The sequence below is a fragment of the Camelus ferus genome, chromosome X (genome assembly GCF_009834535.1).
Source record: "Camelus ferus isolate YT-003-E chromosome X, BCGSAC_Cfer_1.0, whole genome shotgun sequence".
Classification (NCBI taxonomy): Eukaryota; Metazoa; Chordata; class Mammalia; order Artiodactyla; family Camelidae; genus Camelus; species Camelus ferus.
The window spans coordinates 44687504-44831682 of NC_045732.1; the positions used below are offsets into that span (position 1 = coordinate 44687504).

The 144179-nt window shown below is 39.2% G+C and overlaps 1 protein-coding gene and 2 long non-coding RNA genes across 6 annotated transcripts; 2 read left to right on the top strand and 1 right to left on the bottom strand.

Annotated features, from left to right (window-relative positions):
* Positions 1 to 2735: 2735 nt before the first annotated feature.
* On the bottom strand, positions 2736 to 58407 carry LOC102521473 (diphosphoinositol polyphosphate phosphohydrolase 3-beta). Of its 4 annotated transcripts, none has more exons than XR_004317947.1 (3): positions 57480 to 58406; positions 53686 to 53756; positions 2736 to 2753 (listed from the first exon to the last, which is right to left on the bottom strand). XR_004317947.1 is itself a non-coding variant. In XM_032475057.1 (2 exons), coding segments are annotated over exons 1-2 (495 nt in total). In that variant the 5' UTR covers positions 57974 to 58404; the 3' UTR covers positions 53596 to 53755. The 4 variants fall into 4 exon arrangements, 2 of the variants coding, with proteins under 2 accessions (XP_032330948.1, XP_006194405.2); XR_004317946.1 differs by lacking the exon at positions 2736 to 2753 and adding an exon at positions 50410 to 50427; XM_032475057.1 differs by lacking the exon at positions 2736 to 2753 and having other exon boundaries at positions 53596 to 53756; positions 57480 to 58404.
* A 334-nt stretch (positions 58408 to 58741) lies between these two features.
* Positions 58742 to 96127, top strand: LOC116661987. Its single transcript, XR_004317948.1, has 4 exons — positions 58742 to 59017; positions 59410 to 59499; positions 87131 to 87209; positions 95904 to 96127. It is a non-coding gene; the product is annotated as an uncharacterized LOC116661987 (long non-coding RNA).
* A 38447-nt stretch (positions 96128 to 134574) lies between these two features.
* LOC116662035 lies at positions 134575 to 139920 on the top strand. Its single transcript, XR_004318015.1, has 3 exons — positions 134575 to 134763; positions 134921 to 135112; positions 139742 to 139920. It is a non-coding gene; the product is annotated as an uncharacterized LOC116662035 (long non-coding RNA).
* Positions 139921 to 144179: the final 4259 nt, after the last annotated feature.

The following is a 144179-nucleotide window of genomic DNA, read 5'->3' on the forward strand; positions in this document are numbered from 1 at the left end:
AGATCTGAGATATGATGCAGGTGTCAATTACACATCAGCTTTTGAAAGCTTAGTAGGAAAAATATAAATATCTCAATAACTTTTGTATTGATTAAATGTTGAAATAGTATTTTGTACAGATGAAATTAAATCATTAGAGTTAATGTCCTTGTGTTTACACATTCTAAAATTTGGCTACTAGAAAATGGTATTACATGTGTGGCTAGCATTATATTTCTACTGGACAGAACTGCGTATTACTGAAGTTTGAGATGCCTTTTAGACATCTCAAACAGAAAGTCAATTACGTAGCTGCATATACATGACTGGAGTATAAGAGAATGGGTGGGAGTGGAGATACAATATTTTGATTCACCAGCTTAAAACAATACTCAAAGATGTGAAATTAGATGGCATCACCTAGGAAGTAAATTGTGTGTAGGAAAAAAAGGGCAAAAAGCAGAGGCCTTGGGCAATCCATCAGAGGTGTGGAAAATGAGAAAGGTCTATGAGAATGTGGGGTGAACATAAAGAGAGCAATCTTTATGAAGACTAAGGAAGAACATGTATAAAGGAAAAGAGAATGATCAGCTGTGTCAAATGCTGTTAAAAGGTTAATTAAGATGAAATCTAAAAATTGTCTATTGCATTTTGCAGAACGGAGGTTTGCTGTGTGATGGCACTTGGTACTTTAATAAGGAAAGAATATGAGAAGGAACAAAGGTCAAAGAAATGCTTATGGTCAACAGGGGCTGTGTAAATTTTAGTATGGTGAACTTGAGTTCAAGGACCTTGAGATTATCCATCAACACAATTTTCATTAAATATATGACCATTTTTATATCATTAATCTTGAATCACTCCCTCTACCTTACCCCCAACCCCTAACAGACCTCAGGAGCCCCTGTTCCCAACACATAAATTTTCCCTCCTCCAAAAACTGAGACCTGCCCCCTTGGACTCCTAACTCCTGCTGTTCTCCCCCTTCCTGATCCTGAGTCTTCCTTCCAGCACTCTACTCCATCTGACAAGGAAGTATTCCGTTCTATCCATACAGGGTCATGCTCTGCCTCTTTCTTCAACCTGGATATCTCCATCACCCCTCCTTTTCTCCAGCCACCTTGGGTTAAACCCTGCCCCTTTTTCTTGTCCAAGATGCAAATCACCTATTGAAAAAGGATATATAGCATGTAAGTAGTAATTTTCTGGATAGAACTCCATGTTAGACAGTGGAAATAAATGCTTGCTAGGGTAGCATTTTATTTCCTCTCCCTTCCAACGAGTCAGTTAGTATGGTAACAACTTTCTTAGGTCTTTTAAGTAAGACACAGGATTAACAGTTTTTTGGACGATAAAAAATACATTTTAAAAGTGAAATCAACATTTAAATTTTATTCACTCAAAGATTTCATTTTAGAAAAGCAACTTGGAAAAGGCAATCTCTGCTTAGGGGCAAAGACAGCCCCTTTTGGGGGAGAAGGGGGCCTGGAATCAAGTGCCAACAGCAAATAAGTGCTAGGTAGTGCCATTATGGGGGAGAAGAGGCTTCAAAACTGCCTCTCCAAACAACAACTTCAAAACCACTCAAGTTGGTTAAGTTGGATAGAACACCTGTAAACCTCACAAGTAACCACGGATCAGGCAGCCCATTCAGGGCAGTGGGTGGATGTTGATTACTTCTGGGGGCCTTGTGAGGATGCTCATGGAGAATCACAGCACAGGAGGTGGAGAAGAGGGAGGAGTGCCCCCCATTTCAGCTGGCTCTTCTGAAGAGAGAGAGCTCAGCACTTCAAACTCTGGCAGCAAGATGCGCCTAAGGGTAGCAGGGCTAGGAGTGGAGATGGAGCCCAGGCCAGGAAACTGAGAAGAGGAGGGGGAACTTTGGCTAGAAAAATTAGAGGGGGAGGAGGAGGGGCTCTGGTCAGGAGACTCACGGGGTAAGAGAGAGGAAGAGGAGGAGGAGGTTGAGGAGGAGAAGAAATTCTCACCATAAGGCTGAGGGAAAGGACGCAACCTACCGGGAGGTGAGGGTGAGGAAGCACGCATACGGACTGCATGCCAACCCTGCTGGGAAGCAAAGCTTGAGACCTCAGAATCAGAAGAGCTTGAGCTGCTCTGGAAGACAAGCCTTCGTAAGGCAAAATCAGGGGATGAAAGGCTCTGGCCAGCAGGCCCGCGCCGAGAGGAGCGGCTGCTAGAGGCAGACCTTCGCTGGGTGGCGCGGCTCCGGAGGACAAAGCCTGGATTCGCGCTGCTGCTTCGGAGGGCAGGGCTTGGCCCGGATGCGCGGATTCGGAGGGCAGGGCCTGGCGGGCTGGCGTGATTGTTGAGCGCAGCGCCTGGCGCGGGAGCACGACGGCGGCGCTGAGCAGGGCCTGATGCAGAAGCACGGCGGCGGCGGCGTTGAGCAGGGCCCGGACTGGAAGCACGGCGGCGGCCTTGCGCAGGACCCGGACTGGAAGCACGGCGGCGGCGTTGGGCAGGGCCCGGACTGGAAGCACGGCGGCGGCCTTGGGCAGGGCCTGGACTGGAAGCACGGCGGCGACCTTGAGCACGATCTGGCGCAGAAGCACGGCGGCGGCGTTGAGCAGCGCCCGGACTGGAAGCACGGCGGCGGCGTTGAGCAGGGTCTGGCGCAGAAGCACGGCGGCGGCGTTGAGCAGGGTCTGGCGCAGAAGCACGGCGGCGGCGTTGAGCAGGGTCTGGCGCAGAAGCACGGCGGCGGCCTTGAGCAGGGTCTGGCGCAGAAGCACGGCGGCGGCCTTGAGCAGGGCCTGAAACGGAAACACAGTCGTAATGGCGGAAAGCAGGGCCTGGCTGGGGTGCGCGGCGGCGGCGGCTTTGAGCAGGGCTTGGCGGTAATGCATGGCGCGGGAGAGCAGCGCCCAGCCCGGGTGCACAGCGGCGATAAGGGCCTGGCTCGGGTGCACGGCCGCGGCGGCGAGCAGGGCCCTGCTCAGCTGGACGGCCAGCGAATGGCAGCGCCGGACGCGGATGCGTGGCTACGGAGACCTGGGCCTGGCGGGTGGCGCGGCTGTGGGCAGGGCCTTGCACCGATGCACGAGTGCGGAAAGCAGGGCCCGGCGAGCTGGCACGGCGGCGGAGGGGAGGGCCTGCTGCTTCGGCCTGGCTTCGGGGGGCAGGACCCGGCGGGGTTGCCTGGCTCCACCGAGAAGCCTGAGAATGGCCGCGGCTGTGGGGCTCGGGCCTCGGAGAAGATGGCAGCGAAGGCAGCGACCCCTGGGGCGCAGCAGCCCCGGGAAACATACTGCGCTGCGGAGGCTTCCAAGCCCGGGCCTCCTCCTCACGTCGGGGCTGCTTCCTCCCACCGCCCTTCCCTGGGCTCGCGGCCTGGGCGGGACGCTGGCCAGCGCCCCCTGGAGCTCGCCCGACGGCGGCGGCCCCACGGCCCACAGGCGCCCTCCGGGCGCCTCCGCCCCGCTCAGGAACCACACCTCTCAGCTCCGCGCGGGGACCCCCGCTTCCCTGGAGGTCGGGGCGCCCCCTCTCCTCCACACAGTCCACGGAGGGCAGCCCCGGGTCCTCCCCAGGGAGTGAAAAGGCGCCGGCGGCAGCCACGTTGCAGGAGGAGGAACCTGCTGGGCCACCTCGTAGGGCGCCACCACCTGACAGAGCCGGGTCGCTCGAGACTGTGGAGACTGAGGCGCCGGGATCGGGGTTGCGGGTCCCACGGGCGTCGCCAGGGACAGAGGCGACCTCGTTCTTCGGCCCTGCGGGCACCTCACCCTGCTGTGGCTTCTGCTTCTCACAGGAAGACTGGGTGGCCATCACGACAGTTTCTCGCTCAGGGACCGGAGAGCGCGGCTGCAGATGCTGCCTCAGTGGAGCTTTCGGCGCGAGGAGTGAGGCGGAAGGGCGGGCCCGCCAGAGTCTTCACTTCTGATTGGTGGACTGGATGTCATGTGACCCTCATCTCGTGGGGCTCTGGCCACCCTGGCTCCATCTAGCGCACAGCAGGAGGGTGTGCTCCACATCTCTGGGCCCCACCCAGCTTGGCGTGGCCCTGTGAATGCTGTGAATTCCGCATCCTTACCCAGGCCCCTACAAGTGTGTGTGTTACGAAAGGGGGGGGGGGCGGGGAGACAGTTTTATAATCAATTTGAATCACCACAAAATCAGCTTAGCCTGTCAGCACCACTCTGGGGCTCAACCCCTACTAGCCAGTGGGCCCTCCTGGAATATGATTCGGTCGCTGGACCCATATCTGTGACCCTAAAGGGGACAGTCCCGGAACTCCTCTGGTCATATAGATGTCCCCACAGGGAGGTCTGGTTGGAGAGCAGTGTAAAAGCGAGCAAATGGATGGGGCCCACACCGAGGTCTTGGCTCGGCATGTTCAATGTACTGCCACTACCGCAGGGGAGGCCGGGGTGGTGGGGGCCATGTGTTGAATTTTCCAGCAAGGTAATTCCCACTGCTTTGCTTCCTAAACAGACTGGGATTGCCTGGGATTAAAGGTGATGCTGTCCTTAAAGATGCATTATCATTTATATAGGCTGCATAGTAATCCTCTGGTGAACGTACATTAATTTATTTGATCTGCTCTCTAGTTTCTGTTAATATAAACATGGTTTGATATAAAGGCTTGAAGTTCAATATCTGGACACTAATTTTTAGTCATTATTACAAAAATCATTATTACCACATATTCAGTCCCCAAAACAGAAAAACAAATGTAGGAAAACTAGAACCTAAATTCCCACATACCAACAAGCAAGTACTGGGGATGTTTAATTATTTTTTGATATTTATGGCCATTTGTAAATAATTCATAGTTCTTTGGTTTTATAAAAGTGGAATTGTTTATGCATACATTGTTTTGTGATCTGCTTTTTGTGTCCAGAAAACACACTTTCCATGTTAATAACTATATATTTTCCCAAGGCCATTGCATAACTACAAAATATTCCTTTTATGGAGGAAGCTTACATTTTCAAATACTGCTGTATTGATCAACCTTTATGTTGTTTCCAACTTTTCACTCTATAACACATTAATGTAAGACATATCCTTTTTACTAAAAATTGTCCCTATCCTCAAATGTGACCTTGTTGTGGATAAATTCCCAGCAAAGGAAATTTTTGATACAGACCATACACATCTGTAATTCTTTGATAATAATTTTGGTAAGTGGTTCTCCTGAGAGTTGCTATTACAGCAATTTTGGCCAAATGAAATGGGACATTTAGTGGAATGGATGAGCAACTGGACTGAGGCACAACAAAAATAGAATGGAATGGTATTTGAAGTGTTAGTATGGAGTGGAAAACGGATTTGAAATGGAATGCAGAATGTAAAGAAATTGAGACTGATTTTAGTGGAAATTGGAATAAAATGGAATGTGGACTTGAACAGGCTATCGAATGGAATATAATGGAAAATGGAATGGAATGCAAAATGGAAATATCTAATGGCATATGGAAGAAAAGAAAAATATGTTATATGAGAAAAGGAATGAAATGGAGGATAAGGTGAAGTAAAATATTAAAGGAAATAGAAGGAAATCAAAATAGGAGTGACCATAGTATGGAGTAGAATATGCAATGGTCTGAAATAAATGGACTATCAAACATGCACTATAAATTGAAAAATACCATAAAAAGAATGGAATGAAATTTGGAATGAAAAACAGAATCCAAGATTTTGAAGCATGGAATAGGATTTGAATACAAATGAAACATGTAAAATGAAATACTGATAATGTACAGGATGGACTTAAATGAAGAACAAATGAATAGAATCTGTTCTGGTCATCCACCATTCCATAATAACATGTTGTGGAATAATGTCTATTTCATTATGCTCATGGATTTTGTAGAACTAGAATTCAGATAGGGTAGAGCAGGAATTACTTTTCTCTGCTCCACAATGTCTGGAGCCTCTGGTGTGAAAACGTGAATGACTGTGAAGTCACAAAGGAGGAACAGCAATCATTTCCACTTGGAGAACTGTTTGGTAGCATCTATTAAAAATGAATTTATGCCTTTTCTATAACCCAGCAACTCCATCTGTATTAGTTTTCTATTGCAGCTTAACAAATTACCACAAACTTAGTGACTTGAAACAACATCCTTTTATTAGCTCCCAGTTCTGTAAGTTCAGAAGTCCATGCGTGGCATGGCTGGGTTCTCTGCTCAGTGTTCCACAGGATGAAATCAGCCTGAGAAATCATTTGGCCCATGCTATGGAGTGAATGTCTCTCCTAAAATCCACATGTGAAAACCTCAATTTCCAGTTTGATAGTATTTGGAGGTGGAGCCTTTGAGTGGTAATTAGGATTAGATGAGTCATAGGGGTGGGCCCTGTGATGGAATTGGTGCCCTTATAAGGGAATGAAAAGAACAGAGCTCTCTCTGTACCTGAGGATACAGTAAGAAATTAGGCATCTGCAAACCAGGAAGCAGGCCTGTTGGCTCCTTGCTATGGAACTTCCCAGCCTCTATAACCATGAGAAATAAATTTTTGTTGTTTAAGCTACTCAGTCTGTGGTAATTTGTTAATAGCAACACAAACTAATTAAGAGAGCCGGCTGTGTTTCTCTCTGGGTGCTCTTCGGGAGGTTACATTTCCAAGCTCATTCAAGTTATTGGCAGAATGCTGTTCAGCTTTATTTTTTTAATTAATTTATTTTGGGGGGATGTATTTATTTATTTAAATCTATTATTTTTTTTTAATGGAGGTACTGGGGATTGAACCCAGGACCTCATGTATTCTAAGCATGTGCTATACCTCCTCCCCCCCACCTTTTAGCTTCTAGAAATTTCCCAGTTTCTTGTCACATTGATCTTTCCATATACTCTCTCACACTTGAGTCTCTTAGGAAGTGCACTGGCCAGTTTAAGGTCTCACCTGATTAGATCTGGCTCACCCAGGGTACCTCATTATTTGAAAGTCTACTGATTTGGGACCTCAATATATCTGCACAATCTCTTTTCCCATATAATGTAACAAATTACAAGAACAATATAGCATCATAATACCAGGCTCTTCTCATACTTCAAGGGAGGAGATTATATAAGGTCAAGGACCATTAGGAGTCATCTTAGAGTTCTCCCCTTTGCACTCAGCAATCTAGTCTGTCCCACATAGAATATTCATTCACCTCATCTCACAGTTTCCAAATTTCTCATGGTATTATAGCATGAGCTCAATTCCAAAAGCTCATCTAAATCTCATCGGCTCAAAGTCCAAAATCTCATCACCTCAATCATCTAAATCAGGCATGCATGAGGTTCCTGAATACAATCCATGCAGTACAACTTCTCGGGCAAAATCCTTCTCCAACTGTGCACCAGTGACACTAAAATGACAAACTACCTTCCTGCAACACACAATGGGAGGACAGGCATAGGATAACAGATACAAACATTCTGGTTTAATTTAGGGGGACACGGAAGGCAGAAAAGAGTTAGAATTCCAAAGCAGTCTGGAAATTCAGCTGATTTCTACTAACAGTCTATCCAAGGCAATTAAAGCTTTTTCTAAGATAACTTAGTCTCTCTCTAGCACCTACCTCAAAATTCTTCCAGCCTTCACCCGCTACTGGGTTCTAAAGCCATGTGCACATTTTTAGGAGTTTGCAATGGCAGCACCCCACATCCAGGTATCAAAACCTATATTAGTTTTCTATTGATGTGGAACAATAGCACACTCAGCAGCTTAAAACAACCCTCATTTATTAGCTCGCAGTTGTGTAGGTCACAAATCTGTGCCCAGTGTAACTGGCTTCCCTGCTCAGGGCCTAACAGGGTGAGATGACAGTGGACTTGCTGTGTTCTTCTCTGGAGGCTCTGGGAAAGAGTCTCTTCCAAACTCATCCATGTTGCTACCAGAATTCAGTTCCCAGCTGCTGGAAGACTGAGGCCCCCATTCCATTGCTGGCTGTCAGCCTGGGGTAGCACTCATCTACTAGAGGCTCCCCGCACTTCCTCATCCAGTGGCCCCTTCCAAATCCTTTCTCCATGCTTCAAATCTCTCTTTCAGTAAAGGCCTAGGCTCTTGTAAGCACTCACCTAATTAGGTCTAGCCCACCCCAAAGAATCTGTCTGTCTTAGGATCAACTGTCTGTGACCATAATTACAGCTACCAAATCCTACACTCCCCATATAATTTAATAGAATCATGGCAGTGAGATCTTATCATATCCACGGGTTCCATCCACACTCAATGAAAGTAGATTATACAAAGAGAGGGGTCACTGAGCATCATCATAGAATTCTGCCTACTACACAAAGTATGTATCAAACAGAAATGCATAAATATGTTCTCCAAAAGACATGGACTAAGATGTTAATAGAAGCATTATTAGAAATAGTCACAAACTGGAAACAGTCTGAATGTTTATCAACAGTTGAAGGAATAAATACAAATGTGGTATCTGTATAATGGAATATGATATAGCCACGAAACAAGCAAATATCCATACATGCAACAAATATAAAAAGATCCCCAAATCAGTGTATTGAGTAAAGGAAACCAGGCATGAATATATACATGACTGATAACTCTGTATAAAGTTTGAAAAACAGGCAAAATGAATATATAGTGACATAGGTCAGAGGAGTGTTTTACTTTCAACTATAATGAGTAGTTAAGGTCATAATATAGGTTTCTGGGGTGTCAGTAACAATCTATATCTCAGTCTTGGTGGATTTACACACATGTGTTCCCTTTGTAAAATGTCATCAAGTTGTTGCCACTTATGATTTATGCATTCTTTGTATTCTTTAGAAACACAGCCCCTTATGGGCAATTTAAAAACAGAAAAACTTTTAACACTTTCAGGCTACACTACAAAGCTACAGTAATCAAAACAGTGTGGTACTGGCACAAAAACAGACATATAGATCAATGAAACAGAATAGAGAGCCCAGAAATAAACCCACGCACCTACGGTCAAATAATCTGCAATAAAGGAGGGAAGGATATATGATTTTTAAAAGGCAGTCTCTTCAACAAGTGGTGCTCAGAAAGCTGAATAGCTACATGTAAATTAATCAAATTAGAACATGCCTTCATACCACACACAAAAATAAACTCAAAATAATTCCAATACATAAATATAAGACATGACACCATAAAATTCATAAGAGAGCATAGGCAAAACATAATTATATCAGTAATTTCTTATATCAGTCTCCCAAGGCAAAAGAAATAAAAGCAAAAATTAACAAATGGGACCAAATCAATCTTAAAAGCTTTTGCAAAGCAAAGGAGACAATCAACAAAATGAAAAAAAAAAAAAACAAAACCCTGCAGAATGGGAAACAACATTTACAAATGATGTGACCACCAAGGGCATAATATTTGAAATATACAAACAGCTCATACAATTCAATATTGAAAAAAAATCCAAAAAATGGGCAGAGGACCTCAATAGACATTTAACCAAACAAGACATACAGATGGCCAACAGGCACATGAAAACATGCTCAACATCATTAATTGTTAGAGAAGTGCAACTCAAAACCACAATGAGTTATTACCTCACACCAGTTAGAATAACTATTATCAAAAAAACTACAAATAATAAATGCCAGAGAGGATGTAGAGAAAAAGGAACCCTTGTACATTGTTGATGAGAATGTAAATTATTGCAGCCACTATGGAAAACAGTATGGAGGTTCCATAAAAAACTAAAAATAGAGCTACCATATGACCCAGCATTCCCACTCATGGGTATATATCTGGAGATAACTCTTAATTCAAAAAGACACATGCACCACAATGTTCATAGAAGCACTTCTTACAATAGCCAAAACATGGAAACAACCCAAGTGCCATCAAGAGACAATTGCCTTAAGAAGACATGGTACACAAACAGACAAGTGAGCACACACACAAAATGGAATATTTCTCAGCCATAAAAAATGAAATATTGCTATTTGCAGCAACATGGGTGGACCTAGAGAATATTATATTTAGTGAAGTAAGTTAGACACAGAAAGACAAATATTATATATCACTTACACATGGAATCTAAAAAATAACACAAATGAATTTATATACAAAACAGAAACAGGCTCACATACAAAACAAACTTATGGTTACCAAAGTGGAAAGGGAGAAAGGGAGGGATAAATTAGAAGTATGGGATTCACAGATACAAACTACAACATATAAAATAGATAACTGACAAGGATTTACTGTATAACACAGGAAAACACAATCAATATCTTGTAATAAACTATGATGGAAAAAACATTTAAAAATGAATCTACAATATGCTGCATATAACACACCCACTTTAGGGAGAAGGACACATACAGATTGAGAGTGAAAGGAAGGAAAAGAATATTTCATGCAAATGGAAAAGCTAAAAAAGCAAGTGTAACAGTACTGATTTCAGACAAAATAGGCTTTAAAACAGAGGCCATAAAGAAAGACAGAGAAGGACATATTCAAATGATTAAAGGAGTAATACAAGATGAGGATATTATACTCATTAATATATATGCACCCAATATAGCGGCACCTAAGTACATAAAACAATTACTAACAGAGATAAAGGGGGAAATTGATGTGAATACAATCATTGTCATAGATTTTAACACAGCATTAACATCACTAGACAGATCTTCCAGACAGAGAATAAATAACGTAACAGAGAAATTGAATGATACAATAGAAAAATGAGATTTGGTGGATATTTTCAGAGCATTACACCCCCCAAAATAGGATATACATTCTTTTCAAGTGCACATGGAACATTTTCTAGGATTGATCATGTACTTGGGCACAAAAGAAGCCTCAACAATTTTAAGAAGATAGAAATTATCTCAAGCATCTTTACTGATCACAATGCCACGAAACTACACATCAACTACAGAGAAACAAAGGAGGAAAAAAGGAAAGCATGGAGATTAAACAAAATGCTATTAAAAAAACCAATGGGGCAATGAGGAAATCAAATTTGAAATTAAAAAATACCTTGAGACAAATGAAAATGAAAACACGACCACACAGAGTTTATGGGACACGGCAAAGGCAGTGCTAAGAGGGAAGTTTATAGCGATACAGGCTTTCCTCAAAAAAGAAGAACAATCTCAAATAAACAATCTAACCCACCAGCTAAAAGAATTAGAAAAAGAAGAGAAAAAAAAAAAAACCCAAAAGGCAGCAGAAGGAATGAAATAATAAAGATCAGGGAGGAAATAAACAAAATACAGACTTAAAACACAATAGAAAAAAAATCAATCAAACCAAAAGAAAGTTTTTTGAACGAGTAAATAAAATTGACAAACCTCTGGCCAAACTCACAAATAAGAAAAAAGAGAGAGCACAAATAAGCAAAATAAGAAAGGAAAATGGAGCAGTTACAACAAATAACATAGAAATACAGAATATCATATGAGAATATTATGAAAAAATATATGGAACCAAAATGGATAACCTAGAGGAGATGATAAGTTTGGAAACATACAGTCCACCAAGACTGAATCAAGAAGAAACTGACCACTTTAACAAACTAATCACTACAAATGAAATTGAATTAGCAATAAAAAAAACCTCCCTACAAATAAAAGTTCTGGACCAGACGGCTTCACCCGGGAATTCTACCAAACATACAAAGAAGAACTCATACCAGTCCTTCTCAAATTCTTCCAGAAGATTGAAAAGGAGGGAATACTCCCAAACTCATTCTATAAATCCACCATCACCCTGATACCAAAATCAGGCAAAGACACCACCAAAAAAGAGAATTATGGGCCAATATCACTGATAAACATAGATGCAAAAATTCTTAACAAAATACTGGCAAATAGAGTCCAGCAGCACATAAAAAAGATTATACATCATGATCAAGTGGGGTTCACCCCAGGGACACAAGGCTGGTTCAACATACGCAAATCAATCAATGTAATACATCACATCAATAATAGAAAGGACAAAAACCACATGATCATCTCAAGAGACACTGAAAAAGCATTTGACAAAATTCAACACCCATTTATGATAAAAACCCTCACCAAAGTGGGTAAAGAGGGAACATATCTCAACATAATAAAAGCTATATATGACAAACCTACAGCCAGCATAGTACTCAACGGTGAAAAACTCAAAAGCTTCCCACTAAAATCTGGGACAAGACAAGGCTGCCCACTATCACCACTCCTATTCAACATAATCTTGGATGTCCTAGCCAGAGCAATCAGGCAAGAAAGAAAAATAAAAGGGATCCAAATTGGAAAAGAAGAGGTAAAAATGTCACTATATGCAGATAACATCATACTATATATAGAAAACCCTAAAAGTTCCACACGAAAACTACTGGAGCTGATTGAAGAATTCAGCAAGGTAGCAGGTTACAAGATTAACGTTCAAAAATCAGTTGCATTTGTTCAAACTAACAATGAATCAACAGAAAAAGAAAGTAAAGAAACAATCCCCTTAAAAATAGCACCCAAAGTAATAAAATATCTGGGCATAAATCTAACCAAGGAGGTTAAAGAATTATACACAGAAAACTATAAACCAATGATAAAGGAAATTAAAGAAGACTTTAAAAAATGGAAAGATTCCCATGCTTCTGGATTGGAAGAATCAATATTGTTAAAATGGTCACACTGCCCAAGGCAATCTACAGATTTAATGCAATCCCTATCAAATTACCCAGGACATATTTCACAGAACTAGAACAAATCATACTAAAATTTATGTGGAATCACAAAAGACCTAGAATTGCCAAAGCATACTGAAGAGAAAGAAAGAGGCTGGAGGAATAACTCTCCCAGACTTCAGACAATACTACAGAGCTACAGTCATCAAGGCAGCATGGTATTGGTGCAAAAGCAGACATATAGACCAATGGAACAGAATAGAGAGCCCAGAAATGAACCCACAAACTTTTGGTCAACTCATCTTCGACAAAGGAGGCAAGAATATACAATGGAATAAAGACAGTTTCTTCAGCAAATGGTGTTGGGAAAACTGGACAGCAGCATGTAAAACAATGAAGCTAGAACACTCCCTTACACCATACACAAAAATCAACTCAAAATGGATCAAAGACTTAAACATAAGACAAGATACAATAAACTTCCTAGAAGAAAATATAGGCAAAACATTATCTGACATACAACTCAAAAATATTCTCCTAGGACAGTCTACCCAAGCAATATAAATAAAAGCAAGAAGAAACAAGTGGGACCTAATGAAACTTACAAGCTTCTGCACAGCAAAGGAAACCATAAGTAAAACAAAAAACCTACAGAATGGGAGAAAATTTTTGCAAATGACACCAACAAAGCAATGATCTCCAGAATATATAAGCAGCTCATACGACTCAATAAGAACAAAACAAACAACCCAAATCCAAAAATGGGTAGAAGACCTAAACAAGCAATTCTCCAAGGAATACAAATGAACAATAGGAACATCAAAAAATGCTCCATATCACTAATTATCAGAGAAATGCAAATCAAAACTACAATGAGGTATCACCTCACACCAGTCAGAATGGCCATCATTCAAGAGTCCACAAATGACAAATGCTGGAGAGGCTGTGGAGAAAAGGGAACCCTCCTACACTGATGGTGGGAATGCAGTTTGGTGCAGCCACTGTGGAAAACAGTGTGGAGATTCCTCAAAAGACTAGGAATAGACTTACCATATGACCCAGGAATCCTACTCCTGGGCATCTATCCAGAAGGAAATCTACTTCAGGATGACACCTGCACCCCAATGTTCATAGCAGCATTATTTACAATAGCCAAGACATGGAAACAGCCTAAATGTCCATCAACAGATGCTTGGATAAAGAAGTGCTGGTATATTTATACAATGGAATACTACTCAGCTATAAAAACCGACAACATAACACCATTTGCAGCAACATGGATGTTCCTGGAGAATGTCATCCTAAGTGTAGTAAGCCAGAAAGAGATGGAAAAATACCATGTGAGATCGCTCTTATGCGGAATCTAAAACAAAACAAAACAGAAATACAAAACAGAAATAGACTCATAGACATAGAGTACATACTGTATTGGGTGCATATATATTAACGGGTATAATATTCTCATCTCATATTACTTCTTTAATCATTATAAAATGTCCTTCTCTATGTTTCTTTATGGCCTTTGTTTTAAAGTCTATTTTGTCTGAAATCCGTACTGCTACACATGCTTTTTTGGCTTTTCCATTTGCATGGAATATCATTTTCCATCCTTCCACTCTCAATCTATATGTTTCCTTCTCCTTAACTTGGGTCTCTTGTATGTAGCATATTGAGGGTTCTTGCTTTATTATCCAGTCTGCCACTCTACATCTTTTGACTGGAGCATTTAGTCCATAACATTTACAGTAATTAATGATAGATGTGTGTTTATTGCCATTTTGAACTTATTTTTGCAGTTAATTTGGTATCTCCTCTTTGTTCCTTTCTTCTTCCTTTTGTGGTTTGTAATTGACCTCTGTATTATCTTGGATTTTATTTAGTTTTTATGACTACCTTGTAAGTTTTTTGCTTGTGGTTACCCTTTTTTGTAAGTCTACTAACCCATTACTATAACTGTCTGTATTAAACAGAAAGTAATATAATCTCAATCCCATCCTACAGAGAACAAAAATTTAAAAAGGAAAAAAAATACTCTATATTTTCTTGCTTCCCTCTTTCACTCGTAATGATTTAGGTGTCTTGTTTTGCAGTTTTGTGTTTATTCTATTTGTAATTCATGATAGCTATCACCTGTCCAGTTATTAGTTTCTCATTTCTGTAGCATCCTGCTTCTTTTCTTTATAGAGTAGACCTTTCAGTATTTCTTTTTGCATGGGTTTAGTGTTGCTAAACTCTTCTAATTTTCACTTATCTGTGAAATTCTTTATCTCTCCTGATATTCTAAAGGGTAGCCTTGCTGGATAGAGTATCCTAGGCTGCATCTTTTTTTCATTCAGGACTTTGAATATATCTTGCCACTCCCTTCTGGCCTGTAGTGTTTGTGTAGAGAAAGCAGCTGAGAGCTTTATGGGGGTTCCCTTGTAACTCACTCTTTGTTTTTCTCTTGCTGCCTTTAGGATCATTTCTTTATCCTTGACTCTGGCCATCTTGATTATGATATGTCTTGGTGTGGGTCTATTTGGGTTCTTCCTGTTTGGGACCCTCTGAGCTTCCTGTACTTGGATATCTGATTCCTTCTTTAGGTTTGGGAAGTTCTCAGTCATGATTTCTCCAAATACCTTTCAGTCCCCTTTGATCATCTTTCTTCCCCTTCTGGAATCCCTATTATGTGTAGATTGGCATGCTGTATATTATCCCATAGGTCCCTTATATTGTTTTCATTGTTTTTTATTTGTTTTTCTCTCAGCTCTTCTGATTGGATGCTTTCTGTTGTCCTGTCTTCTAGGTCACTTATTCATTCCTCTGCCTTATCTAGCCTGCTTTGTAAAGCCTTTAAATCAGCTCTCATCTCAGCAAATGAGTTTACCAATTCTACTTGGTTCTTCTTTATAGGTTCAATTTCATTTTGACATATGTTATATCTCTAAACACTATCTCTTTTAGTTCCTTCAGTACTTTGATCCCTCCTTTTTTGAAATCTTGATCTAATAGGCCATCAATGTCTATTTAATTGTTCATTCTTTCAGGGGATTCCTCTTTCTCTTTTAATTGGGAGTGGTTCCTCTGCTTCATCTTGCTCATACTCTCTGGCACTGTGGCTTAAGGAATATCAGTTATCTATTGTGGTCCTTAAGGAGTTTATTTATTTATCTGTCTAAAGCCTATGCAGGAATAAAACTTAAAAAGAGAGAAAGAGAATTTTAAAAGAAGGGTGATAAAAAAGATTTGAAAACAGTGTATAATCAATGACAGAAAAGCAAGTTGAAACAGAATAGCAGTTGTCTTGAGATCTTTTAAAAACCTTAAATAAAGGAGAAAAAAATCACAAAACAATATTCGAAACCTGTGTATAATCAATAACAGGAGATTAAAACCAAGTGAAATTAGGTGAATTTTCTAAAATAATAAATATAAAAATATTTTAAAAGAAAAAATTTAAAGGGATTAATACAGGAGACATATACAGTTGTTTAAAAGGTAAAATTTTAAAAGGTAATAGAAAATAGAGCAGATTTTTAAAAAAGATAAAATAAGAGAGAATTTTAAAAGAAGGGGGGGAAAGGTTTGAAAATAGTGTATAATCCATAAAAGAAGAGCAAGTTGAAGCAGAACAGTAATGGAGTTGAGACGTCTTTTAAAAACCTTAAAAAAAGAGAAAAGGTCAAAAACAATATTTGAAACCTGTGTATAATCAATAATACGAGATCAAAACCAAAGGAATTAAAAATGAAATGAGGTGGGTTTTTAAATAATAATAATAAAAAAAGGTTTTAAGAGAAACTTTTAAAGGGATTAAAACTGTAGACATACAGTTGTTTAAAAAGTAAAAATTAAAAAGGTAAAAGAAAATAGAACAGATATTAAAAAGATTTTTTTAAAAAAAGGGATGTGTTCTCCTGAAGACTGTGTGCTCTTAATGATTTTATTGAGAGCTCTTTGTGTCTTCGCCCTGTTTTGCGAACTCAGCTTGCTGTTTCCAGAGGCCCTCTGTTGGCGCCCTCATCTGTGCTGCTGCCAGTGGCTGTGAGCTAGCAGATCGACCCCCCTCCCAACACTGTGTCAGGTGCTGAGCTCTTATTTGGTGGGCGGGAGGGTCACTCCCCCTCCCCCTCCCTCTCCCGATGCCTTAGTCAGATGCTGCGCTTGGGTGAGGCAGGTGGGAGGATTGCGCCCCCTCCCAGTACTGGGGCCAGGTGCTGTGTTACTGCCAGGAAGGCAGGTGGCCACCTGCCCTCTCCCAGCGCCAGTCGCTCCGCTGCTCCGTGTAGCTGCCCGCTCTGCCTTGGGTCGGTGCTCTGAAGGCGGGCTCGGGGAAGACTGCGGAACGGCCCCACCCCTGCTCTGTGCCAAATCTCAGCTCCTTGTTTGTCTTGGCTGCACGAGTTCTCTGAGGTGCCAGGGCAGAAAGATCCTATCTGCCTCTGGCTGTAAACAGATCTCAGCCCGCCTAGGAGGTTGCGGAGCCCTCAGGTGCAGAGTCAGGGCTTACCCCGCCCCACCCCTGCGAGGGCACTGCATCCCACCTCTCTTCTCATGAGAAGTGCCAGTAATGGCATTGAGGGTCTGAGGAGACAAAGGCTACGGTGCCCCTCCCCCCAGGGCACACCAGCAAGGTTGCTTTGTCTTTTGTGTGTGTAATTTATGGGGGGCCTAGGTTGTTCTGCTCTGTGTCCCCTCCCAGCCACAGCGTGCAGCCCCCTGCAGCCCCTAGGAGCTGCCTCAGTGCAGCCGCCCCAGTCCTCCGCCCGGCTCGGGCAGCCTGTCCTGTCCTCTGGCTGCTGGCTCGTGTCTCACGCCGGGTGTCGCAGGGACCCTATGTGCCTGTTTAACTTAGTTCTGCCTGTCAAGGGCTGCTCCGTGCAGATCTGAGCCTCGGAGGCTCCCTTTCTGACCCGTTGGCCTCTCTGTTGGAGAGGGGGAGACTCAGCGAATGAGCGCTAGTCCTCCTTTGCCGCTCCCTCCCCACGGGACCAGTCCTTCACTGTTTTGCTTTTTCTTCTCTCTTTTTTCCTTTTCTCCTACCAGATTCGTGGCATCTTTGTCTTTTGAAGAGGGCGATGTTCTGTTGGAGTTCAGCAGGTGCTCTGGTTGGCTGGGTGGGTCTGTGGATGTGAGTCTTCGTGTCATTTGTGGGAGATGGTGAGCTACGAGCATCTTTCTACTCTGCCATTTTGGCTCCTCCTTGTGTTGTTTTGTTGGTTTTTAAAAACTATTTATTTGTGTTCTTTTATGGCTCTCTGGGATTATTTAGAACAGAATTATTCTGAATTCTTTGTCAGGCAGTTCTTGGATCTACATTTCTTTTTAGTTAGTCACTGGAAATTGTCTTCTTTTGTTGGTATCATGTTTCCCCAATTCTTCATGATTCCTGTATCCTTGCATAGGTGTCTACACATTGAAGAAGCAGTCAGTCACTTCTTTATGGACTGACTTCTGTAAGGAAAAAACCTTCATCTGATCGGGGCATGCTGCAGTGTGCTGTGGTCCTGGGTCTGTGATGTGGCATGCCAAGTGCAGGACCATGTGGCAGCTCTCATCCAGCAGTCATGGTGTATTGTTAGCTCTGGCAGCTGGTGTTCATGTCAACACTTGTGTTATCCTCGGCAGCAAGTGCTGCAGGCAGTCTTTGGTGGCTGTAAGGACTCTTGGGGTTCTCAGCAGCACCTCCAGGTCCAGCAGTGAGGGCTGGGATCCAATGACAGGGCAATGGCCAACTGTGGGCACATGAAGAGCAGCAAAGTTCTGGACTATCAGCATGCACTTGTTTGGCTGCAGGGGCTAGGGGAGGGCAGGCATACAGCAGTGGGGGGAAGTGACAGGAGTTAAGAGACAGGACGTGCAGGTGCACTGCTGCAGAGGCTAGCTATGAGTATAATGATGTAGGCCGTGACAGGATCAGGGCCTGATCTGAGTACACAAGCACACATGGGTTCCTGGGCTATTGGCATGCAGTCATGATTCTGCAGAGGTAACTGCTGATACATGCATGGCAGTGATAGCTAGTGGCAGGAATTAAGTCTAGCAGCATGCATGTGGACAGCTGTAGTGGCTAGTTGTGGGCATACACAATGATGCAAGCCAGTGACCGGAGCTGGGGCTGGATCCAGACCCATAAGCATTTATGAGGCCTTGTTTGTTGGTATGTATTCCTGTGGCTGTAGGGGCTAGTCATGGGCACATGCATGGCAGTGGAAACCAGTGACAGGAGTTGGGCTGATGGTATGCAGATGCATAGCTGCAGGGGCTAGCTGCAGGCATGCCAGGCAGTGCAGGTCAGTAACGGGAGTCAAGGTCAGATTTGGGCACACAAGCAGCTGCGGAGGCATGGGCTTTCAGTGTGCATTCGTGCAGCTGCAGGGTCTAGTCACTGGTGTCTGCATTGCCATGAAAGCTGATGACAGGAGTCAGAGTTGGTGACATGCAGAGGCATGTGTGACAGTGGAGGCCAATGACAGCAGTCGGGGCCAGATCCAGGAACATGGTATCTTCAAGAAACGAGACCATTGGCGTGCACTCACGTGTCTGCAGAGGCTTGCCATTGGCACGTGTATGGCAGCTCAGATCAGTAACAGAGTCAGGGCCAGCTCTGGGTGCCCAAGAAGCTGCAGAAGCCCGGGCCTTTGGTGTGCACTCATGCACTCATGCAGTGTGTAGCCATGGGCAATGCACACTGTTGTGGAGGTGAGTTATGGGTGTCTAGGTTAGTGTTATGTACACATGAATTTGCAGAGGCTGAGGTTGGTAGAGATCCCAGGCTGGGGTGTCTGTGATGACACTGGCTGGGGTGGCTCTGGTGTGAGATAGAGAGTGGGGTGAATGAACTCAGGTAGCTTAATGCCCGTGAACTTGGAAATCTGTGGGGCCCTCAGTGCTGAAATCTGCTGAGCATTCACGGTGGCTCTACTGGCCATTGGTTTCCTCAACAGCAAAATTGCTGGGATCCTCTGCAGAGCAGCCTGATGTGGCCTGTAATGGGTTCCTCAGTGATGAAAGCTGCAGTGGGGGAATCACAACTCCCTGAAAGGATGCTGAGTTCTCAGAGGCTAAGACTGTTTGAGTCCTCTGCAGAGCAGGCCCCTGATAACCACGGTTGCTCCCATTATGTGGCTGACACTGGTAGTTTGTCCCATACATTCTTTTTTTGGTAAAGGTATCATTGATTTTTTTTTAAATTGAAGTGTAGTCAGTTTATAATTTTGTGTCAATTTCTGGTGTACTGCATAATTGTTCAGTCATACATATACATACATGTATTCATTTTCATATTCTTTTTCATTATAGGTTACTATAACATATTGAATATCTTGTGCTATACAGTAGAAACTCATTGTTTATCTAATTTGCATATTGTTATGTAGTTAGTATCTGCAACTCTCTAATATCTGCTTTAATTATTCAAGAAAACAGCAGATTGATCAGAAATTAATAATGCCCATGTTAAAAATATCATGTCTGTCTTCCTAAAACACAAATGCTGGTACTCCTTTGATGATATGACTCCCTTCCCAGGTGCCAAGCCCATACTGACTTTCTGTGTACGTGTTGGTCTGTTTTACTTTGAGACTCAAAGCAAAACCCTCTGTTCTTCTTAGCCTGTTTGTTCATCTGTAACTTAGGGTTGATAAAATATGCCTCTAATGGATGTCATGAGCATCAGATTATTTCTGGCACACAGTATATGTAAGGTAACTGCTCTGTGCTAGCACACTTACAAACTTATATATGGGCCATGCAGGTAAGTTTCAACCACAGTTTGGTCTAGAGCTGGGTAGAATGCCCTCTTATCCACCAGGAACATGGAAAAACAGACTGATTTCTGAGCTGCAACTACAAGACCATTTCTCACCATCTTCCTATTTCAAGAAAGGCTGTCACAGGCAGTTTCTTATCACCTTTCTCCTTCCAAAATTTTTGTCTTGCTTCCTTCTCGCAACCTTAGAGTATAGCTGAAGGTTAGAGAATGGCTTCATGCCTAACTGCAGTATGGAATGGCTCCTAAGCAACAAAGTTCCATACCACTGATGAAGCCTGTCATCTGGATCATTTTGTTTCGATGTCACCCTGTGGAACAAGAGAAGTGGGAGCTGATACCCTGTTTGGTATTACTTTTCCTGTATATGTAAGTAATAAACTTAATCTATCTGGGCTTGTTGTTGTTACTTACTGACCAAATCTATTAGCTTGCTTGACAGTAAGCTTTAAGTAAATGTTAACCACCACTTGTATCATACATCATTTGAGCATTAGGGATTAGCGAATACAATCCAGGTATATAGCATCTGTCAGTAAATGGCAGAAATGATCGTTTATGTACATTTTGCTATTCATAAGGAACTATGTGAAATACTAAATGCTATCAGTGCAGACAGAATATACAGAATTCCAGAGTTCTTAATACAAATTTGATTTTTTATCTAAGGATATGATGATCTAAGCTTAAGAAATACACAGATTCTGGCATCATGTGGAATGTTAAGAGTCTAGCTCTTAGGGTCAGAAATATCTGGGTACATGATCACACAAAATCCATCTTTACTGAGCACTTGCTATGTGCCAGATACTGTTGTTAAATATTTAAAATACATCATCTTTTTTTGATTCTATAAAATATAAAAGGCATGTACTATTATTGTATCCAATTGACAGATGAGTAAACATAGGATTCCAGTGTTCACTAACTTGTCCAGAACCACACAGCAAGTCAATGGGAAAATTAGAATTGAAACCCAGGATGTCTGACTGAAGTCAAGCCCAACTAATTATAAGATTATGAAAATCACAAAATTGCTGAGAGCTTCAATTTCAATGTCCATAAAATTGGAATAAGTATAGGACTTCCCACATGTGGAAGCTGTTTTAAAAATATGCCATTAAAAGCACAGAGCATAGTGGCTAATATATGATAGGCACTCAATAAAAAGTTGCTTTTAAATTTTTTTTAAATTATGGTAAAATCCGTATAAGTTTATCATCTTAAACATTTTTTAAGTGCACAGGTCAGTGGTATTAAGTATACTCATACTTTTGCACAACAAAACTCCAGAACTCTTTCATCTTAAAAAATGGAAACCCTATAGCCATTAAACAACAGCATCCTATTTCCCCTCCCTCAGCCTCCAACAAACACCTTTCTATCTTCTGTTTATGATTTTGACTACTCTAGCCAGCTCATAAAAGTGCAATCATAGTATTTGTTTTTTTGTGACTGGATTATTTCACTCAGCATGTCTTCAAGTTTCATCTGTGTTGTAGCATGAGTTAGAATTTCCATCCTTTTTAAGGCTTAGTAATATTCTATTGTACATACATACCGTATTTTCTTCATACATTTATCTGTTTTATTTTATTTTATATTTTTTTTTGGTGGGGGTAGGTAAATATACATTTATCTGTTGATGGACACCTGGGTTGCTTCCACCTATTGGCTATCATGAATAATGCTGCTATGAACATGGTTGTACAAATGTCTCTTCAAGACGCTGCTTTTCCAGGGGAGAGGGCATAGCTCAAGCAGTAAAGTGCATGCTTAACAAGCAGGAGGTCTTGGGTTCAATTCCCAGTACCTCCTCTAAAATAAATAAATAAAATTAAAAAAAACTAATTACCTCCCCCTACCAAAGGAAAAAAAAAAAGGATAAAACAATTACAAGAAAAAAAAAAGACCCTGCTTTCAATTCTTTTGGATATATACCCAGAAACAGAATTGCAAGATCACATGGTAATTCTATTTTTAATTTTTTAAATGAATCAACTTACTGTTTTACACAATGATTGCCCCATTTTACATTTCCACCAACAGTGCACAAAATTTATGATGTCTCCACAACCTCACCAACACTTGTTATTTTCTGTTTTATTTTGTTTTGTTATTGTAGCCATTTTAGTGGGTGTGAAGTGATATCACAGTGGTTTGATTTGCATTTCCCTAATGATATTGAGAGTCTTTTCATATGCTTTTTACCCATATGTATATCATCTCTACAGAAATGTCTATTTAAGTCCTTTGCCTATTAAAAATATTGTATCATGTGTTTCTGTTGTTGAATTGTAAGGGTTCTTTATATATTTGGGATATTAACCCCTTATCAGATATATGATTTGCAAATATTTCATTCCATTCTGTAGGTTGCTTTTTCATTCTGTTGATTGTGTCCTTTGATGCACAGGAGTTTTTAATTTTGATGCAGTCCAATTTATCTATTTTTACTTTTGTTGCCTGTGCTTTTGGTGTCATACTCAATAAATCTTTGTTAAATGTAATGTCATGAAGTTTTCTTCTTGTTTTCTTCTAAGAGTTTTATACTTTTGCTCTTATATTTAGGTTTTTGGTTAATTTTGACTTAATTTTTGTATATGGCATAAGGTAAGAGCCCAACTTGATTCTTTTGCATGTAGATATCCAGTTGTTACAAGATCGTTTGTTGAAGAAGCTTTCCTTCCCCATTGACAGTTATGGACACCCTTGTCAAAGCTCATTTGATCATATATTCAGGGGTTTATTTCTTGGCTCTCTATTCTATTCTGTTGTTCTATATGTTTGCCCTCATGCCAGTACTACACTCTTTGGATTAATGTAGCTTTGTAATATGTTTTGAAATCAGAATGTGTGAGTCCTCTAACCTTGTTCTTCTTTTTCAAGATATTTTTGGCTATCTGGGGGTCCCTTGATTTACATTTCCCCAATGGTTAGTAATTTGAGCATCTTTTCATGTACCTGTTGGCCACTTGGTTGTCTTCTTTGGGAAAAAAGTCTATTGTGGTTCTTTTATTTTATTTTATTTTTTTTTGTGGGGGGAGGTAATTAGGTTTATTTATTTATTTAATGGAGATACTGGGGATTGAACCCAGGACCTCATGCATACTAGGCAGGCACTCTGTCACTGAGCTATATCCTCCCACTCTTACTTTCTATTGGTTTCCACTTGTGTAGAATATTTTATTCCATCCCTTCACTTTGAGCCTGTCTCTTTAAAGCTGAAATGAGTCTCTTGTAGGCACCCTATAGTTGGGTCTTGTTTTTAATTCAATCAGCTGCTTTGTGCACTCCATCCATGTACATTTAGAGTGATTACTAATATGTATGGACTTGCTACTGCCATCTTATTGATTATTTTCTGGTTGTTTTGTCATTCTAGTTTTTCTTTTCCCCCCTTTTTCTGCCTGCTTTTGTAAATTGCTGGTTTTCCATGCTGGTTTCTTCTGTTCCCCCTCTTTTCATGTTTTATTAATCTACTGCAGATTTTTGCTTTGTGGTTACCATGGCGCTTAAATAAAACATCTTATAAATAAAACAGTCTATTTTATGCTGATAGCAACTTATTTATGTTCTCCTTTGAAGACTCCAACCTTTTACTCCTCCCATTTTTTATATTTTTGATGTCACAATTTACCTTTTTTAATGCTGTGTATTCACTGACAAATTATACTAGTTATAGTTATTTTAAATACTCATTTCCTTTAACCTTTATATTTTAGTTAAGTGGTAATATACCATCCTATTATAGAATTGGAGTTTCCTAAATCTGTCTATATATTTTTCACCTTTACCAGTGTGTTGTGTACTTTCATATATTTTCATGTGTTTGACTAGTCTTTTCATTTCAGCTTGAAGAATTCCTTTCAGCATTTCATGCATGGCAGGTTTAGTGGTGATGTGCTCCCTCAGCTTTTGTTTATCTTAGAAAGTCTTTTTTTCTCCTTCATATCTGAAAGATAATTTTGTCAGATAGAATACGCTTGGCTGGCAATTTTTACCTTTCATCTCTTTGAATATGTCATTTTGCAATTTCTTGGCCTGTAGGGCTTCTGCTGAGAAATCTGCTCATAGCCTAATGGGGGTTTCTTTGTAGGCTACACTTTTTCTTCCCTAGCAGCCTTTAGCATTCGTTCTTTACCTTTAATTTTTGATAGTCTCATTATAATGTGTCTTGGAGAAGGTCTCTTGGTAATGAGATAACAGGATGATCTATTTGCTTCTTAAACATGGATGTCCAAGTCTTTCCCTAGGCTTGGAAATTTTTCAGCTATTATTTCTTTAACTAAATTTTCTGCTCCCCTTTTCCTCTCTTCTCCTGGAATCCCAGTTATTAGAATGTTTGCCCTTTTTATTGAATCCCATAGATAACATAGGCTTTCTTCACTCATTTTTAGTTTTTTCTCTTTGTTTTATTGTAAATGTGTTATTTCAATTTCTATCCTATGTCATTTATTTCTATCTTTCATCTGCTCTTCTCTACTACAGATATTCTCTATTTTATATTTAATATCATTCATCAAATTCTTAAGCTCCTGAATTTCTTGTTTTTTATTTGACTCTTTTTTATGGTTTCAGTCTTTTTTTATATAGAACTCATTTTGTTCATGTATTTTTTCCTAATCTCATTAATCTGTTTTTCTGATTTTTCTTGTAGCTTGTTGAGTTTCTTCAGTACAGCTACTTTGAATTCTTTATCAGCTAGATTGTAGTATTCCATGTCTTTGAGCTCAGTTGTTGGAAAATTATTGATACATTTTTGCAGTGGCATATTTCCTTGATTTTTAAAGTTCCCTGAATTTCTAGGTTGCTGCTTTTACATTTGAAGTATCTTTACTGGTTATCTTAAGATAGGGTACTCTTTCTTGGTGTTGCTTCTCTGGGATACCAGGTTTATAATGGGTAGATCTGCTCCACTCTCTTGTTCCCTCTTTGGGCAGAATTCTTAAAATCTTTGTTTTCTCTTATAACACACCAGGAAAGTTCTCTTTTATTTTCCAGAAGATGGCGCTGTAGTTTCAGTTTATGTTTTCTCCCTTGCCCACAAATCCTGGACCATTTTTCTGAAAGCACTCAGACTACCTGATTTGCTCTCACTGACTCACTTGCTATCATTTGGGAGCACATACAAGGAGCTGGCCATAGAGTGGTGGTAGATGTGGGCTTAGCATTTGGGGTTTTGGGGGTACCTGCAAGCCTGGTGGGAGATCTTCAATTGGGGTACTCTCAGAGGCTTGTGGGCAGAGTCTTCTGAAGTCCTGAAGCAGACAGCAGGAGTCATAGTCCTTTACTGCCCTGTGCTATGTATTTCTGCTTTCTTCCCTTTCTCTTCCCTTTCGCCAGTCATGGAATTCCCTCCTCAGAAGTCGGGGTGCTGTTGGAGAGAAATGGGTTTCTCTGGCTACAACCTACACAACTGAGATAGCTGGGCAGTCACTCATTGCTTTTGAACTCCACTCCTCTGTGGGAGAGGGTACCAATTTCTCCGCTGTGAGAAGGTTATTGCTGCTGCCACCAAACAGCTTAGCCTGTTGCACTCTCACCCTGGGGAGGGGGTGGCTCTGGTGAGCTCCTTCTTCTACTCTATCTATGTCCAAACTTGTCTCTATCTTGCTCCAATGATGTGCTGGAATCTCCTCTCAGCAGGCTGAATACTAAAAATTCTCTCTTGTACATAGGTATCAGCCCAGGTTTGCACTCTCCAGGTGTTTTCTTAACCCCAGTGAGTGGGGTGGGGCAGGTTTGCTGACTCTCTTGGAGCCACAGCCATTACCAAAGTGTTGTTTGCTTATTTTTGGAAGCACAGGTGGGAAAGAATCACAGGTGGGAAAGAATCCTCCTGGGTCCCTGGGTATAAGGTGCTGAGGCACTTTTGTTCAGTTATGGGTGTCTAGTTATTTTAAAAGAGGATAGAAAAGAGGAATTACATATGCTGCCATGATGCTAACATTACCTCTAGCTGGGGACTTAAATATACCTTGCTCAACAATGGATAGATTATCTACACAGAAAATCAATAAAGACATATTAGATTTAATATAATAGAACAGATGTACCTAACATCCATTTACAAAACATTCCATCTAGCAACAGCAGGATACAAATTCTCCTCAAGCGCACATGATCAATCATATGTTAAGCCATGATATAAGACTTAATAAATTTAAGATTGTAATCATATCAAGCATCTTTTCCAACCACAGTGGTATAAAACTAGAAATTAATCACAAGAAGAAAATGGGAAAATGCACAAATGTGTGTAAATTAAACCACATGCTACTGTACAAACAATGGATCAAGAAAGAAATAAAGAGAGAAATAAAAAAATATCTTCAGATAAAAAAGTAAACAATATACTAAAACTTATGGGATTCAACAAAAAAAGAGGGAAGTTTTATAGTGATAAATGCCTCCATTAAGAAAAAGGAAAGATCACAAACAGCCTAACTTTACATCTCAGGTAACTAGAAAAAGAAGAACAAACTAAGCCCAAAGTTAGTAGAAGGAAGTAAATAGCAAAGATCAGAGTGGAAATATATGAAATAAAGACTAAAGAGTCAACAGAAAAGATCAATGAACTAAGAGGTGTTTTTTAAAAAAAATATAAATAAAATTGACAAAGCTTTAGGTAAACTTACCAAGAAAAAAGGGGAGAGGGCTCAAAATTATAAATGAGAGAAGGGCATTACAACTGATACCACACAAAGGATAAGAGACTACTATGAATCATTATATACAAACAAATTGAACAACCTAGAAGAAGTGAATAAATTCCTAGAAATATACAATCTACCAATACTGAATCATTAAGAAATAGAAGATCTGAACAGACTAATTACCAGTAAGGAGATTGAATCAAAATCCTGCCAAGACAGAAAAGTTCAGAACGAGATGGCCTCACTAACAAATTCTACCAAACATTTACAGAAGAATTAATACCAGATCTTATCAAACTCTTTCAAAAAATGGAAGGGGAAGGAACATTTCCAAATTCATTTTAGAAAGCTTTCTTACTCTGATATCAAAGTCAGACAAGGATGCTACAAGAAAAGAAAATTAGAGGCCAGTATACCTGTTAAACATAAATGCAAAATCATCAATGAAATACTGGTGAATTGAATTCAACAGGTCACTAAAAAGATTGTACACTATAATCAGGTGGAATTTATCCATGGGATGCAAGGATGTTTCAACATCCGCAAATCAATAAATGTGATACACCACAATAACAAAGTGAAGGATAAAAATCATGTGATCATCTCAGTAGATGCAGAAAGAGTATTTGGCAAAATTCAGCATCCTTCTGTGATGAAAACTCTCAACAAATTAGGTATAGAAGAAACATATCTCAACATAATAAAGGTCATATTTGACAAGCCCACATGAAACATCATACTCAATGATAAAAAGCTGAAAACTTTTTCTCCAAGATCAGGGGCAAGACAAGGGTGCCCATTCTCACCAATTTTATTCATTAAGGTAATAAAAGTCCTAGCCAGTACAATTAGGCATTAAATAAATAAATATTAAGTTTAAAAGTACATCCAAATGTGAAAGGAAGAAATTGAATTGTATTTTTGCCAATGACATGATATTATATGTAGAAAACCCTAGAGAGTCCACCAGAAATCTGTTTTGAACTAATCAGTGAATTTAGTAAAGTTGCTGAATACAAAATCAACCAATTTTCAGTGTAAAAAATGTTAAAAGAAAAACAAAGTCCATTCACATGAAAGTTTAGCATAGACAAATCCATAGAAACAGAGAGATCGATCAGCAGCAGAAGGGGGAATGATGACAGGATTGCTAATGAGCAAAGGATTATTTGGGGGGTGATGAGAATATTCTGGAGTTATGTATGGTGATAGTGGTACGACTTTGTGAATGTACTAAAAGCCACTGGATTTTACAGTTTAAAAGGATGGATTTTATGATATGTGAATTATATCTGAGTTAAAAAAAAATAGTGGACCTAGGAATTCTCTGAGGACAGAGATTCCAAGAAGCAGAGAGACACTTTCCCATCGCTGGCTTTGAAGAAATAAGCTGCCATAAATTCTACAACAGCCAACAACTTGAGAGAGGTTAGAAGCAAATTCCTTCCTGGTGAGTCTCCAGGTGAGGATGCAGCCAAGCTGACACCATAATTTCAGCCTTATGAGACCCAGGCTCAGAGACCAGCTAAGCCATGACGATACTCTGACCTACAGTACATGTGAGATGATACATGGATATCGCTTTAAGCCACTAAGTTTGTAGTAATTGTTATGCAGCAATAAAAAACTAATACAGAGGCTACAAAAAGAAAATACAAAATCAATATGCAGTAGTCACTTGCATTTGTATATACTAACAAGAAACAACCAGAAAGAGAAATTAAGAAAACAATTTCATTACAATTGCATCAAAAAGAATAAAATATTTAAGAATAAATTTAACCAAGTAGGTGAACACTCTGTACACTGAAAATTATAAGACATTGATGAAAGAAATTGGAAAAGTCAAATAAATAGAGAAACATTCCATGCCTACAGATTGGAAGAGTTAATATTGTCAAAATGTTTATACTAGTGAAAGCAATCTCCAGATTCAATGCAATTTCTATTAAAATTCCAATGGCATTTTTATAGAAATATTAAAAAAATCATAAAATTTGTAATGGAACCACAAAATATCCTGACTATTCAAAGCAATCTTGAAAATGAAGAACAAAGCTGGAGGCATCACACTTCTTGATTTCAAACTATATTACAAAACCATAGTAATAAAAACAGTATGGTATGATATAAAAACAGACATATAGATTAATGGAGCAGAGTAGACAGCCTGAAATGAACCCACACATATATGGTAAATTAATTTACAACAGAGGAGCCAATAATATACAATAGGGAAAGGATAGTGTCTTTAATAAATTGTGTTGGGAAAACTGGATAGCCACAGGCCAAAGAATGAAACTAGATCCCTATCATATACCATAAATTAAAAAAAAAATCAAAATAGATTAAAGGCTTGAATGTAAAACCTAAAGTTGTAAAACTGTTAGAAGAAAACATAGAGAGTCAGTTTCATGACATTTTTCTTTATAATTTTTTTTTGGTGACACTAAGGCAAAGGCCACAAAAGCAAAAATAAACAAATGGGACTACATTAAACTAAAAAGCTTCTATACAACAAAACTTCTATATGTCAGCTAAATGAAAATGCAACCTATGAAATGGGAGAAAACGTTTGCAAACTACATATCTGGTAAGAGAATACCCAAAGTATACAAGGAGTCCGTACAACTCAATAGCAAAAGAACAAATAACCCAAATAAAACACAGGCAAAGACCAGAGTAGACACTTTGCTGAAGAAGATATACAAATGGCCAACATGTACATGAAAAGGTGCTCAACATCACTAATCATCAAGGAAATACAAGTCACTTTCATTTATAAGATGAATAAGGCCTAAGGATCTAATGTATAACATGGCGACTATAGTTGAAACACTTTTTTGCATAACTGAAATTTGTAGAACTTAAATGTTCTCTCCAGAAAAGAAGGGGATAAATATGTGAGATGATGGATTGTTAATTAACTTGAGGGGGGGATTCTTTTGCAATGTATACAAATATCAAATCATCACGTTATACACTTGGAATATCTTACAATTTTCTTTGTCAATTTTACCTGAATAAAGCTGGAAAAAAAAAAAAAGAAAATCAAAGCAGAGTAAACGGAAGGAGAGTGATGAGCTGTGGGTATGGGGTATGGAAATGTAAGCATGTGGTTTCAAAGAACATAGAAGCATTTAGTATGACTGAATCAAGGATGGATTATGCAGGCATGGGTGCCTATTGAGAAGTAAAGTAGTAAAATCCATTCAATAATTGTTTTAGCAAGTGTATTGGGGAAATAATGGAAAAAGGTTCCAGTGCTTTGGCTCTCTGACAACCCATTATTTGTAGTCTTAGCTGCAGCAGCAACAGCCAGTTGTTGGCAAAGTTCCATCTTGTCTATACTTTCATTAAAAGACATCATGACATTATAAGTGATAATTATTTTCTCTACTGCAATTATTTTTAGGTATTCATTATTTTTCTGAGACTCACTGGTGTGTATCCAGAGAGCTAGGAAGACAAACTGGCTGAAAAATACAAGGCTATAGGATGAAAGGGATTGAAAGTCATATCAGTTTTAAAACGGAAAGCAACCAGGGGGAACTAGTGTACCATAATTAAATTAGAGACTATGTTCTTGTGGACCTTACGATAGCTATTTGTTTGACTGAGGTGAGTCATTAAAGTTCTGTTGGTCTCAGTTTTCTCATTTGTAAAATGGGATAACAATATTTTCGTTAAAGCTTTTCTGTGAGGAATAAAAGAGAGAACATACACTAAGTACTTAGTATATTGAAAGTCATTACATGCACTTTCTATGTATCTGTCTTTTTTAGGCAGAACCATACTTTATTCAACAAAGAGAAACATCTGTTCTTTTCTCTCTAAATACTACAAAATTTATTGTATGTTAACACAGATTTTCTATACGTTCTGTGAACATGTGAGGTGGTGTGTGTCTGTGTCACATGTCTGCAATGTGCTTCTACTTTTTGAAGTCATTAAAACCCTACTTTCATATTTAAAAAAGACAAAGGAAGACACTGTTTACTGACTGAATCATTTTCTCCCCTGAAGCTTTCTTCTCTCTTATAAGTCTTCTGTTCCTCCTCCTGTTGATGCTAAGGTTTTTAGAGATCATTCTGTTTTAGAGCCTAGAAAGGAATTCTAGATCTATCTTCCTTCTAGAACATAGCCTCTTGGTGTCAGCACTCCATCCTTGAGGGCCTGGCCGGGGAATGTGTGTTGGGGGAGGGGAGCTTGGAATTTAACAGGTTCTCTTCAGAGTTGTGACTTTGACATGTAGACACCTCTTTTTCTAGAAGCAGCTCTGAAGCCCGATTTCTCCTAAAACCTCAGAGGCATGAAGCTGAATGTCTTCACCCTCAAGGAGAGTAAGCCAAGATGAGCTCTTTGTTCTATTTCTGGTCCTTCATCTGCTCTGCCTCACTAGACTCAGACAAATTCTGAGGTCAAGGTAGGGGAAATGCTAAGTTCTTCTGGGTTTAGATTATAAACACTTTGGTTTTTTATAGCTTCCAGAACAGTTCTTTCTGTTTTTTCTGGTGGCCCTATCAGGAACACCCCCTAAGGAGGTCCTAGGACTGGGAGTACCAACCCCTAAGAGGGACCTGGAACTGGTGGGTGAACACTTAAGGAGTCCATAGGGTTGGAAGATATATTATTATAGGGGGTTCGGGGGCTAATATAGCTGTAGATACATTAACATTTGACTTAATTTTTTATTTCAAAATATTATTTAGTTCCCAGAATATTCATTTTTAGAGTTACCTTGATTTACTTAAAATATTAAATACAGGTCATGTGTAGATGAGCTAAGAACCATAGAGATGGCACAGCTACTAAACTGATAAAAATGCTGCTTAATGTTATATTGTATGTTGAAAACTGAGCTGGTCATTGTGTGGATAGACACAGGAAAATGAGTCCAATTTCTAGTCCTCAAACAACTCAGACCTGCCTAAGAGAATTTATTTAGCATCTGATACAAGGAAGCTACAAATAAGGCATCTACCAAGAAAAAAATCTACTATACTAACTCCAAATTGGAAGGGATATTTTTCCTATCAATATCAATACCAAAATTGATTTAAATTCAACAAATGTGTCTACCATATTTCATGCAGTGTGAGTGAAAGTTCAGTGAAATGGGGTTCTTCTTCTCAAAGATCTCACAATCTAGTGAGAGGGCAAACACCGACAGAAACGTACAACAAAGCACTATAGGTGCTGAATTTGAAATCTGTATAGAGTGGTGAGCAGGGAGGGGAAAAAAAGAAAAAGGTGACAGTGAAATAAATTGAATAAGTGGCCAAAGAAGGAGGAAAATGAGGACATATGTCTCATTTTGAATGTGAAAGCTCTAAATATACTTAGTAATTCTGTAAATCACTGAGTTTTTGTCAATGGTGCCCGGGTGTCCTTGTATTTATCCATATGGGCAAAGGCTTGAACCACAGCTAATCTGCGTCTTGTAAGAACACCGCATGATCCTCCTGGGATACAATGGGAGGCCTGCTACAAGGCCAGCTCCCACTTAACATTACTATCTCCCCTGGGAGGCAGTTTTTCATCTCCTCCTCAGTTCTGAGGAGATAGGAAGCTTTCTGTCCTGTGTTCCTCAGAATAGGGCTGTGGAACATAAAACACTCACCTGCTGTCTAGATTTGACTCCTCAGCAAAAAAGTACCTTACAGCTTATATTGTAGTCTATGTAAATAATAAACTGCCTAAATCTAAAAGTGACTCATTATATCTTTTTCATTCAGATCAGTCAGACCTTGCTTGACCTTGGCTTTGCCTTTGTTTTTATTAATGGGTTTGACAAATTTTGTGTCTAATGTGGAGCTAGTGAGTTTATAGTGCTCTTTTAGAAAACATGGGGTTGTACAATCCAGGTTAGGAAATAAGATAGATTCTTTAGCACCAGGTGGCAATGCCCTCACCTATGTGGTAGGCAAAGGAGGAAGTAGAGTCCTCCCACTAAGAGATTACATGGGCCATGTTAGGAAGGATAAAACTCCCCATGATCCGGTAGTGCAGCCCTTGCCTAGAAAGTGGATGAGAGGAGAGGAGAAAGGGTCCTCTCACAGGGGCTGAGTGAGCCACGCTAGAGGATAGAACTCCCAGGGATCAGTAATGTTACCAGTTGATAAACGCTAGGAGGTCAAGGGGCTAGAAGTAAGATCAAAACCAGCTGCTCAATTGATGTTCTGTTGTTATTAGAAGTATATTTGTTGAAGCCCAATGAATGGCCCCTTGAAACCAAAAGTAAATGCAAAGATTTGCTTATGGTTCAAGTTGCAACCTCTGCACCACCCTCTTCCCCAACTCCCTGAGCTTCCAGCTACAATGTAAATCCAGAAATGCCTGTGTTAAAACTATCTGTTCTGTGTTTCTGTAAACAGAAGGAAAAGTGCCTAATAGAATGTGGTAAAAATTGCCATGGAGAGATTTTTAAAAAAGTTACAGGAACGTGTGAGTGAGGTTCAAGATTGTGTGTACAGTTTTTAAAATGTGCAGTTGGTTTGAAATGTGATATGTATTTCAAATTGAAACGTTTATAAAGTATGAGTAAATTCCTTTGATAGCCAAAGTTTTCAGTGTATAATGATGTTTTTGTTGGTTGACAAATTAAAGGTCTCATTCTTAATGGCCTTGGCTGCCCACACGCAGGAGTGACTGATAAGCCCTAACAAAATTCAAGGCCTTACTCTTGAAATAATGGCAGCTTCACAACACTGAATCTTGCTGGAAGTCTAAGAAAAACTGCTGTCTTTTACAAACTGATAAACAATATGTTGCTAATAGAAAATTTGTAACTCCTACAAAATCTGGCGATTTATCTTACAGTAAAAGAAGTCATAGTACAGTGGACTCTGGCCCCACCTGTTCCTGACAGATTGACTAAATTCATACTTTTAACTCCCTTCTTTTGGAAACCTAGAAGGTTACAGTGCCCTTTTGTAAAAAATGATAGGTGAGATTCTTTAGATTGACTAACCAGGTATGGGATAGACCTTGGTGGGCAGTAGAAACCTAGTTACTGAAGAGTTCAGTGACGAGGGGGACAACTGATCTTTGACCATCATCCCTGAGAACCCTGATGAGTTGCATCAGTAGGTATAGTTGGAGATAAGAGGAGGTGACCCCATAAAGATTTTTAACACCTTTATTGTGGTATGGTTCCTGTACAGTAAACTACACATATTTCAGATGCACAATTTAATGAATTTTGATAGATGTATATAGACTAGTGAAACCACCACCAAAGTCAAGATAACTAACATTTCCATCACTCCCTGAGAAGTGCAAATCTCTCTCAATTTATCCCTTCCCACCCCCTTTACCCACTGGTAACCATAAGTTTGTTCTGTATGTCTGTGAGTTTATTTTTGTTTTGTAGATAATTTCATTTTTGTCCTTTTTTTTTAAGATTCCACATATAAGCAATATCATATGGTACTTTTCTTTCTCTTTCTGATTTACTTCACTTAGAATGACAATTTCCAGGGCCATTCATGTTCCTGCAATTGGCATTATTTCATTCTTTTTTATGGCTGAGTGGTATTCCATTGTGTAAATATACCACACCTTCTTCTTCTTCTTTTTTTTTTTTTTTGCAGTTTATGTCAACCATTTTTTTTAATATGCCACAACTTCTTTATCCAATCATCTGTTGACAGACGTTTAGGTTGCTTCCATATCTTGGCTATTGTATATAGTGCTGCTATGAACATTGGGGTATGTGTATCTTTTCAAATTAGAGTTCCCTCTGGATATATACCCAGAAGTGGGTTTGCTGGTTCATATGGTAAGTCTACTTTTAGTTTTTTGAGGAATTTCCATACTGTCCTCCATAGTGGCTGCACCAAACTACATTCCCACCAACAGTGTAGGAAGGTTCCCTTTTCTCCACACCCTCTCCAGCATTTATCATTTGTAGGCTTTTCTATAATGGCCATTCTGACTGGTGTGAGGTGATATCTCATTGTAGTTTTGATTTGCATTTCTCTAACAATTAGTGATGTTGAGCATCTTTATGTGCTTGTTGGCCATCTGGATATCTTCTTTGGAGAGACGTTCATTTTAGGTCTTCTGCCCATTTTTGGACTGAGTTGCTTGTTTTTTTAATATTAAGCTGTATGCACTGTTTGCATATTTTGGAAATTAGTCCTTTGTCGGTCGCATCATTTGCAAATATTTCCTCCCATTCTGTAGGCTGTCTTTTAATTTTGTTGATGGTATCCTTAGCTGTGCAAAAGCTTTCAAGTTTAATTAGATCCCATTTGTTTATTTTTGCTTTTTAAAAGTTTTTTAAAAAAACATTCTATAGTTGTTTCTCATCCTTTTGCATCATTAGAAAAGCAAAACTATTTTCTTCTGATTGTTATCCATAACCACAAAATACTTCCTAGTAATCAAAGGTAGTCAGATAGTCAGAGATGTGCTAAGGTCCACTCTTACAATGACCAGGAAATGTGGCACATTGGAGATAAGTTTGAGAAAAAGCCCAATAAGACGACAGGGGCTTGGCCTTTGTGACTAGCAGATGAGGGAGCCATGCTAGTTTTGATGGATGAGAAGAAATGGAAATCACTGGGTTACCTAAAAATGACCCCATGCTTCAAGCCAGCACGGCCACATGCACCTTAGCTGCTGACACGAGCATGGAAGAAGAACGTGTAAAGACCAATCAGGGCTTGTTGCAATGAGTCTTTATATTCATAATAAAACAGTGGCCTACCTAAGATGAGTTTCTGTCATCTGGTAAACACACATGAATGAGAGCAGGGAAAGATATAACTTCCCTTAGGGCTGCTGTAACCCAGGCCTGGATTTATAATGAAGAACATGAATGTTCAGATGATGAGATAATCATCCAGGGTCAGACTGACTGGTTTGTTCAGTTGGTACCACCACAGGGACAATAAAATCTTCTCTTGTGCCCCAGGGAGATTGTCTATATGCTGTCTATATGGGTATGTCCAACACGTTGTCAGAATGGAAACCTGGACACAGGCCTAAGAAAATGCCCTTCAGGCTAATAAGGAGAAAGAGAAACCACTTGAAGTTCTAGACCACAGGACCATGTAGACCTGGCTATTATGCCAGGGAGGGCTTCAAAGAGATGACTGATAATTTGTCCATTGTCTTAGTCCGTTCAGACTGCTATAACAACATACCATAGATTGGGTAGCTTAAACAACAGAAATATATTTCTTATAGTTCTGGAGGCTGGGCAGTCCAACATCAAGGTGCCAGAATATTTGGTGCCTGGTGAAGGCCTGTTCCTGGTTAATCGATGGCCATTTTCTTGTTGTATACCCCCAGGTCAGAAGGATCAAGGGAACTCTGTGGAGTCTCATAAAGGCATTAATCTCATTTGTGAGGGCTCCACTCTCATGACTTAATCACCTCTCAAAGTCCTTACCTCCTAATACCATTACATTGGGGATTAGGCTTTCAACATATGGATTTTGGGGGGACATAAATATTCAGTTTATTGTACCCATAAAGGAAACTTTCTCACTATCAGAACATGAGAAGACTACAAAACTTAAAGATCCTGTATGTAGCAGAGAAGGATCTCTGGCTACCTTTGGCATTTACTGTGGACAAACGAGGGACTGAGACCTTGTGTACTAGTCAAGGTGTGTTGGGGACTTGATGGCAACCAAGGTTGCCAAATCTTTTCAACTGTTTTGGATACTGGGATACAAGCCACTGTGGTACTGGGCAGCACCCATGGGCGTGGCCAGTATAGTATGCTAAATGGTGCCCTCCCCAAAGATGTTCACATCTTAATCCCCAGAACCTGTGAATATGTTACATGGCAAAGAGAATTAAGCAGATATGATTTTGTTAAGAATCTTGAGGTGGGGAGAGTATGTTGTATTATCGAGGTGGGTTCAATGTAATCACAAGAATCATTATAGTGGTTATGTGAGGGAGGCAGGAGGTCAGAGAGGAGAGACATTATTGCTGTTGGCTTTGAAGATGGAAGAAGGGGTCACAAGCCAAGGAATGCAGGTGGCCTCTAGAAATGGAAAAGACAAGGAAATAGATTCTCCCCTGAAGTCTTCAGAAATGCAGCCCTGACAGAACATTAATTTTAGACTTCAGACCTCCAAAACTTACTGTAAGGGAATAAATTTGTATTGTTTTGAGTCACTCATTTTGTGCTAATTTGTTACAGCAGCCATAGGAAACTAATACAGCCCCCAAATTACCTTAATTACATTTGAAAGTAAATCTCAGATTGGATAATGGATTTTTTTAATTTTATTGCGTTACAGTCAGTTTACAATGTTGTATCAATGTCCAGTGTAGAGCACAATTTTTAAGTTATACATGAACATACATATATTCACTGTTGCATTCTTTTTCACCATGAGCTACCACAAGATCTTGTATCTATTTCCCTGTACTGTACAGTATAATCTTGTTTATCTATTCTGTATATACCTGTCAGTATCTACAAATTTCAAACAATGGACTTTTAAAACCTTATATGTGGGTCTTTTGGGGCCAATATACACTCAAGTGTAATATACTTTTCTTGATTTTAAGGGATATTTTCTATGGAGAAATACTGCAATTAGAACAGTGGTGATAATGCGAATGTACAACCAGGAGCCTGCCACACTTCCTTAGTCAAAGCAATAAAGATCCAGAGTGGGAAATGGAGGTCAACATACTAATCAAGGACTAATGGTGGCAGAGACGTTTAAAAAAATTTATAACCTAATATTAGCCCTGTGTGTCTGGTAGAAAAGCCAATGGTAGTTGACCCCTCACTGAACTACCATAAACTCAGTGTTGCAGTAGTCTCCCTTATCTGTGCAGTTCCATATGGCATAATAGTGACTCCATGAGTCCACTGTGTAGACTGAAGGATTCTGTGTGCAGTGTTAAACATTGCTGATGCATTCTTCAGTATCCCACTGGATCTAGATGATCAAAGCCAATTTGCCTTCATGTGGGTCAGATTAGAACATATATTCACTTTGATGCTTGTGGTGCTCTAAAATCTCCCACGATTTCTCATCATTGGATAGGCTGAGGCCTAGAAAAGACTGAAACCTCACTGGAAGCATTCTAGTAACATTACATGGATGACATGATTCTGATTGAAAGGGCTAAACACAGCATAAAAACTGCCTTAAATAGATGGTACAATATATGAGTAACTACAGCTGGAGGATTAACCCTGACAACAATCACTGGCCAGCAGTCCAAGCAATTTTCTTGGTAACCATGTGGGTTTATGCCCAGAGAATAATTCCTGAACCAGATAAAGAAAAACTTAAAAATTCCAGCAAACTGAAAGAGGCACAACATTTGATAGACTTGTTTGGTACTTGAGGTACAGCAAACCCCACATGAGGATCTCCTTCAGCCCATTATATAAGATCATTCAGAAGTAGTCATCTTTGAATGTGGCCCTGACCAACAACAGGCTCTAGAAACTATCTTGCAAGCTATATAAACTTACACTTGGGCTGGTCAGCTCTGTGGGGCCCTTTCAGCTATAGCTGTCAGTAATTGACAATTATGCAGACTAGAGCATGTGACAAAAAGATCTGGCCACTAGGTAACAGTACTCCCTGGGGCTTGGGAACCCCCCCCCCCGCCCCAGGCAGCAGGTGACCACCTGGTATATACCTCATTTGAGAGACTATTACTGACTTGTTCTGGGGTGCTGGTAGACCCTGCAAGACTAAAAGTCAATAGCAGTGTTGTTACACCCTGATATTGAGATGAGCAGATATGAGAACACCAATGAAGTGGATATTGCCCAATAAGCATCCGTTATTCAGTAGAAGTGGTATATTCAGGGGAAAAGTAAGCTAGGCATTATGGAGTCTCACAGTTACATGAAAAAGTGGTTGGTCACCCTCCAGATGAGGCTGTCTCAGATATGGGTTCTGTGCTAGCACCTTGAGCTTCTTGGGGACTTTAGTACACTTGAGGTTCCTGAGGATACCTGGGTTTGGTTCACAGATGGATCAGCTAAGTTCAAGGCCAACAGGATATAATGGGCCACTGCTGCTATGGAGCCCCAAAGAAAATTGTGTGCTATAACTATGCATGGAAGAGGAAACTGTTCAGTAGTGAATTTCCATGGTGTTTGCCCTGGAAAACATCCCCAAAATGTACCCTGTTACACGTTTACTGACTTAAGGGCAAAAGCCAACAGGCTGGCAGTGTGGTGCCTGGCAGTAGGATGACTTTCAGCCTCTGTAAAGACAAACATTATATGGTAGCAAATTGTACAAGACCCACAACTCCTGCATGTGAGTGTGTGTGTGTGTGTGTGTGTGTGTGTGTGTGTGTATTCACCTATTTGGCCTATGCAAAGACAGATGGGTCTTGGAGAATGACAATGGATTATTGTAAGATTAACCAGGTGGTGATTCCAGATGCAGTTCTGTTCTTTTGGAGTATAGCGCATCTGTTCATGGGTCAGACTTTGTAACTCACTTTAGGGCCTGTTGAGACTTAAGTATAGTTATAGGGGGAGAATCAAAGAGGGGTGGTGGGGTGGGTCTTAAGGAGAATCAGCTTTGTCTTCTGTGGCAATTGCCTGGCGGGAAGACATTACAGTTTCTCAGTGGAAGGGCCTCTGACACTGGGAGTGGGGAAGCTGCTACCACTGGGCTTGGGGAGGCCACTTCCACTGTAGATGGGGAGGCCTCTCTGGCAAAGCAGACTCATCAGAGTTTAGGGGCTTCATGTCCTCAGCTTCATCATGGTCTTCCCATATGTTCCAAATCCAACTTCCAAAATCTCATTCTTTCCTAATCAATGCCCTCCCTTTAACAGTAACTCTGTGAGAGTGGGAGTTCAGCTTGTGGTGTAATTCAGCTAATCCATGGATGAGATTCTGTGTTTGATTTTCAGCAATCTCAGTGCTGCAGCTGCAGGAGATAAGGGTCTCCTTCAGGGAACATATAGAAGCATTCAGATAATTTATGTGGTGCTGGGAATTTGAATCCTTGAGCCCATCTTTTTCTTGCCTCACTTTGTCCAGTGACATTAGGAGCAAGCAGCCAACCTACTTATATCCACTAATTTTCAAAAAATGTTCAAATATAATATATACAGTCACCCAGTTATTTCTTCTTATAAGTGGTGGATTAAGAATTTACAATACAGATATTTTTCGTATCTGGATTGCCATATCATACCATATTCTATCCGTGTTCTCTTTACTATGAGAAATAGTCATTAGCATCTTTAAATATAATAAGTATAGAAATCCAGTTCCAGAAACTCTGGACCAATTCAAAACATTCATTCTGATTATCTATTCCTCTAGAACCGCTCTCAGTAGCAAAATCTGTATTAGTCACAGTTCTCCAGAGAAACAGAACCAATGGGATCTTAAATTAATTAATTAATTAATTATGAGGAATTGTCCCGAGTGATTATGGAGGCTAAGAAGTCCCACAATCTTCTGTCTATAAGCAGGAGACCCAGGAACGCTCTGAAGGCCTGAGAGCCAGGGGGAGCTGATGCTGCTAGTCTCAGTCTGAGGACAGGAGAAGACTGATGTCCCAGCTCCACTAGTAAGGCAGAGAGGGGACAAATTCTTCTTTCTTCTGCTTTATTTTTCTATTCAGGCCTTCAACAGATTGGATGATGCTCACCCACATTGAAGAGGGAAATCTGCTTTACTCAGTCTACCAATTCAAATGCTACTCTCATTCAGAAAGACCCTCAGATATACCCAGAAATAACATTTAGCCAAAAAGCTGCACATCCTGTGATCCAGTCAAGGTGACGCAAAAAATTAATCATCACAGTGGCCGAATCTGCAGTACACCGAAAAGGACACCTGGATACAGCATGCATCTGGATATGGCATTGCACAGGGTGTGGTAATTCATCTATAATTCAGGGCTAGGCCCCAAAACAAGGCCTAGTGATACCAGAACATGAGGCCAAGAAGCCTGGCAAATGTGTGCAGACTGCCAGTTACACAGTTGAGTGGCAAAGGGAACTTTGGAACACATATCCAGAGGTGCTAGACCTGGCCAGTCCTGGAAAATAAGCTACGTAGCCCCATTACCCTCCTCTTGAGAATACCACTGGGCATTGACTTCATAGACACTTTTACACGGTATGTTATTGCCATCCCCATCCACTGAGCAAAAGGCAACTACACTATTCTATGCCTCTTAGATGGACTCTGATACATGTTTTGATATCTAAACATGTGATTAGACATTGTTACTGTCTTTACAGCAAACAACAAACAAATAAACAAAGCCCCCAAAACAATGGGCAGCTATGTAGACATTCTATGTACTTTTTATGCCCAGGCAGTAGGTAAACTGAAAGATAAAATGAACTCTTAAAAAATGAAAAAAAAATAACTGGATAACCAAGGCTCAGTTCCCAGTGGAACACACACTTAAGACAGGCACTTTGCACTGTAAATATGGTAATTCATCCGAAGGGTACCTCCCATTTCAATAAAATGCTTAATTATGAGGTTGGGGAGGGGAGGGGAGGAGGAGGCCCAGACTGGCTGGAAGAAAATTCAAACCACATAATTCATTCTCCTCACTCTGTCATTTTCACTCCTACGCCTACTCCTGAGAAATCAGACTACTAGAACTTGCAAGAAGCAAGAAGATGCAGGGGTGGGAGGCTAACCTGATGCTTCTTTGGCAGTTTGGCTATGCTTGCTGGATTTGGGCAATTGTGGATATTGATGATAATAATCATAAACACGGGGTGATAACCCCTAAGGCAGTGGTCCTGAGCATGGCTCACATGTCAGGGGTGGGAGAGAATCTCAGATGGTACAAAGAATATAAAGAAATTTCTGAACCACATAGGTATAAGGTCAGGATATGGTTTGGGTAAGACATTGGGTGGATTGGAAAAAATGGTGAAGTGATTGCTGCAGGGACCAGATGCACCAATCATGTAGCTGTGGAAAGAGAAATAACAACACTGGCTGGTGAGGAGAGAAAATCTTTTACCCTAGGTGGTCAAGGGTTGGGGAAGAGATCATTCATTTCTCGCTCTCTCTCAGTTCTTATGCACAGTGCATCTGGCCAATATGACACAGACCACTGCCATCACTTATAACTGCTGACCAAGAAAGAATCTTAATCTAAGAACTCTCAGAAACCTCCCAACACCACTGACTCTAGAAAGAACAGCCTTCACTAGAAACAAAGAACAAGATTAACATTCTCGACACTGATATGATTCCCTTTATCCTTATGCTGTTATTGCTGAAGTCTTTTCTATGCTTTTACATATTTAACTGGCCTGAGGGCACCTGGTTGCGGTCTCTCTTCCAGATGGGTCCAATCCTCCTACTAGGAGTTATAGTTGTGGTCACTCTTGTTCAATGTTGCCTAAATCAAACAGAATAGATTGGGTACAAGCCCCTATCAATAGTTAATTGCGATTTCTGATTGGGTGGTATAATAATCTGACTCCATTTTTACAATTATAGTTGACTCATTTTGTATTATAGTTGATTGCCAACCCTCTTGTTCATCTACCCACTTTTGAGCCAGCTAATAAGAAACCTGAGTGCACACTGAATTGATGCTGCTTGGAGTTTCAAACTATGCAAGCCCTTGCTTACCCAGGACCCACCCACTAACCACAACAAAACCTCCAAGCCAGTCTTCCTTTTTTTTGTTTTTTTTTTTTTTGGCTCTCTTGAGACATTTTCAGACCTGGCTGAGAAGCCCACTCTGCTCGCCCTCAAAATACTTATAATGTGAATAATCAATCTTTGAATACTTTCTTGGTGTCTATGTGGCATCTTCTGAACCTAATTTTGGGTGGGGGTCCATCCTGTATTTTCAGAGGGGGCACAACCATTGGCAATGTGAGCAGAATAGTCTAGCTGATGACCATGACCACTGGTGGTCTTTTTTCTTTTGCCTTGGCTTGCTAAAACTGTCTCTGCTGTCTGATGGAAACTATGCAATTTTAGATGCTGCTTAACTGGCTGACTTGCCTTTTGAATTGTCCTTGTTTGTGTTGCATTTGTTAAGTTCTACCAAGTCTCTGTTATAGATTTAACCAATTAAGTTGGAAGTTTTGATAAGTAGTTGGCACTTAGGGACTGGATTATGGGATTGGTGCCCTCTTTAAAGTAGCCCTGGTCCAGACCCATCTAAGACCCATGTGTGTTAGAATGAATGATGGGTCTCAAATGCAGAATAAACTGTCTCTGACACTATGCTCAGGGGAATGACTTTTACTCTCTGACCAATTCGTTGTGTATCTCAACCAGGCATTGGTCCCCAATTCTACAAAGCACTCAGGGGAAAGACTATACCATGAGTGATATATGCAATGTATGGATTGGTCAAGTAGTCACTTGTGTGGAGGAAGAACAGTCACTATTTGAAGAGCAGTTGCTGTTTGAATAATTGAATTGTTGAGGTCCACAACCCTAAAGGAAGATGGATCACCAGGACTCTACAAAATGCTTTTGCTCCTGCTGCTGCCTATGTGTCATCAAAAAAGATCCTGATCCTGAGTATAATATGGAAAAACACCAATGGCACTCCTGTACCATAGCAGAAGATTATAATTCAAACCCAACTCAAGCCCAGGGTCCTTAAACCATAAAAAGCAAATATTGCCTATCCCTGATTATACCAATTTAAGGAGCTCTGGTAAAAGAAATTTATAAATAAATAAGATAGAGAGAATGCCTCCAAATATATGCAGAGAGAGGAGGAGACAGAGAGAGAGAGAGAGGGAGAGGAAAATGAAACATAGATGTAGGAGGAAGAAAAAAATACTGAAACAAAAGTCTAGAATCTGATCCAATTGTCCATTTGGAAATCCAACATTTACTAAATGAATTCATACAAGAAAAAGATAAAGTTGCACTGACTGGCATTTGTGCTTCTACAACATAGGCACTAAATGAACTTTAACAACTGCCGAAATGCAAAATTGGCAAAACTTCATGGCCCACATTGCAGATTTTGGACTTACCAGCTTCTGTTACCTTGTGAGCCAATTCCTTGTAATAATCTCATCCCATATATATAATACACTACTGGTTCTGTTTCTCTGGAGAACCCTGCCTGATACAGATTTTGGTAGAGTGGTTCTAGAACACAATCATAAGCATGGATCTTCTGAATTAGTTCTGGGGCTTTTGAAACTGGCTCTCTAATATGATTAGACTTAAGAATACCAATGACTATTTCCAGGAGTAAAGGGAGTACTGATAGTCCATGGCATTATCTGGCAACAGAGATAAGCAAAATATCAACATTGGATACTCCTAATAAAAACACTTATAGGAAGCAAGGAACTGGTGATCATGCATATGATACTTTCAAACTTTTTTAAAAATCAAACTAACGAGTATAATGATATTGGCTGGTTATTCGGCAAAGTAGTGAAAGCAAAGGATGGGCTCAAGGTTTCAAATTCTCAGCTCAAGCACCACATAAATGACCTGAAACCTTCTGTGTCTGCCTTGAAAGAGACCTTATTTCATGTAGCCACAGGGCTGAGATTGCTGAAAAACCAAACCTACCATCTCATCTTGTAAGAGGCTGAATTACAATACAAGTTGAACTCCCAGCCTCGCAGGGTGTCCCCTGCTGAAGTGAGGGCATTTATCAGGAAAGAATGGAATCCTGAAAGTCAGAATGGGAACATGTCAGAATACCTTGATGAAGCTGGGGACACTGAGCACATAAATTCTGATGACTCTTTGCCAGTAAATGTAGCTAGCCCATCTTCATCTGAGATTAACCCTACATTGTCTAAGTAAACTGTAATGGTCTCCCTGGAGGCAGTTGCCATATAATACAATGCTGAATCTCCTCAAGACTCACTCCCACTTATTTTCCTTTGCTTCTAGACCTATAACTAGACTCAAGTCCCAGCAGACCCCTAAAGGTGAGGTACAAAGTGTGAACCATGAGGAGGTGTGCTACACTCCAAAAGAATGACTTGAGTTTTCTAATTTATGCAGACAGAAATCTGAGGAACATATGTGGGAATGGCTACTAAAAACACCCATGGAGTATGAAATAACAGTGGACGGAACATAAAGTTGTGTCAGGCCAAATGTATTGATATAGGTCCACTAAGCAGAGATTTTGCTTTTAATGTTGCACCTTGGGGAGTTAGAAAGGGCTTTAACAGTTTGTTTGGTTTGTTGGCTGAAACACGGACTAAAACGTGGCCCACCGTGAGAGAACTGGAAATGTTGGAATTGCCTTGGTTTAATGTAGAGGAAGGGATTCAAAGATTTAGGGAGACTGGAAAGTTGGAATCATTTAAGATCTACTCCCCCCCACACTGGGAGAGTCCTGAAGCCATACCCTTTTACCAACTGTGAGAAATCAGTTTGTGAGGAGAGCCCCAGTATCCTTGAAGAGCTCTGTGAATGCATTTCTCTTTAAGGCCACACTTCGCAGTAGGAACTTCAGTCACTGAACTGGGAAACCTAAATGCAATGGGAATAATTAGATCCATTGGTGTCAGGGGCCAAAAGGTGCCATTAATCCACCACAGGCAAAGTGGGTGTGGTTGCTGTAATAGACAACAGAGTCAAAGCAGTAATCAGAACAGTCTGACTCATGCAGACCTATGGCATTGGCTAGTTGATCCTTGCATTCTTACCAGTGAAACAGATAGGAAGCCTATCAAATTCTTACTTGATCTGTATAAGCAGAAGAGTTCTAGGTTAAGTGAACAAAAGTCTGATTTAAATCGTAAAAACAGAGTGTTTTGGTCCCTCAATCAATTCCATTTACAGGCCCAGAAACCCTTGAATGAAGGGGAGACTGGAACTCCTTGAGGAAGGATCCTGGTACACTACTGAAAATTTATACTGTTAATCTTTTCCCCAGCCTTCCCCAAAGAGACCTAGTGTTTTTTTAACAGGGTATCTGTGCATTGGAGAAAAGAAAATAATCAGACCTTTCAGGAACTACTGGACACTGGCTCTGAACTGACATGAATTCCAGGAGATTTGAAATACTACCATGGCCCACCAATCAGAGTAGGGGCTTATGGAGGTCAGGGGACCAATGGACTTTAAGCTCAGGTCCATCTCACAGGGGGTCTAGTGGGTCCCCAAATCCATCTTATGGTTATTTCCCCAGTCACAGAATGCACACTTGGAGTAGATATACTCAGCAGCTGGCAGAATTCCTACATTGTTTCCTTGACCATGGAGTGAGGGCTATTATGGTGAGAAAGGCCAAATGGAAGCCATTGGAACTTCCTCTACCTAGGAATATAGTAAACCAAAAGTAGTACTGCATCCCTGGAAGGATTGCAGAGATTAGTACCACCATCAAGGACTTGAAGGATGCAGGGGTGCTGATTCCCACCACATCCCTATTCACCTTGCCTATTTGGCCTGTGCAGAGGACTGATGGATCTTGGAGAATGACAATCAGTTATCATAAGCTTAACCAGGTGGTGCCTCCAATAGTAGCTGTTGTACCACATGTGGTTTCATTGAGCAAATGAACACATCCTTTGGTACCTGGTACACAGCTACTGATCTGCCAAATCATACCTGTCAATAAAGTTCACCAGGAGCACTTTGCTTTCAGCTGGAAAGGCCAGCAATACACCTTTACTGTCCTACCTCAGGACTCTACCAACTCTTCAATCCTATGTTATAATTTAGTCAGTTGTGATCTTGTTTGCCTTTCTCTTCCATGAGATATCACAGCGGTCCATTACATTGATGACATTGTGGTGATGTGATCTAGTGAGAAATAGCAACTACTTTAGACTTATTGGTAAGACATTTATGTGCCATGGAATAGGAAATAAATCTGACAAAAATTAAAGGGCCTTTTACATCATCTAGGAATCCAGTGGGGTGGGGCATGTTGAGATATTCCTTCCAAGGTGAAGGATAAGATGTTGTATCCTGCCCTCTTACAACCAAAAAGAGGCAAAATGCCTAGGGGGCCTCTTGTGATTTTGGAGACAACATATTCCTCATTTGGGTTACTCTGTGTTACTCTGGCCCATTTTCTGAATGACCCGAAAGGTGCTAGGTTTGAGTGGGGCCCAGAACAGGGGAAGGCTCTGCAGCAGGTCCAGGCTGCCATGCAAGCTGCTCTGCCATTTAGGTCAAATGATCAAGCAGATCCAAATGGTGCTTGAAGTGTCAGTGTCAGGTAGGGATGCTGCTTGGAGCCTTTGGCAGGCTTCTGTAGGTGAATTACAGCACAGGCCCTTAGGATTTTGGAGTAAAACCCTGCCATCATCCACAGATAACTACTCTCTTTTTGAAAAACAGTTGTTGGCCTGCTGCTGGGCCTTAGGAGAGATTGGATGCTTAACTATGGCTACCAAGTCACCTTCAGTGTGGAATTGACTCACCAAGCCATAAATTTGGGCATACACAGCAAAACTCCATCATCAAATGGAATTGGTATATACATGACTGGGCCCATTGTGGGCCCTAAAGTCAGAAGTAAGTTATACAAAGGGGCCGAAATGCCCATGGTCCCTACTCCTGCTACACTGCCTTCTCTGCCCCAGACTGCACCTATGGCTTCACGGGGAGTTTACTATGATCAGTTAACAGAGGAAGAAGATACTCCAGCCTGGTTTACAGATGGTTCTGCAAAAATATGCAGGCACCACCCTAAAGTGGACAGCTCCAGCCCTACAGCCCCTCTGTGGGACATCCCTGAGGGACAATGTTGAAGGAGCTTCCTCCCAGTGGGCAGAACTTTGAGCAGTGCTCCTGGTTGTTCACTTTGCTTGGAAGGAAGAATGGCTAGACGTGCAATTATATATTGATTCATGAGCTGTAGCCAATGGTTTGGCTGGATGGTCAAGGGACTTGGAAGAAATGATTGGAAAATTGACAAGAAAAATTTGAGAAGAGGTATGTGGATAGACCTCTCTGAATGGGCAAAAAAAATGTGAAGATATGTGGGTCTCATGTGAATTCTCACCAAAGGGTGACCTCAGTAGAGGAGAATTTTTATAATCAAGTCTATAAAATGATACTAGTCATTCTCTTTCTCCGCTCACCTCTGTCATCACCCAATTGACTCATGAACAAAGTGGCCAAGGAGGCAAGGATGGTGGTTATGTATGGGCTCTGCAACATGAAATTTCATTCACCAAGGCTAACCTGGCTATGGTCACCACTGAGTGCCCAATCTGTCAGCAGCAAAGATCAACACTGAGCCCCTGATAATGGCACCATTCCCAAGGGTGGTCAGTCAGCCAGCTACTTCATGTCAGGTTGGTTACACTAGACAGCTTCCATCATGGGAGAGGCAGTGTTTTGTTCTTACTGGAATAGGCACTCTGATACAGATTAGTCTCCTCTGCACTCAGTGGTTCTGCCAAAACCACTATGCATGGACTTAGAGAATGCCTTTCCACCATTGTGGTATTCCATACAGCATTGCTTTTGATCAAGGAACTCACTTCATCACAAATGAAGTGCAGCAGTGGGCCCATACTCACTGAATTCACTGGTTTATCCCACCATCTTAAAGCATCTGGTTTATTTTGGAATGGCCAGCTTTGGAATGTGGAATGGCCTTTTGAAGACTTAATTATAGTAATACTTTGCAGGGCTGAGCAAGATTCTCCAGGAGGTTGTATGTGTTCTCAGTAAGCATCCAACATACGGTACTGTTTCTCCATAGCCAGGATTTATAGGTCTAGGAATCAAGGGGTGGAAACGGCAATTGCACTATTATTACCCTTAGTGCCCCATTAGCAAATTTTTTTGCTTCCTATTTCACAACATTACTCTCTGCTGGCCTAGAGGTCTTATTTCCTCCAGGAGACACAATAACGATTCCATTGAACTAGAAGTTAAGACTGCAACCTGTCCATTTTGGGCTCTTTATGCCTCTAATCAATAGGCAAAGGGGAGAGTCACTGTGCTGTCTGGGGTAATTGATCCTAACTACTAAGGGGAAATTGGGCTGCTACTCTGTAACAGAGATCAGGAAGAGCATGCATGGAATACAGGATATGCCCTAGGGTATCTCTTAGTATTACATGTCCCACGATGAAAGTAAATGGAAAATTACAACAACCCAATCCAGGCAGAGTTAGCAATGGTCCAGACCCTTTGAGAATGAAGATTTGGGTTGCCCCACCAGGTAAAGAACCACAACTTCCTGAGGCACTTGTTGAAGGCAAAGAGAATATGGAATAGTTAGAGGAAGAAGGTATTTATGAATACCAGCTATGACCACATGACCTGTTACAGAAATGAGGACTGGAATGGTTATGGGTATTTCTTCCTTATTTTGTTATGTTTATGTGCATGTTTGTGTATAATACCTTTTTTTCTTCCCTCTGTTTACCCCTTATCATATAACATAAGACATATTTACTTTCTATCATATCATAGTATTTAAGTATCGTTATTAACTTCACATCATAGTAAGTTACAGGATATCGAGGAGAAGAGTAAACATCACTGAAGGACTTTACCTCTTCTTCTGGGGAAGGAATTAGCGCATTCAGGATCGTTGTATCATATTAGGTGGAAAGATGACCCTGTTACTGTCTTCATTTGGAGATTAAGTATGACTTAAGGAGATGTGAATGCATGCCAAGTTGACAAGGGGGATTTGTGAATGTTAATTTCATGTGTCAACTTTATGTGTTTTGGGATGACATTAACACTTAAATCAGTGAAATTTGTGTAGACAGACTGCCCTCCATGATGTGAGTGGGTCTCATCCACTCAGTTGAAGCCTGAATAGAACAAAACAACCAACGTCCTCCAAGCAAGAGGGAATTCTCCAGCAGGCAACCTTCAGACTTCAGCCCTTCTGGGTCTCCAGGCTGCCAGCCTTCGAACGGAAAGTGCACCATTGGCTCCCAATTTCTCAGCTGCCAGCCCATACTGCAGATATTGGACTCACTAGTTTCCATAATCATGTGTGGCTGAGCACTGAAACCCTCACTTCAGCCCCACCTTCTAACTGCAATAAAAATCCAAGTCAGTCTCCTTTCCTTGTTCTCTCATTTTCAAACCAACTTTGGAAGCCTGTCCTGCTCGCCCCATAAAGCCTTGTTATGTGAGTAATAAATCTCTGAATATCCTCTTGGTGTGTAAGTGGTACCATCAGTCTCAACATCTGAACCAGATTTTGGATTGAGGTCCATTGTCTGTCTTCAGAGTGGCCACAACCGGTGGCCTGGGTTTATAGAAAGAATTCCTTGCTGGATATGTGAAGGAAAAGTGGAGTTGTAGGAGAATGGCTCCTCCATTCTGGCATCATCATGTGTATTCATATAGGCTTGAACTGTAGCTAATCTGAGTCTTGGTTAAATTCCTTGTGACCTCCAAGAACATGAGAAGATGGAACACTGTAAGGAGCTCCTACAAGGCCATCTCTCATGCACCTCCTTATCTCTCCTGGGGCTCTGTCATGAGGCAGTTTCTCATCACATCCCAGCTTCTGATGAGCTATGGGATTTTCCATCCTGTGTCCCCTAGAATAGAACTGCAGAACATAAAACCACTCAGCTGCCGTCTAGATGTAGCCCCCCAGTAACAGTATCCCAAAACTCATGTCACCGTCATACCACCCCTTTTGTTTCTTTGTTGTCCTTTAGGGAATGTGGGACAAGGACCTGGGGAGCTGGTATCCTTTTTGGCTCATTCTTCTTTGCACTGTATATTTAAGTAATAAACTGTCTAAATCTTAAAGTAGCTCACTATGTCTTTACCAGTTGAATCCTTCAGGACTTGGCCTTGGCTTGTCTTGTATGTGTGAATTTATTACCATATAATCCTGATTGCTATTTATGTTATTTTACCCATAATATAATATAATTAGCATACCTGTATTCATCCAACAGTTCTTAAACTCAATCAACTCCAAGGCATTACTATTTCTTTCAATCATTTGTATTTGGGAAGACTTCAGTAAATTATCAAATGTAGCTGTGGGGCCAGTTCAGCCTTTGAGGGGATATCCCATAGTATATTATGAAGCTAAGAAGTTACGAATAATTGGTACTGGAAGATTCTGAAAAATGGAAGTATTTTTCCCAATAAAGAGTACAGGCCACAGTCTAATGGTATCTCACTTTTCACATTTTCCTGTAAATCAATATCTGGTAAAATAACAGCAATATATTTTTGACAAGTAGGAGGTATGACAATCATTTATATAATAAACATTGTTATGAGCATCTGTAGGGGCACCAAGTTCCAGGCTCTGGGGACAAAGAGACAACCTTGTCTGGGTCCCAGAGCTAGGGGACCTCAGAGTTTAGAAGATAGAGACATTCAGGATAATAAGTATAATCTAATTTTGATAAGAAGTATGAGATAACAAATCAGTAGGGTACCTGGGAACACAAGAGTATAATTACCCAAGATCAAGAAGGGTTTCTCAGAAGCAGTGCTGCTTACAAAGGCAAGGGCTATGATTATCCCCATTTTACAGATGAGAAAACTGAAGATTAGAGAGATAAAGTAACTTGGCAGATGCCACACGGCTAGTAGATGGCCAAGCCAGTTTTGAGCCATGGCCTGTTGGACTCCACTATTTGTTTTAATTACAGCCATCACCTACCATTCCATTCCCCTGGCTCTGTTTGCCTCCAGATTTTAAAAATCTGCTAAAATTAGAGTAAACTCAAGTTAAGAAACAACTTTCAGGGAAAGATGTATGCAAAATTCTCTGGAATTTTTCTGTTCCTCCAAATAGGAGAAACTTGGAAGTGAAAGTTCTGTCCAGCTGTGGGTAATAAAGGGCTCTGAGGTCCTTCTTTCATCTCCTCTTTTCCAGGAAAGTTGTTTCTGGAGGAACTGCTTGCTCTTGGGACTGGAACACACCCAGAGAGCAGTAGAATGGGCAGCTTCATCTTCACAGCCCTTCACACTTACGAAGGTATTTATCTTCTTTGGGAGGGGCCTCCAATGTTGTTCTCACTTTCTGCTTGCTCCTCCTTGACCCACAAAAAATGTCGGGACAGACCTCATGTCTGTTGATTTCAGTACAGTTTCACTAACTCTAACCTAGAAGGTTTTAGCCTTTACCGAATTCTAAGCACAGTCCAAAACTGAAGAAGTATCTATGGTCTGTGAAACACAGAATGGTTCACTGCCGTCAGGAATGTAAACCACTTATGTTCTTGTGTCACCCACCTTCATATATAACTTTAAAATTAATGAATGTGCAACTAACAAGTCTGCAGCCATTATTCTCCTAAAAAACAATTAAAAAAAAAAGCATTTTGTGGATTTTTATAATTCCATAAATTTGCTCCCTAAAGACTCCACTCCTTAGATTTTTCACATGGTATGTATGAATTGGACTGTACATGTTGTCAAAAATCTTGCTCAAGAGAACGTGAGAATCCAGGCCCATTTTCCAATACATATAAATAAAAATTTAATTCTTCCAATTTCAGTGGGCCAAATTAAGAGAAAAAACTCCTAACAATGGTCTGTAGCAAGGGAAACACGAGCTACTCCAGGGTATGTTGCCCCTGTCTTTTTGGGTATTTGACTTCTTGGGCCAGAAATGGCACCTTAGAGCCAATATGTTCTAAACAACCTAAAAATTTTCTTCCTCTTTTTCTCTATGCCTTATACAGTAGCTTTAATAAGAACTCTGGTAACTATTTTTATAAACTTTTTATTATGGAAAATGTCAAATATACAAAAGTAGAGAGGAACATATATAATGACCATCATTTAACCATCCCCCAGCTCCAACAACTATCAAGTCAAAGCCAGTCTTGTTTCATCAATATCTCCAACACACTTAACATCCAGACTTATTATTTTAAAGCAAATTCCAGGCATAATTTCAACTGTAAATGGTTGAGGATGTATCTCTAAAAGGACTCTTATTTTCAACATAACCACAATACTATTATTCCAGCTAATATCAAATATCAAGTCAATTTTTAAATTATCCAGATTGTCTCATAAACGTATTTATTTTACAGTTGGATCAAATCAGGATCCAAAAAAAGATCCATTTTCACAATTGGTTGATAAGTCTATTAAGTCTCTTTTAATCTATAGGTTCATCCTCCATTTCTTTCATCATTTACTGAAGGTACTGGGTCTCTTGTCCTGTCGAGTTTCCTGCAGTCCGGATTCTGCTGATATCATCTCTTGTGATGTAGAGTAATGTTTCTCTGTTCCTTATATTTTCTATAGATTAGAAATTATGTCTAGAGGCACAGTCAGATTTAGGTTCAAAATTTTGGCAAATATATTTTATAGGTGGTATAGTGTACTGCCATCAAGAGGCACACAATGTCTGGGATGACACAGACATATAAGTAATAATTTTTGTTTTCTAATATCTCACAGCTGCCTTTAAACTCCTGTGTGACACCTGATATACAAAAGCCACATATAAGCTAAACAGACAGCATTTACTGTGCTAATACCAGATTAGACAGTAAATGCTTTACCACTTAGTGTCATTACAAAATATTTTTGTAGACAAACCTTCAGTGATGTCTACCATATTTCAAGTGATGTCTTGTATGCTAGATATATAAAAGGACTAAGGAAATAATGTCCTTGCACTCAGTGTCATAGAACCTGGTGGTAAATACAGACATATAATCATAAAAGCACACAAAAAAAGGCCATAGGTGCCAAACTAGAAGTCTGTACAGATACAGTAGTAGTGCAACAACCTGGAGAATAGTCATTGTAATAAACAGGGTGGAAGTGTCCAAAAGCATAGGATGAGCTGTGTCCTTGGGAGTGTAAAAGAGCTCACCTGTCTTCACAATTCCATTCATCACTGGATTCACATACTTGATTCTTTCAAAGTAAATCTATGCCATTCACCTAAAAGAAAAAATCTCATTAATAGTTTTATTGGTTCATCAATCCTTCTAGTCAACAAATACTTATTGAGGGTCTAGTATGATTCATCAACCACTTTTTACTGGAAAAGCCTTTAGTGAATTATCCAGTGCAGTCCCACTATGAGGCTACATGAGAGCCTGAGGAATAACAGACTGTCCTAGGTAAAGTATCCAGCTAAGAAATCAAGAAAACATCAGTAGTAGGCATTTCTAATCTGTGGACGAATGACAAGTATCTCAAATTTTAGCCACTGTTCTACACTCTGAGGATATGGGCAGAATTCAGGCTGGGTCTTAGCCCTCAAAGAATTCATAGTCTAATAGGCCAACAGTCATTCAGAAAGATGATTACAATATTAGAATGATGCTGAAAATATTTTTGTGTGTGGTGCTTCCACAAAAAGAATCCTGAAAAAGAACTCTGGCCAGCTGTTACTATTGTAAGCTTTAAAGCAGCATTTTTATCTCCCTTTTCTCAGTCAACAACTATTGATGGAGAAATTACTCTTTCTCACAATTGGATTCCACTTAAAGGGAAGTGGGAAGAGCAGCTCCAGCTTCAGACCCCTTTAACCCATCTGTCCCAGAGGGCCCTCTAATGCTGTTACTTTAGAAGCTACCTATTCCTGCACGCACACACACACATACCCCTTATCTGCTGTTTCTAAATAAAAAATGTTGAAATGTTTACAGTTCTCTCAAATTAAACCATAAAACAGAATTCGAAATATTTATAGCCATCCCTTATCCCTTTGAGTTACTTTTTCCAAGAGTGATCTGATTAACAAAACATAGGTTTCTTAGAAAATATAATACATTGATATCCAGAGAAAATACATATCAAATATATCAATATTAACTTAACTCCAACATGTCTTCTTAAAACTTTAAGGTAAGAATAGGCACTTGTCCAGTTGGGGGAAACCCTAGTCTTTAAAAAACAAATTTCTACCTCATGTCTGAAAGTCTTAATTACCTTTGATCAATTACACTGTCTTCTTTTGCAGGGAGGGTATGAGTTGAAAGATTCATATGTACATTTTTAGTGCAATCATCATATAAATAATGTATGGGTGCTATGTAATGATTCTGTAGGAAAAAAATCCTAACCGTGGATCAAACTCTTGGAGGATGGAGGTTAATTAGACATCATTTGGTTTGTTATCTTTGTGTCAACTGCCTTAACTTGATTCTTTCGGATTTCTCTTTTTAAATGAAAGGCTTTTTAGGTTCTTTCATGTAATTTTTTCTTGACTGAACTCTAGAAGCATCAAAAGAACTGCCCATGTGAATTTGAAAGCTTAACATAAAGTGTGATAATTGTAAAATGTTCTTTTGCAATTTAGAAATGAAAGCCTTGGGTGTTTTACACATTGCATAAATTGAAGATATCTGGGCACTGAAGGTAATCCTAACAAGTGATAGAACTCAATACAAATGTTTCTGAGTAAAACACAGTAAATATTTGTAGGCTAATAAGAACTGATTAATATCAACACTGTACTTTTCACATTTCTCAAATAGATAGTTGAACAGTAAAAGCAAGAACGTACATTACTACCTCTAAGAATGCCATGTATATGTTAAACTTCCCAGGTATTTGTAGCAGATTTTAGAGGAGGCAGTTTTAAATATGAAATAGTCTTAAAACAATAATCAAATTTCTTTGCTGTTAGTGTATACTTTGAAAAATTTCAGGTTACTGTTAATATTATTAGTTGACTTGGATTGTTGGAACAGGAAAGGTCAAATTGTGGGATTTAGAAAATTTGTTTCAAAATAAGATATCTTTCTGTACAAAAAACATATTTTTGAAACACATATTTGATAATTCCACATAATTAAGAATATGAAATCATACAACTGGTTTTTAAAAGCTGTTCATTCTCTACTCATTCTTTGAGAACATTAATTTTTGTCAATTACAATACAGGCTTTACTTAGACATATTTATATATGGAAAGATCTTATTTTAAAAAACAGTGGCACCAAAGTTTAAAAAATAAGTTAGCAATAGCTAGTTCTACCAGTGGTTGTCTTCTTTTTAAAAGGTTAATTTGGAGAAGAATAAAGTGTTTAAATTACAGTTATTATCCACTTACATTATTGGTCTGACAATTTTTTTAAGATGTTATGTGTTATAAATAGAAAGCCATCCCCCACCCATATTCTCTTCACAAGGGGTTCCAAGTATCTAAACTTTCAAAATTTCTTAATAGACAGTACATAACAGTCACCCCCAAAATGTTAACTGACTGACAAAAATATTAATCAATTATGATTAAGAGATATGACACATGCTAGGTTGCCCTAAAATTAGAAATGATCTTTCTGCCTACCAATACTCACTTCATAAAGCAGGCTTTACATCTACCTACCTGCTATGGTTAGGGGAATAACGTAGTTCAGAAGAGAGCTATACATTTTCGATAGGATGCCTAATTTCAAGCAAGTATTGAAGCAGATGTCAGAGCTTTCAATTTGCCACCCCCAAAATTTTGTCCTGTGACACAAAATGTTTATCCTAAATCTTCACGAGAGATTGTTCAGGTGTCCTAACAGTTTGAGAAGTCTGTAACAGCTGAGTAAGTCTGTAACAGCTGAATATCAAGAAAGCTTAATCACTCAATTGGGATGTAATTACCATACAATATTCCCTTCCTTTGGCTACCGGTATTCAGAAAGTTTAAGCAGACTATCGCAAACCCAAATATTTCAAACAACTTTCTTTGAAAGACTAGTTTATACTGAGAGAACCATGGCTGTTCTAGGGCACTGAGAAAGGAGCAAAGGGAGCTGCAAGTTAAGCATGCTCAATCACACTCCATGAGTACAGTTTTCATAACATGTACATATCAGGCTGTGTGCCATTAACGATACCTTCCCGAGAGGCTGTTTACTCTATAAAATATTTTGCTAAACGACATTTGGGCTATAAGGGAAATGGCCGTTTCAAGTAAGTAAAAAATTACCAGTTGTAAAAATGTTCTGAAAATCAAATCATCTACATATGAATCAAGAAATTTCTAAAAAGGACAAATGAGATGACATTTCTGAAGATAAAATTATTGTTCACTGGGGAAAGAGTACACGATGTACAAGTTCTTAAATACTTTTTTGAAATTCAAAACTGGTCCTTCAAACTAATTCCCATCTTAGAAGGGCTTGCTAACAAGGGCTAATGCTGTGAATGAGAAAACAACTTAAGACAAACAAAATTAACGAAAATGCCACACAACTAAGGTGATCAGATTCTACAGGCCTTCCCTACAATACGAACCCCAAGACTGGTACCAGAAATGCACCCGCGGGCACGCGCGCACAAACACAGATACGCGTGAAATGTAAAAACAAACCACAGCCCTTATACACGTGTACACACACAAACCTACACACACCCACAAGGGCTGACTGAGTGCCTTTAAAAAACAAAACAAACAAACCCATGTGGCTTTGGCTTTCGGAAATACGTTAGAGAGCTACCAAGAAGCGATTCTGAGAGCATCTGAAAAACGTGCAAGTTGTCTGAAAGCAGTGCCTGGCCACTGAGACAGTTTGCAAGCGTGATTCAGACGTCTGCCAAGGAAACAAAAGAAAAGCCTCCCTCCTCCCGGGGAGACCGCACACGGAAAGAGAGGTGCTCCGGGCACTCTTTCTCCTAAGGCAGGCGGAAAGCAGAAGTCTGTGCAGGAGCGGTACATACTAGGGATCGCTCTCTGGCAGGGACGGGGCCATGGAGTTTCCATTGGTTGGGGAACCGCCCAGCTTTAGTTTTTCCAGATATTCGGCATGCACGGGCTTGTGGCACTGGAGAACCTTGATCGCATCTTCGATTTTGAACCACTCTCGCTTCCTCCCAATGCTAACCGAATCTTCCCAATCCTCCAGAATCTCAGTGACAGTCAGTACATACACGTACGTTCTGTGCTTGCGATCTTGGTTCTGCTCGAAAATGCCCAGGAGCCGGCCTAACTTCCCCTTGACTCCCGCCTCTTCGTACACCTCTCGGACGGCCGCGCCGCCCGGCTCCTCCTCGGGCTCCATGCCCCCGCCCGGCACGATCCAGCGGTCCGGGTACCGACTGCTACTCACTAACAGCACCTCGTCCTCGCGCTCGCTCCGGAAGCACAGGCACGCCGCCCGCTTCTTGAAGCCCTCCGGGTCGTAGGTGCGCGTCTGGTTCGGCTTGCACTTCATCGTCCAGGCCGCGCGCCGCTGCTCGGTGCCTGCCGCCGCCGCCGCCCGGTGCCCGCCGCCGCCGCCGGCCGGCCGAGGTGCTCCGAGGTGTTCGGGAGAGAAAGGGCCGCGGCGAGGGGCGGGGAGAGAGGCGCCTCAGCCCGCGAGCCCCCGGAGCTGGGGGAAGATGAGGCGGGGGGCGGGGACGGGGGCGGGGGCGCGCGAGGTACGTCAGTCGGTCCGGCCCCCGCGAGGCCCGAGGGTCCCGGGCGCAGACGCCTGAGTGGAAGAGGCGCCGCCCCCGCCGCCGCCCGGGAGCCCGGAGCCCGCCACTCAGCGCGCAGCCCACCCGAGTCCCCGGTGCGCGTCTGCCTCCCTCCTCTCCTCCCTCCTCAGCCGCCCGGACCGGGGTTGAGCGAGGTGAGGCGCACTCGCGTGCTCGTCCGCGTCCCCAGGCGCGTGCGCGTTCTGGTCGGAGGGCGGGGGGCGGGGGCGGGGGTCTCGCGGCTCCCGCCGCTCGCGGCGCCTCGGGCCCACTGCGCAAGCGCCCCGCCCCTCTCGGGCTGGGAACCTCCATCCCCCAGGGTGAAATCCGCCGCATCGTGACTGGGGCCGAGCTGCTGTCCACGTGCGCCTTGGAGCCAGACGCGGCTGTGGCGCGGCCGGTCGTTTCTCCTCACCCTCCCCACCGGGCTGCAGGAAACACACACGCAGTCGTTTCACACACGGTGAGGCCGGTCCTGTACGGATGCTCATCGTCATCTCCCACGGTGAAGAGTACCTGCTTATTTTAGGAAGGCCCCGGTTGGGTCAAGATGATCCTCCGTGTTCTTGGCGAAATAGTACCTCATGTTTGCTGAGTCACATCATGCGGGTTCATTTCTTCAACAGGTTCTTCACCTTGCCAGGCGTCTTGGCACAGCCCATATCTGAACCCTTTTCTTGAACCCCTGTTGACATCTTACCTAACCTCTGGTCCTCGGATTCCTCACCAGTAAACTCCACGCCTGCTTAGTTCAGACCTTTGCACTTGGGGTCCTATTCACCAACAGCTGGAGAAGCAGCGTAAGTAGTGTTTTATTAAATCCCAGGAATCTCCATCGTCCACACACTCCAGCCTCCTCTCTCTTTCTCACTGAGAAGTGCTGGTTGGGGTTTTGGAAAACATGCCTATGGCAATCCCTTCATATTTTACATTTTGATTTTTAGAAGCCTCCTGGCCTGGGACTCCAGCAAGGCCACATGGTGCTCTCTCACCTGTGTTTGGTTGTCCAGCCCTCTTGGGCAGAAGTGGCCCCCCACAGCCCCAGATGTGACAACCTAAAGCCTTCCCGTTCCTTTGAATTGTTCCTTACTGTTTCCCTGCACTCACAGTAGCCTTGTGGAGAAGACCTCTGATGTCCTCTACCCTTTGGCCTATTGCAACTTAGGCATGTTTCTGTCTCTCTTACCCACAGTCAGTCTGCTGGTACCAGGCATGGGGGATCATGACAACTCACTCTTCCAGTGAAATCGTGCATTCATCAAGGGGAAATTGCATCGGAAAGGTACGTGGAAAGTGGTTATGAAACATGCAGTCCAGTTTTCACATACGCGTTAGTTCAGCCTCCCAGGGTCTGCTCCACTCCATTTATACTCAAAATAGCTTATAAAAATGAGTCTGTTCCCAGTGACAGGACTACCCTCAATATCTAGAGCATAATATGACAAACATGTATGGGCATAATATAACAAAAATGTATGAAGACAACGATAAAATGGAGCTATAAAGGGAATGACTACAACCAATACCCATACTACTACCCACGACCATATTTAATGACATATAGAAGATGGATGATCAAAGAGCATCTGGAGGAAGGCACACTCCGTGATCAGAAACAAACTAGGAAACTGGATTTTAGCAGGCTGTATTCCTCAATGTGTCCATAACTCACAAATGCACAAATGATATTCAACAACTAGAAACAAAATCTATTATAATCGGGATCTAGGCAAATATACCTATCATCACCCCTATTATGAAATATCCTTTTAGGTCTTCTTTGCAGTGTAATGAGGTTGTAAAGAGCAGAAAGCCTACTGTTTTGGTAAAGAAGACAAAATTGTCATGGTGTCCAGATGGTAGGAATGTATTCTTGATAAACGCCTTAGAAATGTTGTAAGAATAAATTTCTTTAAATGGTAAAAATTAATAAGTAGGTGAAATACCAAGAGCTTTCATATATGCCAGCAATAGTCCTGTAGAAAATGTAATGGAGAACTGATGACCTTCACAGTAGCAGCATCAACATCCACAAAATAAATAAAATACCAAGGGATCCGAAAAAATATGTTTAGGACATTGTAGCAGAAAGTGATAAAACTTATACTCAGCTTTAAAAGGTGATTAGAATACAGGAAGAGGAACTCTGGCAAAGCTGGGAGATTGCGCAGGTAGTCTGGAGGGAGGGATGGATCAACCCAGCTCCAGGGACACCATAAGTCTGCTTCACAATTACCAGGTACCATCTCCTCCTCTCACAGGAGGTGCCCTTTTGTAGTCTGTTGCATCACTTTCCCGTCAGATATGCACATGCCATATGTCTGTGCTGCGGGCATATTTATTGGAAGAGAAAGGAAAAGCAACATTATGATATGGAAGCAAGCAGAGACAAATTTGTCCTGGCAGTCATAGCACGTTTCCAGATAAAGACATCCAGAGTTTGCAGGTTTAGTGCAATGCCTAGGAGAATTTCAAGTTAGTTTTCTCCCCCAAATTTGATAAAATAATTTTAATTTCCACCTGTTGAAACACTAGGGCAAGGTGGTTTTCCCTTTTTCTGAAGAAGCGTAGGAATCTTTTTTTGAGAGACTTAACATTCCACTGTCCGGTTTATCTATAGTTCAGTGTTTCTCTCCTGAGGAACAAAGTTGTTTCATGAGCAGTAGTGACTTACAACAACAGCTGCAGTTTGTACACGACTCCCATGTTGTCCTTGGCCTTGGTGATGGAATGTGCTCTGTCCTTTGGGACACCAGCAAGTGCGAAGCAAGCAGAGAATTGAAAAGTGCTTGCACGGTGAGTGGGGTTTGCCCTCTCTTGCTGCTGTTGAAACAAGATGTCAGCAACGTGAAGAAGCCTGGGCTCCGTGGATGACGGGAGACCCACAGTCTGTGCATCACCTTCACCCCAGGTGACAGAGAACCAGCTGCCAGAAATGTGGGTGAGACCCTCCTAGACCATCCAGCCCCCAGCACAGCCCCTTAGCTGACAGGGCACTGACCGCAGATGCATAAGCAAGGCTTCTGAGAACAGCAGAGGGAACCGTCAGCTGATTTCAGCTGAAATCATTGACCTGCAGAACTGGGGGCAAAACAATTGCTTGTTGTTTGAAGTCACTCAGTTTTGGGTGGTTTGTTAGGCATCAGAAGCTAGCTGACACAGTGACTAACTGCCATCCATGAAAGTCCAACCAAAAACAGAAGTATTTTTCATAGTAGGAATTTAACCTCTTCTTGAAGATGTTGACATTGAACTTTCCAGGGAGTCAGAAGGAAAGGGATGAGGTCAAGACGTGCAATATTTGTCAAGTGCAGTCTAAGTGCCAGGCTCTGAGCTGAGCCGCGTGTCTTGTTTAGCTGATAGCCCATTAAATCTTACAGAGGCCTTTATGACTTCCATTTCACAGAAAAGAAGGCTTAGAGTAGGTTTTGTGTTTGAATGCAAGGCTTCGCATCTCTATAGCCTGGGCTCTCACAAGGTCACCAGGTCCTTCGTGAAAAGCATTATTTTTATCAAGAGCTATGGTTTCTTGTGGTACTTTTTGATGATGTTCAGAGTTGGCTTCTTAGATAAGATGTCCATTTGCTAAGAGTCCCTGAGTTCAAAGAAAGGCATTTTCCTTCTGGACGTCCTTCTCCTGCACAGGATAGCGAAAAGCACTCCTCAGTGCCCATCTCCCTCTCACTAGTGAGGCCCTTCACCTTGACATGTTACTTAACAACTGGCAGTTAAGTGCCTCTGCGAGCATGAAATGGAATTAGTGCTACAGAAAAGAACACATTCTATTTTGTCTTCACTCTAGGTGTTGATTTGATTTATCAATGCTCTGCTTTATTTTTTGCATTTAATATTTATTTGCCAGCAAAATTGAAAAATGAGTATCGAAATCTTCCTTCAACAGATTAAGAAACAGGCTGAGGTGGGTTTATGTAAGTCAGGCAGTAAGCGATGGAGCTGAGTCACGCCTTGTTCTGATTCCACAGGTGATCTTTCATTCACTGTGATGGATTTCCCGTGTGTTGAAGGTGCTGAGATGCACACACAGTACTTGTCATTCCTTGTGAGCAGTCTTGCTCGTCTCTCTCGTTCTCTCCTACCTGGGAGATCCAGGCACCCAGGAGAACACAGCTTCTGGGAAATGTTCTAAAGCTGAGGGGATCCGTTCTGAGAGCAACCAGTCTGGGCTACCTATTTCCAAATTTTTCAGAGTTAGGAAGGAAGAGGCAGATTGGAAGGTGACAGCGTGGTCGTGGGAGGTTGAGTGCCTTTCTTAGTGAGATGGGCATGGAACCTAGAGCTGCGTCTTTTGTGAATAACTTTGAAGTGGAATACAGTTCTAAGAGGGACGAGCTCTCCAGAAGAGCTGTCACCTCAGGTAGAGAATGTTACAGACCTTCTCAGAGCCTTATGGTGTTCAGAGCAGGACACGGCTTTCAGGACAGTGACCACACATACCTGAGAGGATTTCTGGATGTATTAAAGGGAAGCAGAGTTAGGGGGAGTGATGTTAGTAGAAGTTGATGACTGAAAAAAAAATGGTGTTTTATAACCCATGCGCCCTAGACTTTAAATCTGGCACTCTCATTAGCTGTGCAGCCTTAAATAAGTGAATATCTTTGACCTTGAGAGTTCTCATCTGTAGCATGAGGATAATAAAAGTAATTTCCTCATTAAGTTCAACCCCCCCGAAAAGCCTTTGCTGACCACATGTACTCACCCCCTTTCCACTGGGGCAGTTACCCTCCTCTTTTTTTCCAGGCTCCCCAGACTTTAGTTCTGTCCTGGCTTTAGGGAAAGAGCCCTGGAGTGACCTGTCTGCATGTTTGTAAGACATTTCAAGGCTAAGGGCCAGCCTAATACATACCTGTTCCCCCCGAGTCAGCCCAGTGGCCTGAACTTGGTGTCCAGCAGGGATTCAAAAGACTTTGACTGAATGAGGGATTGTGATGAAAGCTCCGTGGAGCATAGAGGACAGTTATTAATGCAGCTAATAATTGTTTATTAGGAGTATAAGATGAAAGACGAGTGAACGGAGGCAACTCCACGTAGCTTTTCCGTCAGGGAGCCTTCCTCACGTACCTTCGAGGCTCTGTTTTTGCCTCAAGCCCCAAAGTGGCTTCTTAGTGGGGCTACGGCAGGTAGTTCAGTGGAAACTCCTCAAACACCAAGTGATTGGAACAAAAAATACCTCCACATTTTTTATTTGATTAATTGATGAATCACAGGGATGAATTTAGGATTTCTAATTTTGTAATTACGTGAGCAGCAGCCCAGTTGTGCACAGTCCCAGGTGTGAGCTCAAACATCAGTGGAGGCCAAGTCCAAGTGAGTGTTTCCACGCTCTCTAAGAGGCGGCCCTCCTTGATTTCTCCTACTTCTTTGGTCGCTCCCTCCCTCTGGTTCCCTGACTGCTGTGTCCCTCCTTCTCACTGACACCGTCCTCTGTAGAGACCTGTAATTCAGCACCTGGACCCTTCCTAGTGCTGCTCTGTTCTAGCATCAGGGTCAAATGCTGAACCCTCACAAAGGTCTACCAGGCCCTACAGGATCTGGTCCCGTTTCCTCTCTGACTTTCCCCGCACCGTCCCCTTCAGTCATTGCACTCCAGCTCAGTGGGAACTGCCCTTTCTGGGTTGTGTCAGCCAGGCTCCCCGGGGGCCTCTGCGCTGGTCCGTCCCTGTGCCTGGATGCTCTCACCCGACTGGGCTGGCCGACTTTCTCCCTTCGATCGTGGCCTTGCGTGGTTGTCGCCTTCGCAGAGTGGGCTGCCCACTGGGCTACCCCTGGGCTGTGTGTTGCTGAGTGCCCTCCTCTCCCCTATTCCTGAGCCCCTTTGCCTTGTCCTGCATTGTCCTTTGCTGCTGCCACTCTGGTCACCTCATGTTATTTACTTCTCTGTTACGTTTGTTGCTTTTCTCTGCCCCACTCCCCCAGAGCTCCTACTGGATTCTAAAGTCCTTGATCTTAGGGACCCTTGTCCCCTGCTCACTGGCCCATCTCCAGCAGCCCAGAACTTTGCCGAGCACACACTGCAGTCATCTAGACCGCATCTGTTGTTGTAATGAAGGTATGTGTCTCCCTTGGTACCTGGTGACCCTTGAGGGCAAGGGCTGTGTTTCGTTGGTTTTTGTCAGGCCGCGATCCAGGGTGCTCTCTGATGCAGCAGGAAAGGCACTACTGAGTATTTGTCGAATCAATTAATTTCTTTGTGAAAGTGACATTTTACAGAGAAAACGTTCTGTTTCCAAACTGCCGGTGTTCCACTAGGTGTTGTCAGCGTGAGCACCATATATGCACCAGCTGCCGTGCGAACTCTGCTCATCAGCCTGCCCAAGGGTCTGGCTCCTTTTCTGTGGATCCCGCTTAGGGTAGCACTGTTCTTACTGCACAGCTGACCGAGGGTGGCATCTTCACATCTCAGGCCTTTATCACCTAAGTAGTTTTTGCTTTCTCTGTGCGGAACTTGTACTAATTTACGTAATGTATTTCCCTCAAATAAAATTGTATGTTTTTGAGGAGGAGGTAATTAGGTTTATCTATTTTTATTTATTTATGTATTTTTAATGGAGGTACTAAGGATTGAACCCAGGACCTCATGCATGCTATGCTTGTACTCTACCACTGAGCTATACCTTGGTCCCTAAAATTGAGACTAAAGCATAATTATAGAAGTTTAGGGTTAGGGTTAGGGTTAGGGATTATACAGTTCAACACAGTGAATGTATAAGACTGTAATGAAATAGTTGAAAGGAACGTGGGGCTGATGTGAAGTCTTAGTACCCACGGTGCCGGGCACCAGGCTAGGCTCTTCATTGATCTTCTTTAACTGAATCCTAATCAAAACCCTTCAAAGGCAGTAGTGTCATTCTCATTTAACAGGGGAGACTATTGAGGTCACAGACATTCTGTAAGTCGCCCACGATCCGAAGGTAGATAGCCAAATGAGAGGAAACTCAGGATTCACTGATGACAACACCCCAGAGAGACCCCGGCATAGGCAGACCCCCACTGAATTTGCTCCCAAGTCCGGTCTGGTCCCCTTCCCTTTTGTCCAGGAGACTGCTCGCCAGAGCTTTCACCCCACCCCGTCTCCTGACACTTGTGGCAGCTCTTCATCCCTGAGATCTCTCCTGGTGTCCTTTGGCCACACGTTGGTATGTTCAACACTGATTCCTGCTCTGTTGGATGAGAGATGACTGTTCGGGTCCCTGTGAAGGAATAACTTAATTGTTAATTACCCGCCTTCAGGACGTTGGATGGTTGTGGCTCCTGAGGGAGGCTCCGCTGGTGCAGAACCTGTCTCCTTGTGTGAGAATCCCGTTCTTGGCAGGTGCCCTTTCCTTCCCCAAAGGTCTCAGAGTGGCCGAGGAGGGAAGAGCGTTGACTGCTCAGTCTGCTGTGCACCCTCAGGCCCAGGCACCATGAGACCAGTTCCCTCAGAGGCAAAACAGGGTTCTCAGGGTTACCAAGCTACTCTGTAGATTTCACAGGCTCCTTCAGTAAAGAAAACAAGGTGCGTACAAGTGATGTTTGGAATGAAAATTGGGATCAGGAGAATGGCCACATTCCCTTTTTCCCAGTAAAAGCTTCAAGTACCCCCGGTAAGATCCACCTGTTATGGGAAGATGGACTGTTAGTGATCCCCGTGGGAGGGTGGGTGGCTCTGAGCATGGGTCTGGAACCTGAGATCAGTAGGAAATCTGTTTCTCCTCTACGTTCGTTCCTTCTTCTCCTGATGTATTTCTTTCAAGGTGTGTGTGAAATTCAGTGGTTTTGTTAGGAACTTTGCCAAAATGTAAGATTCTATCTTTTAAGAGAGGGCACTAGCCAGACTCTTAGGTTCTAAACTTTAACTTTGATCAAACAGCTTTTACTACCTGCCTACATCTCAAAGGAAGTGTCCGTGATTTACTGCTTTGGATGAACTTTCTGATGTGTGTATTTCCCCAAATTCTTATAAAGGAATCATATTTGTTGTTGTTGTTGTTGTTTCTAACTAAAATATCAGAAGATATTCTAAACTCTTCAAGGGCCTGTCATGTGTCAGGTACTTAATGTACCTCACTGATGATTTTCCCAAAATCCCTGTGGCATAAGTACCATTGTTCCAGGTTCACAAATGAGGAAATTAAGCCCAAGAGAGTAGATAACTTGCCCCTCGTGACACAGGGAGACAGTGGCAGAGCTGGGACTTAGAAGAACTGCTGTCACAATCCATTGCCTATACATCCCCACAGTAAAAAAGAGTATTTGACAAAAATTCCTGTCTTTTTGAGAGTCGCCAATGTAAATTTAAAAATTGCATATGATTGCTGTGTCATCACTGTATATTTAAAGTTTACTCATGACAAAGAATACTTTTCCCTTTATTTAAAATATTAAGGTTATAACTGTATAGTTGGAGGTGGCCAGTCTGGAAACCCATTGACATGACCAAGTTCTGGGAATTCTTGCTTTCAACCATGCTGTGTGGTAAAACCTCTGCTGTGTGCTGTGTGAGGCACCTGGACAAATGAACCAGATCTCATCCTCCACCGCCTCCTGGGTTCTCGAACAGTTTGCGTGGCACCTGGTACTCAGAAACCACACTTGTGCTCCCCATGTAGAAGGCATCTGCTGTACTGCCCCAGATTGCAAGGGGACATTGCTGCTGTCAGTGTTTCAGTAGGAAACACATGAATTCAGCAAACCTTCAGCCATGCCTACCAGGCATGTTTCCTGTAGTACACTTCTCACAGGATAAGGAAAGAACAAAGACTGCATGTTCCCCGCCCCTCAGGACCTCACAGGAACACAAACAAAGCAAGGAATGTCATTTGTGAATTATAAGTATCCACTGAGTACATTTCCAGTGTGAAGGAGGAGAAGAGGAGGAGGGAGGCAGATTCAGACGAGATAGCAGGGAGGCAGCAGAATCAGGAGTCAAGAACAGGGCAGCTGGGTCCTCGTGACTCTGAACATGAATGCTTTACCTGAAAATTCCAGTGTCTGGGGGCTCACGGATGGGATTCCTTAATCTGGAACATTTATGATTTTCAACAAACCCAATAATCAGATTACCAGTCTTATACTCATGAATCAATTTCTACAGTTACATTTCTTAAATTTTTTTAAAGCCTAGGCCTCTTCAAAAGCCTCCCCGCTTGAGGACATTTCAGAAACTGGGATTGGTAGAGAGACCAACACTGATGGTCGAGCCAGGAAGTCAGCAGTGCACTCACTGAACGCGAAGCTACTGAGTATAGGGATCCAGGATGAAAGTCAGAAAATGCATTATGTTCCATGCACTGTGGGAGGCTCTGACCTTAGAGGGATCAGTCCAGTTGATCCAGCTGTCTTAGTACAGAAAATTATGCAGGCAGATCTTAAACCCAGTGGTCTGGAAAGATTTGTCAAAGTTGTTTTATCAAGGAGATGTTTTTATATGCACGCATGCACACGCGTGCGCACGCTCGCACACACACACACACAGACTCACACACTGTTAATAAATTAGAATTCTGAAACATAGCAAGGATCACAGAGTGTTGGAGCCAGTCTGTCTGACTCTAAAGCCTCCAAGAATGTCTGTGCCATCAAAGCCTTTTTCATCGTAATTTATTTCAACGTAATTCAGAGCCACTACCTGCAGCTCCCCTGACTATGCTTGTCTATTGTTGACCCACAGAGAACTGGGAACTGAATGTTCCGCCTCAGCTAAAGGGCAGGGCCTGACTGGGCAGCTCCGGCGTCCAAGCCCTTCACAGATGTGGTCCCCATCTTCCCAGGACGTGTCCTCATGTTGCTGTCACACTTCGACCTGCCTGTTCTTGCCTCTGTCTTGCAGTTCATCTTCGCGGCACTAGAGCTGGGATTCTCTGCACTGTGACTTTGGCCATGCTTATTTTAATTTGCACCTCAGAGGTACAAGTGCAAGTGTATGGCTGGGCCACAAATTACTCCTCACCCTCTCCAGTAGGTTGGATAATACAGAGATTACCTTAAGCACCACAGAGTCAACACACTAATAACTTAAATACCTGTGTGTCAGTTTTTTATTGCTGGATAACAAATTGCCACAAATTTGGCAGCTTAAACCAACACGTTTCTTATTTCCAGTCCCCATAGGTAAGATGTGTTACGTGGATCAAGTGAGTTCCCTCCTTGGGGGTCTCGCAAGGATGAAACCAAGGTGTTAGCTGGGCTGGGGTCTTACCTGGAGGCTCTGGGGAGGAAGCAGCTTCCAAGCTCATCCAGGCGGTGGGCTGACGTCAGCTCCTGTGGCGGCAGGACTGAACCCACATTCTTGCAAGGACGTCCTCGGGGGCTGCTCTCAGATTCTCGAGTCTGCCCCTATTGCCATCAACTGGTTCCCGCCATCTTCAGTCAAGCAGTGGTGAGTCCAGTCTTCTCGTGCTTTGCATCTCTCTGCTTCCCCTTCTGCTTCTTATGAGAGAAAACTCTGCTTTTAGCCTCTGGTTAGATTAGGCTCTTTGGGACCACACGGGAACATCTCCCTGTTTGAAGGTCAGCGGTTTCGTCACCACTATTGCAACTGCAAAATCCCTTTGGCCATGGAGCGAAACACAGCCTCCTCTTGGTCACAGCACTTGGGGCGATGGTGGGATATCTTGGGACACCATTTTTAGCATTCTGCCTACCGCACCCTTTAATACCTTCAGATAGTTGTTTATTGAAACCCTGTCCTGTGACCCTGACTGTCAACCTGTAATTCCTGTGATGAGACCACTCACTCTTTACTGAGTTATATCATGTCATCATGCAGGTTTACTTGCACCAGTGGCTCATGTATTCCCAAGTGTGCTAGTCAGGGTCCTCCAGAGGAACAGAACGAAGAGGCTATCTATAGAGAGAGAGAGGAAGAGGTTTTTTTTAGGAATTAGCTCACATGTGTCTGGAGACTGACAAGACCTAAAATCTACAGTCGGCAAGGTGGAGACCCCACAGAGCTGATGGTGTAGGTCCTGTCTGAGTCCAAAGGCCTGAGAATCAGGGGAGCCGAGGGAGTATGTCTCAGGCCAAAAGCTGCTGGGATCCAGTCTCAAGAAGACGCTCTTTTTCTGTTGAAGTTTGCAGGCAGGAACAGAGAACTGCCCCACCTCGTGCAGTCAGGCTTGATTCCCTCCTGCTTGAGGAAAGGTCAGCTTTTTTGCTCTTTTCAGGCTCTCAACTGATGGGCAGTGGGACAGCCGCGTTAGGGAGGGCAGCCTCCTTTACTCAGTCTACCTATTCCAGTGTTGATCTCATCCAAAACTCCCTCTCGGAGACACTCTGAATAATGTTTGACCTAACCGCTGGCACTGTGTGTGGCCCAGTCAAGTGGATACATAAAATTAAACATCACCCCGCGCATTTTAACATAGTCTATAAATTAACATTTATTTTAAAATTTCTCTTGTATCTTAATTAACTACTCCATTTCCCAGTTTCCTTGTATAGCAAGGGGTGCTGTGCATAATTTCCCTCTGTTGCACTTAAGCAATTACATTTAAGTTTATATGTGTGAAAGGGAAAATCTTAAACACAGATCAGTGAGTAGTTTCCATTCTTTATGGTAAAGGAGAATTTTGTATCAGGTAGCATGCAAATTTAATATACCTAACACTTGTGAAATATTTATCATATGTAGCCAGTCCTTTTGTAAGCTCTTTAAATGCTTTGCCTCCGTTGATCGGCACAGCACCGAGATCAGTGCTGTCATCAGCCCCCTTTCCATATGAAGCAACGGGAGCACAGGAGTTAAGTCACTTGTCCAAGATGACAGCTGGTAGGTGGCAGTCCCAGGATTGGAACCTATGACTTCAGAACCAACATCCCTAACTAATTGCTGGGGCCGTGTAATTCATCATGCAAACCCAAATGAGAACACTGTTAAAAATTATATCTCCATAGGCATAAAAGAGAAAAGTCTTAGACATGGGAAGACATTGCTCAGTCTGTTAGGGAAAATTGATGTGGTTGTAAGTAGCACAAAATTCTCACGTAGATTGGCTAAATCAAAAAGGAAGTTCACGATCCCACAGCATGTGTAGCATCAGCATCACTTTTCCTCCCTCTGCTGGAATATTTCTGTCAGCAGACAAAGCAGTGTTATTTTTCTTTCATCATAAAAACAAATCCAAACAAGAAAAAGACAGAATACCTTCTTTTTAGCTCAGTGGCTGTTAGCACTCATAGGGCCATTTATCCTCTCCTGGAAGGAAACCTCCTACAGAGAGCTGTCTACCCCCACTGTCTCCAGTTCCTCTCGGCCCATCTGTCTCAGTCCCTCTCTGATCAGGCGTGTATGTCTTCATCTAAACTGAAACTGTGTGCTCAAGGTAACAATGACATCAGTGTTCCCAAATCCAATGGTTGTCACCTGGTCCTCTCCTAACTGACCTATCCATGTTTTTGGACAGAGCTAATCACTCCCTCCACCTGGAACTACTTTCTCCCCTGGTATATTACTCAGCATTCCCTAGAGACGTGGAAAATGTACGAGATCTAGACGGGAAGGGATTTATTTAAGGGAATTGGCGCAGGCAACTGTGGAGGCTGAGAAGTCCCCTGACCTGGTGTCTGCAAGCTGCAGTCCCGGAAAAGCTGGTGGTGTAATTCAGATGGCCTCGAAAGGCCCAGGAAGCAATGGAGCCAATGATGTAGACTCCAGTCGGGGTCTGCAGCCCTGAGAATCAGTAGCTTCGAGGACAGGAGAAGAGCAGTGTCCCAGGTCATTCAGTCGGGCAGGAAGGGCCGAGTTCTTCCTTCCTCACATTTCTGTTCTATGCAGGCCCTCAGCAGATTGGATGACGCCTGCCCGGCGGGAGGGTGAATTCCTATACTGCCTCCCCAGATTCCAATGTTAATTTCCCCCGGAAACAGCCTCACAGGCACCCCAGAAATGATGTTCAGCCAATTGTTTGGACACCCTGTGATCCAGTCAAGTTGCCACATACACACCTGGGCTCCAGGACATTACTTTCCTGGTTGTTCTCTGACCTCACTCGCTGTAACTCCTCAGTCTGCTTGGCTGTTTCTCCTCTTTTCCTCGTGACCTCTTGACAGGGACAAGCCTCAGAACTGAATCCTTGTCCCCTTCTCTTCCCTGCCTACACTCATTCCCTCGGTCACCCATCCAGCACTGTGGCATTACGTGCCATCTGTACCCTCTTCTCTCCCCAGTGTCGATTTCCACCTTAAACTCCAGACTCTATTGCCACTGTCCACTTGGCAGGTCCACATTGATGTTTAATAGACATTAGATTTTGACCATGTAAGATATGAGCTTGTTTCCTCTCACTCCCTTTATCTACTTGTGTTCTTCCTCATCTCAGGTGACATTAACATTATCCTTCTAGAGGCTCACTTATCAATAGCGGCTCAAAAATATTGAGGTCAGTCTTGCCGTTAAGTCCTTCGAGAAATCCTGTTGCTTCCGTGTTCTAAGGAAGTTGCGAAAAAGAACAGTTCTGCCTCCTCCACTGATCTACTTGATTTTAAACTAGAGCAAGTTCTTCCCTGGATCATTGCAATACCATGTAATATTTAAGTGGACTACAGTTTGAACATGAATTGATTTTGTGCCATTTCACTAAAATCCAGCTACACTCCCACTGGGTCCCTCCGCATCTACCTTAACTTTGACAGTCACGCTTACGTGTACGCTCCTGCACTGGCTGTTCTCTGTGCTTTCAATGGTTTTCCTGCAGGTATTTAATGACTCATCCCATCAACACCTTCAAGTCTTTACTCAGGTATCACTTTCTGAGCAAGAACTCCCCTGACCACGTAAACACGCTAATTCTTCAGCATTCTAAATCTTTCCTAACTTGCTCTAATTTGTTTTCCATTGCATTATAACATTCTTACATGCAATATAATTTACTAATTTTCTTTATTGTTTGTAGAATTACCCAAAATTTGAGTTCTCTGACGGCATTGTTAGTTGTCTGTTTTGTTTGCTACAGTATCTTCAGGGCCAACAGTAGTGCCTGCAGGTAGCTGTTAGTTGGAAATATTTGGTCCATTCTCCAAGTAGACCGGTGGTCCAAAGTAGGGTGGGTGCTAGGCATGGAGAACTCTCGGTCAGGGGTGTCATCTAGGGCCCAGATTCTTACCCTTTCCTTTCTCTGCCACCTCAGTGTCCTCATCGTACTGGTCCTTAGATGTTTGTAACAGCTCCATGGCTTATATCTAGGGAAGGTAATATTTAGGCAGAAAGGGAAAATATCCTCCAGTGTCCCTTTCCATGAGAAAGAAAACTGTGACACATTACTTTTCAGAACACATCCCCCCAGGTCAACCCCAGCATGTGGCACTGAATTTGCTCATATGACCAACGCAAAGTCAGTGTTTGTCAAGGACATTGGGTTTGTCATGCCTGGCTTAGATGAATGTGACATGAAATGGATGTGAGGAGTCAATCTCAAGGTCCCCTGAGACAAATCAGTACACTGGTGAGATCAGATGTAAGCGTGTGTGTGTGTGTGTGTGTGTGTGTGTACCTGATAGGGGCCTGAATTCGGGTACTCAGTTGTTACAGAGTGAAAAGGAACAGATTAGGGTAATTTAGAGGACAGAAAATCAGGGAAGGGTTGACATCCTGCATAGAATCTCTTTGTCTGTTAATGACACAAGGCTAATCATCTTCTAGTATGTCTGTCTGTGTCACACTAGGTAACACTTTGACAAAGGGACCAGATATACAGTGCCTTGGTAGAGATGGTTTTACACATACCTGCTTACATGAGTATTAAAAGTATTTTATGTCATGGGTGACCAACCAGCCCCTAGTGACTGATAACATCTTCATGTAAGCCATTAATACCTTTATTCAAATCTCATGTTTCACGTTCCTGGGATCTTCTTTGTCTATTGTTGGTTTTAATTTTGTAATAATACGTACCTGCATATAAAAGTGCATAAAATACATATACAGAGATTAATAATGAACAATTATAGTGGAAAAAGCTATGTAGCCACTCTCTAAAACAATGAAATCAAATGTTACTAAAACCCCAGAGCGCATGGTGCCCCACTCCGTGACCACAGCTGTGTGTCCTTGAGAGGGAAATCTGCTATCCTTGATGGATGGTTAGTAGCTCTTCCTTGCTGCTAGTTATAGCTTCACGTACCGTCTATGGAAACTGCCCCAGACCGTCTAGTTTAGTTTTTTTTTTTTTTTCGACTTTATGGCATCACATCTCTGCTTTGAGCTTTTAGTATGCACTTAGAAACCACTTCATATAACTTGTTTCTAGAGGCTCTTGACATGTTGAAAGGTGATCCCTCTTTCCAGGTTAAAGGGACAAACCCTCTCCCCAGTAGGCTCTTGGGTACCTATTGTGTGCTTGGGAGTGAATTAGATGCCAGGGTAGACATCGACCTAAGCGGTGTTCTCTACATTCAGTGAGTCATAGTCCAGTTAGGAAGATGGTCCTTGATGACAGTGTACTCTGGTACACCTGGACCAGCTCAGGTTAGCAGCAAGCCATGGGTGGTGCTGTGAGATGTTCCATGTGACACCTCTTACAGATTCGTGATTTGGGGCAAGTCTCTCTACCTCTCTGAGCCTGTGTATTTACTTCTTAAAGAGAGATTTAAACCCATTCCCCATGGTCATCATGTAGGGCACTTCCTCGCCCCTCTACCAGAACACACTGTACTAGTCAGAAGGAAGGGTGAGAAATATTTCCATTCTATGTGGACAATGTAGACAACATATAGAGAAGCCTAGTGACTTTAGTACCTACTAGAGGTTAGTGTGAGGATCTGGTTGGCCCCAGGAGCACACCAAGGCAGCTAAGTGGAGGGATAAGAGGCCAGACATGAAGATCAGAAATACTGGGATTAATAACAGTAATCATGATGAATGCTAACTTTTCTGTCCACTACATGCCCACACAGGCATGTAGTCTGATTCCTGGTGGGCACCTCAGTGATATGGTAAGCTCTGAGTACTTAAACCAGAAATAGCTAGGTTAATGATGTACTTTACTCTTTAGAAAATAAAAAATGTTAAAGAGGCTTAAGTTTTCTTGAATATTCTCTGCATCCATCATATTGCTCAAAACACGTTACGTGTACCATCTCATTTAATCTTACTGTGGCCCAAGGGCGTACGTAGGCTCAGTGATTATCCTTATTTACAGGGCAAAAACCTCGAAAATGAGTCACTTAGCATCTTCCTGTATTTCAAGAGAGCACGAGCTGCTGGGGAAGGTGCAGTTGGTAGACCTTTCCCGGGATGCAGCCTGTGGTTTGACCTCCTAAACAACAAGGACCAGGGCAGCTCCTAGGAGTTGGGGATTCCCAGGTTGACTGCTCTTTCTCCTTGCTTTGCTTTTCGCTGCATCACTGCATCCATGTGATGAGCCAAAAGCTTGGGGCCCGAGGGCAGAGCCTCCCCCTCAGCCCTCTCACCTCTCAGGCCCCTGCTAGGGCCTAGTCTGACCAGAGAGGACCACATGTTACTCTTTACCTTTATCGTGTGGCCCTTATCCTTCTGGGCTCCTGGAGCAGGGATGCAATCAGGCTGTTCCCTGCTCTGCCTGCTCATTCTTCTCCTTTCCTCTCAGCTCCTTAGTGCTTCTGTGCCAGGGCCTGGCCACTGGCAGCCCTAGCAGTGGCATTAGCTCATGGGAAATACAGCTTTTGAAATTTAAAAAGAAAAATGTTCTTTTCAGGGAAATGGGGATTCAAACATCTGAGAAAATGTATCAAAGTGTCTAATGCTGCAGACTAAAATCATGAATGTTATTAAATAGTAGGCGCTTACGTTCCTTCCATGTCTTTCCATGTCTTGAGAGTTCCTTTCCTGTTACCCTGAATAATGTTTCATTGTCTGGATGTCCCACAGTTTATTCCTTCAGTCACCTACCAGAGCATATTTATTGCTTCCACGTTTTGACTGGGCATTAAGTTGTTATAAATATTTGCATGCAGGTTTTTGTGTGGATATGTTTTCAGTTCATTTGGGTAAATATCAAGGCTCATGACTGCTGGATCCTGTGGCAAGAATAAGTTTGGTTTTGTAAGAAAGTCCCAAACTGTTTTCCAAACCAGCTGCACCATTTTGCATTCCTTCCAGTGATGCGGGAGAGTTCCTCTTATTTGATACCCTTGCCAACATTTCATGTCAGTGTTTTGGAATTGGCTTTCCTAATAGGTGTGTAATAGTATCTCGTTGTTGTACATCTTTTCATAAGCTTCTTTGCCATGTGTACATCTTGTTTGGTAAGTAGATTCTACAGATTTTTTTTTAAATTGGGCTTTTAAAAAAAGCTTTATTGAGGTATAACCGATATGCAAAAATGCACGTATTTAATGAATATATTTTGATGAGTTTGATCACATGCATGCACCTGTGATATCTTCGGCTGAATCTCGGTGTTATCTAAAAATTTCCTTGTGCTCTTTCGTGGAGTTTTTTGTGTCCTGGGGGTGTAAGATCACTTAACATGAGATGAATCCCCTTTATATATGTTAAAATACACAATATTTATTGTTAACTCTATGTACTATGCTGTACAACAGATCTCTTATTTTTGAGTTTTAAGGATTCTTTGTATATTTTGGATAACAAACAATTCCCTATCGCATGTGTCTTTTGCAAATATTTTCTCCCTGTCTATGGCTTTTCTTCTCAGTCTCCTCACATTGTCATTTGCAGAGCAGACGTCTTTTATTTTAATGAAGTCTAGCTTATCAGGTATTTCTTTCATGGACCATGCCTTTAGTGTTGCCAAATACCAGGTGGCACTGCTCAAATGTATTTGTTGAGGGGATTCTCCCATAATGGCTCACAGTTGCCTAGGAGTCTGTTTGGAACCTGAGCTCAAAGGTCACAGAAATGGTGTCTGCAAAACTAACATCCACGGTATCAAGTCCCTGTTGGAAGTGGGGGTTTTTCCTACCTGTAGTCTCTGTAAAATATTAATTTGTTATGGCAGTAAATGCTCAGTTATGCCCACAATATTTCTAGAAGTATTCTGTTCCCTGGGTATGCAAAGGCCAATGATACATGGTCTATCATAGTCATCGATTTCCCCATCTTGTATTGGAAGCAGACAGATAAATAAAAAAGAACAAAAAAGAAACTGTAGACTCTGAAATATAAATGTGTACAAACCACAGTGGGAATACTAAGGAGGGACACAGGGGAAGCGGACCAGAGAAATCACAGAGAAGGAGTATCCCCAAACAGGATAAAGGCAGGAGTGCTGTATCTTCCTTGTTAAGGTCAGAGTGTTCACCTTTTCATGACCGTAACTTTCATCCTTGAATTCACATTCTTGATGCTGTCAGTGTAAACCTGAATGAAATACATCTTTACTCTGTGAAATGGTGTAATAAAATTATCAGACACATATTTGTTCAACTGTTTCTCCAGCCAAAAAATAAAATCCACTTGAGAAGCTATGTTAAAAATTAATCATTTTGTATTTGATAAGTTTTCAGAGAATTAGGAAATCAAGTCCAACTGTAAGTTCAGATTAGAGGCTCAGAGAATAACAGTGTCCCAAATGTATTATGAAATCATGCATTAAGAAGTCAAAATGTGCTGGTCCTAAATATTTCTCTGATCAGAGCAATGGTCAAGTACATGAACTTTTTCTAAGTTCATGAAGGTAAACTGAGTACAGTGATTGTCTGTATTCATTAATTTATCATGGACTTCCCCCAGTGAACATGTGGCTTATAAAATAATAGCCATATTTTACTAGGTGACTGTTGGATCATGAGTCATCCACAGTTATACCATGAATGTTTACTGAGCACCTGCTGTACACTGGGTTCCAGGCTTCATGCAAATTCTGTGAACATGTGTGACATAGACAGTGTCCCATTTTTCAGTGACTTCTCAGATAAATGAACATAAAGACACAGAAACAGACAGATAATTTCAGCAGATAATTTCTGGGTGATCATCAAGACAACATGACCGAAGTAAGCACAGTGGACATTAACAAAAGATGCTAATTCAAAGTTTCTAATCTGCTTTTCATTATTTAGTAGATAGTTGCTTTTACAGTCCCCATGTTTCATATTGGGAAATCAAGGAACGGAGACACTGGCGCCAGGAAGACAGCAAACATGCATGATTTGTGGAATGCATGGACGTTTATTTGACCAACCTTTCAGGGACAGATCTCGCATTGAAGTAAAATTTTTTTTGTATTTTAAAAATAAATAGTCTTTTTTAAATAACAGTTTTAGATTAAGAAATATGATCAGAAATTACAGAAAGTCTCCATATACCTGCTCACAACCCCCTCCCCCTGCTATTAACATCTTGAGTTAATGTACACATGTGACAATTGTTGAACCAATGGTAATATATTATTAGTAACTGAAGTCTGTAAATTATAAGTTTCACTTTTTATATTATTCAGTTCTATGGGTTTTTATAAATGTATTAAATGTATCTATCATTACAAAATCATACAGAATAGTTTCAATGCCTAAAAATCTCCTGTACTTCACCTATTTTAGCCTTTCCTCCCTCCTTCCTCTCAGACCCCTTGAAACCACTGATTTTTTTTTACTCTCTGCATAATTTCGCCTTTTCTATAGTGTCACATAGTTGGAATCATACAGTTTGTAGTCATTTCAGATTGGCTTCTTTAACTTAGCAATGAAGGTTCCTCCATGTCTTTTTGTGGCTTGATAGGTCATTTTTTAGTCATTGAGTAATAGTCCATTGTATAGATGTACCACAATTCGTTTATCCATTCATGTATTGACGGGTATTTTTGGTTACTTCAAGTGCTGGCGGTTATGAATAAAGCTGGTATAAACATCTGTGTGCAGATTATTGTGTGGATATAATTTTCAACTCAGTTGGGTAAATACTAAAGGGTTTTGTAAAAAACTGCCTAACTGTCTTCCAGATTGGCTGTACTATTTTACATTTCCACCAGGAATGAATGAGTGTGCTTTTTGCTCCACAGATTTACCAGCATTTGGGAGTGTTTTGGATTGTAGCCATTCTAACGGATTTGTGGTGGTTTCCCATTGTTTTAATTTGCAATTTCCTCAATAAGTATGATGTTAGCATCTTTTCACATGCTTACTTGCCATCTGTATATCTTGTTTGGTGAGATGTTTGTTCATATCTGTTTCCCATATTTAATTGTCCTTTTTTCACTCATTGTTGATTTTTTCTTTGTATAGTTTGGGTATCAGTCTTTTATTGTATTTATATGTGTTTTAAAGATTTTTCTCTGTCTTTGGCTTGTCTTTTCATTCTCTTAAGAGTGTGTTTTGCAGAGCACAGTTTTTAATTTTAATTAATTCTAAGTTCTCAGTTTTTTCTTTCATGAGTTTTATGTTTGGTATTGTATCTAAAATGTAATTGCCAAACTCAACTCCACCTAGATTCTTTCCTGTGTTACCTTTTAGTAGTTTCATAGTTTTGTGTTTTATATTTAGATCTGTGATCCATTTTGAGTTAATTTTTGTGAAAGATGTAATGTCTGTGTCTCCATTCATTTATTTTGCATGTGGCTTTCCAGTTGTCCCAGCATCATTTGTTGAGAAGACTATCCTTTCTCCATTAAATTTCCTTTAGATTTTTGTCAAAGATAAATTGGCTATATTTATATGGGTCTATTTTTGGGCTCTCAACTCTGTTCCAATGATGTAGTTATTTATTATTTTGCCCATATTACAGTGTCTTGATTACTGTAGATTTATAGTAAGTATTGAAGGTGGGTAGTGTCAGTGTTTCAGCTTTGTTCATTTCAGTATTGTGACAGTACTGGTATTTTGCCTTTCCATGTAAACTTTAGAATCAATTTGTCGATATCCACAAATTAACTTGCTGTTATTTTGATTGGGATTACATTGATTCTGTAGACCAAGTTGGGAAAACCGTCATCTTGACAACATTGAGTCTTCCTATACTGTACATGGAATATTTCTCCATTTATTTAGTTCTTCCTTGATCTTTCATCAGTTTTGTGGTTTTCCTCATATAGATCTTGTTCTTATTTTGTTAGTTTTTTACTTAGGCACTTTATTTAGGGGGAGATATTATTGTATATGTTGCTGTGTTTTTAACTTCCAGTTCAAAGGGTTCATTGTACATAAGAGAACAGTTGAATTGTGTATATTAATATTGTATCCTGCAATGTTAATAATCACTTATTAGTTCTAGTTTTTTTTTTGTTGTTGTTGATTCTTTACAACTTTTTATATAGACAGTCATTTCATCTGTGGCCAAAGATAGCTTTTTATTTCTTCCTTTCCAATCTGGGTACCTTTTATGTCCTTATATGTCTTATCCCATTAGCTAGATCTTCCAGTATAAGGTAGAATAAGAGTGGTGATAGTGGACAGTCTGATCTGAGGGGGGAAGCATGTAGTTTTTCGCCATTGATTTTTATCTGTAGGATTTCGTGGTTATTTTTTTTATCAAGTTGAGGAAGTTCCCCTCTCTTCCTCATTTGCTGGGAGTTTTTATCATGAATGGGTGTTTTAGTTTTTTCAGTGCTTTTTCTGTATCTATTGATATGATCATCTGATTTTTTCTTTAGGCTGTTGATGTGATGGATTACATTAACTGATTTGCAAATGTTGGACAAGCTTTGCATACCTAGAATCAGTCTGACTTGGCTGTTGTATGTAATTCTTTTTATAAATTGTTGGATTTAATTATTTAATATTTTACTGAGGATTTTTGCATCTTTGATCATGAGAGATACTGGCCTGTGTTTCCATTTCTTTTTTTTTATTTTACTTTTTATTGAATTGCAGTTGGCTTACAATGTTAGTAAAGCTTTTCAGTTATACATATACATATGTATATATATTCTTTTTATATTCTTTTCCATTGTATGTTATTACAAGAAATTGAATATAGTTCCCTGTGCTATACAGTACATCCTTGTTGTTTATTTACTTTATGTATAGTAATCTGTATCCATTTCTCATAATATCTTTGATTTAGGTATTAAGATAATGCTGGACTGATAGATGAGTTAGGAAATACTCACTTTACTTCTGTTTTCTGGGAGAGACTATAGAGAATTGGTGTAATTTCTTTCTTTAATGTTTGGTAAAATTCACTAGTGTACCCATGTGTGTATGTTGCCTTTTGTTTTGGAAAACTATTCATTATTGATTCAATTGTTTTAATAGATGTAGGCCTATTCAGATTACCTATCTACCCTTATGTGAGTTTTGGTAGATTGTGTCTTTCAAAGAATGGGTCCATTTCACCTAGGTTGTCAAATATGTGGGCATAGATTTTTTCATAATATTCCTTTATTTTCTTTTTATTGTCAATGGGCTCAGTAGTAATGGCCCCTTTTTCATTTCTGATATTAGTAATTTATATCTTGTCTCTTTTTTTCTTAGTTAACCTGGATAGAGGTTTAGCCAGGTGAATTGTACTGGCTTTTTCAGATAACAGATTTTGGTTTTGTTGATTTTCTATATTTATCGATATATCTCCTGTTTTCAATTTCATTGACTTCTACTCTAATTTTATTATTTTTGTTTTTGTTTTGAATATAATTTCCTTTTCTCTTTATAACTCCCTAAAGCAGAGACTTAGATAATTCATTTTAGGTTTTTTCTTGTTTTTTAATGTATGCGTTCAGTGGTATGAATTTCTCTCTAAGACCTGCTTTTACTACATCCCACAAATTTTGGTAAGTTGTATTTTCAATTTCATTTAATTCAAATGTTTAAAAAAATTTGATATATCTTATTTGACTTAGTGTTTATTTAGACATGTGCTGAAGAAGTGTGTTTAGAAGAAGTGATCTCCAGCTATTTTGGGGTTTTTCCAGGTAGGCATTTTCTGTTATTAATTTTTAGTTTAATACCATTTGGTAATTTTTGTTTAATTCCATTGTGATCTTGATAGGTTTTCTATTTGTTTAACTATTTTAAGTTGTGTTTTCTGGTACATAATGTTGTCTGTCTTGGTGAATGTTCCATGTGAACTTGAGAAGAACTTGTTTTGCTGTTTTTAAACTAAGTATTCTATAAATGTCAATTAAATCCAGTTGATTGATGGTGCTGTTCAGTTTAACTAAATCCTTACTAATTTTTAGCCTTTTGGACCTTTCAGTTATATAGTCTCCAACTCTATTAGTGGATTCATCTATTTCTTCTTGCAATTCTATCAGTTTTTGCCTCACATATTTGATGCTGTTTCTTTGAGAATTGTTTCTTTGAGAATGGACCCCTGTTTGAGAATTGACTGTTTCTTTGAGAATTGACCCCTTTATCATTATGTAATTCCCCTCTGTATCCCTGATAATTTTCCTTACTCTGAAGTCTACTTCCTTTGAAATTAATAGAGCCATTAATATAGCTACTTCAGCTTTCTTGATTAGTTTTAGCATGATAGATCATTCTCTACCACTTAACTGTTAATCTGTCTGTGTCTCTATATTTAAAGTGGGTTTCTTATAGATAATGTATAGTTGGGTCTTGTTTTTTATCCACTCTGTCATTTTATTGGTGTATTTAGATCACTGACATTTAGAATGATTATTGATACAGTTGGATTAATATCTACCGTAAGTGCTACTATTTTAAAAACTGGGTCTTTATCTTATTATTTTTAACAACAAATGCTCTCTTTTAATAATGTCTCCTTTAATGCACAGATACTAGCTACATTTCCTTGGCTTTGTGTGCTCATAAATTTGAAAACTAAATCTGCTAAGGATAGTATAAAACTTATCAGGAGAAACCATCCAAGGAAAAACAGCTAAAAATCTCTGGTTTTGCCTGGTGCCTAACTTAATCCTCATAGGAACATTACGAGCTATTTTCTGAACTAAGGTATGTGCTACAATTTTCCTAATTCCACAATAGAAGAAGCAGAGGCACTTAATAAAGCATCTCAGGTCACTTGCTGAAGGTCCCACTGCCAACAAGGGCTGAGGCTAGAATATGAACCCGAGTGGTCTGGCTCATTGCTCATGTTTTTAACTTATCCACATTAAGTCGTTGGGGCCCTCATAGTTTTGAAGGGGAGGCAGCTGCATAGACCAATATCTTCTGTGATGCTACTGGGGCTAGGGAAGAAGACTGTTCCTTAAATGCTCTCTGTGGCCCCCAGGATCTCATGTAAGCTGTTCCTCTGCCTGGACAACTCATCACCCACTCTACACTGGGCTAACTCCTACTCATCCTTTACATCTGAACTTACTGGTCACTTGGGGAAACTCTACCCTTAACCAATGTTATAGTCCTCTGCCATATGCTGCTAGAGTCTGCTGAATTCGGCCCATCACACAGTGCACTCATCACAGTTGAAGATTATTTCCTGTCTGCCTCCCCAAGGTGATTGTGAATTCCCTAAATGCAGGGTCCATGTCTGCTTTTCTCAGCTGTGAAGCCCCAAATCCTCACTGTACAGAAATGTGAGGTCCAGAAATCTCAGAGGCATTCTGTTCACACCAGGACCTAGTGATTGATTGGGGGTGAGATGCTAGCATCTATTTGAATAATTCAACATCTTTTGCCTATTCCTCCAGGAAAAGTTTTAAAATGGCTAAAAAAGTACAGCTAAAGATTGACATTTTGATGGAATAAAAAGATTTCTAGGGTTGAGATTGGTTGGGTTATTTTATTGTAATATGTGTGTATAATACAAATATATATTTGAACAATTAATGTATAAACAAGATAAAATGCTCAAAGTATATATAATATACAACACATAATGTATATTAATGCCATATATATTATATATGTAGGCAGATACCAAAATACTGAAAAGTTTTCACTTTACACAGTAAATAATAGAACAGCCATTTGGGGTTTGCAAAAGTGAACCTTCTAATGTATACTAAGTGAATGAAGCAGAAACTAGTAACTGAAATTCATCAGTGTCTCTAACAGAATGCCTGTTACATAGTGAATGCTCAGTAAGTATTCATTGTATAAATGAGTCTGCATCATTTTCTCCTTTAATTGGCATTTATAGAGCACTTACTGTGTGCTTCCTGGGCCCTAAATGCTACCTAGAAAGCTTTCAGTGTTTCTGTGGGAAGTACTCTCTTCCATTCTGCACACAGCTTCTCAAAACCTCTTGCGTCTCATCAGACCTTTTCCTTCACTTGTCACTCCCTCCTCCGATCATAACATATAAGGCTGGCTACTAAATCACCAAGAAAGGAGGAAAAAAATCTAGTAGTTTTTAAACAGTTCTACTGCTTTATAGTTAATACACCAAATTTTTTTTTAACCATTATAACCCTAAATTTAGAGAACGTATAGGAAATGTTTACAGTTGTACAAACATTAGCACAGAATATGAACACTTTTTTTTTTAACACAGATCAAGAACTTTTATCAATAAAGGTTCCCTCATGCCCATTTTTTTAAAACAGCTTTATTGTGGTATAACTGTCACATAATAAACTATAAAGGTTTCTTTACTTTCTTCTTCTGTTGATTTATCGTTAGTGTAAAGAAATGCAACTGATTTTTGAACGTTAATTTTGTAACCTGCTACCTTGCTGAATTCTTCAATCAGCTCTAGTAGCTTTTGTGTGGACCTTTTAGGGTTTTCTATATATAGTAACATGTCATCAGCATATAATGACACTTTTACCTCTTCTTTTCCAATTTGGATCCCTTTTATTTCTTTCTCTTGCCTGACTGCTGTGGCTAGGACTTCCAGGACTATGTTGAATAGGAGTGGTGATAGTGGGCATCCTTGTCTTGTCCCAGATTTTAGTGGGAAGCTTTTGAGTTTTTCACCGTTGAGTACTATGCTGGCTGTAGGTTTGTCATATATAGCTTTTATTATGTTGAGATATGTTCCCTCTATACCCACTTTGGCGAGAGTTTTTATCATAAATGGGTGTTGAATTTTATCAGATGCTTTTTCTGCATCGATTGAGATGATCATGTGGTTTTTGTCCTTTCTCTTGTTGATGTGATGTATTACATTGATTGATTTGCATATGTTGAACCAGCCTTGTGTCCCTGGGATGAACCCCACTTGGTCATGATGTATAATCTTTTTTATGTGTTGTTGGATTCTATTTGCTAAAATTTAGGTGAGGATTTTGGCGTCTATGTTCATCAGTGATATTGGCCTATAATTCTCTTTTTTTGTAGTGTCTTTGCCTGGTTTTGGTATCAGGGTGATGGTGGCTTCATAGAATGAGTTTGGGAGTATTCCCTCCTTTTCAATCGTCTGGAAGAGTTTGAGAAGGACTGGTATGAGTTCTTCTTTGTATGTTTGGTAGAATTCCCTCGTGAAGCCGGAACAATCCCCTTTAAAATAGCACCCAAAGTAATAAAATATCTGGGAATAAATCTAACCAAGGAGGTGAAAGAATTATACACAGAAAACTATAAAACATTGATAAAGGAAATTAAAGAAGACTTTAAAAAATGGAAAGATATTCCATGCTCTTGGATTGGAAGAATCAATATTGTTAAAATGGTCACACTGCCCAAGGCAATCTACAGATTTAATGCAATCCCTATCAAATTACCCAGGACATATTTCACAGAACTAGAACAAATCATAATAAAATTTATATGGAACCATCAAAGACCTAGAATTGCCAAAGCATTACTGAAGAGAAAGAAAGAGGCTGGAGGAATAACTCTCCCAGACTTCAGACAATACTATAGAGCTACAGTCATCAAGACAGCATGGTATTGGTACCAAAACAGACATATAGACCAATGGAACAGAATAGAGAGCCCAGAAATGAACCCACAAACTTTTGGTCAACTCATCTTCGACAAAGGAGGCAAGAATATACAATGGAATAAAGACAGTCTCTTCAGCAAATGGTGTTGGGAAAACTGGACAGCAGCATGTTAAACAATGAAGCTAGAACACTCCCTTACACCATGTACAAAAATCAACTCAAAATGGATTAAAGACTTAAACATAAGACAAGATACAATAAACCTCCTAGAAGAAAACATAGGCAAAACATTATCTGGCATACATTTAAAAAATTTTCTCCTAGAAGAAATAAAAGCAAGAATAAACAAATGGGACCTAGTGAAACTTACAAGCTTCTGCACAGCAAAGGAAACCAGAAGTAAAACAAGAAGAAAACCTACGGAATGGGAGAAAATTTTTGCAAGTGAAACCAACAAAGGTTTGAACTCCAGAATATATAAGCAGCTCATACAACTCAATAAGAAAAAATAAACAACCCAATCCAAAAATGGGCAGACCTAAACAAGCAATTCTCCAAGGAAGACATACAAATGATCAAAAAGCACATGAAAAAATGCTCAGTATCACTAATTATCAGAGAAATGCAAATCAAAACTACAATGAGGTATCACCTCACACCAGTCAGAATGGCCGTCATTCAAAAATCCACAAATGACAAATGCTGGAGAGGCTGTGGAGAAAGGGGAACCCTCCTACACTGCTGGTGGGAATGCAGTTTGGTGCAGCCACTATGGAAAACAGTGTGGAGATTCCTCAAAAGACTAGGAATAGACTTACTGTATGACCCAGGAATCCCACTCCTGGGCTCGTATCCAGAAGGAAATCTACTTCAGGATGACACCTGCACCCCAATGTTCATAGCAGCACTATTTACAATAGCCAAAACATGGAAACAGCCTAAATGTCCATCAACAGGTGACTGGATAAAGAAGTGGTGGTATACTTATACAATGGAATACTACTCAGCTATAAAAACCGACAACATAATGCCATTTGCAGCAACATGGATGCTCCTGGAGAATGTCATTCTAAGTGAAGTAAGCCAGAAAGAGAAAGAAAAATACCATATGAGATCGCTCATATGTGGAATCTAAAAAACAAAAACAAAAACAAACAAACAATAACAAAGCATAAATACAGGACAGAAATAGACTCACAGACAGAGAATACAGACTTGTGGTTACCAGGGGGGTGGAGGGTGGGAAGGGATAGACTGGGATTTCAAAATTGTAGAATAGACTACACTGTATAGCACAGGGAAATATACACAAAATGTTATGATAACTCAGAGAGAAAAAAATGTGACAATGAGTGTGTATATGTCCATGAATGACTGAAGAATTGTGCTGAACACTGGAATTTGACACAACATTGTAAAATGATTATAAATCAATAAAAAATGTTAAAAAAATAAACTATAAAGGTGTACAATTTGATGTTTTGACACACGTGTACACCTGTAAAACAATCACCACAATCAAGATAGTGAATATCTCCATGACTTCCCAAAAGTTTTTCTATTGACCCTTTGCAATTTCTCTCTCACCCCTCCCCCCACTCCTTATCTCCATGCGATCACTAATTGGATTTCTATCATTTTTTATTAGTTTGTATTTCCTAGAGTTATATATAAATGGGTTGATGCAGTATATATTTTCTTTCCAGGTTCTTTCACTCAGATAATTATTTTGAGATTCATCCATGTTGAATTATTTTTGAGTTATTTTCTTTGAGGTTGCCCTGAGGGTTTTAATATGCATTTTAATTAAACCAGTCTACTACAGATTAATACTAATCTAAGTGCAATAGTATATAGAAACTTTGCTCCAATAAAGCACCCTTCCTCTCTCTTTTGTCCTATTATTTCATATATGTTACCTTTCTATGTTATAAACCCAAAAATACAAGTGTTTTGATTTTTTATTAAACCATCTTATAATTTTAAAAAACTAAGAAAAAGTATATATACCTTATATATTTTTGTATATAAAAACTGAACATAGTATTTACTCATATATTTACTATTTCTGGTGCTTTGCATTGCGTCTTATGTTTTCATGCTAATGACTGATACAATTTCCTTTCAGTTTATGGGACTCCCCATAAAATTTCATATAGAGCAGTTCAGCTAGCAATAAGTCCTCTTAGATTTCATTTATCTGGGAATGTCATTATTTCCTTTTGGTTTTGAAGAATAGTTTCACTGAATATAGAATTTTGGTTGACTTTTTTTTTTTTCTTTCAGTCCTTTGACTGTGTCACTCTACTGTGTCTGGCCTCCATGGTTTCTGGTGGAAAGTCACCTATTATATTTTTATTCTCCTGTAAGTGATTGGTTATTTTTCTCTTGTTCCTTTTAAGATTTTCTCTTTGTCTTTCAGCACTTTGACTGTGATGTATGTAGGTATGGATACCTTTCTGTTTACCCTACTCATGTCTTGTTAAGCTTCTTGGATCTATATATAGTAATGTTTCTATTAAATGTCAGAAATGTTGACCTTTATTTTCTCAAGGGTTTTTCCACCTTTCTCTCTCCACCAATTCTGGCATTCCCATTAAATGTATATTTAGGTCTCACATGTTATTTCACAAATCTCTGAGACTCTGTTAATTCTTTTTTCGTTGAAGTACAGTCAGTTACAATGTGTCAGTTTCTTGTGTACAGCACAATATGCCAGTCATGCATATACATCATATATTCGTTTTCATACTCTTTTTCATTAAAGATTATTACAAGATATTGAATATAGTTCCCTGTGCTATACAGAAGAAACTTTTAAAATCTTTTCTTATTGAGGTATAGTCAGTTTACAATGTTGTGTTTAATCTATTTTTATATATTGTGGCTAACATTTGCAAATCTCAAATTCTCAAATTTATCCCTTCCCACCCTCCTGCCCCAGAAGCCATGAGATTGTTTACTATGTCTGAGAGTCTGTTTCTGTTTTGTAGATGAGTTCATAGTCCTTTATTTATTTATTTATTTATTTTATATATAAACATTTTTTATTGAGTTATAGTCATTTTACAATGTTGTGTCAAATTCCATTGTAGAGCACAATTTTTCAGTTATACATGAACATACATACATTCATTGTCACATTCTCTTTCGCTGTGAGCCGCCACAAGATCCTGTATATATTTCCCTGCAGTAGAATCTTGTTTATCTATTCTACATTTTGAAATCCCAGTCTCTTCCCACCCCCCATCCCCCTGGCAACCACAAGTTTGTATTCTATGTCTGAGTCTGTTTCTGTTTTGTATTTTTTTTTTTTAGATTCCGCATATGAGTGATCACATATGGTATTTTTCTTTCTCTTTCTGGCTTACTTCACGTAGAATGACATTCTCCAGGAATATCCATGTTGCTGCAAATGGCATTATTTCATTCTTTTTTATGGCTGAGTAGTATTCCATTGTATAAATATACCACTACTTCTTTATCCAGGCATCTGTTAATGGACATTTAGATGGCTTCTATGTCTTGGCTGTTGTATACAGTGCTGCTATGAACATCGGGGTGCATGTATCTTTTCGAATTAGAGTTCCCTCTGGATATATGCCTAGGAGTGGGATTGCTGGATCATATGGTAAAGCTATTTTTAGTCTCTTGAGGAATCTCCATACTGTTTTCCGTAATGGCTGCACCTAACTACATTCCCACCAGCAGTGTAGGAGGGTTCCCTTTTCTCTACACCCTCTCCAGGGTTTACTGTTGTGGACTTTTTAATGATGGCCATTTTGACAGGTGTAAGGTGATACCTCACTGTAGGTTTGATTTGTGTTTCTCTGATAACTAGTGATATTGCGCATTTTTTCATTTACCTATTGGCCATTTGTATATATCTTCGTTAGAGAATTGCTTGTTTAGGTCTTCTGCCCATTTTTGGATTGAATTTTTTTTTTTTGTTATTAAGTTGTTTGAGCTGTTTATATATTCTGGAAATGAAGCCCTTGTCAGCCTCATTGTTTGGAAATATTTTCTCCCATTCCAAAAGTTGTTGTTTTGGTTTGCTTATGGTTTCCTTTGCTGTGCAAAAGATTATAAGTTTAATTAGATCCCATTTGTTTATTTTTCTTTTATTTCTATTGCCTGGGTAGACTGCCCTAGGAGGACATTGCTAAGATTTATGTCAGAGAATGTTTTGCCTCTGTTTTCTTCTAGGAGGTTTATCGTGTTTTGTCTTATGTTTAAGTCTTTAAGCCATTTTGAGTTTATTTTTGTGTATGGTGTAAGGGAGTGTTCTAGCTTCATTGATTGACATGCTGCTGTCCAGTTTTCCCAACACCAGTTGCTGAAGAGACTGTCTTCTCTCCATTTTCTGTTCTTACCTTTGTTGAAGATTAATTGACTATAGGTCTGTGGGTTTATTTCTGGGCTCTCTATTCTGTTCTGTTGATCCATATGTCTGTTTTTTATGCCATACAATGATGTTTTGATTACCATAGCTCTGTAGTATTGTCTGAAGTCTGGGAGGGTTATACCTCCAGCTTCATTCTTTTTCTTCAGTATTGCTTTGGCAATTCTGGGTCTTTTGTGATTTCATATAAATTTTAGGATTGTTTGTTCTAGTTCTGTGAGAAATGTCCTGGGTAATTTGATAGGGATCGCATTAAATCTGTGGATTGCCTTGGGCAGTATGTCCATTTTAACGATTTTGATTCTTCCAATCCAAGAACATAAGGTATCTTTCTATTTCTTTAAGTTATCTTTAATTTCCTTAATCCATGTTTTGTAGTTCTCCATGTGTAATTCTTTCACCTCCTTGGTCAGATTTATTCCTAAGTATTTTATTGTTTTGGATGTGATTTTTAAAAAATGGTTTACTAGTTATGCTTTAGTTTTTATTTTTTTTTAATGGAGGTACTGGGATTTGAACCCAGGACCTTGAGCATGCTAAGCATATAGTCTACCACCAAGCTATATACCCCCACTCTCTTGGATGCTTTTTTAAAAAGAGTTGTTTCTTTAATTTCTTTGTTTGCTAATTCATTGTTAGTGTGAAGAATTGCAACTGTTTTTTGTATGTTAGTCTTGTATCCTGCTACCTTGCTGAGTTCTTTTATCAGCTGTAGTAGTTTTTGTGTGGAGCTTTTAGGGTTTTCTATATATAGTATCATGTCATCTGCATATAGTGACAATTTTACCTCTTCTCTTCCAATTTGGATCCCTTTTACTTCTTTTTCTTGCCTGATTGCTGTGGCTAGGACTTCCAAGACTATGTTGAATAGAAGCGGTGAGAGTAGGCATCCTTGTCTTGTTCCAGATTTTAGTGGTAAGGCTTTCAGATTTTCACCATTGAGTATTATGCTGGCTGTGTGTTTGTCATAAATAGCTTTTATGTTGAGATATGTTCCCTCTATACCCACTTTGGTAAAAGTTTTTATCATAAATGAGTGTTGAATTTTTTAATAGACTATTTTTTTAGAGAAGTTTCAGGTTAGAGCAGAATTGAGCAGAAAATACAGAGTTCCCACATAGCCCTCCCCACCCACACATATATACTCCCCTACCCTCAACATCCTTTATCAGTGTGGCATATTTGGTACAATCGATGAACCAACACGGACATATAATTATCAACCAAAGTCCATAGTTTACATTAGGATTTATTCTTGATGTTGTACAATCTGTGGATTTTGACAAATGCATAATAACATGAAGCTACCACTATAGTATCATACAGAATAATTTCATTGCCCTAAAAATCCCTTGTGCTCCATCTATTCATTCCTCCCTCCTTCTCCCCAAACCCCTAGAAACCGTGATCTTTTTATTGTTTCTATAGCTGTGCCTTTTCCAGAATGTCATTTGGTTGGAATCGTACAGTTTGTAGCCTTTTCAGACTGGCTTCTTTCATTTAGTAATATGTCTTTTAAGTTTCTTCTATGTCTTTCATGGCTTGATAGATCTTTTTTATACTGCACATATATTTTTTAATTTACATATATGTACTGTTCATTGTTTTTAAGAAAGTTTTGAGCTTTAGTGTTTTAAACTTACATAGTTATCAAAGGAATAAAGCCAAGCACAAAATAAGAATTAACTCAAAAAGATACATACACCCTGCTATTAACAGCATTATTTATAATTGCCAAGATATGGAAGCATCCTAAGTGCATATCAATAGTTGAATAGGTAATGGAGATGCAGCATATATATATATATATATGATGGAATCCAACTCACCCATTAAAAAGAAGGATATTTTGCCATTTGTGGCCCTTCATTCACTTTTTTTTTACTTCAAAAACCAGAATTTTATTACTGGCAGAGACATTTCCATTACATCAAAAACAACAAAACACCTAGAAATAAACTTAACCAAAGAGGTTACCTATACTCTGAAAACCGAAATGACACAAAGAAATGGAAAGATTTCTTGTACTCTTGGTTGGAAGAATCAACACTATCAAAATGGCTACACTATCCATGGCAATCCATAGATCCAGCACAACCCCCATCAAAATACTCACGACATTCCTCCCAGAACTAGAACAAACAATTCCAGAATTCATAAGGAACCACAAAAGACCCTGAACAGCCAAAGCAAACTTTTGTAGGTCTCTTTTTTTTCTATTTATTCTTTTTGATCTCTTTTCTTCTGGTTTGATGTCTAGAGAAGGTCCTTTAACATTTGCTGTAAAGCTGGTTTGGTGGTGCTGAAATCTTTTAGCTTTTGTTTATCTGTGAAGCTTTTGATTTCTCCCATCAAGTCTGAACGAGAGCCTTGCTGGATAGAGTATTCTTGGTTCTAAGTTTCCCTCTTTCATCACTTTATATCTTGCCACTCCCTTCTGGCCTGTAGAGTTTCTGCTGAAAAATCAGCTGATAACCTTATGAAAGTTCCCTTGTATGTTATTCATTGCTTTTCTTTTGCTGATTTTTAATAACATTTTTTATTGATTTATAATCATTTTACAATGTTGTGTCAAATTTCAGTGTTCAGCACAATTTTTCAGTCATACATGAACATATACACACTCATTGTCACATTTTTTTCTCTGTGAGCTACCATAAGATTTTGTGTATATTTCCCTGTGCTATACAGTATAATCTCATCTATCTGTTCTACAATTTTGAAATCCCAGTCTATCCCTTCCCACCCTCTGCCCCCCTGGCAACCACAAGTCTGTATTCTATGTCTGTGAGTCTATTTCTGTCCTGTATTTACACTTTATTTTTTTTTTTGTTTGTTTGTTTATTTTTGTTTTTTAGATTCCAAGACATACAAATGATCAAAAGGCACAGGAAAAAATGCTCAATATCACTAATTATCAGAGACATGCAAATCAAAACTACAATGAGGTATCACCTCACACCAGTCAGAATGGCCGTCATTCAAAAATCCACAAATGACAAATGCTGGAAAGGCTGTGGAGAAAGGGGAACCCTCCTACACTGCTGGTGGGAATGCAGTTTGGTGCAGCCACTATGGAAAACAGTGTGGAGATTCCTCAAAAGACTAGAAATAGACTTACCATATGACCCAGGAATCCCACTCCTGGGCATATATCCAGAAGGAACCCTACTTCAGGATGACACCTGCACCCCAATGTTCATAGCAGCACTATTTACAATAGCCAAAACATGGAAACAGCCTAAATGTCCATCAACAGATGACTGGATAAAGAAGTGGTGGTATATTTATACAATGGAATACTATTCAGCCATAAAAACCGACAACATAATGCCATTTGCAGCAACATGGATGCTCCTGGAGAAAGTCATTCTAAGTGAAGTAAGCCAGAAAGAGAAAGCAAAATACCATATGAGTTCTTTTGCTAATTTTAGTATTTTCTCCTTATCCTTAATTGTTGTCAATTTGATGACTATGTACCTTGGTGTGTTCCTCTGTAGGTTGATTCTGTGTGGTATTCTCTGCATTTCCAGGACTTGGGTGACTATTTCCTTTCCCAGGTTGGGGAAGTTTTCAGTTATTATCTCTCCAAAAATTTTCTCAGATCCTTTCTCTCTCTCTTCTCTTTCTGGAACCCCTATAATATGAATTTTAGAGCACTTCATGTTGTCCTAGAGTTCTCTTAAACTATCCTCATTCCTTTATATTCTTTTTTCTTTTTTCTGTTCTGAAGTAGTGATTTCCACTAATCTGTCTTCTAGCTCACTGATCCATTTTTCTGCTTCATTTAGTCTATTCTTGGTTCCTTCTAGTGTGTTATTCATTTCAGTGATTTTATTCTTCAACTCTGGGTATTCTTTATATTTTCCAACTCTTTGCTAAAAACTTCACTCTGCATGTATACTCCTCCTGAGTTCTCTGAACATCTTGGCCATCATTACTTTAAACTGTTTCTCGGATAAATTGCCTGTCTCCTCATCACTTATTTCTTCTTTTGGGATTTTATCTTGTGCCTTGGCCTGGGAGACATTCCTTTGCTGCCTCATATCTATCTTTCTATGTGTTTGTGGATTCCTTCCACAGGCTTTGGAATTATTGTTTTCTTATTTCTAGTATCTGCCCCTGGTGGATGAGGCTGGACTAGGGGCTTAGGCAGGTTTCCTGGCAGGAGGAGCTGGTGCCTGCCCACTGCTGGGTGAAGCTTGGTCCTGGACCTCTGGTGGGTAGGGCTGTGTCTAGAGGCCTTTGTGGCTTAGGAAGTGTGCTGATGGGTGGGGCTGTGTTCCCACCCTGTATGTTGTTTGGCCTGAGGCTTCCCTACAGGCTGTTGGGTGGGGCTAGGTCTTGGTGCTAATGATCCAATCAAGATGTCAGCCTCCAGGAAAGCTCATGTAGATGAACACTCCCGGAATGTCTGCCACCAGCTTTTATGTCCTCTGAGTGAGCTTCAGCTGTCCCCCACATCACCAGGAGACCCTCCAAATCCAGCAGGCAGGTCTGGCCCAGGTTCCTATGAAATCACTGCCTCTGCCCTTGGACCTGGTGCACATGAGTTTCCCTGTACGCTTCCCGAGTGAATGGAGTCTCCATTTCCCCAGTCCCATGGGGCTCCCGGACCCAAGCCCCTGGCCTTCAAAACCGGATGTCCTGGGGTTTCCTTCTCTTCCCGATGCTGGGACCCAGCTGGGGAGCCTGATGTGGGACTTAGAGCTCACACTCCTGTGGGAGGGCCTCTGTGACTTAACTGTTCTTCAGCTTGTGGGTTGCCCAATGGGTGTTGAATTTTATCAAATGCTTTTTCTGCATCTATTGAGATCATCATATGGTTTTTGTCCTTTCTTTTGTTGATGTGTTGTATCATGTTGATTGATTTGCATATGTTGAACCATCCTTGTGTCCCTGGGATGAGTGCAACTTGATCATGATATATGATCTTTTTTATGTGCTGTTGGATTCTATTTGCTAATATTTTGTTGAGGATCTTTGCATCTTTGTTCATCAGTGATATTGGCCTGTAATTTTCTTCTTTGGTGGAGTCTTTGGCTTTGGTATCAGGGTGATGGTGACTTCATAGAATGAGTTTGGGAGTACTCCCTACTTTTCAATCTTTTGGAGGAGTTTGAGAAGGACCAGTATGAGTTCTTTGTGTGTTTGGTAGAATTCCCCAGTGAAGCCATCTGATCCTGGACTTTTGTTTGTAGGGAGGTTTTTATTGCTAATTCTGTTTCATTTCTAGTGATTGGTCTGTTCAACTGGTCAATGTCTTCTTGATTCAGTCTTGGTGGACTGTATGTTTCAAGAAACTTGTCCTTTTCTTCTAGGTTGTCCAATTTGTTTCCATATATTTGTTCCTAGTTTCCATATAGTTGTTCACAGTGTTAATTTTTCTTCATTTTTTATTCTCTCTGCTCTTATTTCAAATTTTAAAATTTATTTTTATTGATTTATAATTGACATACAGTATTATATTAATTTCAGGTATATATCATAATGATTCAATATTTCTATATAGCATGAAATTATCACCACAATGTCTAATTAGCATCTTTCACCACACATAGTTAACAGAATTTTTCTTGTGATGAAAACTTTTAAGATCTACTTTCTTAGCAACTTTCAAATATACAATACAGTATTTATTATTAACTACAGTTGCTGTGCTGTAAATTACAACTCCAGGAATTATGTATTTCATAACTGGACTCCCTTCACCCATTTTGCCCACCTGCCAACCCCTGCCTCTGGCAACCACCAATCTGTTCTCTGTACTTATGAGCTTGTTTTTGGTTTGTTTGTTTTTGTTTTTCATCTTTAGATTCCACATTTAAGTGAGATCATATGGTATTTTTCTTTCTCAGTCTGACTTCTTTCACTTAGGATAATGCCCTCAAGGTCCATCCATGTTGTTCAGATAGCAAGATTTCATTATTTTTATGGCTGAATAACATTCCATTTATCTATTTTATATATATATATCATGTTTTATTTATCTTTTAATGAACACTTAGTTTATTCAATGTCTTGGTTATTGTAAATAATGCTGCAGTGAACGTAGAGGTGCGTGTATCTTTTCATGTCAGTGTTTTTGTTTCCTTCAGATAAATAGTCAGAAGTTGAATTGCTAAATCATATTCTCTCTGCTCTTTAGATTAAGGACTCCTCTTGATATATAGTCATGTCTACTGATACTTTCTTCTGATATCTCATATCTGCTGTTGGACCCCTATAGTGAATTTTTATTTTGTGACTGAACTTTTCATCTCCATAATTTCCATTTGGTCTTTTTTAATAGTTTCTGTTTATCTCTTGAGACTCTATTTGTCACGTCATTGTCGTCATATTTTCCATGAATTATTTTAGTATAGTTTCCTTTAATTCTTTCAACATATAGTCATACTTTGTTTTATTATGCTTTGCTTTATTGCATTTCACACATATTGCATATATGACAAATTGAAAGTTTGTGACAACCCTCTGTTGTCCGGGTTAGCATTTTTTTAGCAATAAAATATTTTTTATTAAGGTTTATACATTCTTATTTTGAACATACTGCTTTTGTACACTTAAGACTACAGTGTGCTATAAACATAACTTTTATATGCCCTGAGAAACCAAAACATTGTGACTTGTTTTGTTGTGATATTTGCTTTATTGCAGTGGTCTGGAACCAAACTCTACCTCCAACATATGCCCATATTTATAATAGTTGCTTTGAATGATTTGTCTGGTAAATATGACATCTGGGCCAACTCACAGTAAGTTTTGCCTGTTTTTGTGTGTGTCACACTTTGGTTTTGGTTGTCTCAAAAGTTTGGGTTGTAAACTGGATATTTTAAATAATATTATAACAATTCTGAATTTGGTTTTAATTTTATGAGGTTTTTTCCCCCAGAAAATTGCCTTGCTTTAGCATTGTAATTTCTCACTCCATGGTAAGCAGCCACTGAGATCTCTGTTCAGTTTTTTTTTTTAATTTCAAATTTTTAATTCTAGCTTCCTATTGGTTTCCCCTGTGTCTACATAGCTTGGTCAGGCAATGATTTAGGAAGATGTTGTTCTCAAATACCTTGAGCGCATAAGGTAGAGAAATCCATTTTTGAAATTGGTTACAGCACCCATCCTCCCTTCGTTTCTAATGCAGTGGAATAGGTGCCCTTTCTTCCATCTAAGATAATCCCCTCCACATGTGCTCTGTATGATCACGTCTCCTACCTTTTATCTCTCTGGAGGGAAGGTATCATCTTTAATAGTGTTTCCTTTCATCCCTAGTGTGAATTGGAGCAATCAGGCAAAAAGGAGATGGTGGTTTTATTTATGGTATTTCCATGAGAGATCATCATAATGGATGGATTTCTCTTTTATGTATGAATTTCTAGATACTCCCTTGTTCATTTGTAAGTATGAAAGTGACTTCCTTGCCAAATATGGGTGTTTTGTGTTACTCAATATTTTCCTTCTATTCAAGAATAATCAAGGGTAATATTGATAAACATGCTTGCACCCTAGGTCCTGATTACATTGTTGCTCTAATAATTATTATTGGCCCCATTTTACAGATGAAGAAAATGAGGCTTAGGAAGGCAGTGCTCCAAGGTTAAGAAATGGGTAAGCACATATTTGAGTCAGCATATGCTCTTTCAGATTTTGAGTTTTTGTCATTAAATATTTCAAGTATATATATTTATTCAAGGTTCTGAGAAAAGCTACCCCAACTGAATCCCATTTTGAAGGTTAGAGGTAACATATAGAAATGAAGACTTTATCACATTCCTGTTCCTGATACACAGATTTCATTTGCTTATCACGTACAGCTTTTTATATAGGTAAAAACTTGAAATTTCACTGGATAGAACTTGATAGAGGTTCATTATAGCTATCTACAGTGGACCAAGATCTGATTCTTGTTCAAACTAAGATGGAAATAAAGTCTGATAGCATAGTCGATATATGTTGTCCAAAACATTACATGCTAATTTTTAAATTTTTGTCTGCCAGATTATTGAGTTGCAAAGATACTTTTTATTTGTTTGACTGATTTTAATATTGCTATCTTAGTAAGATTTTTTAGTTGTGAAAATGGAAAGTCATTAATGTATTAAGAAATGGGGAAAAAAGTAACCATTTATAAAATGTTCATGTATTTCTATTCAATTGTTTTTCTTTTTATATAGAATGGGTGAATATTTGTATATTTTACATTTTTAGCAAATATACAATATATTTTTTTTATCTTGGGTATTTTAGTTCATTTTTCTGATTAAAAACATAATTTTTAAAGTAAAATATAAGCAATGGAGATTTAGGGGAAAAGAAGAGTAAGCAGTCTGTCTAGGAGTCCCCCAAAATTAAAATGTACACTAACAATTATAACACTGGTTAAACAAATTACTCATTATTTATAAGCAATTTGATTGTGAATCTAGAAAAGAGAAGAGAGTTAATGGTGAAAATAAATCTCTTAGTTAAAGTGCTTTGTAAATTATACACACAACAAATACTCTCGTTTGATATTTCCCAGTATACCATAAATAATGACTTATTGACACTAACAATGAAAACAAAATATCTAAGAACAATATGAAAGAGATGTGGGTCCTATATGAAGACAATTATTAAATGGAGTGAGAATAAAAGGTGATTAGAACAAATTGAAATATTTACTGTGCAACTGGGTTTGAAGACTGTATTATAAAGCTATAAATTATTTGATATATTCAATAGATGTTCCAAAGACACTCAATAATAATTCAACACCTATTTGCATTTTAAATGTATATTTTAAAAGTAGATTTTTAGTAGGCTATTGTGAGGTGAGGGTTTTTTTTCCTGTAAAAAGACAGACTGATTTTTTCTTTTTTTTTACCACCAGAGGAAATTCCATTAAAAATTAGGACCAAGACAAATATGTTCATTATCCTCACTTCTTAATATTGCTTTAGAAATTCTCAGTTGGGAGTTTGGGATTGACAGATACAAACTACTATGTTGAAAATAGATAAACAGCAAGGTTCTACTGTATAGCACAGGGAACTATATTCAATGGCTTGCAGTAACCTGTAATGAAAAAGACTGTGAAAAAGAATATATATATTTATGTGTGTGTGTGTGTGTGTGTGTGTGTGTGTGTGTGTGTATATATATGTATATATAACTGAATCACTGTGCTGTACACCAGAAAAGTAAAACAACATTGTAAATCAACTATACTTCAATTAAAAAGAGAAGAAAAGAAATTCTCACCACTGAGAAAGGATCTTAAAAAGAAATAAAGTCTATAACTTTCAGGAACGAGAAAAAATCATCATTGCTTGCAGATGCTAGGAGTATATTCTTCGAAAATACGTTAGAAACAATATAAAATGTGTTGGTATACGTGAATTCTACAAACAGCTCGAATAAACAGTGAATATTCAAGACACCAATAACTTTTATGTATATCAGCAAAAACCACATATAAAACATGATGGGAGAAGTGATAGCATTCACAATGGGACCTAGTTAAAAAGAAGTTATAAAGTTGAGAGTTTGGAAAGAAGGTTTGAATGATAAACGGAGAGAGAGTTTTTCAGAGCTGGGGATGATGGAGGTGGTAGCTGGGGTGATAAGGAAGCAATCACAATGCCCCTCTCAGATTGTAAAGTTCCCAGGTTCCAGCCATGTCACAAAGAGCCCTCACAATCAGGAGGCAGGGTTCCCATGCCTCACCTACATGTTATTTGTATAGTTCATTATAACTGAATGGTTCAACACTTTCACAACCAATGATGCCCTTCCAATCTCGGTGTCTTTGCAAAGCCTGTGCCAAAGGAAAGGGGAAAGAGGAGAGAGATGTGCTAACACAGGAGGGGAGTTAGGGGATCAGTGGATCTCATGATGATGATGACAGGCTGAACCTTATTTTTAGAGCACCAAGGCCATAACTTAATAGGTTTAATACAGTTCCGATCGAAATGCCAATAGATTTTTATTTGCAGAACTCAACATAACCATGTTAATATTGACCTATTCGACCAACATGGGAAGAATACATAATTTAAAAAAAGTAAAATCACTTTCAAAAGCATGACATGCCAATGCCTGGATTTACAATAATTATTAAATATTTTGCTAATATAGCTTAAGTATTACTTGCTAACTGCTTTGAACTTTAACTCCCATCTTTTAACTTCACCAGAATGGAGAGAGACCAAAATGACCACACAACTTGCTTTCGTAGTAGAAATGAAATCCATGGTCAAGGGGTAAATGCTTAACATTGCCTAGGGTGGAAGGAAAGGGAAGGGTTTAAGTTACCTTGCACTGGTTAAGAACAATCTGTCACATCCTGTGCTAAGCATTTCATCTTCCTTAATTCTCATAGCATCTTACTATTAATGCCAATTATATAAAAGGAAACCAAAGATTCGAGTGGAGTTGGGATTTGAATTCAAGTTTTTCTTCCTCTGCAGCCTATGCTCCTCGCACCACCACCTGACTTGTCTAAAGAATTATTTCATTGAGTACTTTTTTTGTTGTTGTTAGGTCATTTTTGGCGGCATACAGAGTCTACAACTTAGATAAGGACCTTACCTGCTTAAAAACACTAGTTCCCTGGATGGCGTTTGCTGTGTTGGGTTTTTTCTTCTGCAAGATATAATGAATAATCTTGAATTTTATCCTAATACAGATCTGCATTCCAATTACATTCCCAGCAGTTAATAGCTGTATAACCTTGGACAAACTGTTTAAATAGTTGGAGTCTTAGTTCCCTCAGCGTGTATAAAACTTCACTGAGAAAAGAGAATAGTCTACTTTGCCATGACCCCATGCAAACATTTTGATAAAATTCTGCGCCTTCACAACGGATTCAGTGACATTTGGGGTAATGATGATATTGCTGCATTGCTTTGCTTGTACTTTACATGTTGGGTATGTTTCTCACCCAGCTGAGTGTTGAATGTGGAGAAATTAATCTGGCTCACTTCTAGCCACATTCAAATCAAAGCCTCAAATAAAAATAATCATGTTAAAAGTCACCATACAAGAAAATTTGAATTTTCTTTATGGCATGTTAGTGGTTTCCACAGGACTGTTGGATATAAGCTTTGAAAAGAACTTCCAAATGGAATCACATCATCTTGCAGAGGAAAAGACCAAGAATGTATTTGATCAACTAGAATATACTGATGTCAAATATATGTTAGGTGCTCTGTTAGATATGGAGGGCACAGAGATGAATCATATAGAAATTCTTCATTCAAGATGCTAAGAGTCACACAGGGAACTATATTCAATATCTTGTAATAACCTATAATGAAAAAGAGTATGAAAAAAGTATATATATGCATGGCTGAAACATTATGCTTGTACACCAGAAATTGACACGTTATAATGGACTATACTTAAGTTAAAAAAAAAGAACTTAAAAAAAGATGCTAAGAGTCTAGTTGGGGATAAACAAACAAATAAGTCATAACCTTTTTTGATTGTCTGCTCTGTGCTATGCAAATTTTAATATATGTACATATATAATTATATATATAATTTTTTCTCAATGGGGTTTTCTCAATGATGCTAAAAGGGTAAATAACTAAATAGTAGGTGTTGGAACTGAGACTTACACTAAGTATGTTTGACGCTAAAGCTGATCCTTTTCCCACTCATGAGGGCACATGTAGTGTAGTGGACATTATTTCATATGTAGTGGCATGTATAATTCCCAATGAGACAGTCATCCTGTTCCCAAAAGGATTCATATCTGGAAAATCCAGGCACACAGCAAGGCTGAGCATCCCCATTAAAAGCCAGGTCACTCTTAGTCAAAGCTCAGATAAGTAGTGTGCTTAAACCAACCTTTTTTTGTGTATTAGTGTTGACTTCAAGAAACATGCACAGCATAAAAGTTGTGAGTTAAGTTTTATTCAGGGACCTTACTGAGGCCTTTAGCCCACGGCAGCCTGTCAGATAGCTCTGCAGAACTGGTCCGAAGAGGCAGGGGAGGAGCCAAGAGGTATATAAATTCTTTTGGCTGGGAAATACATGTAGTCAAGCATCCATCTGGGTAAAAGATTACCGCTAATTACAAAGCACAAATATTTCAAGTTAATGATTTTTAGTGCGTTTCTGTGTATTGGAAGATGCAAGGATCTAGGGTCATTGAAATTCTTAAGATATACATCTTAACTATCTCAGGGCCCTTAAGCACAGAACATTTCACCCTATTCTTCCCAGCCAGAATTCCACTCAGGACACACTGTCAGTGGGCTACTGCAGTGGGTTGCAGCTTAACCCTTTGTATAACAAGATACTGAGCACCACTCTTTGGTCTTTTTGTTGACATTAGGAATGAGTGGGGAGTTGGGAAGTGAGAGCCAAAATGTTGGGCCCATCTGTGGAAGGTGGCTGTTTTACCCAGTATAGTTGCCCCCTTGTTTCTGTCATCTCAGTGGGATCCAGTGCTCAGAGAGCACTTCTTCGAAAACGTTGTTAATTTGGAAAGGGGCATTGAAAGGCCTGGCTCAAAGCTTTGAGTGACTCAAAGCTGGGCAAAGCTTTTACCTCCAGAGTTACCCTGTGGGAGATACCAGAAAAAGTTTCTTTAGAGACTTCAACAGATTTTAAGTAGAACCCCCAAAAGCCACGGATGTGTTTTGTCACGAAACATATTGCAGGTTGGATTTAAGAGACCCAGAATTGAAAAGGGACTCTACCCCTAGCTAGCTATGTGGGATTGATTATAGAACAATTTCTAACATACTGAATTCACTCAATAAATATCCACTGATTGAATGATGGTGTATGTTTCCCCTGCTATGTTATGAGATCTTTGAGGGCGAAGGCCATATTCATTGGTCTTTGTAACTCCAGCATCCAGTTCACTGTTAAATCCTGTTAAGCACCAGTAAATTTTGAATTAGTTATTCTTTTTTTTTGACTTAGAAAAAGATTTTATTTTCAGAGCAACTTTTTAAAAATTGAAGTATAGTTAGTATAATATGTCGATTTCTGGTGTACAGCATAATGTCCCAGTCATATATATATTCGTTTATATATATATTCATTTTCATACTCTTTTTCATTAAAAAGTTATTGCAAGATATTGAATATAATTCCCTGTGCTATACAGAAGAAATTTGTTTTTTATATATTTTTATATATAGTGGTTAACTTTTGCAAATCTCGAACTCCCAATTTAACCCTTCCCATCCCCTTACCCCTGGTAACCATAAGATTGTTTACTATGTCTGCGAGTCTGTTTCTGTTTTGTGATAAGAAAATCATTCACCCAGTGTGGACCTAGTACAGAAGATATTATTGATGCAGTCACCACGTATTTCGCTTTTGTGTGCCAGTACCAAGCAACTTATTCTTTCTAATCAGCTATGAGTTTTTGAGGGCAGGGAACTCTGACTCATTATCTCTGGCATTCCACACAGAAGCTAGTATTTATAGTACATGTAATGATTTACTGCAGCTTTTCCTTGATCTCAGTCATTCAAGAGTCACTCTTATGGGTTTTGCTTTATCTGTGCAGTCTGTACTTGCATTAAAATGTTTTCAGTTTTTGAAGTAACAGGATCTTTTAGAGTGAAATGTAACTCTAAGATTAAAAATTAAGCACACAAAATAATGTCACAAAATATTTTTAAATGAAATTAGGATTTAGTACAGGTAATAGCAAGCTAGTGGTGTGCATTATACTAACTACTTTATACTTCTTTTCTCTTTCAATCCTCATGATAGCTCTTCTGAAAAATGTTCTTCTCATGACCACAGATGAGATTAAGACTCAGGGAAGTTAGGCAACAGCCCAGGGTCACACAGCTAGTATAAGGGAGAACCCAGACTCTAAACAAGTTTTCTCAGATGCTAAGGCCCACATGGAGTGCACCATAGTCAGTCCCTAACTTTATTATTTCCAAATACTTCCCCCTGAATCCTTTCCATTTTTTTCTCACTGATCCAGACTTCCTCTTCACACTTTTCAGCAGCTCCTCATCCCACAGGCCACTCCCCGGGTCCTCTGAGCCCCTGCCTGTACATTCAACACTGAGGCCTGCTAGAACAGAGGAAAGTGGATATTTTAAAGTCTTTCTGGGGAACATAAAGTAATTGTTATCTACACCTTCCTGAGAACGATTAAGGAGTGAGCATCTGAGGAGGGCTGTTTGTGATCTAGTTTCTTGGAGTGAGAATGCAGATAGGGGCCTGAGGGAGAGATGGGAGTTGTCCTCCTTGTGCAAAAGACTCAGGGAGGAGATGAAATCTGGAGGATCTAGAAGCTGCTGTGGAGGGAGGGAAGGGAGGAGGTACAGTGAGCTGCTGGTCTATGAGAAATACAGGAGACCAGAGGGCACAGGGCTCTGCTCATGGAGAACACCCAGTGAAAGTCCATAGGTTTTTTTTTTTAATTAAAATTTTTTATTGAAGCATAGTCAGTTTACAATGTTGTGTCAATTTCTGGTGTACAGCATAATGTTTCAGTCATGCATATATTTGTTTTCATATTCTTTTTCATTAGAGGTTACTACAAGATACTGAATATAGTTCCCTGTGCTGTACAGTATAAACTTATTGTTTCTTAATTCATTTAAAAATATTTTTATTGAAGTATTTAGTCAGTTTACAATGTTGTGTCGATTTCTGGTGTACAGCACAATGCTTCAGTCATGCATATTCATACATATATTTGTTTTCATATTCTTTTTCACCATAAGTTACTACAAGGTATTGAATATAGTTGTCTTTGCTATACAATATAAACTTGTTGTTTATCTATTTAATATATATAGATAAGTATCTGCAAATCTTGAATTCCCAATTTATCTCTTCCCACCCTTTTTCCCCCTGGTAACCATAAGTTTGTTTTCTATGTCTGTGAATCTGTTTCTGTTTTGTTTATGTTTGTCTTTTTTTTTTTTTTAGATTCCACATGTAAGTTATATCATATGGTATTTTTCTTTCTCTTTCTGGCTTACTTCCTTAGAATGACATTCTCCACGTTCACCTATGTTGCTCCAAATGGCATTATTTTATTATTTTTTATGGCTAAGTAGTATTCCATTGTATAAATATACCACACCTTCTTTATCTACTCATCTGTCGATGGACATTTAGGTTGTTTCCATGTCTTGGCTATTGTAAATAGTGCTGCTATGAACATTGGGATGCATGTATCTTTTTGAATTAAGGTTCCCTCTGGATATATGCCCAGGAGTGGAATTGCTGGATCATATGGTAAATTTGTTTTCAGTCTTTTGAGGTAACTCCATACTGTTTTCCATAATGGCTGCACCAAACTGCATTCCCACCAACAGTGTAGGAGGGTTCCCTTTTCTCCATACCCTCTCCAGCATTCATTGTTTGTGGACTTTTGAATGATGGCCATTCTGACTGGTGCGAGGTGATACCTCGTTGTAGTTTTGATTTGCATTTCTCTGGTAATTAGTGATATTGAGCATTTTTTCCTGTGCCTATTGGCCATTTTTATTTCTTCCTTGGAGAATTGCTTGTTTAGGTCTTCTACTCATTTTTGAGTTAGGTTGTTTGGTTTTTTTTATCTTTTTAAGTTGTATGAGCTGTTTATATATTCTGGAAATTAAGCACTTGTCAATCTCATCTTTGAAAATATTTTCTCCCATTCTGTAAATTGTCTTTTTGTTTTGCTTATGGTTTCCTTTGCTGTGCGAAAGCTTATAAGTTTAATTAGGTTTTAAGTAGAGAGATGTGGTAAATTATGGGGAACCATGTAATGAGGAAATGGCCTTTGAAGCTGAAGCTGTGACCCGGAACTTTGCCTTTGGGTTCACCAAAATCTTTCCTCTGTTTTCAGAAGCTGAGTAGCCAGATCAAGGAAACTTGAGGCAGCAATGATTTGAGGTGAGGTAGGATTCAAGGAATAATGAATCCGGAGCTGGTAACTGAAGCCAAGGGATAGGATACACAGTAAGAGGAAGAGGGAAGGGAATTATGTTGTTTATTGGTGCCGTCCCTCCTCTGTGTCAGATCCTTTTTGTATATTATTCCATGAAACTTCAGAGGCAGCCTGCAAGGCAAATGTTACCCCCACATGGCAGGTAGGTTCAGAATGACTGTGAAGGAATTAGAAGCCCACCAAAGTGGTATGAAGATGATTTAAACTGAAAACATCTGAACAGACAGCAGTCATAGGAAAGAAAACATTACCCAAATTTAAAAAGGACCTACCAAAACTTCAGCTGCCATTGACCTGTTCCCCTAGGGAGCTTCCTAACTGAAAGAAGACTGACCCTTAGCAGCAGAAAATGTGAATTCAGCTTCCATAAACTTCCCCAACACACACACACACACACACACACAGTAATTTTGAGCCTGGAAGGAGATAGACTGCCCATTTTCATCAGCATCATAAAGCCCAGTAGACCATTCCATAACCTTCCCATAGAAGCCCTCACTTCCCTCCCTTAAAAAAAATTATTTATTTAATCAGGGGGATGTTGACTAGGTTTTTATTTATTGATTGATTGGTTGATTGATTGCTTTACTTTATGGTTTAATCATCTAAGTATGCATCATTGGGGTGACTAGGTTTTTATTTATTAATTTTTTAATGGAGGTACTAGGAATTGAACCCAGGACCTTGTACATGCTAGGCACACACTCTACCACTGAGTTATACCCTCCCCTTAATCCCCCTCCCATTTGTAAGCTGGTATATAAACCTTTCGCTGTCACTATTCATTGAGTAAGGGCACATTACTGAGTGCCCCCATGTGTGCATGTCTTTTCTCCTGTTACTCGATTGTCAGTTAATTCACCACCCTTGACCATTGCAACCTAAATTGATAGCAGTAGAGTTTTCCTCCCAGCAACTGAGTGTGTCACTTAGGTTCACACAGATTGAAAATGACAAGGCACAGGGTTTTATCCCTGGTCATTTGTGTTCCTGGATTCTAGAGTAGGAACGTGTAGTTGATGAAAGCCTCTCTACCTCCTGGGCAGAGAGCAATGTGGTTCCCTGGAACAGACCCTAGAGCAACCACAGGACTGACCATGGACATGACCAGGTTCTTTAGACTCACATAATCATGGTCCAGGGCACTGCTCCCAAAGCTGGTGAAAGTGAAACAAACTATGTGAGTGAGTGGACCATGGACAGAATCCATGTCCTTAGAATTACTCTTCAGTCAAACTCAGAGCAGGGTGAAAGTTAAAGCCAGAAAATGGTCACTTTTCAGAATTACCTTCATATTAGAATCTTCTAGGGGAGTCAGAGATCCTGGGAAAAGGCTGACTTGGGTCAGGACCATGTGTTAGAACAGCCAGGGTAGTCTTTGGATTCAGTGGATCATGTTATGTGATTGATGACAAGTCACTTAACACCTCTGAGACTCAGTTCTGTAAAATACAGATGCTCTTGTCACTGCTAGGATCTTGTGGGACGTGGAGATAGTATTAGCCAAGAGTTTGCCATTGCAGGTTAAGCCCATGATATTAGCAGCTATGTTTTTCTGGAACTTTTTTTTTTTATTATTCCCACATACTTTGTAGATAAGTCTGTGTATTTGCACATTTAAAACCTATAAATGTCTCCAATTCTTAGGCAGTAGTTTTTGTTTTCAATTTTTTTTGAAATTAGAACATTTTTAATACAATCACTGGTTAATTTATTTTTTTAACATTTTTTATTGATTTATAATCATTTTACAATGTTGTGTCAAATTCCAGTGTAGAGCACAATTTTTTAGTTATACATGAACATATATATATTCATTGTCACATTTTTTTCTCTGTGAGCTACCATAAGATCTTGTGTATATTCCCCTGTGCTATACAGTATAATCTTGTTTATCTATTCTACAATTTTGAAATCCCGTCTATCCCTTCCCACCCTCTGCCCCCTTGGCAACCACAAGTTTATATTCTATGTCTATGGGTCTGTTTCTGTTTTGTATTTATGCTAAGTTTGGTTTTTGTTTGTTTGTTTGTTTGTTTGTTTGTTTGTTTGTTTTTTTAGATTCCACATATGAGCGATCTCATATGGTATTTTTCTTTCTCTTTCTGGCTTACTTCACTTAGTATGACATTCTCCAGGAACATCCATGTTGCTGCAAATGGCGTTATGTTGTTGGTTTTTATGGCTGAGTAGTATTCCATTGTATAAATATACCACTTCTTCTTTATCCAGTCATCTGTTGATGGACATTAGGCTGTTTCCATGTCTTGGCTATTGTAAATAATGCTGCTATGAACGTTGGGGTGCACGTGTCATCCTGAAGTAGGGTTCCTTCTTGATATATGCCCAGGAGCAGAATTCCTGGGTCATGTGGTAAGTCTATTCCTAGTCTTTGAGAAATCTCCACACTGTTTTCCACAGTGGCTGCACCAAACTGCATTCCCACCAGCAGTGTAGGAGGGTTCCCTTTTCTCCACAGCCTCTCCAGCATTTGTCATTTGTGGACTTTTGAATGATGGCCATTCTGACTGGTGTGAGGTGATACCTCATTGTAGTTTTGATTTGCATTTCTCTGATAATTAGTGATATTGGGCATTTTTTCATGTGCCTATTGATTATTTGTATTTCTTCCTTGGAGAATTGCTTGTTTAGGTCTTTTGCCCATTTGTGGATTGGGTTGTTTGTTTTTTTCTTATTAAGTCGTGTGAGCTGCTTATATATTCTGGAGATCAAGCCTTTGTCGGTTTTATTTGCAAAAGTTTTCTCCCATTCCGTAGGTCGTCGTTTTGTTTTGCTTATGGTTTCCTTTACTGTGCAGAAGCTTGTAAGTTTCATCAGGTCCCATTTGTTTCTTCTTGCTTTTATTTCTATTGCTTGGGTAGACTGTCCTAGGAGAACATTTTTGAGATATATGTCAGATAATGTTTTGCCTATATTTTCTTCTAGGAGGTTTATTGTATCTTGTCTTATGTTTAAGTCTTTGATCCATTTTGAGTTTATTTTTGTGTATGGTGTAAGGGAGTGTTCTAGCTTCATTGCTTTACATGCTGCTGTCCAGTTTTCCCAACACCATTTGCTGAAGAGACTGTCTTTATTCCATTGTATATTCTTGCCTCCTTTGTCGAAGTTTAGTTGACCCAAAGTTTGTGGGTTCATTTCTGGGCTCTCTATTCTGTTCCATTGGTCCATATGCCTGTTTTTGTAGCAATAGGGCTTGGTATATTTATACAATGGAATACTACTCAGCCATAAAAAGAATAAAATAACGCCATTTGTAGCAACATGGATGGCCCTGGAGAATGTCATTCTAAGTGAAGTAAGCCAGAAAGAGAAAGAAAAATACCATATGATATCACTCATATGTGGAGTCTAAAAGAAAAAAAGACAAATGAACTTCTTTATAAAACAGAAACAGACTCACAGACATAGAAAAAAACTTATGATTACCAGAGGGGAAAGGGGAGGGAAGGGATAAATTGGGAGTTTGAGATTTGCAGATACTGACTGGTATATATAAAATAGATAAACAAGTTTATGTTGTATAGCACAGGGAACTATATTTGGTATCTTGTAGTAGCTTACAGTGAAAGAGAATATGAAAACGAATGTATTTATATTCATGTATGACTGAAGCATTGTGCCGTACACCAGAAATTGACACAACATTGTAAGCTGACTATACCTCAATAAAAAGTAAATAAAATAAAATTAAGAGTTTCTGACAAACAGTTGGCAGATGAGTGCTTCAAGTGCTCATCCTCTACAACATATTCTCTTCCTGATGGTTTTAGCATGCCATACCCACTGAATGCACAAAGTCTTTTCTCAAACTCTTTTTCATAATAAATTTTTCTAGAGAAGTTTGGAAAATCGCTATTATTCGTAAGATGTTACCCATATCCCTGGAACTGGTTTAATTTACCCCCAAATCCAAGGGAATACAAACTTAAATCTAGAAAACAACATAGACAATACAGGTAATTAATTACTGATGTGAAATATTCGGAAAATGAAGCACAGAGAGAATAAGCAACTAACCTGAGGTCATACAGCTAGTAGCTGAAAAAACTAGAGTTGGAATTTAATTTGGTCCATGGGAACTGTTTAAAAACCAGCAAAGGAAGAAGGAGAGGCCTCAGAATACGTGTTTTGTAGAGTTTTCTGATTTCTGAGTATTTTCTGGAAATAGTCCACTGTTGACTGAAATAAAATCACACAACATGAGAGTTGTGGGTTAAGTTTTATTTGGGGCAATGTGAGGGCTGTAGCCCTGGAAACAGCATCTCAGGTAGCTCTGAGGAACTGCTCCAAAGAGGCAGTGAGGGGAACTCAGTATTATTTATGATTTTAGTGAAGTGGGGTACGTGCAGTCAAGCACACATTTAGGCAGAGGCTTCCTGTTAGTCACAAGGAGCAGATATCGCCATTCATGAATTTAGTGCTTTCCTAGACATGAGGAGAGGCAAGAATTTGGGCTCATAAAATCTTCTCCTGAAAAATATCTAACTATGTGAAGGTCTGTTCTGCCTGTTTTTCCCAGAGCACAGAGAGCCTCATTCCTGATCTCCACCCTGAACTCCTTTCAGGGAGTGTTGGAGCTCAGCAGCTGCAGCAGCTCGTGTCTTAATCCAAGCAGAAGTGGATGGTAAGTGCCGGCATGATTCAATCCTTGTAGAGGCAGATGGCAAGTTCCAATTTTAGTTGGCGCCGCCATAGCCAATATCAAAGAAGAGATGCATACGGTCAGCTCTCAAGAGCCAGTGAGAGTCAGCTCCAGCATACCACTACAATGGGGCAAGCTATTAAACAGTCAGCATCACAATTTCCTCACTGTAAACTGGGAGTGAGAATAATTGCACTGAAGGAATGCTCTGTAGGCTTCCTGGGATAACAACAGGAGAGTGCCTAACACTGTACTTGGCCCACAGATGCTCAAAGAATATTTGTTTACGGTGATAACAATGACAAATATAACTCCTTTCTGTGTAGGAATAAAATAAGACCACCCCCACTTTCCTTAACTAAACTTAACTCCTGAATTGAATCTACTCTTTATGAGTAATAACTAACATTTTTACCAGAATATTCCTGTATGGGCCTTTTCCTAAAGACACATTTGAAAAATTAACATTTGAGCCATAATTTATAACCTGTAGCACAGAGAATCATAGACTGAGCAGGTTCTGAGTGACACACCTTAACGTAGTTATCATTTCTATGTCATAGCTCCTATGACATCTTAGACTCGCATCTTTCTGAGTCACAGCTCCTATTAAACAGGCATCCTCTGAGTCACACATCAAGTCTGGTAGGACAGCGACACAATTTGGTGACACATCTAGCAGAGTCTGGTACATAGTGCACGCACTATATATTGTACCTGTGGACTGATAGTGTCATTCACACCCTGACGCTTTTGCTGATATAGTCATTTTCACCCTGAAGATAGAGAGGATGTCCTTCTTTCCCCCCAGGGACAGCAAACAAAACTAGTAGAAAAGATTGTTCACTTACCGGTATGATAGTATATGCTATCAGGCAGAGGCTTCATGGGACCAGTCCCCACAGAGGGTGCATGTGCTTCCCAGGGTCACCAAGCAGCCTCAGAAATCTCACAGATTCCTAAGATTGAAAAAAAAAATAAAAGCTCACACGAGTCTACTTTTGGGCTTAGAATGTACGGTCAGTAAGTAAAATAGCTTGCATTCCCTGTTCATTTGTAAAAGCTTTGAGTGCCTTTCTGTACAATCAGCCTATTCTGGAGTGATGCCTCATTGGCAAGCACCAGTGGTAGAGTGGTTATGACCACAGACTCTGATTCAGGACCTATTTTTTGGGAATCTGTTTGGAAGGAAAACAGCTTTTTCCTTTCATTTTATTTCACTTTAGGTTGTACATTTCAGGGCCATTTTTTTTTCCCCAGTAAGTAGCTGTGTTTTCGTTTCCCCAAATTACAGTAATGTTGTGTCAGCAATGATCTCAACTAGATGTTTAGTTTAGGAGCTTTTGCTTTAATCTTATAGCTTTCAATATCAACCTACATCACAGAACGAATCATCCTCAACTTTAAAAAAAAAAATATTTGTCTTTGTTTGCAGTTACCAAGATGCCTATAAAAAAATTCCCATCATGTAATAGACACTTTATGGATCTGTAAGGTAAGACCAAAAATTACAGCTCAGTGTTATGTACTACCTTGACATATGGTGAAATTGGGAGGGCCTTGAATGGCCTAACCATGAGTTTCCCTCCCCACTTATCCCATGGATAAAATCCCTTTGTCAAACAACCTTCCTTATCAGGGTGACCAGGCACAGTTCCTGCTTATCCCTGAGTAGCAGATTGCCTACGGAATTATTCAGACAAGCCAATCAAATCTTCCATGGGAAATGGGGGCACCCCGCCATCTTAATACTACAAAGCCTGCTTCATACAGCACTGATTGTCTACTGTGTTCCCATGTGGCCTGGCGTGGCATGAGGTGTCCTCTTTCTCCAGGTTGTGAATATAGGTGACTCATAAATTGCTGTTGAATCTCATCTGTTAAGTATTCGGTGTCATGTGTTTGGCCACCCCCATAATGCAAGGGCAGGAATACCTCCCTTAGTAATGTAGTGAATAGGAGACAGTCTTAACTGCTAATTATTACAAAAACCCTGTGACATAAGTATCTTTATTATAATTTCAATGATGAAGAAATTAAGGTTCAGAAAAAAATAACTTGCCTCCAATCACAGCTAGGAAAGTGCCAAACTGGGGTTTAACTGAGTCCTTTCACACTTCCAAACCTGTGCTGGTGTTAGCTAACATATCTCAAATGTCCAAAAAAAATCTGCTTATGTTAAATATCCAATGTAATAAACTTATTTTAAAGAGTCCATATTAAAACAAGAAACAAACAAGCTAGATACTAAGCTCACTGTAAGGTAAGCTTTTGTCACAATGAGCCCATATTTACATGTGACTATATTTCCCAAAATGTTGTGAAAGAGACATTGTGTTTTTCTTGCGATGAACATTCGTTCCCAGTCATTTCTTTTTTTGTCCCCTGGATCTTGGTGGCTGGAGACCTGGAAAATACATGTATTTTTCCTAGACCTCAACCCCCTTGTCAGCAGGAATGTCAATGTTTTTATATGTTCTGCTAAAAAGATGACCTCCTATGAGATCTGGAAGGTACAAGGGAAGCAGACGCCATTTTTCTTTCCAGCTACAGTGGCTTATACTTGGTTTTGGTGAACATGGGTTTTGCAGGGACTTCTGTTTTCCCTTACCAGTCATCCTCATAGATGCAAAGGATTCATGGAGTTTGCTACAATTTTCTGATCTCTGGGTGATAGCAGAAACTCCTATTCTTTCAATTCTCTGGCAAAGAACCTGAAAACTAGAGATGACCTCCCCATCAACTTCACTTACCTAATTCCACATATGAAATCTCATCCACTGATAGCTTCGTTCTTTTCCCTGTATCCACTGTGTCTTCAGGATTTTTCACTCATCCCTGTTAATAGGTGACCAATTTATATCTCTGTCTAAGCCCCATATTGCATGATCACTGCCCAAACTAGGTCTTCAACAAGGGATCTTTACTTCTTACAGGAGGCACCTGGGAACATAATTCTTTTTCACTCTCACAAAAGTTGAAAACAAATTTCCCTGACACAGTATAACTAAAACACTGATACGGTTCAGGTTGAAAACTAGTGTAAATTAGCCAGACAAGTTGCTGGAGGATCTGAGAAGTCTCTAGAATAAAGAGCTGGTAGAAACTCTTGAGAAGAAATTAGATTACAAACTTTGGGGGAGTTTCTTAGTGAGAAAAGAGAAGGGAATCAAAGCTGCTGGGACAATAGTCAAAGTGGGTGCTGGCTATGCAAGTCTTGAGCACACAAGCAAAAAATAACCCTGGGACTGAATACTTCATCTGAGCATAGTGTTGACTATAATATTTACTTATTGTCCTATAAACTCGGTAGAGTCTGTAGCCACAGCCCCTCTTTTATTGGTATTTGGTGTCTTCTTTTTATTCTTGGTCAGTCTAGCTAGAAATTTATCAATTTTATTGATCTTATCAAAGAACTAGCTTTTATCTTTATTGATTTTTAAAACGGAGGTACTGGGGATTGAACCCAGGACCTTGTGCATGCTAAGCACTGTAACATTGAGATATACCCCCTTTAATTTTTTGTATTACTTTTCTGTTATCAATGGTAATGATTTCTACTCTTTTTCCTTCCTTTTGCCTTCTTTGAGTTTTATGTTGTTTTAATACTTCTGAGGTATAATTTACTTACCATAAAATTCACTGGTTTTAAGTGTCTAGTCAATGTTTTTTTCGTAAATTTACAGAGTTGTGCAGCCATTACCAAAATCAAATTTTAGAACATTTCTTCATACCTCTACCCCAGATCCCATGTGCCCTTTTGCACTCAATCTCCATTCTCATCCCAGCCCCAAACAACCATTAAGTTACTTTCAGTCTCTATAGACTTGCCTTTTAAGGTCCTTTCATATAAATTGAATAAATACAATATGTGGTCTTTTGTGTCTAGTTTCTTTTACTAGAATAATGTTTATGAGGTTTATCCATGTTGTAACATTTAACAATCCTGAGATCTTTTTATTGCTGAATAGCATTTTGCATGGATATATTCAGGTTGTAAACATTCACAAATTTATAGACATTTGAGCTGTTTTCAGTTTTGGGCTCTTAAGAGTAATGATGTTGAAGACATTCATCAAGTCTTTGTAGGGACGTATGTTTTCATTTATCTTGAGTAAATTCCTAGGTGTAAAGTCATATGGTAAATTCATGTTTAGCCATTTAATAAACTGACAAATTGTTTTCCAAAATAGCTGCTTCATTTTACATTATCACCTACAGTGTATGAGTTTGTTTCTCTACACCCTCATAAACACTTCTTACTGTTTGTCATTTTGATTATAATCATACTCTAGTGGGTATGAAGTGGTTTAGATTTGTACTTCCCTAATGGGTAAAGATGAGTTTCTTTTCATTGTGCTTATTGAATATTTATATATTGTCATTGATGAAATACCTATTTAAATGTTTGGTCAGTTTTGGTTGGTTTATTTGTCCTTTTGCTATTTAGTTATATAAATTATTTCTATATTTAATATTCAGAACCTTATGAGATTTGTGATTTGCAAATATTTTTACCAGAGTGTGACTTGTTTTTTCTTAAGTCACATTTTTTTTTCCTTTGGTGGAGTAGGTTTTTAGTATTGTATTCAAGGTATCATTGCCTAACGTTAGAACATGAAGATATTAATCTGTTTTTTTCCAAAAGTATTATATATAGTTTTAGCTATTACATGTAGCGTTATGATCTGTTATGGTTTAATTTTCTGTATGGTCTGAAGTAAGGATCTAAATTTGTCTTTGTGCATGCGGATGTCCAGTTGTCCCAGTACCATTTTTCCAGCTCTATTGAGGTAGTATTGACATATAATGTTGTGTAAGTTTAAAGTGTACAATGTGATGATTTGATACACATATATTGCAAAATAATTACCACAGTAGAGTTAGTTAACATGTCCATAATGACATAATGACTATTTCCTATTTATTTGTGAGAACATTTAAGATCTACTCTTTTTTTTGTACTTTTACATTTTTTTATTGATTTATAATCATTTTACAATGTTGTGTCAAGTTCCAGTGTAGAGCACAATTTTTCAGTTATACATGAACATGTGTATATTCATTGTCACATTTTTTTCTCTGTGAGCTACCATAAGATCTTGTATATATTTCCCTGTGCTATACAGTATAATCTTGTTTATCTATTCTACATTTTGAAATCCCAGTCTATCCCTTCCCAACCCCCACCCCCTTGACAACCACAAGTTTATATTCTATGTCTGTGAGTCTATTTCTGTTTTGTATTTATGCTTTGTTTGTTTGTTTGTTTGTTTTTTTAGATTCCACATATGAGCGATCTCATGTGGTATTTTTCTTTCTCTTTCTGGCTTACTTCACTTAGAATGACATTCTCCAGGAGCATCCATGTTGCTGCAAATGGCGTTATGTTGTCGGTTTTTATGGCTGAGTAGAAGGTGTGGTATATTTATACAATGGAATACTACTCAGCCATAAAAGATCTACTCTCTTAGCAACATTCAAGTTAGCAATACGGTATTACTAGCTGTAATTGCTATGCTGTACTTCAGATTCCCCCCCGCCACCTCGAATGTGTTACTCTTATAACTGGAAGACTCCTTTGACCAATACCTTCCCTTTTCCCCCACCCCCATCTCCTGGTAACCACCACTCTGTATTTTTTTTTGATACTAATGTGTATGGGATTGTTTTCTTGATTTCTTTTTTTCAGATATTTCATTGTTAGTGTATAGAAAGTTTTTTGATTTATGTATGTTGATTTTGTATCCCGCAACTTGACTGAATTTGGTGATTCATTCTAAGTTTTTTGGTGGAATCTTTAGGATTTTCTACACATAAGAACATTACATCTGCAAATAACATTTCCTCTTCTTTCTGTCCAATTTGGAAGCATTTTATTTCTTTTTCTTGCCTGACACCTCTGGCAAGGAGTTCCAGTACTATGTTGAATAGGAGTGGTGAAAGTGGGCACCCTTGTCTTCTTCCTGATATTAGAGGAATATTTTCAATTTTTCACCATTGAATATGATGTCATTGGTTGGCTTTCATATGTAGCCTTTAATATGTTGAAGTATGTTCCTTCTATACACAGTTATTTGGGAGTGAAAGGATGCTCTGTTTTGTCAAATGCTTTTTCTCTATCTATTGACATGATCATATGATTTTTATCTTTCATTCTACTAATATTATGCATCACATTTATTGATTTACCTATGTTGAATCATCCTTGCATCCCAGGAATAAATCTCACTTGGTCATGGTGTATGATCCTTTTAATGTGCTGTTGAAGTTGGTTTGTTAATATTTTGTTGATAAATTTTACAAATATATTCATCCAGGGATATTGATCTGTGGTTTTCTTTTCTTGTAGTGTATTAAGGTAATGATGGTCTCATAAAATGAGTATGGGAGTGTTCTGTCCTCTTCAATTTTTAGGAAGAGTTTGAAAATGATTGACATTAATTATTTAAAATGTTTGGTAAATTCATCAATGAAACCATCTAGTTCTGAGCTTTTCTTTTTGAGAGGTCTTTAATTACCAGTTCAATGTCCTTATTTATAATTTGTCTGTTCATATTTTGTATTTCTTCATGATTTATTCTCGGTATGTTGTATATTTCTAAGAATTTCTTCTGGGCTATCCAATTTATTGATACACAATTGTTCATAGTATTCTCCTATGATCGTTTGTATTTCTATGGTATTTGTTGTAATGTCTTCTCTTTCATTTCTGATTTTACTTATTTCTGTCTTTTCTTTTTCTTGGTCTAGCTAAAGTCTTGTAAATTTTGTTATTTTTTCAAAAAAGCAATTTTTGGATTTGTTGATCTTTTATATTGTTTTCCTGGTCTCCATTTCATTTATTTCTGTCCTGATGTTTGTTTTCTCCTTTCAGTATCTTCTTTTTAAATTTTTTAAAATTTTTTATTGAGTTATAGTCAGTTTACAATGTTGTGTCAATTTCTGGTGTACAGCACAATTTTTCAGTCATACGTGAATATACATACATTCATTTTCATATTCTTTTTCTTTTGCTAACTTTGAGCTTAGTTTTTCTTTTTCTAGTTCTTTGAGGTGAAAAGTTAGGATGTTTACTTGAGGTCTTTCTTTTTTCTTAATGTATGTGTTTATTGCTTATAAACTTCCTTCTTAGAAATACTTTTGCTGCATCCCGCAAGTTTTGGTATGCTGTGTTTCCATTTTTATTTTTTTCAAGATTTAAAAAAATCTCCCTTTTGCTTTCTTCTTTGACCAATTGGTTATTCAGGAGTGTGTTGTTTACTTTCCACCTATTTGTGAATTTTCCAGTTTTCCTTGTTCTTTATTTCTAGTTTCATATCATTGTGGTTGGAAAAGATATTTGATATGATTTCAATCTTCTCAAATTTGCTAAGACTTGTTTTTATGACCTATCATATGATCATTCTTCTCAAGAATGTTCAGTGTGTACTTGAGAAGAATGTTTATTCTGCTGCTCTTGGATGGAATGTTCTGTATATGTTTGTTAGGTTCATTTGGTCTAAAGTGTGGTTCAGGCCCAGTGTTTCCTTATTTGGTCTTCATCTGGATGATCTATCCATTGTTGAAAGTGGGATATTGAAATCCCCTAGTATTATTGTATTTTTGTCCATTTCTTCTTTCAGATCTGTTAGTATTTGCTTAATTTGCTTAATATATTTAGGTGCTCCAATATTGTGTACATATATATGCTTATTATATACCCTTAATGAATTGAACCCTTTATCATTATATAATGACCTTCTTTGTCTCTTGTCACAGCTTTTGAGTTGAAGTATATTTTGTCTGATATACATATTATATTCCTATGCTTTATTTGTCTCTTTCCACTTGCATGAAATATCTTTTTGCATCCCTTAACTTTGAGCCTATGTGTGTCCTTAAAGCTGAACTACCTCTTGTAGGTAGCATGTAGTTGGGTTTTGTTATTTCATCCAACTAGCAACTCTCTGCCTTTTGATTGAAGAATTTCATCAATTTATATTTAAAGTAATTATTGATAGGTAATGACTTAGTATTGCTGTCCTATTAATTATTTCCTAGCTGTTTTGTAGTTCCCTTGTTCCTTTCTTCCTCTCTTGCCACCTTCCTTTGTGAATTGATAATTTTCTGTAGTGCTATGCTTTGATTCCCTTCTCTTTATCTTTTGTGATCTACTGTAGATTTTTACTTTCTTGTTACCATGAGGCTTACATAAAACATCTTATGACAGTTATTTTATACTGATAACAATTTAACTTTAATTGCATACAAAAACTCTATCCTTTTATTCCCACTCTTTTATGTTAATGATTTCACAATTTACCTTTTTTATTATGTAGTCATTAACCAGTTATTATAGCTATAGTTATTTTATTTTATTTTATTTCTTTATTTCACAGATTTATTTTTATTGACATATAGTCAATTTACAATGTTGTAATAGTTATTTTAAAATACTTTTGTCCTTTAACCTTTATGCTAGAGTTAAGTGGTTAACAAATCATCATATTAAAACTTTTAAATATTCTGAATTTGAGCAGATACCAGTGTATTGTGTATTTTTATATGTTTTCACATTAATGATTGTTGTCCTTTCATTTCAGCTTGAAGAAGTCCTTTCACCACTTCTTGTAAGGCAGGTCTAGTGGTGATGAATTTCATCAGCTTTTGTTTTTCTGAGAGTTAAAGTCTTTTAACTCTCTTTCATTTCTGAGGGACAACTATGCCAGAAAGAGTATTGGTGGTTGGCAGCTTTTTTTTTTTTTCCTTTGAGCACTTTGACTCTCCTGGCCTGTAAGGTTCTGCTGAGAAATCCTCTTATAGGCTTATGAAGGTTTTCTTATAAGTTACAAGCTTCTTTTCTCTTGTTGCTTTTAAGATTCTCTCTTTGTCTTTGATTTTTAACAGTTTTGTTATGTGTCTTGGAGAAGATCTCTTTCAGTTGAGTTTGTTTGGGGAGTTTAATGAAATTGGTTGTTCAAATCTGTCCTCAGATTTTGGAAGTTTTCAGCTGTTATTTCTTTAAATAAGCTTTCTTCTTCCCTCTCTGTCTTTTTTCTCATGATTCCAGTAATTTCAGATCTTTAAAAATAATTTCCTATCAATCACATAGGATATCTTCACTCTTTCCATTCTTTTTTCTTTATTCTCTGGTTGGATAATTTCAAAGAACTTGTCTTCTAACTTACATAATTTCAAACGTCCTATCTTCTGACTTACAGATTCTTTCTTCTGTTTGATCCATTCTGCCGTTGATTCTCTCTATTGCATTTTTCATTTCATTTATTGTACTATTCATCTCCAGAATTTCTGTTTGATTCTTTTTTATTATTTCTATCTCTTTGTTAAACTTCTCATTTTGTTCATGCACTGTTTTCCTGACTTTGTTGAATAGTTTCTCTGTGTTTTCTTGTAGCTCATTGAGCTTTCTTAAAACAGCTATTTTGCTGTAAAGGTACCATGCTGCCATTATGGAAAACAGTAAGAAGATTCCGCAAAAACTAAAAATTGACTTACTATATGATCCAACAATCCCACTCCTGGGCATATATCCAGAGGGAACTCTAATTCTAAAAGATACATGCACCCCAATGTTCATAGCAGCACTATATACAATAGCTAATACATGGAGACAACCTTAATGTCCATCGACAGATGACTGGATAAAGAAGTTGTGATATGTTTATACAATAGAATACTACTCAGCCATAAAAAACTATAAAATAATGCCATTTGCAGCAACCTGGTGGACCTGGAGATGGTCATTCTAAGTGAAGTAAGCCAGAAAGAGAAAGAAAAATACCATATGATATCACTCATATGTGGAATCTTAAAAAAAAGAAAAAAGAGAACACTAACAAACTCATCCACAAAACAGAAACAGACTCACAGACATAGTAAACAATCTTATGGTTACCAGGGGAAAGGGGGGTGGGAAGGGATAAATTTGGGGGTTTGAGATTTGCAAATGTTAACCACTATATATAAAGATAGATAAAAACAAATTTCTTCTGTATAGCACAGGGAGCTATATTCGGTATCTTATAATAACCTTTAATGAAAAAGAATATGAAAATGAATATTTATATATATATATGCATGACTGGGACATTGTGCTATACACCAGAAATTGACACACTGTAACTGACTATACTTCAGTAAAACAACAACAGAAAAGAAAATCCCAATAGAAGGGAAAAATCACAATAAAATGCGGGGAGCAAAGGAAGCTATAAAACAGCTATTTTGAATTCTTTATCAAGTAAATCACAAATCTTCACATCTCTTGTGTCAATTACTGGAAGATTATTGTGATCCTTTGGTGGTGTCATGTTACCTTGATTTTTCATGCTCCTTGCAGTCTGTATTGCTGTCTTCACATATGAAGTAGCTGTCACCTCCTCCAGTCTTTACTGTCTTTGGGAGAGAAATACCTTCTGTCTGCCCTGCTAGTGAGTCTGAGTTTTTCTCAGACCTTCTATGAATATGCTTACTTCACACTTCTTGCTCCCTCTTGTTGCAGAATATTAAGCATATATGCCTTCTCTTATTTCCGGAACATACCAGACTGGGTCCTGACATCCTCCCTTTGCTTTCTCAAGGATGGTACTAAATCTGAAGTTTGTGGTCTCTCCCTGGCTCACACATTTGGGACATCTTTCTGCATATGCTCACTAGCCATCTGCCAGACTTGCTCTTTCCACATGGTAAGTTGGCCACAGGGTCAGGGATTGTGTAGGTGAGATCTATGGAGGGCTGGAGGTGCCTGTGTTCCATTGGGGAAGATTGGCAAGTTAGGTTTCCCCAGCGTTTTATAGTCAGACTTCTTAATGGAGTTTACAATGTAGTTAGTAGGATCTGTTCCTTTTTAAAGCCCTCTGAGAGTCCTATCTGCTGCTCTCCCAGCTTCTTCCTGTCCCCTCTCCAGTCATCAAGTTCACAACTCAGTACTCTGGGTGCAAGAGAGAAATGGGCCTCTTTGGGAGCATCCCACACAGCTAGGGAAGCTAGACACTTACTCACATGGTCTCACTTTCCTCCTCAGGAGAAATCACAGGCCGAGAAGGTCTCTTGGCACTAAACTGTGCTGCCTTGGGAGAGAGATAACACAGGTAAAGTCAAACTGATTCTCTTAACCTCTCCAATGCAGTCAAACTCATTTTTTTTTTCTCCAACAGTGTGCTGGAATTCTCTGCTGGACTCCAGCATGTGTGGACTTCCATGAAGGCTTCCTGTCCATGGGTGATTGTCTAAGACATTTATTTCCAAGGGCGCATAATCTATGGCTGAGAGGGGCTGGTGCCAGTTCATGGGCCGCTGCCAGGATCGAAGTCTATATGCCTATTACCCAATGCACAGATGGGCAGATATCCTCTTGAGTCCCTTGATGTATGATGTTGGATCCCACAGCTCCCACAAAAGCACTCTTGTTTGTGGGTGGATGCTAGATTGTTGTTGTTGAGGGGAGATAAAAGCAAAGGGCATCTTATTCAGCTGTCTTGCAGATGTCAGTCTTCCCAGCACCATTTGTTGAAAAAACTGTCCTTTCCCCATTGAATTGCTTTAACACCTTGGTTAAAAATTAATCATAAATTTAAGAGATTATTTCTGAACTTTCAAATTTATTCCATTGAACTATATGTCTGTCTTTATGCCAGTAATAGTGTTTTGATTACTGTAGATTTATAAAAACTTTTTAAACTGAGTAATATAAATCCTCCAACTTTCTTCTTTTTTTAACATTGTTTTGGCAGCTTTAAATCCCTTGTTTTCTGTATTTTGAATCAGATTGCCATTTTCTGTAAAAAGGGCTGCTTCAATTTTGGCATCAGGGTAATGGTGGCCTAATAGAATGAATTTGGGAGTGTTCCCTCCTCTTCAATTTTTATGGACTATTTTGAGGCTAGGTATTTGTTCTTTATAAGTTTGGTAGAATTCCCCTGTGAAGCCATCCAGTCCTGGACTTTTGTTTGCTGGGAGTTCTTAAATTACAAATTCAGTTTCACTTCTAGTGATCAATCTGTTCAAATTGTCTCTTTCTTCTTGATTCCGTCTTGGCAGAGTGTATGTTTCTAGAAATTTGTCCATTTCTTCTAGATTGTCCAGTTTGTTGACATATAACTGTTCATAGTATTCTCCTATGATTTTTTTTTCTGTCTCTGTGGTATTAGTTGTTATTTCTCCTCTTTCATTTCTTATTTTTGAGTTGTTTCTCTTTTCTTCTTGGTAAGCCTGGCTAAAAGATTATCAATTTTGTTTATCTTTTCAAAAAAACCCACTTCTTGGTTTTACTGATCTTTTCTCTTATTTTTTGATCTCTATTTTATTTATTTCCTCTCTGATCTTTATTATTTCTTTTTTTCTGCTGACTTAGGGCTTTGTTCTTTTAGTGGGAGGTTAGGTTGTTGATTTGAGATTTTTCTTGTTTCTTGAGGAAGCGCTGTTGCACTATAAACTTTCCTCTTATGACTGCTTTTGCTGCATCCCATAGATTTGAGAAACTTGTGTTTCCATTTTCATTTGTCTCAAGGCATTTTCTGATTTCCTTTTTGATTTCATCATTGACCCACTGGTTTTTTTAATAGCATGTTGTTTAGTCGCCATGTGTTTGTTCTTTTCCCATTTTTGTATTTGTAGTTGATTTCTAGTTTTGTACCTAATCTTTTTTATTAGACTTGGTCAATCTAAGTTTTTCAATGCTATTTATCCTTTCAAAAAACCAATTTTTATTTCATTGATTCTCTCTATTGTTTTCCTGTTCCTCTCTTGTTTATCTCTAGTCTAATCTTTGTTATTTCCTAATTTCTGCTAGCTTTGTGTTTAGTTTTCTCTTTTTCTAATTACTTAAGGTGGAAAGTTATGTTATTAGTTTGAGATCTTGATTATTTTCTAGTGTAGACATTTAAAGCAATAAACTTCCTCTCTGAGCACTGCTTTCACTGCATCCCATAATTTTTGGCGTGTTGTGTTTTCATTTTCACACAATTCAAAACATTTTAAAATTTAACTTGTTATTTTTTTCTTTGACCCATTGGCTATTTAGAGTGTGTTGTTTCATTTCCACATATTTGTGTATTTTCCACTTTTTCTTGTGTGTGTTTCTAGTTTCTTTCCATTATGGTCAGAGTGTACTTTGTATGATTTCAGTCTTTTAAAATTAATTCAGACTTGTTTTGTGATCTAACATATGGTATACTGGGGAGAAAATTTCATGTGAACTTAGCTTAATCCTATTCTGGGTTCACTAAGCTTATTGAATCTCTGTGTTTATATCTTTTGCCAAATTTGTGGGGTTTTCAGCCATTATTTCTTTGGATACTTTTCAGTCTGACTCTCTCTCTCTCTCTCATCTCCTTTTGGGACTTTTATGATACAAATGCTAGCTCTTGTTTTATTGTCTCATAAGCCACTGGAACTCTTCATTTTATTAGCCTAATTTCTCTCTGTTGTTCAGGTTGTGTAAATTCTATTGATACGTCTTCAATTTCACTAATTCTGTCTTCTGTGATCTCTACTCTATTATTGAGCCGTGGAGAGGCTCACTGAATGTGAGGTGTTTTTTTTTTAAGTTTATTATGTTATCAGAAATTTCCAATATCTGGTTCATCTCAGTCTTGTTATCTATTGATTGTCTTTTCTTATTTGTGTTATGATTTTTCTGGTTCTTCATATAACATTTGATTTTATATTGTGTATGGGACATACTAGGTATTATGAGGCACTAGGTCTTATTTATTTAATCTTCCCCCCTTTTTTTTAAACCAAGCATGATTCCTGTTGAGGTTTAACACAAGGGCCAAGTGAGTGTGTATGTTCAGCTCCTGCTGGTCCCTACCTATACTACCCTGGCAAAAGTCAGTATCACTCACACTGCCGCATTACAGACTGCTGGAGGGGAGATTCAGCTTCCCCTTTGACATCAGTAACTTCTTCATGATGGTAATAGGGCACCAAGTCTCACTTTATCTGTTTCCTCTGAGTGCCATTATAAGCCCAGATCCCAAAATTGGCCTTTTTGACACAATGTCATGGGTAGCAGGAAAGTGGAATGCCAGCTAGCTTCTCCTTACAATTTCGTTCTGTCTCATTGATGGTGAATGGGGAGGTTGAGACTTCTGCTCCTCAATTGGCCCTTCTGACACTGGCAGGAATGGCAGGTGAAGAATAGTGGTGACTAGCTCCAGCCTGAACTCCCTTGTTAAGTCTCTTTGCTTCCGTAGGTGGTGGACATCCAGCTCACTACTGGACCCCACTGACAGTATCTTGGCAGGAGAATCTGCATTGCCTGCTTCTACCAATTGAGAGTTGGAAGATCAGCGCCACTTCACACCATCCATAGACACAATCCCTGTATGAGAATCATTAAAACATCACTGCCTGCTTCCTTCAAGTGGAAATGGAGATCATTTTGCTTCTTGGCACACTGAAACTATCTGCTTCTGCCAGGTGGGAAATGAAACATTAGCTCCTTGCTCAGCTTCACCAGTACCACTGGGTTAAGGAATTACAGGACAGCCACAACGAGGGGAGGAGGATGCAGTTTTTCCTTTAGTTTTTGCCTGGAGTAGTGCTGATATTGCTGAAAAGGTTTTGTATTGTTAGGTCACACTTTTCTGGTCCTTTGGCTAAGAAGAACAGCTTTTTTCTTGGAGCCTGTTAGCAGTTCTGGGTTGGAGGCTTCTGCAGAGCTCTGTCTGTCTATCAGGAATATAACAGAGGCAATAAGGAAACTCAGGAAATCACTACCCATATTGTTCCTTGAGTTGCAAGGTCCTTAGGCAGCCTGACTTCTTTCCACCTTTCAAGTGTTTTCATATTTCTAGTGTTATGTCTGAAGATTTTTAGTTTTAAGGAGAACCTTAAAGCAATGGGGCTACTCCAACTTGCATATCTCACAGATTTTAAAAATGTTATATTTCATTTTTATTCAATTCTAAATGTTTTTTAAATTTGTCTTGAATCTTCCTACTTGACTTGTGGGTCATTTATAAGTGTGTAGTTTTGTTTGAAAATATTTAAAGCTTTCGCAGATAGTTTTCTGTTATTAATTTCTGGTTTAATGATGCTGTGGTTTAAGAATATATCTTATATTCTTCCTGTTCTTTTAAATTTGTTAAGGTCTTTTCTTTTATGGCTCAGAATTCTTTAATGTTTAATGTGTACCTAAAAGAGCATCTATTATCCTGTTATTAGGTGGCATTCTATAAATATCGATTAGGCCAAATTGGTCAGAGATATTGCTCAGGTCTTTTATCACCTTGCTGATTATCAGACTACTTGTTCTATTGATTTGTGAAAGAGTACTGATTTTGAAAGTATCATTATGAATTTGTCTATTTCTGCTCAATGTTTATCAGATTTTGCTTCAAGCACTTTGAAGTTTTGTTCTTAGGTGCATGCATACTTAAGATTGTTATTCCTTCTTTGTGAATTAACCCTTTTATCATTAATTAATGTTCATCATTATGTCTGATACTTTTTCTTATTCTGAAATTTGCTTTGTCTATTATTTTAACTGCTCCAGCTCTCTTTTCATTAGACTTTGCATAGCATATCTTTTTTTGTCTTTTACTTTTAGCCTATTCATGTCATTATATTTAAAGAGGGTTTTGTATAAATGACATATAGTTTAATCTTTTTTTCTTTACCTAATCTGACATCTATTTTTAATTAATTTGTTTTGAACATTATATTTAATATAATTATTGATATGTTGGATTTAGCTCCACTATTTTATTGTATGCTTTTTGTTATTTTTGTTGTTGTTTTTCTCCTCCATTTTTTTGTTTTTCTGTTTAACATTTACTCCATTATTTTGTATTATTTGAATATTTTTCATATGCCATTTCATTCTTTTGTTTTTTTAACTGTCTCTATATTAAAATTTTTAGTGGTTATTCTAGGGATTAAAATGTATATACTTTAGACAATCTACTTCAGTTAATGTTTTACCATTTCAGTTAAAATCATCTCTCCTTTATAGTTGTCATATGTTTATAGTTGTCTCATATCTTACATCTACATACTATGAAAACCTCACTAGTCAATGTTATAAGTTTTTCTTTTTATACCCATACATATTTTGAAAAACTTAAAAAGAGAAAATAGTCTACTATATTTATCCAGACATTTACATTTGTATTTTTATTCATTCTGAAGTTCAAAGTTTTCTATTCTTATTGTTTTCTTTCAGTCTGAAAAACTTTATTCACCATTTATTTTAGACTTGTTTTTCCAGTAACAAACTCTATTAGTGTTTCCTTTATCTGAGAATGTCATTCTTTTAAATGTCATTCCTTTAAGGATATTTTTGCTGGATGTAGAACTCCAAGTTGACAATTATTTTCTTTCAGCATTTTAAAGGTATTGCTCCACTGTCTTCTGGCCTCCATGATTTCTTAGGAGTAGTGCACTATTATTTGAATCATTATCCCCTGATATGCATCACATTATTTTTATTGGCCATTTTTAAGTTTTTTTTTTTAATTTTTGGTTTTTAGAAGTTTGATTATGATTTTTCTGAGCATGATTTTTTAAGCTTATAATCTTTGGGATTTGCTGAGCTTCCTGAATCTGTATATTTATGTACTTCACCTATTTTAGGAATTTTCAGCAATTATTTCTTGAAATATATGTTCTGTACCAATATCTTTTTCCTCTCCTTTTTGGAGTCCAATGAATACCACAATTTATGAATCTCTGCTTATTTTATTTCCATCTTTTTTTCTCTTTGCTCACAGGATTGAATTTATTTATCTATCTAATTTATCTATGTATCTAATTCAAATTACTGAGACTGTCTTTATCATTTCTATTATTCTTTTGAGCACATCTAGTGATCTTTTAAATTTCTGATATTGTATTTTTGATTCATAAAATTTCCATTTGGCTTTTAAAAATCAGTTCTATTTTTCTCCTTAAAACATCAACCTTTCCTTTCATTTTAACAGCATTTACCTTCACTCCACCTTCACCCATGGAAGATGGTTATAATACCTTCTTTAGACTCTTTATCTAACAACTCCAATATCTGGGTCACCTCGAGGTTGGTACATGTTGAATTTTTCCTTACATTTTTTTCAAACTTTCCTTGTTCTTGATATGTAGTATACTTTTGGATTATATTCTTGTAGCAGACAGTTGTATTGCATTTTGAATATTATGTTGCTAGACTCTGGATCCTACTGGTATCCTCTGGAGAATACTTTTTCGGCTTGATTGGTTGGTTTAGCTAAAAATGAACCTGGTTAGGTTTAAACTAAAAGTCGTGTCTCACCTTCTTTGAATGATTATTCCATTTTCACTTCAATTTGCTATGCTGTTTTGACTGTCCCACACGTGCACCTCTCAGGATTTAGTCTGAGACTTGAGTGGTGGTTTATGGCATAGTTAAGTTCAAAGTATCTTAATATGGTACTTTGGGTCTATCCTGTACGTGTCTTACTTAACAGTAAGTCTGAAATGTATACAAATCCATTCACAGAAGTTGGATATTGCCTTATTACACACTTTCCTCTCCAGGATTTTCCTCTCTATATTCTCTGTCTTTCAAGGGTCCCTTTTACTAATCCTCTGTCCAGAAAGATAGAATTTCTATTGGATTTTTAATTATCCATGTCACTACAAGGGAATTCTGTGGATGGCAGTTCTCTCTAGCTGTGAGTGGCACAGGGCTTTCAGGTAGGACATCATCTCTTCTTTCCCAGATAAAAACTGTTTCTGGGAAGCTGCTCTCTCTGAAGAATGGACCCTATTTGAAGGACAGAACAGAAGAAGCAGCTCCATTTCCCATGTCCTTTAAACTCTGTAAGGTACCCATCCCTCCTGTAGTGTCTTTTACTTTTGTTGTTTAGGTTCCATGCTCCATCTTCACCAATGGAAGTTTGGAAATACAGAACACAACCTTGTTGATTTCAGAGAAAAGCATTTTGATTTTGATCAAGAATACTTTATAGGGATGCTATGCCCTGTGAGGTGCCTGTATTTTTCAGGAAAAACTGTATTGGATGTGGATGACAATCTTAGGAATAAAAATATCTGTATCTCAGCAATTCTAACATAATTGAATTACTGTTATCATCTGAAATTGAGTATTTATCTACATGCTGTGAAATGGGAAATGAACCATTGCACTCAAATACTTAACTGCATGATTAAAAACTGAATCTAACAGTATAATGAAATTGTTTCCCATTTTCAAATAATTAAATATACATTTTAAATTTCCCCAATATTGAAAGCTAATTTGAAAAAAAAATCCCCTTACATGAGTCTACAGCAGATAGCTCCTCCTCATCCTTGAGTTTTTTTTTCCCTTTGGGGCATCCTGGCTTCTTTCCCAAAATCTAAGTCCTTGAGCTAGAATTTAAAAACAACTTTAAACATTGTAACATCTCCATCCCTACTCTCCACAATAGCTTTTCTGAGAATAATGCTGAAATGACTAGTTTTTGATATATTGCAATTTAAAACTTTATCTTTTTTTCTTTTGCTGGAACATTGTTAACTATAGTTAAACAAAGTCATGAAAACTTCCTTTCTGGACAAAATAATCTCTTGTATCCAAAGGCAAGATGCAAATGGAAATCAGTGGGTAAATGTTAAAATATAGTTTTAAAGAACAATATAGTTCTGTTTCCCAGTATCCATTTCATTTCACCATAGTAGGAATCCAAGCTTCCACTAGTTTTTTCTAAATATTATACTGGAGCATGGAAATTTTATTGACAAAATGTGTAGCTCCAAAACAGACTCGGGCAGGAAACACAGAAATAAGATTTTAAAAAATTTAACTGTCTATTCATTCATTCCAGACAGCCTGGATGGACACACACACACGTTACAGCAAAAGAATCTCATATAAATTCAACACTGGGAATGTTAGTTTCTATTCTGGAGGATGCTGTGCTATGTAAACAGGGATGTCTGAAACCTCTGGACACTGATTTTAAACCAATACCTCTGAACTGATTTGCACAGAAAGGTTGATACTAACACTTATGTAACATTTAGGATATGCCAGTACTGTTTTAAGTATTCCATGTGCATGGACTGACTTAATCCTCACAGCGACCTTATGATGTAGGTACTCTTACTTTTTGAATATCACACAGGAGTACATGAGGGACTTTAGTCAATTTACACAACTAGCAAATAAATGGTGTTGCTGAAATATGAATCCAAGCATCAGTCTGGCCCCAGTATCCATGATCTTAGCCCATTACAGGACACTATTTCCTGCTTATTTGTGAAAAGAAGAAACAGAAAGACAATTTTAGACAGAAATGCAGACATGGTGCAGCCATTATGGAAAACAGTATGGAGATTCCTCAAAAAACTGAAAATAGACTTACCATGTGATCCAGCAATCCCACTCCTGGGCATATATCTGGAGGGAACTCTTAATTCGAAAAGATACATGCACCCCAATGTTCATAGCAGCACTATTTACAACAGCCAAGGCTGTTGAAACAACGTAAATGTCTATTGATAGATGATTGGATAAAGAAGTTGTATATATATACAACGAAATATTCCTCAGCCATAAAAAGTAATAAAATAATGCCATTTGAAGCAACATGGATGAACCTGGAGATTGTCAAACTAAGTGAAGTAAGTCAAGCAGAGAAAGAAATGATATCACATGTGGAATCTAAGGGAAAAAAAGACACAGATGAACTTATTTACAAAACAGAAACAGACTCGCAGACATAGAAAGCAAACTTACGGTTACTAGGAGGGAAGAGGGATGGGAAGGGATAAATTGGGAATTTGGGATTTTCAGATACTATATATAAAACAGATAAACAACAGGTTTCTTCTGTATCCCACAGGGAACTATATTCAATATCTTGTAGTAACCTATACTGAAAAAGAATATGAAAAGGAATGTATGTATGTACTTGTATGACTGAAACATTATGCTGTACGCCAGAAATTGACACAACATTGTAAACTGACTATACGTCAGTTAAAAAAATACAGACATGGTAAGAACATAACGCTTTCCCTTACTAAACCATTCTCTTTCCCTCCCCTTCCCCTCTGCAGTCCATCAAATCCATGCTATGTGCTGTTGCACACTTATAAATTCAAGTGCTCCTTTGACATCCTTTGTCCACAACCTCAAAATAAGCGGACACTCTGGGAGAGACAGAGGAAAAACCAGAGACAGAAGAACCCTCTTGACATGCTAGAGGGGCCATGCTCCTTGTAGATTCTTCAGAAAATGGAGATGATTGACTATAGCGGTTTTTCCTGAAAGCAAAATGTCTTGGTTGTCAGGTTATCTGGAAGGGGTATATTAGGGAAAATGGATCCTGAATTCATTCTTAAGGTGGGGGTGGAGAAAAGAGTGGGGATGGAGGATTGAGGGTGGGGAGCAGGTATCTCTGTGTGATGGGTGTGATGGCTTAATTATTTCTACCCCCCACAAAATCCATCACTACTTCTTGGGATTCCCAAAACACTAGGACCCTTGGCACTGGGCGACATCTGCACAGTAGAAGGCTGACACTCCTAGGGTGGTGATTGCTGGTGATGGATGCTTCATGAGGAAAAAGTACAGGAGATTACAGGGCACTGGACATGAAGTTACAGCAAAGGGATGGGTTGGAGAACCTGTTTTTAAAAATTCTTTGGGTGGTAGGCAGGGACTGGAGGCAGCGGAGGGTGGAAGGGTGGAAGGGGGTAGGCTTCTCTGTGTAACAGGCATTATAGGTTATTTCTATTACAGTACACTCGTGTGGGAATAAATGACACAATTTGAATTTTTATGGATTTTTAAAAATAGTTTGTAACATTCACTTGGTAAAGAATTTAGTAACTTTCCCAATTAATTAAGTATATTGATCAATAGACTCCCTCCATTTTTACCTAAGTGGCAGCACTGTGCACACTGTTCTGTACCCTGCTCTTTGAAATCAGCACTAGAAGCATAGACAACCATAAAAAAAAAATCCTAAATGTTTGTCAGTGTGGGAGGTGAATAAATGAATTATGTTATAACTGTGAAACTGAATATCATGGAAACATTAAAAATGATGATGTAGGCATATGCAAATTTTATGATTTGACATAAAATCTATTCATCTTCTAAGGCCAAACGAAAAAACCAGCTTTTGAAATAGAGAAATTTGTGTGTATGTGTGTATGTATGTGTGTGAGTGAGTGTGCACACATGTGCATAGTCAGAAGTTTGCAAAGATGCACAAACACACAATAATGGCTGACTGTGGACCACTCTGAGTGCTGGCATGATAGTTTCTATGTTTCACCATTATTTTGGTGCATTTTTTTTATGTTTGGGATTTGCAACCATGTGAACCAATTGCATACTTGATTATTTTATTTCTGATGAGAAATCTTTCACAGAATGAAAAACTCAGCGAATAACAAAAAATACATGTTAAATTCCCCATCCCTCACCAGGTCCCTAACTCTCTGAGTTCCTATTCCTGGATTAGGGCACTTGAGATTCAAAAAATTCAAAATGTGACAGGATTCTCATGGTATGGTGTGCATATGGGGAGGAAGGGATGCTGTGTAAGCAAACAAGCTCAGGGTACTAATAGCACCAGGGGAGAGATCTGTTCCTTGTGCGAACCAAGCTTTCTCTGACCTCAGGTATGCTGTTCCCACTATCTGAAAAACTCACCTCCCCCCAATCCCACACTTTTCTGTCTGTCTTTTACTGTCTTTTTAGGTCTCTGCTTATAAATCTCTTTCTTTAGGGAGTCCACTCTAAACTAGGAGGGATTTCCATCCTGTGTGATGTTCAAGAATCCTGAAGGTCTTGTATCTCAGAGAGCACTTACACACTCTGCTATAGTTTCTTTTTTGTTTGTTTGTTTTCTGTCTCTTTTAGCAGAAATCACTTTTTTTTTTTCTGTCTCTTTTAGCAGAAATCACGAACCCTACCTGCCTTGCTCATTTTTGCATCCCAGAATCTAACGCTGTGCCTGGCAGGCAGGTTTGGGAATCTCAAAAACCAATACAAAACCTTTGTCCCAGTCATTTCCTCATCATTCAACACAGATTAGAGCTGTTTAAAATGGCATAAAGACAGGAGTTGAATTTTCAGTGGATGGAAGAGGATAGCTCATTGCTACTATCCCATATAGGTCAAGATCTTATTCGGATTCAGAAAAATGAAATTGGAAATAGAATTTTGGGGCCAGTAGATTTCTGGGAAGGGTTTTCTTGCTCCTCAAAAAAGACACAAGAGAGGAGGGAGGGTATAGCTCAAGTGGTAGGGCACATGCGCGAGGTCCTGGGTTCAATCCCCAGTACCTCCATTAAAAGTAAACAGGTAAATAAGTAAACCTAATTAAATAGGTAAATTAAATAAAGAAACCTAATTACCACCCCCTCCAAAAAAAGACACAGAGGAGACAGTAACTCTGCTGTGTGTAGTTGTACCTAGACTTGATGCCTGGAATTCTTATTGCGGAGGAAAGCATTGTAACTGAAGTATCTTTTGATGTCAGGAGGCTCAGTTCTTGGACCCTCTGGAGACAGACATCTGCTTTCTGGCAGCTTCAGGAATATTTCCAGACTTGCTGAAAAGGAGCCCACGGAACGCTGGTTTCCGTAAGACCCTATGCAAGATTGTGGAGTTTCCTCCAATATCCACTGGATGTCGCTACGCCACTGCTGGTACCATCTGCTCTTTTCCAGCGAGTGTCAAAGTGAATCATTTACAGCCTGGTACTTAGTAAGTCCTCATAGCACAAAGCACATAAATGCAAAATAGGTCCAGGATTTAGTTGTATGGATAAAAAGATAAGATAGGAATGGCAGTGTTCCTGACCCTGGTCTTACTGCCCCCATCCCTGGCCTGAAGACTCCTGGGATCTGGGCATGCTTCCCTCCAAGCTCATGTGTGGCTATCAGAGGAACAGGGTGAACGCTCTTCCTGGAATGGCGGGTACTATTCAGCCATTCTGTAAAAGATGCCATAATCCAGGACTGAGGAATTATCTCAGGCTGTGAAATGCACAACGGCTTATTATAGACAAGATTGTTAACTGCTCCCCTCGTCCACCACCTTCATGTGAAACTTTTCCATCCAGGCCTGTCTAACTTCAAAGCCCTTTTCTCTTTCCTGAAAGTAAGAGCTGCCAAAAGTGTGGAACACAGAAAACTGGTGACACTCGGACTGATTTAGTGCTACTTGGGCATGAAAAGATTAATAGTGATATTTGTGTTTTATTCGGCAGGAAACATAAGCATATCACAGCCACAGCAAGGCCTTTGTGGGACGATGGGGAGTGCACTGATTCCACATTCCATAGAAAATCACTGTAAATTTTCCTCAAAATACTCTGATCTTCTGCCCAGATTTCTTCCTTTATTGGCAGTTGCCCAATTCCCTCCCCCGTCTCTCTCTCTCTCCCTCTCTCCCCAACTCCCACCCTCCTTTCTTCCCTCCCTCTCAATCCTCCATCCTTTATCAGACTTCTTGATTCCCCAAGAATAGAAGCGACCCCTCCTTCCTTCCCGTCTATCATCTGTTTCTACAGAAGCCAACTCTAAGCTTCTGATTTGCATTCTTTCTACCAGAAACCATTTCTGCAATAGAAGACCCTCCTCAGGACTGTTTTTGGATGACAGCAGGACATTGTAAACAGCAATGACTTTTCCCTCTCAGAAACTGCAAATAAATTGTCCTGTCTCCCAAAGGCAGAAAACATAACTACATTTCAGGAAGAAAAAGGCTATGCTTAATCTCTTTGGGTGTCCTGAGCATTTTGCCATGGGATCTGGGGAGATGTCTCAGGGATGATAAATTGGCTGAGAGAGGAGACAGGATGTAAACTCCAGAAAGCTGTGTCAGAGAGAAAAGGAAGGGGACATTGTTGGTAGATAATTAAGTCGAGGAGAGCCTGTACTGCTTGCTCAGTGATCCTTGTGGGTCTTGGCATCCTACTATGGTGGGTTTCCATCCTAAGTCCATAGCATAGCTATTCTCTGACTTTGTGCATCTCCCAACTTCTCAGATCTCAGTTTACTCACCTTGAAAAACGGAAATAGTTTCATGCATTCTGAGCTGTCTTCTGAGAATGAGATGAGAGAATACCTGTGAAGTATTTAGCAGTGTGAACATCTATTCATTTCATTCTGTTTATTTTATTTTGAAATTTAAAATGAAAATGTAAAAAAAAAGAAAAAGCTTTTTTTTAGAGTTGTTATTATTAACATTTATTAGGTGCTTAGTTTATTCCAGGCACTGTTCTAAGTTCTTTAAGTGTATTAAATCATTACCTTCACCACAATCTGTTATTATCCCAAATTTGTTAATGAGGAAACTGAATCTCAGAGAGCTTACATTAAAATGTACGGCTGGGACTTGAACCCAGGCAGCCTGGCTCCTTACCCCATGTACTTAATATTCTGCTATTCTGTTCCCAACCCTGGGAAATGATGCCCTGGAGTGGAGGGTACATTTTAGGTCTGAAGAAGTGACAGTCCCTGCTACAGAACAAACCGAATTGAGTTAATGCAAGTCTGTGTCAGAGATACACCAAGACCCTTCAGCCCTGAGCTAGGATTTGAAAGGCAAAGGCTTCCACCTGGAAAGGCAGAGGCCCTTTGGCTCCTGGGATTTTCCATTTTCATCTTAAAAGCCATTCATTTTTACTGAAAATATGAGAAAAAAAAAAGCCAGCACAATAGCATCCAGTCTTTTTGGGGGGGGAGGGGGCGGGGAGGGAGAAAATTAGGTTTATTTATTTATTTTAATTTTTCCTTTTTAGAGGAGGTGCTGGGGATTGAACCTAGGACTTCATGCATGCTAAGCATGCGCTCTACCACTGAGCCATACCCTTCTCCAGCATCCAGTCTCAACAGGGTCAACAGTCTTAAGAGTGCTGGAGGAATGACTGAGTTCTGAGAAATGCTAACCCAAGTTATGTCCTGTGGTGTGGACTGCTGGCTATAATGTGAAATGACCCTGAAAAGTGAGTCAAAATTCCCCTTTCCCTCAGTACCTCATAGTGCAATGGAAAACTTTACTGGGCACCTAATATACAACAACCCAATTATGGTATCGACGTTACCAATTCCAGGTTGGAAGAAGGTTTCAACAAACACTCAGTGATGCTTACTATATTTCAGACTGGATTTCCTGGAGTCTGGCAGGCCGACACATAACATAGGAGCAGCATAAAAATGTCAGTGAGGAGATGAATTAGAAGTCTTTACCTGATACACCAGGAAGAAAACTACCAAGAAGAGAAGGAGTCATTCAGATAGATGGAAAGCGAGTGGCCAAAGGAGAAGGCAGAAAACCAGGAGAGTCATCTCCTTGTGAGTATAAAAATGTTCACTTATATTGACAGTTTCACTAACATTTGGGTTGATGAATTTACTTCTGCCAGGATTTAATTTTGTCAGAATTGTATCTCTGAATTGAAATTCTAAAACAAAATAATACAGTTGTTAGGTTTGTATGAATTCAACAGTTTCTTCCCCTGACAAGGATTTATTGAAGGCACGTCGTGTATAACACAGTGTACATTTGAGAACGTTTCAGTAAGTCCTCTAAGGTGCTCTCGCTCCGAGGCCATGTCAGTGGATAAAAGGATAACAAATTGGCCAAGATTCATTAAGAAGGAAATAAGTCAGGAGTGGAAGGTCTGGAGAGTTCTAAACACAGGGTGTGGATGAAAGCCACAAATCTCCCTCAAAGTGAAAGGAAATTGGAGTACAGTGTGGGGCGGGGTGCGGGGTAACAGCTGTCCTTTACTGAGAGACGCATCACAAAATAAACATTTACTGAGCACTTGTGTGTACAGAAACTGGGCTTTCTGGACATGGAGAGGGACCAAGTCAAGGCTACAGATGCTTCTAGTCTAGTGGACAGTTATATGAAAAGGTCATTACCAAATATTTGACAAGAGTTAGGAAGCAGAGGCACTGGAAACGGAACGCCAGGCTTAGGGGTGGGCAAGTGTGATCAGCCTGTAAAATGGTTTAACTTGCTGAGGGGCATAGTAGTGTAGTCAGTTCTCATCACTAGTGGTCCATGCAGTTTACATCACCCCAAACTCGCACCTATAATGGTGTCATCGTTTTAATTCAGAACTTAAATGGACACTGCCTCTGTCTCTGGTGTCACTTTCATGCTGCCTTCTCCTTCCTGACTCTCTCTAGAGTAAGGTTGTTGACCCTCAGGCCTGCCGGTTTCAGAGCAGCAGTGTTGAGATCGAACCTAGCACTTTGCAGGTATACTCTTTCCTGGCACCTAGATCTTTCATGTGCGAACCCTACTGGAAGCCCAATCCACGTCTCAACAGGAAGGATGTATATAGCTCAGCAAGTATAATGTAAGTGAAATGTCATAGTGAGTGGATAAAGGTCTGGCTTTGGAAACAGACAAATCTGGATGTGGGTCCCAACTCTATCATCTACTACCCAAGTTACCAGACACTTTTCAGCCTGTTTCCTCATCTGGAGAAGGCAGGGGCCAGGCATCGATAAATACCTCTCAGAATAGTTGCAAAAGAAAAAATCAACAGGTTAAGATGATCTGTTTAGATTTCTGTATTATTAGACTGTAAGCTCCCAGAGGGCAGGGGCCTTTTCTGAGTCCTCTCTGTACCCGGAAAATTCCCAGAACTATGTCCAGGATGGAGTAGCACTCTGTCTAACTTCTTGTGCCATTTTTCTGAACCAGGTTTTGGCTTCTTCTACTCCAAAGTGATGATGGTTATCTTGGAGATTCTTTCTTGCGTATATTGGAGTTTCTTTCTTGTGTCCTTGCCCTTTTTTTGAGGGTTATTTGATTTATGGATTCAAACTGAACATTTCACTTGAAGCAGGTGCTATGAAACACTCCTTTCCTCAAAAAATTTCCAAATCACATTTCAGCAAAAGAAACTTGAAGTCAACAACTTAAAACAAGGACAAAGTTTAAAAGTCAGTTGAATTTTTCTTTTAATTAAAGACTTAAGGGACAAGAAGCTCCTTTGTGCTACATTACATAACATATGGCTCTTATACAGAGTAAAATAGAGGTGCATGGAATCTGCTCACATGCCGACATTGATAATAATCATCACAGAGGAAAGTATATTTTGCTCCATTGTGACTTTTGCTGTCATTTGAGTTTGGGGCCCGCCCTTGGATGGAGCTGAGCCAGAAATAATTTATACAACTCTGCAGAGGAGGTAACAGGCTGAGGGTATTCCAAAAACAATCCTCCTGCCACACAAACTTGTAAGTGAGAGAGGCAGAATTCCAGCCCAGGTCTGCCTAAAACAGGAAGCCTGCAGTCTTGGTTTTTTTGGCTTTACTAGACTCTGGGACTCCCTGTAGCTCAATGTGGCCGCTTTCCATGCTACTCAGAATTTAGAATTCATCCTTTTTTGGGATGGGCCTTGTATCCAAAGCTGGTTCATTGATCAGACTATTCAAGTAACAAGTATTTATTATTCATTTAATATGACTAGGCACCTCTGTAAGGTGATAGGGTTTCAGCAGCGTAGAAACCTGACAATGTCCTTCCTCTACTGAAGCTTTATTCTAGTTCAAGGGAACAGAAATAAACAAAAAATGCATAACGATGCTCAGGTAACAGTGCTCCTTGAGGATTAATTACCATAACAAGGTAAGTGTTTGGCACATTGCAGATGAATTAAATGAATGAAAGTAAATAGCATAGTATCCTATGTTATTTATTTTATTTATTTTTATACATGCAATTAATAGAAAGTGATATTTTTGAATCAAAAGCAGGTTGTGCAAGCCATCTAAAGATCCTTGATTTTGGGGATCAAGTATTTGGTTAAATAGCCAGTGTCTCAAGTCTGCTTCACCAACTTACACAGCTTCTGAGAGTAGAAAAATTCTTTGGTGGAGGGTACTTTTGACTGACACATTTTCTTTCTCTAGCTGTGATGAACACCTATTGACTTGTTATGTCTCATGTGGCAAGTCTCTTCCTTTGAAAGTCTATAGCTTGCCGCCATCGTGATCTGTGTTAGCTGGACATCTTGAATTCTCCCGTCACTGAGACTATCTCTCATAGTTTGTTGTAGTTTCTGTCTCCTCCAACAAGCTGTGAACTTGGCAAGGACTGAGACCAGGTATATATCCCAGAGCCTACTTCAGGACCTACCATACTAGTGGGAAAAAAGGCACTATGACAGCTGGAAGTCTGAATTTATAGGATAAGGTTAAAAAAACAGAAGTATGTACAGAATAGATAAACAATAAGGTCCTACTGTATAGCACAGGGAGCTATATCCAATGGCTTATAGTAACTTGTAATGAAATAGAATAAGAAAAATAATATGTATATTATACACACACACACACACACACACACACACACACATATATAACTGAATCACTATGCCATACACCAGAAACCAATGCAACATTGCAAGTCAACTCTACTTCAATGAAAAATTAAAATTAAAAAAAGAGAAATAATGTATCCACAGCAATTTCCTATTTATGTGTCACAGGCAAAGCTGGATGAATAGACATGGCTAAAAGACTTGAAATTTACTGATAGAGGTGCTTTTCTTAAGATCCTAAATACTGAAGGGTCTTATTCAGCTGGAAAAAGAAAACTGAAAATAGAATCTGGGAGCAATGATTTTATGAAAGATTTCCTATTTCATGAAAAGAGACACACAGAAAGAGACAGGTCTTTTCTTTCTGCTGGGCACTGTTCTTTATGATCGTAACCCCTGGAATATTTCTTGTAGAGGAAAGCATCCCACCTACAGGGTTTCTTTCCCAGAGACTCTGAGGGAAAAAGCATCACCCATCCCCTTTGAATGTCTGAAGTGTTACAACAAAATCATCCAATAATGTGACATCACTTACAGTGTCCACCGGAGGGTGATATGCTACTACCGGTACCACCTTCTGTTGCATAACCTGCGAGGACCAACTTTAGTTACATGTAATTTTAAGAACACCGAATAAATTAAAGAAAGAAAGAAAAGAAAAAGAAGCCCCTTCAATAGCTGTAAAGACATAGAGGAAGAGATGGCACCAATCGTGTCCCCACCCCCCATTTCCTTACCCATGGTCCCAGGATAGACTAGATTCTCAAGGGTCCCGGAATGCTTCTGCTCCACACTGGTGTGGGACTAACACAGGGCATAGACTTAATGGTTTCTCCCGGGGTATAGCTGGTCTTCTTAGGTTCCTTTGTATCTCATCCTGGAGAGAGGATAGGGTGACGAGATGAGTATTATTATTGTAACCATTTTTAAAGATGAGGACCCTGAAACTGAAGCCCAGGGAAGTTTATTAGTTGCTCCAAGAAAAGGGGACTTGTCTCTGTGTTCCCACAGCATCCTTTTCTTTCCCTAGCCACGCTGTGTTGTAATCTATGTGTCTCTCTCATCCACCAGATGGAAGTGATAGGTTCCTAGGGACTGCATTTTGTTCACTGCTCTATTCTAGCATGGAGAGCAGCGCTAGGCACCCAGTAGGCATAAAATGGAGTAAGGCTGGAGAGAGAATAGGGTATGAGGTGGGGTAGGTTGAGTTTCCATCTGAGAGGATTCCTCTGTTAGCGGCTTGGATGATTGAGGACAGGAGCATGTCTGAGAGGACAGTGAAGAAACAGTGTGTCTTGTCCGATGAGTCCATTAAAAAGGGAAAGAGCATCTAGCTTCCTCCAGACTTGTAGCCAGTTACTCCTTCTACCCCATCACCGGACTGTTCTGACTTTCACTTTAAGTGGCCCAAAAATGGCACCTGAGAGAATGTGCATGAAATGATCTCAATACTAGAGCTAAGTATAATCATGATCATTGGTTCTGCTTATCAACGTCCTGATATAAGAGGAGCTACAACTGTAGCAAATTCTTATTGTGTGCTTGCTAGGTGGCAGTCACTGTGTCGGGGGGTTATACACATCACCTCATTTAAACCTCACGGTGAAGGTGAGTTTTTTTTTTTTTTTAACAGATTTTACAAAGCCAGACAGCAGTAGGCAGAAGAATTTGGATTTCAGCCCAAGCCCAAATGCCAAGTTCTTGCTCTTTCCTTGAAGTAAGAGATGCCTAAAGCATGGCACACAGACCACTGTCAGTGTCCATGATAACTTTAGTGGTACATGGACAAACATTTCATATACAATTTTAAAGAATATTATTTAACCACTATATATAAAAATAGTTAAAAAATAAATTTCTTCTATATAGCACAGGAAACTATATTCAATATCTTATAATAACTTTTAATGAAAAAGAATATGAAAACAAATGTATGTATGTATATGCATGACTGGGACATTGTGCTGTACACCAGAAATTGACACGTTGTAACTGACTATACTTCAATTTAAAAAGAAGAAAATGCAAAAAATAAAATAAAATAAAGCATATTATATTTTTTGTGAGATAGAAAAATGGCAGCTAACACAGAAAGCAACATTAAGGCAGTCTTTGGAGGCAGTGGGGAAAACATCGACATCACACAACCTATGCCAAACCCTCTAAAGGCTCCCTTAATCACCTTTGTCCTTTCCCCAGCATTTCCTCGTTAGGTCTAAGTGGTTCATCACCTCTTTCTCTCTGATTCCCTATCCCCAGACACCTGGGAAGTCATTGTCTTCCCCCAACAGTTTGTCCAGTCAGGTTCTAGCACTTTCTCCCATCCCTGTTCACCAGCACAACAGTCCCCTACCTACATTCCCACACGTGAAAACCAGCCCAGGACCCATACATTGTATGCCACCTTAACAATGTTGTCTAAAACTCTTGGACGTGGGTTTTTAACCAAATAAACTCGTGAATGATTTGCACATGGCATAGAGAAGCAGAAAATAGTCAACATTCACTTTGAAAGAAAAGTCACTCTGGGGAAAAGAGAAAAATTATAGATGCACATTTCTTTGTCCAGAAACACTAATGGGATAGATGCACGAAGTCTCAAGCCATTTCCCCCCACCCCCGGATCCTATCCAGGCAATGGGATGTCATATAGGTGTCACTCTAGGTGCCATTTGGTAGTTTCTGACCACCAAGATGAGGGAATCTCCTGGGGCAAATATGCAAGTTAATGTCCTGCCTCCCTTTCTCCCTTTTCAACCTCAACCCAAACTCTGGATGATGAAGGGTTGAGGACAAGCTATCCCAAATAACAAAGGAGGAAGCTTGGGAAGTGGGGGACATGTTAGAGAAACTGGGTCATAAATTCCCTCCCTCCAGTCTGGGGTGGAGGATGATCAAAAATGAGGGGTAGAGATCGAAGGATGATGGCTTCTCTGTCTGGTGGCACAGTCATGATATTTGCAATATACATGGAAACACATATCTACTTGGTTCGTTTTTAATTTGTTGATAGATAAGTCAAGCTAAGCAATGCAATGCATATTATATGCCCAGCTAATGAAACATATGTACAGAAGAGAGACAGACATTAAGAAAATGACAAATTGAAAGAGCTTCAAACCTTTGTACCTGAGTAATAGAACACTGAGGATATTTATTTGAACTTTATGCCTATGAAATATGATTATTTTAGGGAAAAGCTGGGAAAAAAGCTAAACATTCATCAGAATTTGGTTAAATAAGTTATGGAAGATCCATAGTTTCTAATTCTATGAAGCCATTAAATGATAATGTTTACACATATCATTTGACAGGAAAAGACACCCATCACCTATTGTTCAATAAAAATCTCAGGTATCAAGAATTACATATAAATAAAGCTGATTTTAAAAAATACAACATAGAAATGCATAATTTTCTACTTACTAAATATTTATTTCTGAATACTTAACACAGGTACAAAATAGGAATTTCAGAACATTAAACAAGGTACACAATGCACAGACACCTTTCTCACTCTTCTGTCTCCCTGTCCCGCTATCCAGAGACGATTTCTAAAGCAAAACCAAGCAAAATGACATAATTTGACAAATAAGTACAGTATCATTTGACAAATAACACTAATGAATCTTAAACATAGTATATAAAATACATGAAATAAACAAGGTGGCTGAAAATAATGCATCTCTCCAAGTAAGCGAAAATTTGAGTTCCTCTCTAAAACACATACACACACAAGGATAATCAGTAGAAAACATCCTAGTAAATGTTTAAGAAACTAGATGTCGTGGTCCTACATACCAGATGCAACTGGGATAAAGGCCCTGTTCACAATAGCACCATAACCATATGGTACATGTGAACAATCTGTAAATGATTTGTGAGAACTAGGCGAAGAGTCATCAAACTGAGTGATGTAAAAGATTGACTTGAAAAAGTAGAGCCACTACTTGCTTATTGGATTGGAAGATTATCGTTGTACTACCGACAGCCTCCTCCCAGCCGCATGACTCCCTACCTGGACTTGGGCAGGCAGACGCTGCCACTCACCCTTGACTGCGATGGCTGCATAGGCGGCTGCAGGATCCCAGGGTCTCTTTTGCCCAGTGGCTGAGCATTCTTGGGGTTCCTTGCTCTGCCCATAGCGATGTGATAGATTTTTAAAGTGTTGATCGTTTATCCTGTGTCATGGCTGACCTCACTTATACTAAATACTAGGACTTTTTGGTAGATTCCTTGGAATTTTATACATAGACAATTATGTCATTAGCAAATAACAGTTTTATTATATATATTATATTTATATAATCTTTTTCTTTATCTTGCCTTATTGCACAGGCTAAAATCCCAGTATTATGTTGAGTAAAAGTGGTGAGGGCATAGATCCTTGCTTCCTTCCCAATCTTAGAGGGAAAGCATTCAGTCTGTCATCATTAAACATGATATTGGAAGTAGTTTTTTTTGTAGGTGCTCTTTACCAAGTTCAGGTAATCATACGGTCTATTCTTAACTTGCTGAGAGGTTTGGGTTTTTTCCTTCAGTTTTTTAGTTTTTTAAAAAATTGGAATATATTTGACATAAACCTGTGTAAATTTTAGGTATACAACATGGTGATTTATACATTTATATATTATAATATGACTGCCATTGTAGAGAGAGTTAGCACCTCTATAACATCACATAATTATCATTTCTTTTTTGTGGTGGGAATAAATAAGATCTGGTCTATTAGCAAGTTTGATGATTGTAATACAATATTCTTGTCTGTATTGACTATGTTGTGCATCAGATCTCCAAGACTTATTTATCGATTAATTGCAAGTTTGTTCTGTTAAACATCTCTCCTATTCTCCCCACTCCCAAACCCCTGGTAGCCACCATTTTACTCTCTGGTTTTATGAGTTTGGCCTTTTTAGATTTCACATATAAGTGATAGCATACAGTATTTGTCTTTCTCTGTCTGATTTATCTCTTAGCATGTTCTCAAGGTCCATCCATGTTGTCACAAATGGCAGAATTTTCTTTTTTCTCATGGCTGAGTATTATTCCATCATGTATATATCACATTTTCTTTATTCATTCATCTGTTGATGGGCACTTAGGTTTTTTTCATATCTTGGCGATTGTGAATGACGCTGCAGTGAACATGGGAGTGCATATATCTCTTTGATATCTTGTTTTCATTTCCTTTGGGTATACCTCAAGAAGTAGAATTGCTGGATAATATGATAGTTCTATTTTTAAAAATTTTCAAGAAACCTCCAGTGGACAGAATGGCACCCAGTTGTTCATTTGGCTTGGAAGGAGAAACGGGCAGACATGTGATTATATACCAATTCATAGGCTATGGCCAGAGGTTTGGCTGGATGGTCATGGATTTAGACATAATATGGAAAATTGTTGACAAGGAAATTTGGGGAAGAAGTATGTGGATAGACTTCTCTGAATGGGGAAAAATGCAAAAATACCTATGTCCTCTTAAGGGTGACCTCAGCAAAGGATGATTTTAATAATCCAATGGATAGGATGACACATTCTGTGGATACCAGTCAGCCTCCTTCACCAGTCACCCTGCCATCTCTGTCACTGTTTATTGGGCTTGTGAACAAAGTGGCCATGGTGTGAGGGGTGGAGGTTAGGCATAGGTTCAGCCATATGCACTTCCACTCACCAAGGCTGACCTGACTGCAGCCACTGCTGAGTGCTCAATCTGCCAGCAGCAGAGACCAACGGTCCCCAATATGGCACCATTCCCTGGGGTGATCAGTGAGCTACCTGGAGGCAGGTTGACTAAGTTGCAGCCCTTCCATCATGGGAGGAGCAATGTTTTGTTCTTACCAGAACAGACACTTAATCTGGATTTGGATTTACATTCCTTTCATGCTATGCATCTCCCAAAACTACCATCTGTGGACTTACAGAATTACTGACCTACTGTTATGGTATTCCACACAGCAATGCTTCTGATCAAGTTACTAACTTCATAGCAAATGAAGTGCAGTAATGGGCCCATGTTTATGGAATTCACTGGTCCTTCCATAGTTTCACACCATGCTGAAGCAGCTATCTTG

Bases quoted from the DNA above. Each gene is read 5' to 3' on its own strand.
- LOC102521473 (XM_032475057.1), bottom strand. From the start codon at position 57,973: ATGAAGTGCAAGCCGAACCAGACGCGCACCTACGACCCGGAGGGCTTC.